Source organism: Argiope bruennichi, chromosome 5 (assembly GCF_947563725.1).
Source record: "Argiope bruennichi chromosome 5, qqArgBrue1.1, whole genome shotgun sequence".
Taxonomy (NCBI): domain Eukaryota; kingdom Metazoa; phylum Arthropoda; class Arachnida; order Araneae; family Araneidae; genus Argiope; species Argiope bruennichi.
The window spans coordinates 73,690,501-73,834,679 of record NC_079155.1 but is presented as its reverse complement, the minus strand read 5'-3'; the positions used below and the strand labels follow the sequence as shown (position 1 = coordinate 73,834,679).

The 144,179-nt window shown below is 25.8% G+C and overlaps 1 protein-coding gene across 1 annotated transcript; it reads left to right on the top strand.

Moving 5' to 3' along the window:
- Positions 1–24,195: 24,195 nt before the first annotated feature.
- LOC129969359 (prohormone-1-like) lies at positions 24,196–127,357 on the top strand. The gene is made up of 3 exons (XM_056083901.1): positions 24,196–24,295; positions 118,461–118,629; positions 126,863–127,357. The coding sequence occupies exons 2-3, from the start codon at positions 118,507–118,509 to the stop codon at positions 127,028–127,030; spliced, it is 291 nt and encodes a 96-aa protein (XP_055939876.1). The 5' UTR covers positions 24,196–24,295; positions 118,461–118,506; the 3' UTR covers positions 127,031–127,357.
- Positions 127,358–144,179: the final 16,822 nt, after the last annotated feature.

The window sequence follows — 144,179 nt, the reverse complement described above, 5'->3', positions numbered from 1 at the left end:
ATTTTCGAACAAGAAAATTGCAATATATGGTTATTCGGCTATTTTTCATTTTGCGAGAATAGTGTGCATTCTGAAATATGTACTATGTATGCGTAGAAATTATCAAACTTACATCTTAATTTCAAATCTTCAAATTTTGGTATTTTGGTGGTGCTTGTTTTTACAAAAAGAAAAGCTTTTAAACTTGTTGAAATCCTTAATAAACAATCGATGTCCTATACAGAAGTCTAAATTAAGACTTTTCATATTTGCTACCATCTTACTGACTCCTATATTTTCATTTATTCCAAGAAAAATCAAACAGCATTATGATTTTGAAAACTTCTACCGATATTCCTGTAATTCGTATTGGATACCTATTGATAATAATTACCAATATGCTATTTACTTGTTACTCGATACTTTTATTTTTCATACAGATATGCAGTTAGTTTACATTTTCGTTTTGATGTATTTCTGTATTTGCTTATTGATTATCAATTTAATCAAAGAACCTTCTGCCCTTCAATTGTCTAACGCGGCAAATGATGAGCTTTTAAAAATAAAAATAATATTACAACATATGCAAAAACTGAATTCATCATCGTCTTTCTTAATGTTAATTTTTTTCTCTAGAATAAGCGTCACTGTATTCACAGTAATTGTATTTATAAATGAAAGGACAGTTTCATTTAGTGATATGATTTCTTTAAGCTCTCTATTAGCACAAAATGGGATGTGGCTGTTCCTTGTTGTGATGGTGGCTGATTCGTTACAAAATCGGTGCTCTTCTGCCATCGACGTAATATTTTGTAACAAAAATAAACTGAGGAATTCAGGAATTTCCTTAAAGATTTTTCAATATAAACAGATGATGAAAATGAATTCTCTAACCATTTGGAATATGTATATCCTGAGACGTAGTTTGTTACCTACTTTCATCGTATCCTTAATAACATTCTGCGTAATAATAATTGATAAAAGTAAATTATGAACTTATAAAAACCCAAAAGTTTTGAAATGTACGGCTGCGTTGCAGATATGTGACTTAAAAGTGAAAAAAATTTACATCATGTCTTGAAATACAAAGCTGGTTTGAGTATTTTGAAGCCCTAAGCAGTGAAAATTATGAGACTAAACGTCTAATCAATTTAGTTTCACATTTCAAAGTTATTTTAACATACCAATGTTTTATTTTATTTTATTAATTTTGTGAAAATGTATTTATTTTTATTCATTTGTTGTAACTCTTGACTGCCTTGCATCCTCGTTTGTACATAACATTACTGAAGCAGAGTTTCAGCGTTTATAAATGTTATAATAAGAATGTAAGCACAATGAAAAATATTAGTATCAATCTTATTATATTTAATAAAGCATAAAATTATCTTAATTTTTTGTAATTGAAAGAATTTGATTTTTATAATATTATTTATTCAACAGCTAGGAAATGAGGTTTTTGAATTGAATCTATTACTTCTTGAATTGAACCTCTCCAGTCCCCTCAGCCTAGTATATAATTCGCCACCGTTGCTTTATATTAGTGATCAACTAAAAATAAAACACACACTTTTACTCTATAAATCTATCTTTAGATTTCTAGAGCAAAATTCTTATTCTATTTTCTCTATATGAGGATCAGAAGTAGGTATAAAATTAAGGAAATCAAAAAAAAAAAAATGTTAATGCGAATAGTAAAATGTATCATGGAATGTCAGATATTGAATCATGTGTAATGATCCTAAAATATGGTTTATTCAAATTTACTTTAGTCAAATATTTTTCAAAACTGCTTCTGATTTATAATGAAATTTTTCGAGATATCCTTACTTATGATCCAGTTATCTTAAGCTCCTAAACTATTTTTCAAAAGTCATTCAATCATTTTTTATTGGTTAGCAGAAGACGAAAGTGAGTAGCAGAAATGAATAAATATTTAAAATTTTTCTAAATTATTTTGTGCGCTTTTCAATCATTTATGTGAAACTCCTAATTATAATCAATAGACCATCAATTTTTTGCTCCCATAAAAGAATGCTTTCTTCTTGGCACCATGGTGTAGATCCTTCCCTTTTTCTGAATTTATTTTCTTATTTAAAACCAAAATTAAATTTCTGTCTTCTTCTCTTCTTAAGTAAATCTAAAAAAATATATTTAAATTAATTAATTCTGATGCTGTGTTGCAAAGTTTTCATTAGTAGACCTCTCAAAGTAGACCATTATTTAAACTCCATAGCCAATGTGGGAACATTAATTGCCATGACACATTTCGAAGCATTTTTATCTTTTTTAAAACAGAAAATATTAGTTACCTGGCCTACTCTCTATAAATTGCATCATGCGTCATGCATGGGAAAAACAAAAATCTTTCAAAATGCTCTACAGGGAAGATCACTGAAAGTACCAAAAAGGCTACCAAAATCTATCAAATTTGGCATGCAGTTACTCTTTAGAGATTCGATCGTCATTAAGAAAGGAGGGGGTTGCAAAATTTTATTTAAATTTTAAATGAACAATTAATTAAAATTTTAACGTTTATCTTGAATAACTGTAGAACATTTATTACTTAAAAATATTTTCTTCAACACTGAAAATTTTAAAAATTAGCTTTTCAGTGATTATTTCAGGGCTATTTTTCTTCAATTTTAGAAAGTTTGGAAAATAAATATTTTTAAATTTATCTTGCAAAGTTTTGTCATTATAATTACTGGATTTATACTCGAATATTTTGTGGGGACATTAAATACATTTTTTTTTCGTTTGTGCGTTATTAATACATTTTTTTTTTCATGTGTGCGTATATTAATGGTAAAATTTAAAAACAGAAGGAATTTAGAATGTCAAAGCCAGAATCTGAATTTGCGTTGTGGATTAGAGTATTTTTTTTCAACTTCAAGCATAGGAAATTACCTTGCTATGATGCTTTGGAATAGAGACTCGAATCTCTTTTAAATATTTTTTAGCATGGCTTCGTTATTATTTGCATTAAAGATGCTGTAAGAAGAAATGAAGCATTTTGATGGAACCTCTAATGAAATGATTTTAATTTCTTACTTTTGAGTTCATACAATCTATTGTCATATACAACCATTAGATATATCTTAAAATATTTCCTGCGCTTGAATAAAAACAAATATTAGTTATCTGTATTTGTTATCGTTTTATCACCTTTCCTTTTGCTGAAAGCAAATCTCATTTATCGGTTACTTCTTTTATGAGTTAATATTATTATGATTTTGATGTTTATTCATCGTGAACTTCTTTATGATTGTTTTAAGATGTATATCCCTTATCCCTTATCAAAATAAGGGAAACACTTTAGATTTATAAAGAATTCTTTATTAGTAAGGTGTAGGACCGCCTTTGGCATGTAATACAGCTTGGATTCAAGCTTTGAATAATGTTCAGAAGAATATTGTAATATTCTTCCTGGAGTGAAAGTTCTGTGAGAGAGGCCGTTGGAGGATATCGATTTCGTATTGATCGCTCTAAAATAGACCATGACGGTTCAATTATATTGAGGTCGGGTGACTATGCGGGCCAAGGCAGATTTTTAACTTCATCCTCGTGTTCATCATACCATTATTGGACAAGTCTAGATGGATGGATAAGTGAATTATCATCCTGGAAAATTCCATCTCTTGCAGGATGCAAAGTTTGCATCATAGGATGGACCTAATCAGCTAAGATTTCTCTATACTTCTCCCCAGTGATCGTTCCTTTCAGACCTAAGATAGCTCCAGCAGGAAACCGCGATATGGCTGCCTATATAATGACAGATCCACCTCCATGCTTGACAGTTGGAAGGAGAAATCACGATCATACGCTTGTGCAGGTCTCCTCCAAACGTGCACCCGCCCTATTGTAGGGAAAAGTACAAAACACGATTCGTCAGACCATATTGCTTTTTTCCACTTATCAATCGACCAGGTTTTGTGAGTGTGACACAACTGTAACGTTGTTTACTATTAACATCTGTGACAAGTGGTTTGATAATTGATGCTCTGCCATAAATGTTCTTTTTATGAAGGTGCTTTCTAACTGTAATCACTGACACTGGAGAATCCAGATGGGTATTGAGCTCTGCGGTCACTTTTACAGCAGTTCGCTTTTTAGACATTACAATCCACTTCAATACCCGTCGGTCTCTTTCACTGAGCTTCTCTTTCCGCCCACTATTTTGCTTTGCCGACTTTATCTTGCCGCACTGTGTATATGCTGTCATGACTTTAGACACTGTACCTCTAGAAACGCCTGAAAATTGGGATGTTTCGGTCACATTTACTCTAGCAAGATGGGTTCATATAATTTGGTCTGTTTGAAAATCTGAGATGTCCGACATTTTACGCTTTAAAAAAAAATCGAAGAATTACAGACCATCCATGAAGCTAACACATACTACTAGAATACATACATTGCTATGTATAAAAAAATAGTGGCTATTTTTATATTTTAATGCTTACGAAACGCATTCAAAAATGTCACTTTTCTTCACAGGTGTTTCCATTATTTTGATAACCACCTGTATGTTAAAACATAGCCGAATAAAAACTTATTTGTAAGAGAATAAACCAATCATCTTGAAACTAAACCTTTGATTGAGTTATATAAAATATATTTGAAATAAAACTTTAGTCCAAGAATTATGGGTAACTTTATAGAAGCATCCGTAAATTCTTGAAAATATCTCTTTTACGCATAATAATTTTACCAAATTTTGTACATAGTAGTAGTAGCAAGTGGTTTCAAATAAGCTAATAGTTTTATATAATTAACAGTAACCAGAAACATTTTCCAAAATTTTAATTAAAGTTAATCGAAATTTTAAAAGTTTCTTTCTCTATAGTTTACCACTTTAAAATAAAGAAATAATAAAGTGTTTAGAAATATCGATTTTATTTTCATGTATTTTTTTTTAATTTTAACTTTTATAAATTCAAAAAAATACGTTTTATATGTTATAATAATATTTTTTAGTTTATTTACTATATTTATAATCACGTATGTTCTAACGATATTAAATACTTTCTTGTGTGCATAAACCTTTTGTTATGTGTGTGATCTAAAATAAAAATCAAAATAGATAAATAAATCACGAAATTTTGTCATAATATGAGGTTTTAGATTAAAGGTTGGATTAAAAATTGTTTTAAAGGCTAAAAATCGAGTTTCTAAGCTGACAAATAGTTTTTTGAAATATTGTTTAATCTTAAATAATAAAAATAGAATATTGATTTTTAAAGTAAACTTTCTTCAACTGTATCAATTTTCCTTAATCATCTTAATTATAAATCAGGATTGTTATTTGATTGAATTTATTGATATATAATCTAAATCATTTGCTTAGTTTGATATAATCGTAAGTTTTATATGAGTAATACGTTAAAAATCCTACGTTAGATATGAATAACAAGTTAAAAATCATACGCTTGATATGAATAAAACGTTGATTTTAAACGTTTAACGTTAAACATTTTAACGTGTTGTTCATACGTTAGATATGAATAATACGTTAAAAAGCATACGCTTGATATGAATAAAACGTTGATTTTAAACGTTTAACGTTAAACATTTTAACGTGTTGTTCATACGTTAGATATGAATAATACGTTAAAAATCATACTTTCAAATATAAGTTAGACAAAAAGGCGATCTTTTAGAGAGCCTGAATATATTTTAAGTTCGTCTTTAAAATATTGCCTTTTGTTTTTTAGATATCTTTTAGATATCTTCATGAACTGAGGCGACTTAAGGCGCCATATAATGGTAATCTGTAGACAGGGAAATATTTGCGCGCTTTCCCCTGTCTAATATAAAATTCAGTCAGTCTGGATAAGAACACGGTCTAGTGAGTTTGAACCGATTCGAAATGGAAAAAAAGTGATCTGAGGTACTTCTATTTATATGTTTAATGTTGATATATGTTGAAACTGTATCGTCCTGTGTTCGTGGAATATTTGTGATATTAGAATAAAATAATTAAAAAGCAAAAAAGATGGATTCAGGAAGATACAAAAGGATACCCAAGAAAAGAAATGTATATTAGACAAGCTTTATAGAAGTGGGATTTGTGGAATTTTCGTTATCATTCGTCCAAAGCTAGAAAATACACATGGAATATGACAGATAACTGTCCTAAAGGCACAACTTTTTCATTTTGTTTCTCATTGGATACCATCTCGTACCAATATTGATTGAATTTAATTTTTTTATTAAATCTCGTACACATAACTAGATGTTGATGTTCTCCTTAACAAAATATTTTTAAGTGTCAAATTGTGACAAATATTAAAGACGTGTTATTTTATTAATATTAAGCTTGTTTTACTAATTTCGTATATAAACCATTCGAATAAAGTTTCAAATGACATCATAGTGCTATTGAAAAGTAATTATTCAGATAATTTGCTTTCTTACTTTCTCAAAAACGCAGATTTATGTTTTCTTTTTCTTTACTACCCGCCTTTCGCGACTGGTGGTTCGCTGAGATTAATAATTGCTAAAAATTTTAATTAAAAAGTTTTGTAGCTTAGTCTTAATTAATTCCTCAGCAAAATATTTTATAAACTTCAAATTTCGATGCGCATGTAATTCACAATATTTTAGAAACCATACATCTTTTTGTTCGCCATGCTATTTATTTCTCTAATTTTTTGCTTATGTCTTTTCATATTCAATTATATCAAAGAGAGGAAAATCAGCATAAAAAAATGGGCGCATTTGAAGATTTTTTTCACTGTTGTTGATTTCTAAAATCAAATCCTGAATGTAAGTGCAAAAATGTTTCGAGATATTTATTAAAATAATAGCTTATGTTGAAATCTATTCGCTGGCTGCTTTCCGATTTGTCAGCTGTCTAGGGCTACTGGATTGAAAGAGTACCAAGATTCCATGCTCTAATCGACTATTCGTTGCCAAAATACGATTAGGCACTACACTATTACAACAAAAGTCTCCTTAATATTTGAGTATACTTTGCATGTCTTGTATAAGAATTCTTGAAAATCTGAATATATATGAAAAAACTGAAACCTATTATTATTGAAGTTTAATAATATGTTTAAGGCTAGAAACAATTACAAAATCTATTGCTTTTTAATTGATTATGATTACTAATTCAATTCCATTTCAGTATTAACTTTCTTGTACACACATAGAGGAAGTCGTTAAAAAAATTCAAACTCGAGATCTTGCTTAATCGTAATGCTTTAGGCCTCTCTCAGTTCAAAAAGCACATTTTTGGCATTATGTCTGTCTGTCTTTCTGTGAACTTGATAACTCAAAAAGCGCTTTGACTAGATGGCTAAAGTCCGATATAGTCAACCAACCAACTGACTCTCCGACCCACCACACGGATTTAAACCATAAGGCTGAATGACCGGACCACCGCAACAGCAACATTGACGGGAACTGGGATTGAGTCCTAAGGGCCATCACCGGCCACGGTACAACCCTCCCCGAAGGAAGTACGTCCGGTCATCGATGGGAGGAGTCAGATTCCCCACCTATTTGTGTACCCTCCAGAGTGGCGAGATCCAACCACCTTGCCGGAAGCATCTCTACCTCATTTCGAGGTGCCCCTTCGGGGGTTTGAAATCCACTATATATAATGACGAACATATGTGTACATCTCTATCGATACTCAAAAGAAATTCATTCACTGGAAATCTGTCTGTCTGACTGTTTGAGTGCAATTAAACTTAATGACTACAAAATGTAAAGAGCTATGTAGAAAAATTTTGGTACAAAATTCAGCATCTAAATTATAGATATCAAATTTTAAATGAAATCCGTCAAATTGAATCCGTCAAAGATTAATGAAATTTGGTATTTTATTCTTGAGATTATAGCTGAAGCTTTATGGAAAATTTCAGTCAATCGACCGCCAAATGGCATCTCAAATGCATACTTTCACGGTAGATAAAGTAAAAGTATTAGAATTATGTCAAATTTCTATATTTCGTAGCTAACGTTCACCAGGGCCATGGATGGTATTCGCTTAATTATTTAAGATGCCCAATTCTGAGGGAAAAATGGGGAATAAAACTTTTATTGAAGAGTACACGAGAAAGTTTCAAGGTGGCTGCTTCTGTTGGTTTAGTTGATTTTATTAAAATGAATTTCTGAAATACATTTGGTTAGATAATTTAAATTCAGATATTCTATAATATCAATAATTTGTCTGAAAAATGCATCTGAGGCAGGCAGAGTTTTGGAATTTTCCAATAAAATTTTGTCTGATTAGTATTTAAAAACACTTTTTTGAAATTTTCACCATATATTCTTAACTTAAATGGAGGAGAGTGCAAAAATTGTTTGTTGTTTCCATTTAACAAAGGCGGTAGTGTTCGAACTGTTGTTTTTATTTTGTCAATTTCAAACAACTGTATCACAAAAGAATGACTTTCAGAGCAACTTTGGGTTTTCTCTCTCTCTCTCTCTCTCTCTCTCTTTTGACCCCCCATACGAATTGAAAGCAAACATCGCTTCCTCTAAACATAATCAGATTCTTTGTTGATCTAATTAAACTTCATTATCTGCTATCCGCCCTTTTTCAGATGAGCTTTCTAGCCGATGTAATACATTTTGTCTTCTTCTTTATAGTGACTCTTGGGTGTTTGTGCAGTTAATATCCGGAAACAAAGGGATAATCTGCATAATTAAACACTTCGCGTTTTATATATCGAATAAGTATCGTGGCTAGAAGAAAGACATTTTAATATCAATTTATGGAAAAAAATTGTGAAGAATATATATAGTTTTTCTTTTTCAAACAACAAGGCTAATATGGATTTATATGAATTATATACTTTTTTTGCATAATTTTAGCACAATTTTGTAATTAATTAAGGAATTTGTTTACTACATTTTAAAATTGAAACTGTAAATTTCTTAATTATAATCCAAACATTTCTAATTTTTAATTAATTAACTTTAGTCAAAAATTGAGATTCAAAACAAATATTAAATTATTCTCCAGTTCTGCATAATTATAAAAAATAAATAAAACATCACACAGAAGAGAACAAGCGTCAGCGAAAGAAAACGATCAGAACTCTAATCGAAAATTGAGTTTCAAAATAAATATTAAATTATTTTCCAGATTTGCATAGTTATATTAAAAACATCACACAAAAGAGAACAAGCGCCAACAAAGAAAACGCACAGAATTCACACAAAATTGTTTAACATCATATGGAGGCGAATTGAAATCAACTAAATAAATCACTGTCGTTTAAATAAGGCGTTTAATTGGTAGTTTTCGTTTTCACTTCACATAAAAAATGTGAATTAATTAATTAATATCATTATTCATCTTAAATATTATTTCACATCAATCAAAATTTGAATTAATTAAAATTGAATCATATAGATACGAAACAAAATGGACTAAATAAATCACTGACGTTTAAATAAAGGGGTTTACTTAGTAGTTTTTGTTTTCCCTTCACATATAAATTTGAATTAATTGATTAATATCATTATACTGCTTATAAAAATTATTTCACATCCTTTAAAATTTCTATTAATTGAAATTGGATCTCATATAGATGCGAAACAAAATCGACTAAATAAATAACTGAAGTTTAAATAAGTTACTTACTTAGGGGTTTTCGTTTTAATTTCCCTCCAAAATTTGAATTAAATACTTAATATCACTATTTTTCTCATAAAAATTATTTCACTTCATTAAAGATTTCGATTAATTAAAATTGGGTCTCATATAAAAATTTAGTTAAGAAAAAATTAATAAGAAAATAGGATGTTTTTAATTTCTTGGCAAAATTGACTCTTATTTTTTATTTATTTATTTTTTAAAACTTTTTTCAAACAACTGCATTTCTTTCTAAAATATTAGCTTCAAAATCATTAATTGATATTTAAAAAGAGGTCTAATAATCTAAAACTGCTTGAATTTGTATGAGTGATTTTTATTGAGTATTTCAGATTTTTATTTAATATTAATACAATGATATGAATATATTTAATTACTTTCAAAGAGCATATAGTCCATGGAAAAGCTTCTTCTACTTAACTTATGAAATCTGAACTTTCGTCTTATTAATATTTGTATAAAATTATTTTTAACTTAAATCTATAAGATATCTAAATTAAATACTGCAAATATATATTTTTACTTAAAGCTAGCAACAATAACTTTCATTGTGGAATGGTTCTTAAAAATGAGTAAAAAGTACTGTATGAGTATTGCATTTTATGACTGTGACTTTAATTTTTACTTATGACTTATTACGAAGATCATAATATTTTATTTATCTTCAATTTTCTTTTCTTTATTTATCTAGTTTGCATTATTAGTTTCTTGAAAATTAGTGGATACATCCATTGGACAAAATATAAGAATTTCAGGGGGCAAAATACCTGTTTATTAGAAGAAAATATTCCCGTCGCGAATTTTAATCTTCTCGAACTATATTAAAAAAAATCAACTTTAGAAGTGGGCGGGTAAGCCTTGTTTTAAAAAAAAAGATTTATTCTTTATTTATTTCAGTTTTATTTGCTTAAATACTCATCTTTTCATATTAAAAAAAAATCTTTATTTTACTGATTATGGATTCGAACGATATTTAGAAAGATGCTGTTCTTTAATTTTGATCTAAAATCAATACTCACCTTTATTAACTTTTATTAATTTAACATGATTTTCTAAGCATAATCTTATTCGTATAGAATCTAATTTGTATTCGTATAGAATTTCATAAACAATTTTTTACCATTTCTTGATAAACTTGTATAATTCCATTTTTTCCAATTCTATATTTATTTATAAGTTAATCAATTAACTTCAGTTGAATTCTAATGTCATAAGAAGGGGGCCATCTTATTTTGAGTTTGAGGAAAGTTGATTATAGGATTCCATAATAAACATCATAATGAATCTGAAATTTGTTGATTAAAAAGTAATAAGCTATTAAAATATTACCTCTTAGCGCACAAATAAAAATGTGGTTTTAAGGAAAGTTTTCTCCATTTTAATTACAACTTTTCATTCCTAAATAATAAGTTGTTTGGAAATTTTATATAAAATAAAACGAGACATATTATTACAAATAAAAATGTTATAAGCAAGGACATATTTGAAAGTAGTTTTTATAATAAATTAGTCTTCAAAATTCACCAAAGCGAATTTTCATGTATGAAATGACATATATTACTGGTGTTAATATATAACTGTATATTACTGTTACTGTATATTATTATACTGCATATATTTCTGTAAATTACTGTTACATTACTATACTGCATATATTACTGTAAATTACTGGTATTGTATATTACTATACTGCATACATTACTGTAAATTACTGGTATTGTATATTACTATACTGCATATATTTCTGTAAATTACTGTTACTGTATATTATTATACTGCATATATTTCTGTAAATTACTGTTACTGCATATTACTATACTGCATATATTTCTGTAAATTACTGTTACTGTATATTACTATACTGCATATATTTCTGTAAATTACTGTTACATTACTATACTGCATATATTACTGTAAATTACTGTTATTGTATATTACTATACTGCATATATCACTGCAAATTACTATTAATGTCTATTACTGTACTGCATATATTACTGTAAATTACTGTTATTGTATATTACAATAATAGACAAATTACTATTAATGTCTATTACTGTACTGAATATATTACTGTAAATTACTGTTATTGTATATTACTATGCTGCATATATTGCTGCAAATTACTATTAATGTCTATTATTGTACTGCATATATTACATAAAATTTTATGAACATATATTACTAATGTTGAATCGAAAAAATAATGATTAAAAGTTAATTAAAATAAGTTGGAGAAACAGAAAGATTCGTCTAATATGCCTTCGAGATGAAAATTTCAAGAAATTGGCAATGAAAAGAACCCTTTCTTGAAATCAGTTTTATAGTAGGATATACTCTCGCTATTTTAGGAGATTTTCATATTTCCAGTAACTAAAATATTTATTTAATTCTCTAATTTGCTCTGCTTTAAAGAAAGAGTGTTACATTTTTAACAAGTTCAGAATGAAAGAAAAATTAGTAATATTTATTTTTTAGATCCACTATTTAAAATTAGAATATCTATATAAATAAGATAAATTAAGATAATAAAACTATTTAGTATGTCTTAAAGTCATTAAGATAAATGATGCCGTTTAAAAGTCAATGTAAAAAAATTCTATGGCGATGAAATATTTTTTAAAAGTCAATGTATGCAAATTCTATGACGATGAAATATTTTATAATTAATTTTCTAATTAAAAAAGGATGTACACATTATACATGTGATCAAAACATATAATATGTGCAAATCTAATATCTTATCTACTAATAAGAAAAGAATACTTCTTTGCTAATATATTAAAGAAGTGTACCTTTAATAATAAGTTTTTGAGCGTCTGTTTGCACTGCACGAAATAAATTGTTTGACCTGGAACTACCTAATTTCGAATAAACATATTTTAGATGGTGAAAGTATGCAACTTTGAACGATTTGTTTATCATTTTAATTAACTAAACTGAAAACATGACACGTAATTAATCTGAAAACATCATTGCATTAAAAAAGATTTTTACATCATTTTAAAATTTTGTAATATACAGGTAATCTCTTTTTAAATAACAACGATAATCGAATAGTACTCCATTCACCAGTGCCTGATCCGATAGCAATAAAAAAAAAGACTTATTCCTCGTGTGAGCACTTCGCTTTTTATAAACTATCATCAAAAAATGGAATTTTCCAGAAGAATATTGAAATTTTACGACCTAATATAGGATTATTAATTAGGGTATAGGCAACATTCAGACATTTTCAAGATTCTTTTTTTTGTAGTCAAATTCATCCAAAAATTGGAAAATGGCTTCAATGTTTATCATCTAGATTGGGAGTCATTGACATGTTATCCATTTAGAATCCTTTAGAAAATCTGTAAATCTTTTTTTTTCATTGATGGGAACATCATAGAACAGTGACATTACAGTTTCGTAGCAATATAAAGGTATAATATCACGGAAAAATTTTCAAAATCCAAAATTATGGTCCGGTGCAATGGATGTATGGTGTGACTGTCCAATAGACTCAATAACAAATTAGACGCTTTATTCTACTCAAAGGCACAGACTACAAAACACTGCTTAAGCGTACACAAGAACAATAGTTAACAGTAAACAACAACACACAAATATCAAATCGGTAGTAACTGCAACTGCACAAAATGCTTAGAGACAACTCACTAAACTATTAATTTCAGCTCAACTGGCTATTCAGTACTACTCATTACTGATTGACTACCCTACTTCTCCCGGCTTTTTGTGAATCCCATGACTGGACAAAGAAGCTAGCTTCTAGAAGGATCACCGTAACTTGAGTTCAAATGAATCTGTCTCTACAATCCTGAAGATTCTATGATCTTCGATTTTATCGCCATAATTGGTAAATTCGTCAAGAAGTCACCAAATGACCACGATATTTGTCTCCTAGACGGAGGCATTGATCTAGAATCTATTCAGGACCCATCAAAACTATCCTTAAAATTGTCTTCCTTACTAGAGACTCAATGCTCTGAGAAGCAACATTATAAATTCATAACAAATATACAGGGTGAACTCAAATTCTTTTAAATTCAAACCGACGTCTATATAACCAGAGTAGTAATGTGTACATATAGTAAAATGGCATGCAGGATTTACTGAGATAGCGCACAGCACCCCTAGGGAGGAATAAGAAAATTACAGCCCTCCATCAAAGGTTAGAAAAATTATTGTACGCTATGCCACAATAAAAACACAGGAAGATTTTCTTGGAGTTTTCTGTAAAAGTGGTGGAGATATTGGCGATAAAAATTGTGCTTTTCATGACTTGAAAAAGGGCTTGTCCTAAAACGGAAAAAATTACGTTCCGATATTATGATACAGCTTTTAAAAGTTAAGCAGCTGTGAAATGAATTTTAAACAACGAAATAAATAAAGAAAAATAATAATAATAAAATCTGAAAAACGCACTTGGGAACGGAATCTGATAACACATATTTCACCTTTAGGAGCATTTTCTCTCCTCTTCTTTCACATCTTTTCCATTTTAAAATAATTTGTGCTGTTTTACTATAAATACAAACTACTGCCCTGGTTATACGTGACGCCGTTTTAATTTAAATGGTTATATATACACCCACGAATAATCAAAAATAAACTCCAAATTTTTTTCTAAAGTTATTACTACTAATTAATAATATGAAGACATATTTAAATAAAATCTTAATTAGCTTCCAATGGCAGCCAGTGAAATCTCTGGGAATATTAATTATACTTAATTTCAGATAAATCCCTTAAACATGACTTCAGGACCATTATCGTTTTAAAAATATTCGTTAGCTTCGAATAGCAATTAAATTAAATTATGTTTAATATTGCTGTAGAAAACTTTCACAAAATTCCGCGAAACCAGCAGTTTCTGGTGTAGTGGGTGTACGGTAAAACAGTTTTACAGTCACAGTGACAAAGAGCAACGTTTATTTAACACAAAATCATGAATACACAAACAGCACAAAGCAACCAAACAGAACTCAGCAGGTATCAGTAGTGAGACTTCCTACAATTATTCATGTTTCCCAAACCTCGCTGCTCCACTATTTCCTTGCTTTAGCTGTACTGAATTGCCCACTCACTACTGACTTGACTGTATGACTGGCTACTCAACCCGGAATCATTGATCCGGTATTCTTCAACATTCATTAGTCTGTAAAACTGTCTTCTTTACGATGGAATCAACTGCGCTGAGAAATAACATTGCAGATTTGTAGCAATATCTTGAAACGTTTCTGCTTATTCTGTACGTGTACCCTCTTAATAGTTCTCATAATATTAGAATGTTATTAAAAAAACATTTCTGTGCGTTCATCTATCGTTTGATTTTCGTGATACTGTATTTTCACTTTTTTTAAATCCTGATATACCGATATATAGATATTTAATAAAACCTTTCTTTCTTTGCTTTTAACAATGGAAGAAAATAATGTTAATAAATATCTGACGAAATAATCAAACTATTTTGGAAAATCATGGAACAATTATTTTTAAAAAGTATTAAAATGCAGAAAAAAAAATGCATGATATATAAATTTGTATCACACACACACACAAAAAAAAAAAAAAAACGAATTTTTTTTTTTTTTTGATTTTGAGAGATGTGAAATTAATTTTTCTTCAGTAAATTTTCGAAAATTGTCAAGGTAAAACATCAAAATCTCTTAGTTTTCATTAATCAATTTAATTCCAATTAAAATTCTAAATCACTTCACATAGTATATTCTAAAAGCATGTTTGTACCAAATTTTATAACAATATGATAAACAATTAGGATATTAAGATTCATGCATAATGTATAGATTCATGCATGTACATTTTCCTTCATTTCTAGTAAATGTCAAGAAATGAAATCAGAACAGTTTGAAAACATTATATGTTTTTAACCGCAGTATAATATTATGAAAGGAATTCTAGGAATTTTCTACGAGTATTTAAAGAAAAGTTTGAGCTAGCTGAGATTATTTGTTGAGTCTACATTTCTTGAAAAGTAAATTTGGTATCTTTAATATCAGTCGAATTTCAGTCTTACGAAACAGTTACTTAATATGTTTCTTATAAATTGAGTAAATAAAAGTTAACAGCAATTCAGAGAATTCGTTTATATAAATTCTTCAAATTATTAGTCTCCTTTGATTAGAATTATATATAGAAACTTGCACTCAATTTCAGGGCTTGGGAAAATTCAGTACACATTGGGCATTACATAAACTTCATTTTATGAGTGAAAATTGTATATTTATCACCTGTTTCGATTTTGCATTGATTCGGATAAATTTCAAACTTTTTCCACTTAATTATTTATTTTTAAAAATTCAGAAATATTTTACTTATTATTTTGTTTTTATTAACATTTATTTTATATTTGATGATTAATCTTTAATAATAATAAAAGAGAGCATATCTTTACCTGTATGTATGTTCTGGTGCTCTACAAGTCAGACCATTTGACTTAAAACAGCTAAACCTGGCATATAAACAATTTAGAGGGTACGAATGTGCATCTCAGAATGATTATTTTGACATTTTAATTAGTTAAAACTAAGCAAGACTTTGGAATCTTTCCGTTATAACTTTCGAAATTATTACCAAAAAATATGTTTATTCTATCTTAAAATTACTGTCTTTTTAATAAAGTCATTTTATTAGCCATGAAAATATTTTCTAAATTTTGGCAAATGTTTCATTTTTTTTGCATGAATTTCAACAGTAGATATTGTTATTTAGAAATTAGAACCGTTTTCTTTGTTCCACCAAATATTTAATCATGTGAAATTTTTCTAATGCTTGAAACTCTGGAAGATGGATTCTGTTTAATATCTGAGTGTTTACATGACCAATATGAGAATAATATTATCATATTAAATATATATTCCGACCAAATGCAGAGAAAAGAATTTGGGAAGGATACATAAAATAAATTATATCACAGCTCCATCGAATCGAAGAAATTTAGATTTTGATCTAATCCCTCAAAACAGATATTTATATTCTTTCTTTTCATTCATGGTTAAAAATAGAATGTTGTTATAGAATAGTCTTTTGAGACTGAAAGCGCGAAGAAAATCCTTGAAAGCAGGCTCTCGAATTAGTTAAACCTGAAACATGATCCTTATTGATTAGTTGCTACCAATAGAATTGTAAATAGTTTCCCTGAATTAGTAACAATTTTATGTTCATTTCTATTTGCAATAATTATATAATACCACTTATAAAGGGAAGAAGTTGTCTAAATAAACAAGAAACATGAATGGGATGGCCTAATTTATTTAACTTGATAATCCTATAAAGGCTGGTAATAAAAATATCTGTAAAACTGTTTTCCTGTGATATCAGTATATTGGCTGGAAAGTGAGAAAAAGAAAAATTATGAGTATATAACAAAAGAGTACGTTTATGATTCCATTTATGATCTGCAGTAATGATATTTTTTTATTTTATAATAGTTCAGAATAAACTATATTTTACATATCCGTCAATGTGCAGAGGGAAATTTTATTTTGAATCAGTATTGATTTTATTAAGTGAAAGATTTCAGCTCATACAATGGCTTTTACATATGAAAAAAAAAAAAAAAAAAAAAAAACTGAAGCTCCTTCAATAGTCACAATAAAAGGTTTTCTTTTTTTAATCAATCAATGAAGTATAAAATACTCGGTACTCACCGAATTTTTATTGGAGCATTGTGCTTAAAAATCTCAAGGAAATCTTTATCTGCGTCGCATATAATAACTTGTATCAATTTATATTGATGCTCAATTATATTATTAACATAACAATTTCATTTGAAATAATTTCTCCAGCTCATTAGCTATCTCTGTTAATAAATGTAGGGAAAAAGGAAATAGAAGGTAATTGTATAGCAGTATTTCTGCTTTATGCCTTCCTCTACATGCAGTATAAAGTATAGTAAACATCAAATAATCTGAACTCGAGATTTTAAAGAATTTCCACGTTTTAGAACCCTCCCCCCCCCCCGAGTTCAAAAAACACATTTCGCCTGTCGGACTGTCTGTCTTTGACAAAGATAATTAAAAAACACTTGAAGCTAGACTGATGAAATTTGGCATGCAGGCTTAAAATGAATATTGTAGTTTTCGTTCAAATTTGGAGCAAAATCCATTTAAAGGAAGTCTGTCTGTCCTGCTGTTCCAATATAAGTTAATACTATTACTACCAATTAAGATAGCTAGATAGATAAATATCTATAGCCTATACACCTATCGAATTTGAAAAATGATTCTCAAATGTTGAGAATAGCTTCTATATTAGCAATATGCGGCCGATTCTGCATGTTCCGACTGTTCCCTCGATAAAGTATTAGCTACCAAAGAGGGAAAAAGTAAAATAATACAATAAATAATAATTTAATAAAATGTTTGGAGGAAAGAATAGTATTACGAACTGCAAGTGATATGGAAAATATCCAAAGGTCCGGCTTCGTTGAGGAGGGTTATAGATGCGAGACCCAATTCTACTGAAGAACGGTCTTGCAAGCGGTTATAATGCACGTTAAATTCTTCGGTGCCAAACGTCCTCCCTCTAGTGTGGTGCGGAAGTTAGGAAAGGGGTGCCAGCTCAGGTGAACGACCTCGTCATCTGACGGCAGTTCAGAATTTTAAAGTCAATCCTAAAATAACCCTAGTGTTCCTTTGAAACGGGATGCTAATATAAATGAATTGGACATGGAAGCTATTGAAAATAAATATTATTGATAAGTGAAAATTCTAAATATTTATAATATATATGTCGAATAAGGATTAAAATTCCAATTTTCTTATACCATTTTTAATAAGATTTTAAGAATTTTATCAGACTTATTTTTCTGCTTTGATCCCCATGTATTTTAACAAAAATAACATTCTACATTTTTGTACACTGATAAGAGATTGTGTTCAGAAATATTTTTTCTATTTTACTATTCTTTTATCATACAGCAAGTTATTTTTGAATTTAGAAATTCTTTTGACTTCAATGGATGTATTCCGCTGACCTTGCTTGATTCTTATGTTCTTAGTTATATAGAATTATATTTAAAGCAAGAATCAAATATGTTTACATTATTAATTTAATTATATTAAAAATTTTTACTAAGATGAATTAATGCAGCTAAATTTATATTATATAATCAAATTATTCTTAAAATGTTGGTAGGTCCTCTTTGACTATTTATTCGATTGTATTCCAATATTTGTAAATGCAATGATTTTCAAGTGTAGTTCGACCTGACTAAATTTTTAACCAAATTTTCCCATTAAGATTTAGTTTAGTTAAATTAGGGTTCCATTTTGACGCCAAAATCCTTGTTTATTCTAAACGACACTTTCTATAATTTTATAGAATTAATAGAAGTGTTTCAAATCCAGCAATGCATTCAGGTTTTAATTAATGTTTTAAAAGTGAAACGCATAAACTTTTACCATTCGTTTAACTTCGTTAAAATTAAATCATAACATATTTATTATCGTATTTTAAACAAGTTATAATGATTACAAACTAGAACACCCGAAATACGACATTTTAAACTAACAAAGATGATTGAATTCTGTTCACTCTCCAAATATTTCACTGATTATTCCGAACAATAGATTGGGAAACGCTAGGGCAATGTTTAAACTGAATTGTTGGTAAGGAACGGAATTTTCTGACTTTTAATAGCAAAGAGATTTGAATGTAATTGGCGGAATCCCATTCCTTTTGTATAATTATAACGCTTTAAAAAATATAAGTGATTCTTTGAATATTTCACATGAATTTAGAATAAACAAAAGTTTAGAAAATGTAAAAGATGAATAATATATTTTTTCTTCAAGGTCAATGAATGTCTCATCTGTGGAAATGTTTCAAATAAAATCTGATTAAAAAAATATTTGCACTCATTTTTGCTATATTTGCTTTAGTCACTCAATAATATCTTTTAAATAAGTACATAAAATCTTACTGCAATTGATTAATAATTTAATATCGTAGAATAATGTATCCGCATAATATAAATAATAAATATATATACAGGGTGGTCAAGAAAAAAAACTTCCCCTATATATGAAACCCTAGCGGCCTATCCGCTCAACCAATCGAACCAAAATTTCAGACATGGTTGTTTGAAGGTATGCGCTGGAGATTGTGATGATTCTAAACAACACAGGGTTCACGGTTACGGTTACAGTGCGGGAATTTTGAGATTTTAGAATGGCAACACCTACTTTTTTCTTGCGCAAATCAATCAGCGTATTGAAAAACCACAAATGGCATTGGAACGATTAGCGTGTGACGAAAATTGCGGCCGTAAAGCATATGCAAAAAAGAGCATTATAAAGGACTAATGACAACACAGAGAGGAAAAAGAAAAAAGTTTTTATTGGAATGAAAAGTTATAATTACAGGTTTTCAACGTGTTCATCTTCGCAGGCGACAACGCATTGCATTCGGGAGATTGTGGACAATAATGCCGAACGTAACATGAAAGGAGAAATCTGCATAACTTCACGTGTTATAGCATCTTGCAATTCTGACACATCTCGTGGACCAGGCGTGTACACCTTAGATTTCAGATAACCCCAGAACCAGAAATCCATAGGAGTGAGTCAGGGGATTGCGGTGGCCACGAAACCGCAAAGGTATGAGAGGTGACTCTATCACCGAAGTGTTGTTACAGCACTGATCGAACACATTGGGTGACGTGTGGAGGAGCCCCATCTTGCATCCATACAATGTCACTAATGACATTTCGTTGCTGCAATTCAGGAATAACGGAATTTTGCAACTGTGTCAGAATTGCAACATGCGATAACACGCGATGTTATGCAGATTCCTCCTTTCATGTTACTTTCGGCATTGTTGTCCACAATCTCCTGAATGCAATGCGTTGTCGCCTGCGAAGATGAACACGTTGAAAACCTGTAACTTTCCATTCCAATAAAATCTTTTTTTCTCTTTCCTCTCTGTGTAGTCATTAACCCTTTATAATGCTCTTCTTTGCAAATGTTTTACGGCGGCAATTTTTGTCACACGCTAATCGTTCCAAAGCCATTTGTGGTTTTTCAATACGCTGATCAATTTGAGAAAGGAAAAAGTGGGTGTTGCAATTCGAAAATTTCGAAATTCTCTCACTGTAACCGTAACCGTGAGCTCTGCGTTGTTTAGAATCATCACAATCTCCAGCGCATACCTTCAAACAACCATGTCTGAAATTTTGGTTCGATTGGTTGAGCGGATAGGCCACTAGGGTTTCATATATAGGAGAAGTTTTTTTTGACCACCCTGTATATATATATATATATATATATATATATATATATATATATATATATATATATATATATATATATATATATATATATATATATATATATATATATATATATATATAGCATTAAGCTGCAGATAGATATGAATAATTTATCGAGCTTTATTAAATGCTGTTAATTATGAATAGTAGAGATTATTTTCAGAAATCTATCTTAAAAATGATTGGTTTCTTCCCACCTATAAGAGTATTGTTTCCTTTTTAATGTTTCGAAACCTATACAACAGTTTTATTGCAGATCAGCTCCTAGAATATTTGTAACTTTGAACAAATATATGTAGAATTTTGAACATTGAACATTGTAGAATTTTTAATTAACCTTTTAAAATATGATCACACGCGTTTTCATGAACCATATGTTTTGCATATACCTTATGGTTGGCACTGTATAATCAGAAAGAGTTTAAGCGCCAGTAAACTCCATCAAACTTAAACATCTATCAAGTTTTGCTGTCTCATATCTTGTTTGGAAAGTGAACATTAAAGTATTCATTCCTCCTAAGAAATAAATGTTTCCTTGTTTTTTTTTCTTTTAGATGGGATATCAAAAATATGTCGTGCGTTTGAAAAAGGAATCTACTAACATGTATGTTATCAATTTTTTGATTAACTTTTTGTATCAGAGTAAACATTTTTTGAATGAGCAATAATGACGAGTCACTAATTATGTGCTATGTTCTTGTACGAAATTTAAAAAAAATATATATAATTTTTTTATTAACTCTTGGTATCAGACTAAACATTTTCTGAATCAGTAATAATGACGAGTCACTAATGATCTACTATGTTCCAGTATAAAATTGAAAAGAAATTTATCAGAGAAGATGCTTGAAATCATTCATTTTAAAAATAATTAATTGTATTTCAGATAAAAAAAATAATACGTTAGCTTTCAAATAAATAACTAATGCTTGAAATCATTCGTAATCTATCATATTACTTGGTTGAACGTTAAATAAACGTTATTTAAAAAAAATTTTGACTGTCAATTTAAAAAAAAATTACAATATCTAATTACACTATTGTGTTTTGATTAAATTTTGTTTTTGAAAAAAAAATTAAATAATGTATGGTTTGATTGCTATTATATGAATTTAATAAAATTTTATATTCTACAACATATGTAATATTCTGAGTAACTTTACATTTGGCATCTTTCATAAATTGTCTTTATCAATCATTTATAATTATAACTTTTTTTATTTATATATGCTAAACAGTCTACTTAAATACGAAATGAAATAACTGCTCTTTTTAAGAATTTGTTGATGTTTGAATGTAATCTGTCTTAAATAATCTGACAGTTATCACTATTAGAGTAACTAACTGATTCAAAATAAATTTTTCATATGACAGTGATACATATTTGATATTTATATACATATAAGACACTTTAATGAAGAGGGCAATCAAAATTTTCATGAAATCTGATTAAATATTTAAGAAAAAATATTTTTTTATTTGCTCTGATTTGTTAAAATAAAAAATTAACTTATACCTACTGTGCATAAGTAAGAGAATTTAATTCCAAAATCACGAACGACTGCAATTTTTATACGAAAATAGATATATGACATTTGAAAATAATAGAACCCATAATAAATTTTATTATTAAAGAAGTATTATAAAATTCATGATTCGATTATATGTATTTGTATTTAATAATAACTATTTGAATTTAATAATATGTTTCGAATGTGTGTGTAAGACAATATTAACAACCATATAAAGTGTTTTCATATTTGCTGCTAATTTTCTTTTCTTATTTCTCTTCTCATGAATTTTATATTTGAATAAAAGTATCAAATGATTCATTAAAAATAATTTTTTTGATAAGAGATATTAATTAAAAACTAATTTAAATGCAAACAGATAATTAGAAAATCCTAATATATTAATGTATTTCTAAATTTTAAATATTATTTATTAAAATATTATTTATTATTTTAAAAATATATAATCTATACATGATTTGCTTAAGATGAAATCCTGTGTCTTTACTAGAATGCTCTATTTCCTGTTGAATATATAATTTTTATCGAAATATTTTATGTTTTGAATTATATAACTTTTTTTCTCGAGAAAGATGTCAATTCAAAAGTTGAATTCATCAGACTGCTTAATGTAATATAAAATTTAAAATAAAAAATATTTTTCACATTCCAATGATATACAGTTGACATTTGAATACATATAATATACTTAGCGAAGTGGGAATCCAAATTTTCATAGAATCTGATTAAATCTTAAAGAAAATATTTTTTATCTACTATGATTTATATAAATAAAAAATATATTGTACTATACTGCTCATAAATAAGAGAACTAAATTTCAAAATAAAGAAAGACTAATGTTTGTAGATACAGACTGCAATTTTGCAATGATTGTAGATTTGAAACAAAATTAATTTCAAAATGATAGAATGATTCAGCACTTTAAAGCACTTCAGAATTGTATTAACCATCTTAAAATATCTCAGCACATTTTTGAATTTAAACATCAGTCTATTCAACAAAAGATACCAGTATTATATTTTTTGTTATATTTTACACAAATATTAGTAAATTTACAAAAATAATTAAATATAGATGTGACAATGACAAATCACTAGACAGTAATATCCATCTCTTAATTAAAATCCGGAGTAAGACTTCTAAAATTTCAATATAAAAATCTATTTCTAATAAACAAAATTTACGGCAATTTCAAATTATACATTAAAATACTGTCAGATTTATTCCTCAAATTTCAGAAATGGAATTCCTTCTTTTAAAGAAATATAAAACATTCGATAATCTTATACTTTTACGTATATTTCATTACCGAATAATAATTTAATATCTGAAACAAAACACTCTATGTACTTATCTCAAGACACTAACTATAACTGATGAGTTAATAGCAGCAACTTTAGTTAAAAGTATTAAAATGGATTAATCTAGTTTAAGAGAAACATTTAAGAAAAACTTTCGGTTCAAACTGCATTTTCCGATATGCGTTGGCTATTTGCAGATTAAAATGCCCCTCGAACCATTTACAGTTTCAGAAATTCGATGAAAGTGAGAGGATGAAATAAAAAAAAAAATAACTTTTCGTCTTACCGCCCCCTCCTATGGATCAAATTTTTGTGACGTCACCTTCAAAGCTCCTCCTACGCTGGTACTTAACTGTCCAATCGCGTTCCTTCGCAGTTCTAACAAGTGGTTCCAACTGCCAAATCACGTGACAAAAGAGAACCTATATATTCGGTTAAGGGTTTAGCGATCAACTCTTCTGCTTCATCTTAGAGCCTGCTTTCGAAAGTCCTCCTCCTCTTCAGTTTCACTCTGCAGCAAAGCACCTAGGTGCCACTTCTTCTGCCTCGTTTCGTCTTCTCTGAAAAAAGAAGGTAGGGACAACTAAACCCTTTTTCTGAACTGTATTCAATGAAAACTTTTAATGTGCGATTTTAGATATATTAAGTGAAAGTCATTTTTTTAAGATTTTTGTGAAAAAAGAATTTTTTTTTTATTCTTGAAAATTCGGAAAATATTACTTATTTATATATTACATCTTTTTCGGAATCGTTTGGTTAATAAAATTATTTCAAATGATGCTTTTACCAAGTAAATGAAATCTAATGTTTGACATGCCTTAACTACCGTAATGTCATGGATTTGAAGTCAATTCAATAAAAAAAAATCTAAAATAAGTTCTGTGATTTTAGATAAATTAAAATACAATTATTTTCACGATATTTTCTGAGTGATTATATTTTTTCTGTGAAAAAGAAATAAGAAAAATATTTTATGATACATGACACCTTTTTAAAATTTTTAAGGTAATAAAATAGCGGAATAATTTAATGCAGATATAGAACGTCGTGATTAAATAATACAGAATTTAGGTTTATAAAGTAATTATTTCAAAAATTAGATTTTCAAAGAAATTATGAATAAAACTACGTGAATTTAAAAATGTTATCTCAATAATATTTGAACAAGAACAAAGCATATATCTGATAGCAAAGTTACGAAATTTTCCTTTTATATGAAAATATAGTGAAATACTTTTAGAAACTTTTTATTGAATAAGATTCGTTGAATCAGTCTTTTTCAGAGATAGTGAAATCAGTACAGGGAAAGTACTGATGGAAAAAAAACTTTAATATAACACAATATATAGTTTTTATAGATACAATTTCCTATTGAAAAATTTGAAGAGTTAAAATATTATATTTTTATAAATAAGTATAATTAAAAGTTTAGAAATATTGTGAAATTGCTGAAACTCTTATGAAGACATAAACTGTTTCGCAAATTCATGTGATGTTAATTTAATAAGATAATAATTTTTTAGAATTCTTTGTCTAATGATATAAAATAAAAAATATGATAAGGAAATTTGATAAAAGATAAATATTAATATATTTTAAACCTCTGTAAAGTAATATAAATATTTTTATGAGTTGCTCTTTATCTGGAAGATTTTAAAGGTCACAATTCCATTAAAACTCTGAAAACTTTAGAAACGTAAAAAAAATACTTTAAAACTACCATAATCTTCCTTGCTATTTGATAAAAGCGGACAGAATATTTTTTTTATATATGCCAATACTTCTAGAAATACTAGAAACATAATAATTTTGAGTCATCATTTGAAGCATACTAACTTGTAGTTGCAAGTTGAATAGTCAAATATATATATATAAATATATATTACAATAAACTTCATTATTTTATTTAAACTACTTTGTGGTTTAATCTATTATTAACTAACGAAGTTACTTATACATTTACATCTTTACCGTATTTCTGAAAAATACGAACGATATCAACAAGTGTTTTACAATAATCTATGCTAATTTAACATTATACAGGATTTTCGTTTTAAAATACAGTATTTTTATAATAGTTTTATATTATTATTCATTTTACAATAATTTTTCAATTATATTATTTTCTCTTGATTATCATACTAAGAAGTACACCGAAATTAAGTTTTACCTCAAATTTAGTTTAACGGTACAATTTTTCTGTACATTTAACGCAGTTTTTCTTTTGTAAAAAAAGTGATCTCTAATTCCTCAATAACCATAATTTACTCTAAATAGTTAAGATTTAAATATCATTTTAGTTTCTTTTTCGCATTCAGTGAAGGATTGAATTTTATTTCCAGCATAGCAAACATTCATGCTTTGCTTTAGATTTTTCGAAATGTTTTCCACATCTTCAAATCTTAAAATCCGCTATTCATTTGAAATATATTATCTCTTGAATGTTAGTTCAAACCTTCAGGTATTATAACAACCGTTTTTGCCTTGAGTTTGTGGAATATTTTACGCTTTATAAATAAAACTTCAAGACTTTGATAAATTTTTTTCTAATAAAACCAACCAAGACACTGTTCTACGAAAAAGAAAAGAATGGTAAAAAATGGTATGTTTTATGTTCAACAGTTTTTTTATCAATAATTTAAAAGGAAGAAACGTTTTATATTACAAGAGATAGGAAAAATTTACTTTTAATAATAAATTCTTCTATTTTGCCTTAAAATTTGAACTGGGAAAAGCGTTGGTGTTGTAGGGAATGCTACTTTATATATCTTACTCTCCATTCTTTATTTTTAACTAAATAGTCCTTATTCTGAAAGTCAACCACCTTTTAATTGAGAAAAGCACTTGTATCCGTTTTACTTGAAGTTACTCGGCACTTCTTAATAATTTTCGCCTTCCTTTCTTAATATCTACGTATTCTTTAAATCTTACAATGTTCTAAACCTTTTCCCAGTGGGTAGTTCAGATGCCAAAACAAAGAATTTTCTTCCCTTGCTTGCGAGCATTTCAGATGTTAAAACCCTAAAACATTAGAATTACTTTCGTCTGTTGGGAAGAATTTAGGAGTAACTAAAAATATTGTAGGTAACTCCATTCTCTTTTTTCGTTGCGATGTTATAAGTTTTATGATTTATTCTTAACGAAATTCATCTTGCTTGCCGTTTAGCTTTTAAACGATGAAATAGTACATACGTTTTATGGAGATTTATTTTACATTTCTTAACAATTTTCGTGTTCTTTTCTAAATAATCCGTGTTAAATATGATTTGCCCAATGGATAGTTTCAGACATTATAATGAAAGATTCTCTTACTTCTTACGTGATTCTAAGATGTCGAATCTTCGAAACCTTTAGAATTAATTTAATCGTTACAAAGAATCTGTGAGTAAATTAAATAGTTCTATATTTGCTTTCTTTCTTTTTTCCTTTTGAATCCTAATCAATGTGATTTCCCATTCTTAATTTAATTCTCTTAAGAAAGTCAGTCAACTTCATTCTTGAGAAAAGCGCATATATTTGTTTTTTGAAGACTTAACTTGAATTTATTAATACATTTGGTTTTCTTCTCTTAATAATGTATATTAAATCTACCAATGCCATTAATTTTTATTCCAAACGGCTACTTTTTAATTTTCTTCCCAATTGATTACGATATCTTCAGAATTTACTCCTTGAAGATATTAGAGTCTCATTACTTGATTGCAAAGAATCCATGAGAATTTTAATGGCTTTCTAGCTTTCTTCATTATTTTTTACTGTTTTATTCTCTCAAGTTTGATGATTTATTCTGATTTTAATTCTTCTACAAGAATGTTTTTTTTTTAACTGACAAAATCTTATGCACACAATTTATGGAGATTCATTTACACTTTCTATATCATTCTCGTGTTCCTTTCTTAGAGAATCACATTATGTATGGCATTATCATTAATATTTTCCTAATAGTCGTTTCAGACTCTATAATAGAAGATATTCTCTTTATTAAATTCTTCTCTAATCTTATACTATCAAACTTATACTATTTCATTCATCTACGCAAAGAATCTATGAGTGATTTAATAACTCTTTAAATGACATCATCTTTTTTTTCTAATTGTATCATCATATATGTGTTATCCTATTCTTTATTGAATTTTTTAAAAAGTGATTCCACCTTTTAATTGAGAAAAGCCTAAACATTCATTCTGTATTGTATTCAGAGTTGTATTTATTAATATTCTCGTCATTCTTCCTTTATTAATCTACATTAAATCTGACAATGTAATTAATCTTTTACCATTAAGCGATTTCAGATACTGTGATGGAGGATATTTCCCTTTAGTAAGCAAGTAATCTATGGATTTGTAGATGGCTTCATTCTCTTTTCTTTTTGTAATGTTATATGATTATTCATTTGTAAATTAATTATTTTAGTCTACCTATTACTTGGAAAAAGTTTACTTATCCGCGTTACGCAGTTATTATGTACGTATTAGTAATTTTCAAGTCGTTTTCTCAATAATAACGTTAAATAATAGTATTGAAATTGATAATTTTAGTGAATGGTTTAATTCCGAAGTTCTAACAGAGGATTCTATTTCTATTTTTTGTAGATTTATTAATATAAAAAATTAAATTTCCTTTTCCTGTAATGAAAGGTATAAAAGAACAGATAATCAATACTCTGTAGACCAATAATTCCAATATGTGACATTTCCAGTAGATTGGAATGATAATCCAAAATAGTATATAATCCATTTCATTAAGTCCTCAATTTAACTTTGACATTATTCAGTGACTTATAGTTGGAATGCACAGCCATATGTTTGCCGTTGAAATAACTTTTGAAGAAATTTTTACAGAGCTATTATTATTTTTAATGTTATGATGATTTTATTTTGGTTAAAATATCTGTTGCTTTTCGAAAATGAAAACTGTGGTGGTTTACAAACATTTATATATTTTATTTAGTATTCTTAGTCACTTATATATTTTATGTAGTATTATGTTAGATGAACAACGAAAATTTTAACTGTGAAGAATTACAAAAATTTTGCAAACACTATTCTAAAATTTTTTTATTAAATCCTTTTATTTTAATGAATTCAATTGTAAGCATTTGGAATAATCTATCTATCTATATACATATGTAAATTTTTTTCTACAATAATTTAAAATAAATATTTTGAATGATATAAATAGTTTCTGTTACAGTTGTTGTTTTATATAGTATTGAAATTATTACAACTGTAATTTTGTTTTCCATATTTTATGAATAATCCATAAAAATAATGTGTTGCATTCCGAATCTAATATATAAACTTTCTACATGATTAAAACCAGGCCTTAATTTCTCATTTTAGTAACCCGAACTCATTGCATAACAGCATTCGTACTTAGTTCTATACTTTATCTCAAAATAAATTTTGTAATGAAAATAAATAAGATTGCAAGCATTTAAGTTTAATTAAATTTCACCAACAGCATCTTTTCCGCTACTGTTTTTATACGATGATGTAGAAGGCTATCGATGTTCGTTACATCATGCGCCAGTACACAACCAGATACAAAACATTATATCATGGACGCATCTGTTTCCGTTTCGAATTTTATGAGAATTTTAGTTCTAAAACTCACATTTCCTGCAGAAAAGTAGTTCAGAGAAAAGACCATATGGCATGTTTGAATCGGTGATAACGTTTTCCCATCTAAATGGCAAAGTTATCTGACGATAATATACTGACCAAGAAAATACCACTGCTTAGTTCTTTAAAGTACATTTCTGAACGTATTCTTGGGCTATATTAGGGCAAGTATAGTAATAGAAAATCAGACGAGGAACTTCATAGATTTATCCTCATTTAAAACTTTTAAGAGACATTGAGAAATTATTCTATCTACGAATACAGAAAATAGTAGCCTATTATTTCTGTGTGCATAAATTAAAATTCTAAGAATTATTAATTAATAACCTGTATCTTGGTAAATTTCACATCCTGTTTGCAGAAATATATTGAATATTTAAACTAACATATTAAGGTACGAAATCTTGCATTTGATGCGAGAAGTTAAAATCATAAATATTTAATTTATTTTAAAATCTCCTGCGATTCGCGGTATTAATATGTTAACTCATTTACACAAAGTAAGTGAATCTGTGATACTTTGCAAATAAACATTTTGTTTAAAAATAACTTCAGAACTTGTGGCTTAAATAGTTTGGTATAAAGTCTTAGTACAAATTGAAATAAATAAATTAAACATATATAACTTAAACGATCTTAGATTCGCATATATATATCTTAATACAGAATTTTATTTGATTATAAAGTTTAACACACTCACACACTCACACGCACACGCACACATACGCGCACAGACATACGCAGACACACACAGATATATGTTAAGGTAATTTTTCCATACAAGCAGCGATAATATATTTAATATTTGATTTTTTCTAATAGTTTTTTTAAAAATAAATTTTAGAATATAATGTCTTGAAATAAAAATTTTATATTTCTTAAATGGAATGATATTCTTGAAATTATTTTTGCTACTAATTATAACTTTCTATTTAATCATTATTAATTTGATAAAAGACTTTCTAATTTTTTTCAATGTGCATAATTATTTTAAAATAGATTTATAGTTTGATATGTAACATAAAAAGTGTTATAAATTCAAAATAAAGTCTAATATCGAAAGTAGTAATCAATAAACATTTTAAAATTTTAAAAAGCAGAAATAAATGAATTTTAAACAGATTGATTTCGAAAAACACTTATTTACTCTATGCCAGAAAATGTATGAAGTTCATTAGTGTTAGTAGAAGAACTATAATTTATTCACGATGCTGTAATGCAATATGTATTAACACTATATAGAGAAGAAACTTTTTGTATCATAATAGACTGAGCTCGAGATGAACCAATGGGAGTGGTCTCTTCGTAGCTTTATCGCATACTTCCCAATAAATGTTTTATACCTCTTCCTCCGTATATAGCGGAGACTTTGGGTAGAACTAGAGTACCGTATATGGCATTGGCGAACAACTGCTGCGAAATATAGATGTTTGGCGTGAATCTAGTATTTCTATTGCAACTATTGCCAGAATATGTATTTGGGCACTTTTTGCTGGCCAGCTGACACTAAAATTTTATACGATGTTACATTGTAATCTCAAGATAACATACCACATTTTATTGATTTGAATCATTGCCTTTTGATGCAAGTGAAAGAACAGAGTTATAGACGGTCAATTGTTTGACGGATTCGGTTTAAATTTAAGTATCAATATTTTTGCTCTAGAAATTCTTTCTACCAAGCATTTTGGGTTTTTTTCTTATCGAGTTTACCAGACAGGTAGATTTCCTAAGATCAGGATTTATTTAAAATTTGATAAAAATGTAAAAATTTGGTTGCAATTCCATACACAAATTTTAGCCTTCTAACTCAAAGCGTTTTTGAGCTGTCTCCCACTGACAGACAGATATAATGATATTCAGATTCAGGAAGACTGGAATATGGAGATTTACCTTAGTCTCTAGTTCGAATTTTTTGCAGTACGATATTTCCTCTATATTTCGTATATGGGAAAGTAGAAATAAATGTAAGATTAAACTATACATTCATTCATTATATTTTTGAAATATCAAAGGAATTTGAGATTATTGGATGCTCCATGCATAAATCATTTTAGGTTAACAAAAGATATATTTTATAGAAAAAGATTGCATATGAAATTACATTTGTAAAATATAATTTAGATTTAAAAAAGTAAATAAACTAATGAAAATCACAAAAACGTGTAGCAGATGATTTTCTGAAATAATGTGAGATATTTCTAACTTCGGAATTGTAATTATTTTCTGGAAAAAAATTGATTAATCATTTATTTTTAAATTTTTCAGAATTATACAATTTTAACATTTAGTGATGTTTGAATATCATTTAAATCATGAAAATCCGTCAATTGTGTCAAAAAATAAATGGCTAAACTTATTCAAATACTATACATTATTAAACTATTAAAAGTACGATACAAAATGATGCATTATTATCCTGTTAAAAATATAGAATAAATTTCTCAACAAAAATTTATAAAATAATATATATTATTGCCCGACATAACACAAACATTAATGCAATAGAACATATTTTTGAAAACAGTCGAAAATGGATCGGGATTTGAAATATTTACGAACTGTTTATCTTTTAAAATCGAGTTTATCGATACAACAAATCTTTCTTTGTATTCATTTGAAATGCTTTCCAAAGTAATTCCTAAAATATTTTAAAAGATTTGATCGTGAATGCAGATTTTGTGAATGAATCTATCTCGAAAAATAGATGAAGCAGCAGACAATGGAACCTAAGCCTAAACTTGTGAAAGCTTATAACTCGTAAATTGTCCGCTCAGAACCTTTTGTGAAGGAACGAACCTTGATATTTGACACTCAGTTCTAGTTTGAAAATCAATGCAATCAGAATTGTAGCTTTATAAATGTTCATTCAACTGAAGTTGCTTACTAGTCCTTAAAAAAGGAATAATGAGAGCAATCCAAGAGAATTTTACCAATTATGAAGCAATCTTGTTTGGATTCTATTGTATTATTGTACGGATTGCAATAATGGTATTGTCATATGATGCATTAGTTGTTAACAAAGGGGGTTATTTTTGTTTGTTTGTTTTAATAATCAATGCTATTTTGTCAAAAAATAAAGCGAATGCCATATTTTAGAGTTCAATCAACTTTCCTACAATATAGCATTCAACATTATTTCCGTAATTTGACAACACGGTTTGCAAATAGCTCTTAAAGATAAATAATTTCTATAATGAATGATTTCTTAAGGAATTTTGCCTATCATGGAGCAATTCTATATGCTTTTTATAGTATCATTAAAATGATAATACATTAAACGAAGTATGATTAAAAGAAGCTATATTTGTTCTTATAACGAGTGCAGTTTTATTAAAGAATAAAAGTGTTAAATTTCTTAGTTATAGCATTCCCATAAAGCATTATTTTTATAATAAAATTTCAGCACAATAGTATTTTTTTCAAATTATGACTGTACAAAATTTCTGCATTACATTGAGAATCTTACACTAGTTTCGCTTATCAAGATAATATTGGTTGCAGCACAAATTAATATAGATTTATAACATACTTAAACGTTTCATAGCAAATCAGCGATATCACTTACAAAAGTGTGGAACGCAAGAAAATGATAAATAAAATACTAAAATGCTCCTTAATTGATGCATTTACTTCCTAATTTATTATTGTAAATCTGATTATTTTATTTCAATCATAGAAGTTTGTATTTTGAATATTAGACTTTGAAGCCAAAGTAGTAACTGGGCCAAAATGACGAACATCGGTAGGAACTGGTGTTAATCACTTTAACTATTTGTAACTGTCATATGACTACTATTTGTCTTTTGGTACATGAAAATCTTTTAATATATCTTTGAAATGCAGGGGAATTATGATATCAACTTGGTACAAGCCAAGCCGAAATGCAACAGTGATGTTTATTCTAATGCTCGTTATTGAAGTACAATTTTTTTTTCTTTAATCATATCAGAAATTATTTTCATTTTAATGATTTTTCGATTTAAATTTGAAAAATATGTTATGAAGTATTGGAGAAAAGTTAGGATTGAGTCTAATTGTAATTCCGTAATAGTATTAGAATTTATGGTAAAATGAAAAATTAGCTTACATTTTTATAAAATGAAAGTTTTATGAAATAAGTTTTTATAAAATGAATGCAGAAAAAAAATTAAGTTAATGAATCTTACTTTATTTATAAATAAACAATATTAATGTTATAATGATAAAAATAATAATGCATTCACGACAGGAAATATATTTTTTATGAGTCTTTTGATCTTAAAATCCCAGTAAAACTTTTTAATGACTTTCATCAAAGGCTTTCTTTTTGGAAAGGCGGTTATAATGTTAGGAGTAAATTATTTTATTGCTTATCCTTTTATTTTCCTCAAAAATATAATTTATCATTAGGAAATTTAATAATTCGCAATTTTTCTGTTTGCCTTATAATCGGAATCAATCTTTATCTTAACTTGTTTTCACATTTCAAGATTGGAAGGAAATGGTTTATTTCTTGTAAATTTAGATTCTAAACTTTTTAATTGCAACAATGCTAAGCACATTTTTCATTTATTTCCTGATATTAATTTTTTTCTAAGAAATAGACTATATCGATTGCCTTCTTATCAGCTGATATTAAACTGTTAAAGTCTATAATCTTTGCGAAAGTTAGTTTCATTACCAACAATGAGTTCCATATTTTACATCACTAGATAATGACGCCTTTATTTGTTTCAATGCTATATAATCTCAGATAGATATGATTGTGGTTCATACTATGAAGTTTTGGCAATTAATATATTTATGACTATTACAAATTATTTGTATGATAATACTCTTATAAAGAACCAGCGAAGTTATAAAACTCGTCATCAATTAGATGACTAATTTACTGTAATTAAATAAAAAAAAACTCACAGTAAAGATTCAAATACATCTTGAATTGCTGATTCACATAAGATTCAATGATTAAATTAAAACATTGAAATTTTTAAACCTTATTGACTGCATAATTTGCTATTGATACTTGGATTAATTTATTGGTGGAATATTGTAACATCGGAAATATTTAAATTACAACAAAAATAAAATGCATATTTATATCTTAATGCGCGAACAATATTTTAAATATTTAATTTTCATTAGCATGATATTGTTCTAAATTCCTATAGCTTTTGTTTTAGAATTCAACGAATGAAAGTAATCATTGTAATCATCTGTCTAGGAAACAAAATTATTGCTTTAAAGATTCAAGTGATTTGCAACAAATTATTCTAATTTAATGGCAATCGAATTCTAAAAGCTTCAAGAAACCTGAAAGTTTCAGATTCCTTACAAACCAATTATTTCAGCTAATAAAGCATTCATTCCAGTGAATTTGAACAATTATGGAGCGTAACAAATTTATTCTCCAATCTTATTTTAATACATTACCAAATACTTACTTATGTGAAGATTAAAATTTTATTTATTTTTATTGTAGTAGGTTTATTAGTATGTGTTTTAAATTATTGTTTTTTTCCGGTTGAAATACAATTTTTCTTTAAACACAATTACTAATTAATGTAGTCTTTATTTTAAAGCTTTTTTTATCACAAAAGTGGACAAAGAGATTTATTTCGTTTAAGCGACATCCGGCTTCAATGTCTAGAAATAATACGTAACTAATGTGTAGGAACTAATGTAATGGCAATGTATTTCTTTACTAATCAGAATCAAATTTCTTAAGTTGGATTAGTTTATTTTTGCTATAATAATACATTATATTTTGCAAAGTAATTTTTTGAAAGTGGAAATGTATTCTTTATATTTGATTGGGGTTAATGTTTTATAATTAATTCTTAATTATTTTATATGTCTCTAATTTAGTTTAGAATCTAGAATTTATATTATTCCTTTATAAGATTTAGAAAATAAATTTGATAAGATAGTTTGATTCTTTATTCGTAAAATTCTCTGAAATTCTTAAATAATTTTTATTGTATTTTCATGAAAGTGAAATGCAGTATTCCTTACATTAATAATGATATATTAAAAATTAGATTTGTACTATATAATTGTGAATAGTTTTTTTTATTTTATATCAAATTTGTTAATATATCTGTTGAATTTCAGCATAAAGCTAAGATTTTTAATTAAGTTTAAATCTTTTACTAAATCCTTTTAATCCTTAAATGTAAACTTTTATGAAACTTTTAAAATAATAAAAATTATATCTGTTTTTGACGTCAATATGATTATGATTTGAAAATTTACTGTACAGAATTTAATATATACAATTTTATTACTTTTTTGAAGTGTAAAAGTATTAATGCATGAATTATTATATAATAAATAGCTATAAATAAAAGCTGTATATTATTTTTTGCTATTTTATGCTTCTGTATGACTTCAGACCGCAACAATCCTTTTATTAACATTTTTCTTCTTCTTTGTAATTTTGCTGGAATTTAAACTTTGTTACATTTTTTTAACAAAATATTACGAAATAATAATTTTGTAAATTCAAAAAAATGTATTTTGTCCTCAAAAATTCAAATTTTGAATTAAAGTAGTATAAAATTTTTTATAATTTCTAATATATTTTATTCCAAAATTTCGAGCTTTTTTTACATAGTTTTGGTAAAAAGAAAACTAGTAAAGTAGAAATAATTTTTTTTCTCAAACAAATATTTTTTTTTCTAGTTTCAATACTTTTAAAAACTTATGTTTATTTTTAGAAACAGACTTTTGTTTAAATTTCGTAATGATTACAACCGATATCATAACAAGAATCTACTAGAGGTTTCATTACTAGAATTATTTATTGTTCAAAAAATAAAGTTAAATCTCATTTTTTTTCCTTTCTTGGATCTTAAGATGGAAATTTTGTATTCAAATAAAAATAAATATTCTTAAAATAAAACGTTAAATCTTTTGCCTTAAAAATATATTAATGCGAAATATGTACTAACAGTAAATTATTTAACCACAGTCTGCAAAGATTTGGTATCGATTTCTATCAAAGTTTGGAAAAATTCGTTTACCTAAAATATATTTACACTGGAATTATATTCGGATCAATTATTATATTCTACAAGAACCACATAATTCATTGCTGTGACAATTTTACCAAATCCAGTAATTTTTTTTATTGTTTTATCGAAGATTTATTAAAAATACAAAAATACAATTATATATAAATGCCAAAATTTTAAATGAAAAAAAAAATTGAATTTCGTCAAAAGAAAATTAATTATTTTAATACTTATTCTCTAAAAATGTATAAAATTATAAACTTGCATAAACGAAAATGAATTGTTCAGGTACAAGATTTATTCTCTTAGTACAGTTTTATGTGATGCATGATTCCTTTTTCTGTCTGATGCAAAACATTTTCATTAGTCAAAATTCTAAAAATATTTACTTAACAATAATATTTGCTTAATTGAGAAATATATATTCGTTTCAATGTAAACTTTTCTCATATACTTGCTTCAATATTGATGAGAAAATAGTCATGTTCCTTTTCCCGTTGGGTATTTCAAATATTTATTTTCGAGTTGAATTCAAGAGATTCTTTAATTTGCGTTGAAATGTCGAGAGATTTCCAAACTTATTTCAATAAGCAATATCAAAATAGAATTTATAACGCTGTTCTGAAAAATCTCTGTTATTTGTCATGAGTATTTTATATTAAACTAAAAGGTTGCATAAACTGAAATTTTATTATAAAAAATATACTATATGTTTATTTTAATTTATAAAAAATGTTTAAAAATTCATCTTAGATTGATCAAAAAGTTGATTTTAAAATGTAGAATGAAATAGAAAAATAAATAAATAGAAGAGGGATTTGGAAGTTTACATTGCTGAGTGAATTAAAATGAATTGTTAAAAAGATCATTGTTAATTCCAAGATATTAATTTATTATATTAATTAAATGTTAATTCATTAATTAACTTTTAAAGATAAAAACTATTGTTATTAGTGAGTTCATCGTAGAGTTAATATAAACATAAATGTATTAATTTAGAAATATTTTTCAAAATTTAAAGAAAATAAATAGTTACAAAAATTAATAGGAAAAATCAAACATTCAAAAATTTAAGACCAAGACCATGAAAGCATTTTAAGAAACATATCGGAAAATGTATTGCCAGCTATATAGAATAAGTAGATGAAATTAATAAAAAATCTTAATTATTAATTCCATTCTTTCTTTTCAATTTTTAATAAAAAGTAACATATGTCTTCATTAATATGGATTTCTAAAAACAAAAACTACAAAAATTTTAATTAAAAATAAATTTAATTTAATTTTTATTTTTTAAACAATATTCTTATACTACTAATTGATGATCTAAATTTTGATTTTATTTGATATCTTTCATTGATTTAAATTTTAATAAACATTACGGATGGCTTTGAATGTAGGTTTAAAATTTTAATTTTTGCTTTCTTGTGGGTAATCACAAAAATTGCTTTTCTTACATTTTATTGAAAATGAAAATTAATTAAAAGATGATACAGATTAATTTAGGTTCAGATCTAGATTATAAAAATGAATTAAATTAAAAATGAAGCCCAGATTTATCTTTTTTATTTTCACATGAAAAATCTTTAAAATTGGAAAGAGATTATCAACTTTATTTAACATCTTGTGTTACCCAAATTAACAAAATGATAAGAAATTGTGGATCATAAAAATTAATAAATGAATAAAAATTTTATGAAAATTGGCCAACACATCATCATTAAATTTCTAAGTGCTTTAGACGTACACAAAAAATATACACACCAACAAAATGTCCAATTAATAAATTAGGTGCAGCATGAAGAAATCTTGGATAACGAACCAGATTACACTTTTGTTCAAATTGTCTGACAGAAATGAATAAATATATAGAATTTGAAAAAGAAAACTGAATATTAATCAGTAGCTTTCACAGAAATTTTCAGCAAATAGAAATCTAATGAACTACATGTAATGGTTCAAAATAAATCTGAAATCAATGCAAGCTCACAGGACAAGAGTTAGGGGCAAATTTCTATGAAATGCAATGATCGATATTAAGTTTTCTTGGATTCGTTAATCTCAAAACTCAATGAAACAATGTTGCCCATATTTTCTAAAGCAACAAGAATACCAACCTGTATCTTTGTTTGCCTGCTTTTACATTATTCATTTATTCATACAAATAATTTTCAACGATACTTGAGAAATTCAGTAAACTGTTTCCAGCACTGCAAAAAAAAGCGTAATCTACGTGTAAATTAAATTCAACTTACCGAATATAAGATGGTAAAGATAATTAGAAAAATTTAAATTACTTTTCCAATTACTGAAAATTTAGAAAACTGTAAATCATTGAAACAAATAATTTTCGTATTAATAAGAAAAGTGGAATTATTATAAGATAGTATTATATCACTTAATTTTAAAATATAAAAATGATGAAAAAACATGTAACTTCTTAGAATTATAGTTAAAAACTGATTAAATTAATAAATTAAACTATTTCCATCAAAACAAAATATTAGAATTAATCTACGGATAGGTAATTTAACAACCCGAGTTTCATCAGTGTATTTCTTTTAAACTGATGTCATGAAAAACATATTTAATTTCTATATTTTAAATTACTATTTCTTGTTAAAAAAGTAAGTTACAAATATAAGTTTTGTATTCGATTAATCTCAAAAAATTTATGTAAACGACAAATATCTAAATTTCGATATACGTTTCTTTGTGAATCAAAGAAATAAATGATGGAAACAGGTGAAACGAAGAATATTTAGATATTTCCCAAAAGATTATGATACGACTAAAATAAATAATTCACTCTTTCGTCATGTTTTGCAATTCTATATTTCTGAGAAATTGAAAATTTCCCATTTGTTTTTTAAGTATACATTTGAAACATTCACTTCCAATCTGATTAAATCTGTATAAAACTGCTTTTTTTGCAATTTCCATCACTTTTTCATTCATCGACATATAAAAGAAACTTCTTTGATAAAAGCATTTCTAAAAAGGCTTTGTCGAAGAAATGATTTAAAAAAATGAAAATTTAATCCAATTGAAAACAATTTCTAAAATACATTTCTTAAAGAGGTATCTGTTTTCATTGATTTACAAAAACTGCCGCTAAAATTAGATTTCATGTTATTATATTCATTTATTTCATGTTATTATATTTTTAAAAGGATAAGAAAATTTCAGGCATTTTTCTTTTTGTTTTGAAAATATTATTTTAAGAAATTCGACTTAAAAATTATTAATTTTGCAATGGTTCTGCCATTATGTAAAAGTATAATATTTCAGGTCTTTTATTAATTAACCAATAATTTATTTGAATGCAATTGTATATGTTAAAAATATTACAATTCGATGCATGAAATGACGAACTCGTTATTTTCCTAAAATTACAGAATATCGATTTGCTTCTAATTTTTAAAATATTATATTGTTCATATATTTATCGTAAATTGATAGAGACAATTATTTCTTTTGCGAAGAGAAAAAAATTTAAAAAAAACTCGCTGTTTCTTAAAAAAAAATTGTAAATTCACAAAAAAAGTTCACACACGAAACCTTAATGCAAAATTTATTAGAGGTGCTTATTGAAATTTAAAGATATAATATTCTATTGTACCAGATTTCGAAGCATGAATTAAAACTACTCTTATTTAAATTAAAGCTTATGGATTTTTTTTATTGGATATTGGATTGATTTCATTTAATTATTAGAAAAATGACTATTTTAAAGGATTTTGAAGCCTATTGGGTAGACCTCGTAATCTTTAAATAATTTTTATAACTATAATATTAAATAATAAATATAATTCGACTGCCCTGCTGCAAACTTTCATACCATAAAATGTAGAAAAATCTCGATCCATCGCAGATTTAAGGAACATTAGACTTGCATACGTGATGTTTTGCAACAAAGCTATAAGAAAATAATTTTAAAATTATTTTCTGATTTATCTTTTTATAAAATTAATATACCTCGTTTGCTGCTTAATAGATATTATATTTTAATTAATTTTGTAAGTGATTGTGGGTTCTATAGCTTTGCAGAAATTTACTTTTCATATCTTTTAAAAAGAAACACAAACTTTAAATTTGTATTGTTTCAATGAGCATCGTCAGTATTATTTGAGTAAAACAATGTCCTTCGGATTCAATTCTCCAAAAGTAATGTAGGAGAAAAAAATTATTGAAATTTTGTTATGAATCAATCTTTTCATGTTTTCTTTACAAAGAAGGGAGTGATTGGTAACAATGAAAACAGAAACGATTCGAAACAACTTCTGCATTAACGAGTAAAGTAACACCGTTCTGCTGAAATTAATATCCGTTTATTAATCATGTTTAATGAGAATCGGAAAAGCCTGGGAGCGAAAGGCGATTAAAATATTCGACAATATTCGACCCACGCGATTATCAGATAAAACCTTTCTGCCTCAGCAAATAGGAAGTCTTGCTTATGAAGTCACGGATTGTTTTCTACGAAAAGAATTGATAAGGCTCGGTAAATACTGCAAGATAAATGTTGGTGGTATAAGACGCTCTTCAGGTAGTTTATTCATGCGATTAATCTCAGATTAAAAATGAAGATTTATCATTGATTTTTGAAAAATAATTTCCTGACAAAGGTGATTATAAAACAGTTTTCTTAAAGGAACAATTGCACGATTGCATATTTTTATGATATTAACTAGCTGGATGGAGTGGTCTTCACAAAGTTTTCTTGCATACTGTATATTATTTCTCTCTTCTCGTATAAAATGCCTCCGTTGTATTCTTCATAGTATAGCCAAGAAAATAAGTCCATATGTATTAATTATATGGCATTGTTGAGAATAATTATGAAGCATCAATCTTATGTATGCATCTACCATGAAGGCTTGTGGTTTTACTGAATCTAGCGTAAGGTCTTATGATTTTACTGAATCTAGCATGAGGTTTTATGTTTTTACTGAGTCCAGCTTGAGGTCTTATGTTTTTACCGAGTCTTGTGGGAAGTCTTACACTTTTATTGGATCTAGATGAGGTCTTTGGCGATTAAGCCATATCATTAATTCACAAGAACCTAAAAACAGAATGTGCATTTTGGACCCCTTTCAGCAACTGAAACTAAAATTTGGCAGGGAAAAACTATAACTGTATGTTGTCACAAGATCACATACCAAATGTCCTTTATCTAAGCCTCAGCGATTTTTTTTTCAGTTATCGCATTTATATGGTTCCGAAAATACAGATAATCAGTGCTCGGACATGGTTTCAAATTAGAAACGGATCTACCTTTTCGAAGTGAAACTTTTATCCATCTAGCTTTTGCGTTTTGTAGTTATCTAGTTTTCTAGTATTCGAATAGCCGGACAGGCAAATTTCCTCTGAGTATATTTCATTCAAAATTTGATAGAAATATACAAATTTAGTATGAAGTCCATGAGCCAAACTTAATGCGTTTAGAGTAATGTCTTTGAGAGTAATCGAGTTCACAGATAGACATAACTCCAAGGCCATTGTCCTGGCATATTGGTAGCACGTCTTTCCCGTGATCTGGGCGTCCCGGTTCGAGCGTGGTTGTTCTTCTGTATTCTCTCTGTAAGGTGTGTGAATGTGCCCCCTGTAAAAAAGGGGTTGTGCGAGCGAATGTGCCGCATGAAGTAGCTAAGTCGTACTCTTGGCCCCAGTTGGTATTACTGAAAAAAACCAAGAGACGCTCACTCGGCTTAAATCGCTGACAGTTTATTGTCAGTGGGCTTGTAAAGTGACATAAATAGCGACAACAACATAATTCCAAAATTGTGGAAAGCATGAAGGTCTGAAACATTGATATTCGTGAAATTTTCGAGGCATACGAGAAGGTTAAAAAGCACTGGAAAGAAATAATTTTTTTAAAAATATTATCAACAGAATTTTAAAATTTTACCGACAGAAGGATAGATATCTGTCAAGAAAATGCTTGCCTCATATCATGAACACACTGGCCATTCGATTTATGCATTCGTATGAATATGGAAAGGATATCTCAAAAAGAAAGTTAGTTAAAAATTAAATCTTAATATAAAATTTTTCAACAAAATTTCAAGTTTGTATCACATTTGTACCACTCTTTGAATATAATGTCTGCTGGTTTATCTATTCGTGTATGGTAATTCAAAAACGCAGTTAATTATGAAATTAAATTTTTCTAGAAATTTTCACCAAAATTGTAGATTTTTATTATATTTGTACCTCATCAGAAACAGCTTTGGCAACTACCATTGACATGAATAGATATTCATGTAAATGACAAAAGGGTTTTCGAAAAACTCAGGTACTTAAATATATAAATTTTTGTACTAAAATTTGGATATAGAAGAAGTTAAATCTGCTTGTTCGATTGATTTTATTATATGATGAAACTAAATACAAAATGTGATATATTTCTGAAAATTGTGTACCAGATTTCTGATCGATTATAAAAGATAATTTCTCTTAGTTTCCCAAACTAAGAGATAAATTTCAGTAGTTAATATTTGTTAAAATTTGATTTCGTAAGGTACTTTTAAAACGATTTTCGTGATTTCTTTTACTGATGATGCAATTATTAGTGAAAATAAGATAACGCTTTTGTAAGATCACTAAAAATATTTTTCAGTTATGAACATATTGTTGATTTCGAATATTGAGCTTAAATTATTGCAATATAGGGTAATGAAAAAACACATCTGGAAAATCTATCTGTATTTAAGTGCCTTCAATCTTAAGTTTATCAAATCTTAGTATTTCATTAAAAAATTATTTTTGTCCAAATTAGATACTTATGGAAGATATCTATGCGGGAAAAAATATTTCTTTATTATTCTAAGGTACAATAATATTTCATAAATTCGCTAATTTTTGTTCATTTACTCGACAGTTTATTACATCAATTCCATAACACATGATTCATTTAAGAGGTTGATCTCAATTAAATAAAAATACTTGATTCATTTAAAAAATTGATTTAAATTAATTTAAAATACTGATTCGTTCATTAATATAAACATGATCAAAAACTGAAAATTTGTAAGCAATTCATCATATTAATGCCTCAGGCAGATACGATATTTTAACATTTTTGATAGCGAAGAAAATATTAGATATTTTATTCCTTCAGCTACAAACTTTTTAATGAAACACATAAATTAATTAATTAAATTTTGTTTTAAATATTTTAGATCGAAAGAGAGAAAAACTAATTGTTTTGAATCTTTATCCAACTGAATTTATTTTATAAACTTCGAATGATTCAAATTTAAATTAGAATTAAAAGTACACATATTTGCTACTGTCCCAGAAGAATTTAAAGTTTGTCTTATATTTCATATCATCCTTTCAGGCAATTGACTAACGTTTCTGGTTTCTGGAGATTTTTAAAGATAATTATTAATTTTATTTAAATTTTTAGTGATAGGGAATTGTAATTAATAGATGCTTGTCTATAAAATTTATTACATCCAATTTTATTAAGTATAATTATTTGACTAAAGAATCCAAACATTTATTAAACAAGCACGGAACCATTGTGAATAAGCAGCAGGAAACGATAGATTATCTTATTTAATTATGAGTTGGATAGAGAATTCACTTTTCCGTCTTGATTAAGTACATCAATCGCAAGGAGAAGTCTAGATATTAGTCTAGAGTAGTTTGGAATTTTATGCATAAAAGGAAGAAAAAACATCAGCAAATGAATTACGTAAGCGCCAAATGATTGTAATTCTCTTTCCAAAATAATACTTTACGAAAATTGGAATATAAAAATTGAATATTCTTAAGTTATCCGTTGGGACTCACGAAAGATATTTAATTCTCATAACATTTGAAGCATATAGATTCGAAGAGTATTAAAAATTACTGCCAAATAATACATTATGAATGAGCTTGGAGATTAGTTCCCTGAATACTTAAAGCATAGTGTTTGAGAAATCCTGTTTTGGAAATTTCTTCTTGAAAAGATGAATTTAATTACTTTATATGGAAAATCTAAAGAAATATTGGATAAGATAAATTAACCTTCAAAAGACGTAATGCAAATTTCTCTAAAATCAAGATAAAATCATAAAATTCTCTTTAAACATAATTCAAAGAGAATAGTAATAGCTGTAGGTTCTGTTGTTGTTCGGATTTCTTAATTCACTTGAGAATCCTGCAAAACTGAAAAACCTATTTAAAATTAGAGTTAACTATGGTGTAGTGATATAGAGAGTTCCTTTTTTTACTAATATATTAATTTAATCACAAGAATAAAAAAAGCACTTCGTTTGTAGGAATATAATGATGCATTAGAATTATTTAAAGATACTTCATGTTTTTAGAACTCATTCATTTAACTTTGGTTAAGTACAGCACTCAAAAATTTGTTGTATTAGAAAGTATTTAGTGTTAAAAAGATATATAGAGCGTTCCTGTTTCTCAAATTTATTAATTACCAATAAGTTCAGTGCAGATTAATACATATAAATTAATACATATTAATTAAAATTAATACATACATTAATGCATATAAATGCAGTAATAGAATAATTAAGAAATATACAGAGAACATTTGCTTCGCAGTTTTAGTATTAATTTATCATTGAGTACGTTCAGTAGTAATAAATTCGCTTTATTCGAAATAATATAATGCATAATTAAAAATAAAAAAACAGTTTCTGCTTTCTCAAACTTATTGGTTTAGCACTGAGTAAAAATAATGATTGAAAAAAAATCTCTTCCTTTAAAACGTATTTAGTGATGAATTAGAGATAAATTTTATATTCACTTTTAAACAAAAACTATGGTTTCATTGAAGTAAATTGGTGATTGAATCTGCAAAGTAACAGTTTGACACTTTCCGCCATATTTTAGGGGTGGTACTGTTTTTAATTAATGATATAAAAATTCAGTCTTAAAATTTTTTCATTATTTATTTTTATTTTATTTTTCACTTAAAAATCTGAACAAATATTTTTCTTCAATTATAACATTTTGTTATGGTTCAAATGAAATGAATGAAAATATAATATCTTTGTATATAAATTCTTATCGCATATTAATTTGCAGTATATATACCTAAAATTTGCTTGTACATATAAATTTTCTGAATTTATAAAAATGTAGTAAATAATATTACTTCAAATATGAATGTAAATTGCTATACTTACTTTTTTTAAAATTCACTTTCAAAATGTAAGTCTTCTCGTAAAGCAATAAGTTTTAAAACTATAATAAGTTTAAAAAAAAAATAATTTATTAATATTTTCCTTCGCTTCACCTTGAAAGTTTTATAGAAATAATATCAAAATAATTTTTAAAAACATTTTTTTACATTGTTTGAATGTCGAGAAATCTAGTGAACTTGATTGGGTTAATTAAGTGCTTCAAAAATCTAGTATTTTCTCTCATCTTTATTCAAGAGACGAGGAATGGAACGTTGTTTTTGTTAAGCATTTAAAGAGCTTAATTAAATATTTGGAATAGACTTTCTTTTGCCCAGTTAATCTCAATGATTCAACTGCATGATCTTTAAAGATAGAAGTTAATTTAATGCTTGATAATCAGAATACGAAATTATGCTTTTTAATGTATATATATTTTTTCTTTTATGAATATCGCCTTGTTAGAGAATAGAAAAAAAATAGTGGTTGTCTGTAGCTATATAAAATTTTTTTAAATCAGTTCTTAAGTTTATTACACCTTCACTTCTGATAAACTGGGAAAATTAGATAAAATTAGCACTAATGTTCCTCCCTTTTTTTTTTTGATTTTCAACTTTAAATATGAAATTTTTTTTTGTCATCATTAAATGCAAAAAATTCTGAAAGTCCGAAACTGCTTGAATCATCATTGTAAGGTTAAGAAAAGATTTGTTTCTGGTCAGAAATAAGTAAATAAATAAAAATTAAAGGATGTTTAAAAGATAAAAATACAGATAAATGTGTAAATCGCATAAGAATATATGAAACTACTGTAAAATATTATGCAGTAAAAAAATAAAATACAAACATTATGTAAATGAAATTTCGTAGCTTATAAAAACATAATGTATGATTAAAATAAAACTTTGATAAATCAATTTCTTTAAGATCGCCAAAATATATACACAAATACGAACAAAAAATACCAACAACAATAAAGCAAATTGGCTAGATACAAAAGCACAAACATGTTCTTTCTTAAGATAAAAAAAAGCATAAATATATTATCTTTTAAATCACATCCTCATTGGCTAACTACAAATAAGATAAATTGAAATCATCACCAATGAAAAGGCATAAACATATTTTCTTTTAAATCACATCCTCATTGGCTGATTACGAATAACATAAATTGAAATCATCACCAATGAAAAAGCATAAACATATTATCGTTTAAATCACAACCTGATTGGCTGATTAGAAATAACATAAACTGAAATCCTCACCAATCAGTACGTTTTGAATAAAGGCTAAATGGTCAATTAAATGGAACTAATATAACAAATGGAACTTTTGAACCAAAATTTGACTCAAAGATTTCAATTTGTGAATGCAAAGCTTTTGTGGAGTTCAACCTTTATTAATCAAATTTTCAGGGTATTTTTAGGATACTTATTACTTTCACAGTATGTAATAATGTGTGTACAAAATGAATCGAACGATTCTGATACAATTAGATACAGGAACATTTCACAAATTTATTTAAAACAGGACAGCCAGGTTAAACCAGTAATCTGCTGCCTTATAGCTAGGATAGGGACGAAGTTTAGAAATAAATTCACAAATAATTAACAGATTAATTAGTATTAAATTCGGTTGGTATGCTTTATATTAGAGCGAGTTTAGTGGATATATAGATATATATATCTCAATGATCATTTGAAATTACTCCATAGTAAAAAAATTAGAATTATTGTAAATTATTTTATGAAATTTATAATATAAAATAGAAATGAATAAAATATAAAGTATTTTCATAAAACAAAATCCTATTCATATGATATTGCTCCTTTATCTCTCTATTGCAGTGTTTTGATTACAAAAAAACAAAACAAAAACACGAATGGTAATAATGCAGTATTCTCAATTTATTGTTTTTAAAAGATCAGTAAAAGCTAAAAATGTCTTCCAAATATAATGTGAGCTGAATATATTGTCGTTAGAAGATCAAGCAAATTAACAACTCCGTCATTTTTACAATCTTGAGATAAATTTTTTTAAACAAATATTAAAGATAAACAAATCAGAAATTTGAAAAACAATAAGCAAGAAATTGAGAGACATTTATGAATTAATGCTATTATACATACATTATTACTATCTTCTTATGAGATAAGAAATCTATCAATCACACTTCAAGATGTTATAATTATTCATTTCTTAGAAATTGTTATCTTAAGTTTAGTTAGCATTTTTCATAAAAGAGATGACTAACTTTCTAGAATCCTCAGTGACATACGCCTTAGTAATTTAGATTGATTGTATAAACTAGCTAATCCTTCGTTAAAGGTGACAGCAATTTCTCTTCAAATTCATCTAACATACAGTCTGAAGCTAAAATCTTGATTAATAATACCCAGCAAAACTTGATGCAGTAAAGAACATATCCATGTGGGTGGTTCTATTAAGTTATTGGTTTTGCATTTTTAAAAGGACTCGGAAAATATTGTGTGATGCATTACAATTATTCTTCATTGGAGAAGCAATATTGTAATGGAAATTGAAAACATTTCATATATATATATCATAAATATATTTCATATATTACAGTTTGCTTTTATTGCAGTTTCTAAAAAGAATCCTTTTAGAATCCAAGATATAATTTGTATAAAATTCTTGAAAAAAATTATAATAATATTTTTATACACTTACTGATATTTAAGGCTCTTGATTGTAATAAAACAGTATGTATAGAAACGATTTGATTATCATATATAAATAGGTATCGAAATGCATAATTCTGCTTTATATTGCAAATATTTGCAAATAAATTGCGTCACTTGATGTCGGGTAACATACATTTCCTTTCAATTATAAAAGTCATTATGCATTTTTCTTCTTTGTTAAAAACATATTCCATACTTTTAATACTCTTGCCTTTAATTTACTTTCCTTTCATAACTGTTCATAAAATGGCAGATTTTCACAGCCTAGAAGTCACATTTTCAGCATTTTATCATTGAATTTTATAAATTCAGACTATTTCTTTTATCAATAAAAATGTTTTGTGTTGATGTCTTATTATTATCAATGATAATACTATTGTCAAATTATTTGCACATATATTGGAAAAATAGTTAATATTTTAATATTAGATTCATAATATGACATAAAATATAAATATTATTAATTTTAAATTACCATTTTAATACCGTTATATCGTTTTTAATGTTATATAAAAAGTATTAATTCGTGTATGAAAACCTATTTCAGTTATTTAAAAAAAATATTGTGCAATTCGCAGAATCAGTAATAAAGAAAATTCAGTTATTCAAAATTCTATTTTAACAATTAATTAATATGTAAAAAAACCTTTATAATAATATGGGAATGCAAAATTTCGTATTCCTTATGAATTGGTTTAAGACATTTCTGCCTTTCTATATTTGGATAATTTCGCTGATATTTGCAAAATTTTTATATACTTCTTTTTCAAAAATAATACAATTTGAAGAGATAATTAGATTTAAAAATTTGAGCATGATTTTGAAAACTAAAATAAAAGTATCTGTAATTCTCTTCAGATAATTACTCATTTCTTTCTGGTGAACACCATTTTATTTTCGGACACATTTTCGGACACATTTCGGACACTTCATGTAGACTATTACAGATTAGGACACCTTTCACAATCTGGTGCCACGTCTAGTTACTAGAATCGTTCTTACACACACTCCGTTCTGATACAAAAAAGAATTAACAAAAACTTTGCACTCGACAGATGCGCCATCTATCGGCGTGAAGCTGTAACAGTATCCTACAACCTAAGCTGTTTTCCAGAAGATAATAAATAACTGTTGTGAGAGAAAAAATTTAAATTCGACTAAAATTATCAAAATATAATTAAATTTTCGAACAGACAAAGTAATCAAATGCTAACGATCTTATTACTAAATCTGCTTACAAATTAATTTTAAAAAATGGAACACTAACAAAAGACTGTTTGATCATCATTTAATCATCTATTTAATCGACATTATTGAATCAGATGAAAAACTCTGTTTTCAGAAGATATGGTTGTCCAGATTTTAATCCTTCGTACTCGAATGCCTCCTCTGAGACATTATTGAAGGTGATTTATGACTTCAACTTTTTATTTATTCTTTTTTAAAAATTTTGATTGTTAAAAATACATACAGAACGGTAAGACGATGTAGATTAATTTTTGGGGAACATTTAATTTCAAATAATTATATATATATTTATTTTTTGGAGCAATAAACACATTCTAATATTATATAAATAATTATGAGTCAAATTACTTTTCCGAGTCCAAAGATTTAAAAAAAATACGTAGAACATTTATAAACAGATGTACTTTTTGCATAGAATTTTCCTATTAATAATTTTTTTTGTAATTGCAGAAGTTTGATAATTTAACGCATTCAGACTCGTTGACGAATAGGTTAAGTTACTAATTGTTTTTCTCTATTCTTTTCTAGAATTCTTATAAAACTGTTGTTCAATTGAAATATTCCTATGCTGAAAAATGTACATACATTTAATTTTTGATTTGACAAAGCAAAACTTCAAAAATTGGAGTATTTGTTCTTCAAGAACTTCAGAAAATTTCTTAGAACAGACATGATGTTACATATTAAATCACTCACTCTATATATCCTACAAATAAGATCATTTCACATTAGATCTTACATATTAGATCATGAAGTTTCTCTTACTTCACCATAAGAAATACTTAAAAAATTTGAGATCTGGCATCGCACCACAAACTAATTCTTGGAAAATAATTCACATTTATGTACCAAATCATAATTTAATGAATATTTTATATATTTTTCACTAAAATCTCTTTCCAAAAATTAGAATTTCAAATGAAAAAACGATTGTTAAAAACAAACATACCAATGAAAAAGAATGACGATTTAAGTTTCTTCTATTATTTCTCAGAATTAAATGTCATGGTATAAGCCACAAAGAATGAAACAAAAATTAATCTTTAAGACGTATTTTCGATTTGCTTTTGATGATTATTCTAAGGGAGAACATTGCTAACTGAATATGTTATCTTTCTTATCTAATTACAAAAGTAAATTAAACAGAATAAATGTATGCCTTTTTGCACTTTTTATGAGAATTCTCTAAAAATTTGTTAGACCCTTGTTTTTTAATTGAATTTTTTTTCTTGTTAAAAACTATTTCAATTAGGTTTAAGAACTTACGGAAAGTAAAAAAAAAGAATCATAATAATCAACTTTCCTCTTTCTTTTATTTTTTTGGCTACCATGTATAAATAATTGAAAAATCTCATTGTATTATTTCTTTTTAAAAGTACTTTTTGTAAAAATTTTCTCAAAACAATGAATACAAATTATACTCATTAAAGAAAAAAGGAAATTACTTTTTAAAGTTATTTGTATCAAAACATACCTGGTTGGTAAAGAATAAATAAAATAAATGAAACTACTTAAAGTATACAAAAATGTAGCTGAATTAAAACAATTCAATCTCAATTTAATTTGTTCTTAAAATTAAGTTTATGTTTGATAAATTTATCAAAACAACTTTATTACTATAAAAGTAAACATATTAATTAAATGAAAACATCTTAAATAAAAACACATTCTCACTTCACGATATTTAAAAATATTTTAAATATATATATATGTATACGACCGATACATTATATATATATATATATATTCACTTATAAGAGAATTATTTAAGGAATTTACGTATAAAAAAGGAAAATAAAAATTTGTATGTAATTTCATTAAATGGTTAAAAAAAATACAAAAAGTTTTTTGATAAAATCTAATAGATCCTCAATTATTAGACAAAATAGTTTTATACTTATAACCTACTATTTTTTAGAATTACTAGACAACGTGACATAAGTCTTACAGAAGTCAATAAATTTGGTTGTTGATAGAACGTTGTTTTTCAGTTTAAATGGCACTTGATATTTTTTATTTAAATAAGTCGTAATGTTTGGTCCTTATACATTAAATACAAACCAAATTTTACTTTTAAAATTCAATAAATAAAAATCATTTCGGAGTTTTAGCTAATTTGCCAAAGTTAAGGAAAACATTTTCAAAAAATATGTGGAAGGTTTGAATTATTGAGCAAAACTTTATCTGATAATTCAGACCTTCATATTCTTTCCAAAACTTATCGGATCAAAGCTTAGGTCTTGATGTGGACTTGAGTTAATAATTACAACTTGAAAATACTGATATTTTCGGTTATATGTTATAAGGGTAATATAACAAATATGTGCCTGGAAAAATGGAATGATTTCTAAAAGTAAATTTGAAGTCTTATTCTAAATCTATCAAGATTTGGTCACCTATTATTCATTACAAATGAATTTATTATAATTACTAATCTTACAAAAAGTTGTTGATATTTTGATTTTTAATATCCATAAGAAAAATCTCACAAATAATAATCTTAGAAATTTTTTTCCATGCGATGAAGAAGAATCTAGAAATTAAAAACATCTTAGTTGTTGCGATAAATCTATGAAGATTTGGCAAATCGCGTTTGGATAAATTTATTTGGCTAGAATAAAGACCAACATTTTTAAAACCAATGTCTCCAGAGAATTATTATATTATCTTAATGCAAATCATTCAGAACAGCAGTGCAGTATATTAAATATTTTCGATACATAATTATATACGTTATAAGAGAGAAAGAACATTGTATCTTGGTTTGACATTTAATCATAATGAAGTCATCAAGGGAGGTAGCGTTGTTCTTCGGTCATTCCTCCTGGGACAGAGGAGATGGGTAGAAAGAAAATGAAAGGTAGTGTTTCTTTCTAATAGGAAAAGGATACCAAACAATTCCTTGAGAGGTTACGAGGATTAGTTTCTCTTATTATTGTGATTCCTGAAATAGCGGAGAAAGTGTGCCTCCGTGTTTCTATTTATATGTGAATGAAAGTTAAATCATTCTGGTAATTCATTTTGATATTTATTTCGAAAAATATTGCTCTTTATTTAAATTTTAAAAAAAGAGGAGAAAGCGCATTGTAATGTTTGAATGGAAAACTTGAATTATTTAGAATATCTATTCTATTGTTCGTTTTGAAGAATATTGCTGTTAATTTGAATTTCCAGACCAGTGGAGTAAGTTTAACCTAGTGTAATTTTCCATATATGAATGGAAGTTAAATCACGCAAATCAATTATTTTGTTGCTTCTTTCGTAGAATATTGCTATTTATTAGAATTTTTATGAAAGAGAAGAAAGTGCATGTTAACGTTAATTTTTATGTTTGAATGGAATTTATATTACTCAGGTTATATTTTTTGTAGTTAGTTTCGAAGAATATTGCTATTCAGTCGAATTTTTTGAAAAGAGGAAAAAGTGGATCATGATGTTAATCCTTATGTTTCAATGGAACTTCAATTATTCAGATAATTCATTTTGTTGTTAGTTTCGAAGTATATTGTTATTTATTTGAATTTTCAGAAAAGAGGAGAAAATGTATCATAATGTTAATCTTTATGATTGAGTGGAATTTAAATTATTCATGTTATTTATTTTATTATTAGTTTCGTAGAATATTGATATTTATTTGAATTTTCAGAATAAAGGAGAAAGTTTAACATAGTATTCCTTTCATATATGAATAGAAATTAAGCCATTTAAATCATTTATTTTGTTTCTTCTTTCGTAGAATATTGCTATTTATTTAAATTTTCAGAAAAGAGGGGAATGTGTATCGTAATTTTATTGCTTATGTTTGAGTGGAATATAAATTATTCAGGCTATTTAGTTTGCCATTAGTTTCGAAGAATATTACTGTTAATTTGAATTTTGAGTCCAGAGGTGAATGTTTAACAGACTTATTCATATATGGAAAGAAACTAAACTATTCAAATAAGCTCTTTAGTTGTTTATTTTATGGAATATTGCTATCTATTTGAATTTTCGGAATAGAAGAGAATGTATTCCTCTCTTCTTATATGAATGGAAGTTAAAATGTTCAGATAATTTAACAAGAAACAATATAACAATAAAAAGGAATAATTTTCAGCAGGTTAGGGGCAAAGAATGTAGTGGTATATATATAAAGTAAAGAAATATGCATAAAAAATAAGAATTCCATAAAAATACATATATAAATAGATAACAAATGTGTTTGCAAGACACAAAAAAAAATACATGTAACATAAATTAATAGAAAAAGTAAAAAAAAATTATTCCAACTGTTTAAAATTAGATAAAAGTGAAATTGGTCATTAGTTTGTTTCTCTTAATTTATAAAAAGACTTAAAACTATTCAAGTTATTTTTAAATACTACTCTTTATATAAAAAAAATATCTTATTAAAGGCAGCTAAATTTTTTTTATCATATTCCTGATTTTTAATTGTTGGTGCAAACTAGTGAAAATAGAATTGAGACAATATTAAAAATTGGATAAATTTAAAAAAACATTCCTATTAATTGAAACCAAAATAATGAAAAAAAAGATTCTTTCTATTAAATCAAAAATATTGTGCAACTTTAAATAAATTGAAAATAATAATTTCATATAAACTATTTGATATTCCAAATGTATTGAAAAAATGTTTGAAATTTATTTGAAACGTCTTATTTTAAAAAGCATTAGGAAGACACTAGTTAGTTTTCAGGAAATGCTTGAAATTCAGACATTGATTAGAATATCATCTAGATAATGAACAGAATGCATGACATCTGTGAGTAAACCCACAATATCTATGTCCGAATATCTAGTAGTTTTACGACGGTAAATCAAAAAAAAGAAAAAAGATTTATTTTAGCAAAATAATTAAATGTAAACATTAAAGGACATGCGTTAAGATGTTTTTATTATAAAACATTTAAGAAATATCGAAACTAGAGGACAACTTTCCTATTAAATACTATATCAATATCTGTTCTGACTAGTGATGGTCTAATTCCCCATATTCTTATAAGAATCTTTCGCCATTTCTACTTAGCCAATCTAATATTTCACCATTTCTACTTATCCAAATATCTCTTGGGAGATGCTGTTCCATTTATTATAAAAGCCTTAATGTCGAAAAAATGCTGGCTTCTTTGATGTTTATTAACACAAGATTATGATTCGATACAGTTAAACGCCACAATAGGATTTAGAATCATGTATGTGAGACTGACAAATTTAAATAAATCGAGGATTTTTGTTCTTTGATTTTGCATTAGATCAACTATTTTCTACAAAATCAAATCTATACTTATAAAAAAAGATGTATGTTTCTGTGCGGTGGTACGTTACAGGTCAGAACGTTTGGTGTAGAGCTATCAAACATAGCACATAAATACTTTGGAAAACAGAAATATGTAACTCGGAACAATTGTTTTTGAGATTTTAATTAGAATCTTAATTGATTTAAAATTAAATGAAATTTGGGCATTTCTGTGCCGACTTTCGAAACTTTTACAGTACAAAACTAATCTTTACGACATCGCAAAGTTTAAAAAATAATCTTTTCATGACACCAACGTTTTAATCTATAAATTACATTTCTATTTTTAAGCAATTGTTTTTAAAAAAATATTTTAATTACATTTCGCAACAATTTGTTTCGTATAAAATGAAAATAAAATTTAACCTGCTTGAACACATTATAAATTAGTGTTAAACATTATCTTTGATCAATATCACGTTGTTAAAAACTCCAATTGAAAGATTAAGTTAATTCTTACTCCAAACTAAAACCAGAAAAGTGTAATGTTTAGCATGCGTTTGCACGAAATGGAATAAATACGAAATGTGATAATTTCTTTAAAAGATGAACTTCATAAAAAGTTTTTTAGTGATGCTTTAAAATAGCTATAATATTAATCCAGTAATTCTGCTTTATTTAAGGAATACATGGATTCATATATACAAGATATCCGTTCTAATCAGGATCCAACGGCTAACTTCTAAAGCTTTATTAATTGGCGTTGATATCCAATAAAAATGAGCTAAATGTAATAAATAATCATATTTTAATAATAATCGTATCAACTTGTAGTAAATAAAACTATATAGAGTTTAGTCTTAACATTAAGAGATTTAAAATTTGAGATGGTCACTGAAACATTTAATTAAACGAAAAGTAGACCAAATTACCTTCGTCAGCATTGCATATGTATTTAAGAAATAATATTAATAAATTCCCTGGAACTCTGGAAAATAATGAAATATTTCAAAATAATGAAATGTAGCAACACGACATATATACTAACGTTGTGCATTGCTTTTGTTTGGATATACTAACATTGACACTACTGAGGATTATTGCTAATTGAACAATATATATGCATGTACCCTGAGTTCCCAAAATTGAAATAAATAATTGATTCATTTATATATTCAGTGCAAAATTGACTTTGAATGAATATATTTCTGTTGAGAGATGACTTGTACGAGATCACTGCAATTAAATTGAACTTTATTTCATTCAAATGAGCTGGATCGAAGTAAACTTCGATTGAATCCGACGCTTTTGTGTTTCCGCTGCATTTATCTGCAGATAAATACCTAGTTAAAGTTCGCACGTCCGGAAATGCTTCAAACAGTGACAGAAGTGAGATGAACGTATACATAGACACGGAACTCAGGCACACACAAGCAGTTCAATTCAACTTCCTGAAACTTTGAATGGATTTGGTACCGTGAAATGGGATCTCATTACTGCAGAAACTGTTAATTGGGAGTCTCTGTAGTCTTTATGCAGGGTGCTTAATGATGGCAGCAAAATATCGCTGCTGAAATTAATTGATTTGGAAGGAGTGTGCTTGTAGCTTTTGTCAGTCAGTTTTGACCTATTTCATTTGTTGGTTCAAAATGCATTCTTCCTTAACGATAAAAGTTACTTCATCTGATTAGTTTGATAATAATATTTCATATTCGGAAATTATTCCTCTGAAAATTACATTCCATGGACAATTTTAATTAAACTATGATGACTAGGGTGTGAAACCTTTAGATTCATATACAAAAATAATTGCAAATCCTATTTTATCAGTAAACACTTAGGATGCCTTATGGGGCAAACACCACGAGTAACTTATGATGCCTTATAAGGCAAATTATGCATAGAGGAATATTTATTTCAATTTCAAATGCAATTCGTTGATAAGAAGATTTTATGTATAAATTTCTACGTTTCTCATCCTTTATTTGATAATTAAAGTTTTATTTGTTTTCTATTTCTTTAAGTAAAGAGGGGAGGGGGGCAAACACTACGAGTATGTGGAAAAGAAGTCGTTCGATACTGAAATGATGACGAGTTGACACGCCTTTATTTTGATGGCAAGACGAACCGAAGGGATCAGGACGAAGAAAGAGTTAGCACTTATGATTATTTGATGTCTTAGCAGATATCTTTCAGAAAAAGCTGGATTCTTAAGAAAGAAGGAAACAGTTGGCTAATAGTAATTCCCTGATTGGCTGACTTGGGTTGGGAGGGGGGGGGTTACCATATATTTTGTTGGAAGCTTATAGCTCGTCTTTGGAATAAGTGATGCCATGTCAATTATTGTTTTAGGCCGTAGCAAAGACATCGTTTCATGCCTCCATTTGATTTTACAAACTATTTTTATAATTTCATTTTTAAATGGATTTCTATTTTAAGATTTAAATTTCTATAAAAATAAATGGTAGTATTCTCTTCTCTATTTTATTAAATATTTCACGTGATAGGTCTGAGATTCTGTATAGCTTTGCAGTTAAAAGAACAAAATCGAGAGTTCGTTTTGGATCTTTTTCCCTGACCAACTGAATGTTACATTTAAAAATAATAATTTTAATTTCAAGACCATTTACTACATTCAACTTTTTTTTCTGGTAATGCATTTAAAGTTATCATGACACACACAAATGGATGAAGAAACAAGTACAGGAATTTATTCCAAAATTTTGCACAGACCTTCAATTTTGATGCTAAAATGAAACAGGAAGTTTTCCTATCAAACTTAATGAAATTTCTAAATTATTGCAATCACTTACTAACGAAAAAGAAATCAACAGATTGACAATTCTTTAAAAGATTTGGTTCGAAATCTTATAGATATGGAATAAATGTAAAATTTCATCAGTTTATCTTTTCCGAATTTGAATTATAGTTCTCATTTTTAGATTTAATCCCTGATCTTATATCTTACTACTTTGGTAACAAAAATATTTTTCAAATTAATTTTCTCATTGAGAATCTGAGTTATGCTGCTTATATCTCCACAGAAATATGAACATGATCTTTGTTAAATACTTTAACACAAAATTTGGCAGAAATCAGTAATTTTGATTAAAAGAGCGCATACTACGAATTCGTCATATAGCTTACTGTATGTTTAAGTAATAATGTGCATAAACAGAGGCAAAAATTGTATTTATAGACTTCATGAAGTTTAAAGTCCAAATCAAGGATACTCATCAAGGTATAAACTCAAAATGTTTTGAGATTTATAATATTTTTTTTAATGTGCAGTATAAATGAGTAAAGGAAAAATATCGGAATAATTAATCTCAGCGGCATCGGATGAGAATTTAGAAGCACTCACGAATATTAAACAACATTTGGCTTAAAAAGCGTAGAAAATTATACTAGCCTATCCTAAATCGTCCATTGGGTTATTCTACCATTTCTTTTTCTCTTGAAAGAATCCGTCATATTATCAGCAGAAGAAATATTGAATGAAGTTTCAAGGACAATAATTTGACCTTCAAGTGTGTTGTCGCTTAAGAGTTTAATGAAAACAATGAAAGTAGATTTTTTTTTGGGGAACAAATTTATATTTTCTTTTTCTAAAGCAAACAACATGTTTAAAATTTCTCATAATTTTATTTTGTTATACCAGAAAAGAAAATTGATTAATTTTATGTATTTTGGAAAAAATAACTTTTTTTTCATTATCAGATTTTATTAATTTTAACTACTAACATTATTTCCGAACAAAAAATATCTTTATTGCTTACTTTCATAAGGAAGTTATTTTTCTCTTTCAAATCAAGATACTTAAATTAATTAAATTTATTTTCAGAAGAATGTTGTTTTTAGCAAATAATTAAGTATTTTGAAAATATCTGAGTTTGATAAATAGTTTTAACAAAACCATCGCAAAGCTACAACTGAAAATTTAATAATCATTCATTAATTTTCGGATAATTTTTATTTTTTCAAAAATGAATTCATTTAATTGAAAATAAACATTCTGATATCAAAGTTTAAAGTTCATTTTGTACTTGAAACAAAGCAAAATAAATTAAATAAGCAGAGATGAAATAAATTTACTGGGAAATGATGTAAAGGACACTTTTTTAAACAAATTGTGAATGATAAATTTAATTTGTCTAACATTCAAGGTTTGTAATGATTAAAGCAAGAAAGAAAAATATTTTCTTATAAATCTAGAAGAAATTCTTTGTTAGAATCTTATTATTTTAAACGTTACTATTTTCATAAGAATGTTATTATGAATTTCTTTATAAAATGATATTATTTTTATTAAAATATTACTTGGATTTTACTATTAGAACTTTACTGTTAACAAGTATTTGAATAGATTTATATATCTAAAAGTTACAATAATTACGTTTTTTCCAATGAAATATACTTTAATAAACGACATATATTTTTTCATTTCAAATGACTTTACGAAATGTAAGCATTTATTTTATAGACTTAAATGCTGCTCATTAGAAAAAAAATCATTTTTACAAGTTGTTTAATGTTTCTTTTTAAATTTGGATATAGGGTATATTTAGGTTTAGAATAATTTTTATTATATTTAAAACAATTTAGAAGAACATTATTATTGTTCGAGAGATTTTTAATAGGTAATCTATAAATTAAACATCTATCTACTTTTCTCAATATATATATAAAGAACTCTTTTTATCTCGGATATTTTGCTCTGTTTTATTCGTATCGTTCCATCGTTCCATTCAAAGCTAGAATTGTTTTTAATACATTCCCCTTTTTTTTGTGCACAAATTATATCTTAAATGTAAATGTTTATCTTGGAAAAAATAATTCCATTCTGTAACTGAACTATTTCATTTGAAAAGGAAAATATTTAACCATCTCGTTTAGTCTCATTTGCACTAATGCAATTCGAACGCAAATATTGTAACAGTTAAAAAATTTTTATTGTCAATATTGATGTAGTAAGAAAATGGTCATATAGTGATGGAGGCACATGAGAAACACGTGTGGTATTTGAAACTTATATAAAAGTGTTTTTATATGTCCATGTGCATGTGAATATAATTGTGTTTTTGATCACAGACAATAATTAGAGTCCTGGTAGAAAATTTTTGCAAGAAGGCGAAAGAACAATTATCCAATAATTTTTTGCTTCATTTCTTGACAAAGTAATACAAACAATTATTAAAATTTTTCTTTTCCTGAAACATATAATATTTATTAATGTTTAATAATTTTGCTCTTTATTTCAGATTTTAATATTAAAACATTTTTGAATGTTAGGCAGTTAATTAGTTAGAGAAGTCTTTAAATATTGTTTTAATTTGATGAATATTTTAAGTTCTGAATTTTATGTTATAAAATATAATAAATTACGTACATTTAACTAAAGTTATCAATCCTATTATAAGCATAATAACAGGGGCGAATCTTTATGAATTTTTATTATTGATAGATCAAAAAAGAAGATTGTATTTAATGCATATATGTGCAGTTAACATGACGAAGTTAAAGGCAGAAAGAGTGAAGTTACTGTAACATGAAACTCCCAAAGCTGAACTACCCAGGCACTATGACGTTGTGACTCTTTATTCCATTTGGAAAGTTTCTTTTTATAATAAATTAAATGACTATATGATTATTAAAATAGCATAGTCTATCACAATTTTACTCTTAAAAATACTTTTTGAGGTAGAGTATTATTATTAAATTTATACATTGGAGATTTAATGAAAAATAAACATCACCAGTATTTCCAGTAATCACCTGCCGCCAAAAATGGTTCATAATATTTTATTTGTAATAATGATGCGTAAAATAATACATTAATTGACAAATATTGAAGTTTTGAAACAATAATATAAGATGTTTAATATATTGTCTATAACTTTGAAACGAAAATTGAGTAATTTTTGTGAAACTTTTGTCGATAATTATTGTCTGATTTAAAATACTTTAATAAGTCTATGAATAACAATGAAATCTACTGATGATATCTTTCATATTTAATGCTTTCTATGCTTGGGCAAACTTAAATTCTTACACGCAATGCTTACCAACTGCGTGGGTGGACTAATTTCTGGAAATTTTGAAATTTCAGGGTCGACTGGTTCCAGAAATTCATTTGTTATTAGATCAATAAGGATCTTATTCGTCGGTGAAATAATTTCAGACGTGTAATATTCAATTAATAAACTAATTATGATTTGTATTGACTTTAGAGGGGAAATAGCTTATTTCAAAGAAAAAAGTAATGAAAATGATACGTTTTGTATTTGGAATCTCGAGAAATTCCTATTAAAATTGTAATAGGAATATTAATTTAAATTTTCTAAACTATTGATAAATACGAATGGTTATTACTAATATAATATAGACCAATAAAGTTAAAAATGTACCTTTGATAGTAAAAGTCATTTTAATTTCGTGGCAAATTAAAATTTATGCTACAAATTACTCTGGAAATGAATAAAGAAATATGATATCTAGGTGAATAGCTTACTTCTAGTTACAAGAGATTTTATATTATTTTTTAATAATTAATTTTTAAATCCAAAGGAAAAAATTAAATTTTTATATCATCAAAATATTAAAAATTTTCAGACTATTATATTATTTCATCATCTTATAGGGATATCATTTTTGTCGTTATCAGATTCAGTAATAATTTTTCGGATCTTTAACGCTCATACAAGAACTAGATTGAAAAATTTCAAAGGAATTCTTTGAAATCACTGAAAAGATATGCCAATCATTTTCTTGTTTTTTAAAATTTAATAACGACTAGCTTGAGACTTATTATAAAATATTAGGTGAATTTCAACATCTTACTATGAGAGTGATTGCGTCATCGTCACTTTTAGTAAAAATTTACAAAATCTTTAGAATCGACAGAACAATAAAATTACATACTTAAATTGAATTCTTTGAACATGCTGTATGTTAAATAAAATAAAAAATATATTTTTCAATAAAAAATTCACTGTTAAGGAGTTGAAAAATTTAATAACTTCTATAGCGATTATTAGTATAAAACTTTTATTGGAATTTCTTAATCTGAAGTTGAGGTAAAATATAGATTTTAAATTGTGAATTTGCGTATGAAGGGGCAGTGACCAAAGCAAAATAGCAACAAATAAGATTTCATCATAAGACCCTAGAACAAATATTAGATGGCCATTACACCAAAATTTTGGAAAAGAGAGTTAATGCTTTTTGAATCAGGATGAAATTTTAGATTCAAACCTATAATCTGAAATATGATGCTGTTTTTGGTTTTGATAATATTTGACTTCATTTAATTTCTTCACATCAGCCATTTAATTCTGTGCATAACTGTCTTTAAAGGATTCAATTTACATAAAAAAAGTTAGATTAAAACAATTAATATAAAATATGAAGTTAATGTACGCTGCAAATCTTTCTATAACACTTTATTTTTTTATCATAATACAACAAGGGTTACACGAGTGTAAAATGTAATGAAATAATAAAATGGTTTGAATATCATTAAAACAATAAACCTTTTTGACAAATTTTGTTTAAAACTAACTAGGAAATTTATTAAAATTAAAGAAAAAATTGCCAAGAATTAGCATTGTAGCCAACACCATTATACCTTTCTTAAGACCCAACAGTATAAAAAAAATATAGAATCTATATGTAAGACTCCGCCTTTTTTTTAGATGACGTTAGTTGCACTGCTTACCTGCAAATAAATCGTGAAATTTGTATTTGAAAGGTTTGATAATATTCTTTAAATTTGTTTGATCTCTTAATATTTTAAAAAATATATTTATTTAGTTTCGAAAACATATAAAAGTTTGTGCCACACAAATAACATTGACTGAAAGTTATGTTACCTTATTTTATTGCAAAGAAACAAGAGATGCTTCCTTGCATAGAAACATACCTGTTGTTGTTGTTGGATATTTATAAATAACAGAGCTTTGAAAACAACTTGCAAGAATAGTTTCGATAATTTAAAAATAACGATTTCAATACGCATGACAATCAGCATGGTAAACAAACCAAAAATTTGGAAGCATTACTTGATGAAGTTATTAATGGTGAACGATAAAGGCAATATTTGATGAATTTGAGCAAAGAAGAAACATCTAGAATATGGAGAAATATACCGCAAGATAGTTTTCAAACACTGCAATGTTCGCTAACATGTTGCCAGGGAAGTGAAAGAAACATTAGGATCTGTTCACAATGATGCATTGTCCCATAGGTCGTATTCACCAGATGCTGCTTCTTCAGGTTACTATTTTCTTTTTCTTTTTATGTAAAGCTGCCCTTCTGGGAAGCGATACAATATTTACGTATATATATATAAAAAATTGGCTTGGTACTGAAATGCATCTAAATAATCAAAGCATTTCTTTTGTTACCTGAATGTTAAACACGTATTGTAATTTCTGAGGGTAAATAATATAAATAAATCGACCCATGATTCTCACCAGAAATAAGTTTCACTTTTTAACTTAAAAAAATAATGGAGTCCTATTTATGTATCTGTTAGTTTTTATAATTTTATAAGGGATTAAAAAATTTTATACAATAATATATTCCATCGTTAATGAAGAAATTTTAAAATTACTATTAATTTTTTGATTTATGTAAAATCTAAATGGAATTTTCGGAAAAAAAAATGCTTTTTTTATAAGCAACTATTATCCAAAAAGTGATTTAATTTAACACTTTTGTTAAATTAAGGTTAACAAACATGCTTACTGAGTGTTGTGAACGGCTTTTACATCAATCAATTTACAAAAAGGTGCCAGTCCAAAGCATTATTACGCTAAAAGTAAACGAAGATATGCATATGTCCCTTACAGAACTATTAGGATGAAATGAACATGAAGTCTATCATATTAAATCTTTCCTTCAAACTCGTTTGAAATGGAATTTAATTTTTAAAAAACATGCATTGAAAGATATTTTTGAATAATATTAATTTTTTTTTATTCAACTGTATAATTTGAAAAGGAAATAGAAATTCTGTTTACATTTTATAAAAAAACATCGAAGTTTTAAACAGAATAATAACTTTCTTATAGTGTGTAGGATGTGTATTTGTGTTTAAACATCCATGTTTGCTTAAAAAATACGATCTATAAGTTAAATAAAATTTAAAGTAGCTCCCTTTTTTTCTTTTCCTAAAGTAGAAAAATCAATATTCTTGCTTTGACATATATTGATAGAAAGATTGGTTCTTTGCTTTCATAGATTTTTTAAACTGTAAAATTTCGATTTTATTTTTTAAATTCAAGTCTAGAGCCAATATAAAAATACACATTTTATTCAATGAATGAAGTTATTTTGTTAAATAAATATTTCATGACATAATTAAATAATTAAATTCAAGCAAATTTGGATGTAGTTTACTGGCTATGTGCTCAATCAAAAACACGAAGAAAATAGCTTTTGACAAATATGCTAGATCTAAAATAATGCTATTAGCCTTTTCTATTTATATCATAATCATAATGAACTGCCTTTTAACTTATTAATTTAGGTAATCTGTGCTGTAATTTAACTATATCTTTTCAAAATCGCAACTAGGTTAGATATTTCAAGGCATATACCGGAAGTGGGAATAATTAGAAATAATTAGATACATAAATACTGTTTTAAATCAGGGATGGTGTTTCCATTAAAACTTTTTCGCATTCTGTCCAATAAACACCTTTCCCTCTCTCATAAAGTTATGGACTTTGGACAAGGGCATCAATTTTTTGAATGACAGTGGTGAATGATATTTACGAAATATAATTCTTTGGGATGAATACAGCATTTTTACTGAATCTTCTGCTTGAAACTGGGAAATTTTATTTTGGTAATTAATATCTCGTATGACATTAATAGTTTTCAGAAGTTTAATTTGGGTTTTAAACGGGTTTTTTTCTGCGATTGCAAATTTTCAAAATTTGACGGAGATCTGGAATTGCATTCACAAAATCATATTCATATATTTTAGCGTTGCTTTTTTGAGTTTTCGCATTTACATACTTGAGATATTACAAACTGACAAATAGTCAACTTCTAGACGAATTCAATACCAAATATATAAGTATTTTCACTTTAGATTTTAAATATGTGTTCCAAATTTTATGCATCTAGCTCTCTTTGTTATCTTGCTAACTAATATTCAGATAATTCTTCTTGAATTTTACTTGTCTGTGATTGAACTTACAAATATAAGATAGGATATGATACAAAGGAAATATATGATAGATTAAAAATATAAAATAAAACGAGCTTATTAAATATTTTAAATGAAATATAGAATAAATCATATAAGGATTCAAATAAAAAATATACTAATTATAATCTTTACTTCTAATTATAATCTTTCCGTTTCCTTTGTTTAACTATTTTAAGACCGAAATAAAACTGGAAAACAACTTCGTGCTTCTCAGAAATTAATAGCATAGCAGAATAACTAATATCTTTCTTTAAATTCATGACGATTCCGAAATTCAAATCTTCGGTTTTTGATCCACACCTCTAAAGGAATTATTTATTTTAACAAACTTTTGTCATGTTCTATTTATTTATTTATTTATTTTACTGGGTATAAATGAAAATATCTTTGTGTGTTTTTCAATCTTGAAAAGCCGAATTAAAAGGACATAGTCCAAGCGAATCCTTAAATGTGTCTTAGATGTCTCTGCAGTAATCAGGCCGACAAAGTAATTTTGGTGAAAGTTTTTGTTAAGAATACGATTGTGGAATTTAATTCTCGGAGAGTACTCTAAGAAATATCAACTAACTTGACATTTAACGCATTCACATTTCACAATAAAGTGTGTTTTCAATCATGAGAATGCGTTAGTAACAATTAAATATTATATATGTTCTTATATCATTTATATAAACATACATAAAAGAAAAACATATATTGAAGGCAAAAAATTTTGTTTTCATTAAGATTTAGAATTGAGTTATGTTCTATATGTATTAAAATGTAACATTTTTTTTTAAATATTCATATCATTTTCCTGACTAATAAACTTGCAATCTACAAAAGGCGATTTTAAAATTCATTTCATAAAGTTACTGAAACAATAATTTAATGAATTAAATGAAGCGAAATCTTCATCATTTTTGCAAGAGCTATCAATTGTATCATATATAATTAAAAACTTTATGAATCCAAATTGTTTTTACTAATATGTAACATTTTATGAATGTATATTTAAAAATATGTACATTTATTTTTAATACAATTAATTTAGAATTGGAATATTGTGACATTATTTTGAATTTAAAATAAAAAAATAAAAAAGTATATATTTTAAACTATTTATAGCAATAGTTTATACAATACTAAATTTAAAATTATCATATTTGTCTCAGTAAAGTATAATTATTTTATCTTTATATAATCATCGTCATTACAAGGAATTTTTTTAATCCTATTGACGGTTTTGACAGATGATGCTATAAATATCATTTTTCTGTAAAGGATTTTTTGAAATTTATATTTATAATGAAAGTATTTGAATCTTCCAAGGAATAATTTATATTTCCGGAAACATTTTACAAATACTGAATATTTTTTAAATGCTCTTATAAATATAATTATTTATAGGATAATTCAATATACTAATATACCTCAGGGATAGATAAGGTTGTTTACTAGCATATCTAAAATTGATTTATTTCATGCAAGCTATTTTATAGGTCTGCAAGTTATATATTTAATTATAAAAGCATAAAACATTTGAATGAAAGTTTTGAATGATTTTGGAACTCTACTCAAATTTAGAAACTCACACGAATACAATATTGCTCATTTTAAAATTGCATTTTTCTTACCCCGATCAGATAATGTCATCTTCCACGAAATCATATTATTCTCGATTCTGTATAATCATTCAAGTATGAAACTTTTACGAAGATTCTAAGAAATTCTAAACTAGGTGAGAGTTCATGACTTGTATAACAAGTATTTCAATCATCATTTAACAAATTTATGTATTTTTAAAATTGGAAGTGAAACTGGAAGGTGAAGGGTTCATGCCTGGTATTATTTTTTGCTTAAAAAAGGTTACTAAAAATGAAATAAGGAATATTAGATTTCTTCATTTTTTACCCATGCAGGAAAATATTAATAAAAAAATAATGTTAAAGAAAGTGTTAAGGTGATATAAATCAGAAATTGTAAGCATATTTAAAATTTTATAATTGGCAGGACATGATATTTGAAATAATACTAATTATCCAAAAAAAAAAGCTGCTTGTGTCCCATGTTCAAAAATACTGATTCATTTATGAATTTGATCGGATGTGAAATTTTTAATAAAATATATTTGCTTAAAAGTCATTTGAAACTTTATTTACATTCCAGGCTTCACATTTGTGTTAAGATTTGAATGAATACGCTTTATTTCAAATACGTAAATTATTTTTATTTATGGTCATCAAATTGTAAATTTCAAAACTCATAATTCCCAAAAGAGTAAAATATGCTTTCACGAGTTAAAAAATTTATGTAGACTGTATTTTTTTTAATTCTTTCTTTTTGTTTCTTCACGAAATAGTGTGACATGCATTAGGTTACTTCTGCGATTTGTACGTCATATGTACTATTGAGTAGAGAAATAGCACCTTGCAGAATGCTTAGGTTCTCTTTCAAATGGTAGAGAATCAGAGACAAGCATTTGTTTTCGAAACAGATACAATTTGCACTGTTAATCTTATTTTATAGACTACAGTTCTAATTTCTCTTGTATATCAGTAAGAGGTTTCCGAAATATATAAGAATAATTGTCAATCATCAGAAATTATTGTGATTTTTTTTATACATATATCTTTTCTTCAACATAATGAAACCTGTCCTATCTTAGAAAATGAAATATCTCAACAAATGTTTTAGCATTAAGAAATCTTTAAAAATTAAGTTTTACATTTTTTTTAAATATGAGATGTTATTTCACCTTCATAATTAATTTTAGCACTAAATTTATAGATTATTTGTTTTGCAAAAATATGCATTTTAATTGAATGGTTTATATTTATTTTATCTGCATGGAGTGGTTGGCATCTTTACTTTGTAATTACGACATGATCTTTCTTGTATTCTTTTTCCCCTTTGTTTACTGATAAATTATATGAGGGATTGTGGTTCTATATTAAGCTGTATATATATCGCTGTTCCGGCCAAAATGTAGTGAGTCAATCGCTTATTTGAGAATGTGTGCTTTTAAAACTTAATTAAGAATAAAAATTAGTATTATATAAATTTTATGAAACATTCGACATGTTTTCTGAAAAGTTTGGTACATGCTTTTTTATTTTGTAAAGAAAAGGTTTATAATTTTTAATTATATGTTTTTATAATATATGTTTTTTTAATAATAAATGCATTCAAATTCTAAATTCCTAATGTGCTTTTGAGTGTTTTAAAGAAATTATAATCGAACTTTTAATATTTTGAGGTAAAGAGTTCACAGTTTCTTAATTCTTTATATGATTCTTTAATTCTTTTAGATTGGCTGCATATGAATCTGAAAATCTTAATATTTTTTTAAATGTTTTATGGTTCACTGTTTATAGTTTTTTCCCCTCTATGCTTGATTTTTATTTTGTAATACACTCTGTAACTGGAATTTTTTTGTAATCAGCATTTTCTGTTAAAATAAATAAATATATGATTCAAAAAATTATAGCCTTTTATAAACTTGCATATTATTTAGCATCTAAGCTTTTCTAAAATTAAATCACCTGAAATATATACTACGTCCTAAGGAAGATTTAAACATTTAGGTAGTTTATACGAATTTATTAGAATTCTTATCTGTATGTATTCATCTTCATAGAAAATAACCTAGTCTAAGGACTAGAAGCTAATTTTTCTACTATAAAATTATTTGCTATTTTTTAATTTCTAGAAATATATAATTTACTGTGAGATGGTATTAATTTATGATGAAGATAACGAATACTTTCATAAAGTAGTAAGTAATTGTAACAAAGTAATTATTTAGCCTTGCAAGTACAAATGAAACTCACTTGGATATATAACTTTTGTAAGAAATTACATCTGAATAGTTTCTCACATACTGTTGGATGAAAATTAATTTAAATCTAAGAATTAATTTAATTTAACACGGAAAATTTTCTTCGATAAATTAAGTTATTCCACTTAGGTAATTTAAATTAATTTGCTGGTATACATATTGTATAATATGGAATATATTAAATAGAACAAGTGTTACGAAATGAGCTATAAACCACTTAATCACACAAAACTATTAGATAACAATAAATTTCTCATGTATTATAAAAATAAGAGATTTTTAAAATCTTATTTAATCACACATTTAGCTGATTAAATTTCTAAGATCTCTCAGGAAATACTTGACAATTAAAGAATTCTTATTTTCAAACAAATTACTCCTTATTATGAGTAATCTAATTCAAAAATGCAAAATTAAGTCGTTCGCAGAAGTAGACCTTTACTTCTAGAGAAACTATGACCAGCATAATTATTATGAACAAATGTTTCGCCCCATACAATTTTAATGAGAAGAACTTAGCAACTAGAGGCGTATTCTAGTTCTATTATTTCGAAAAAGATAAAAATATAACTTTCCAGACTTGCTGTTATATTCCATTCGCTAGTTAATGAGTGCCCAGGACAGAAAAGGTTTACTACGAAACTTTTATGATTACATAGCCGGAAATCAGAATGACACTTTGCAATATTAACTCTAAAACTCCAGGCAGGCAGCTTGGAAACTTCGTTGGAATGTCACAGAGCGAAACTGGAATCAATTTTTATGCACTCACTTTTAAGAAGATAATAAACAGGAATGCGTAGATATCTAAATTCCAAAGTATTTCATAGTAAATTATTCAAACTTTCATTTTCATGTGCAGAAAATTTTCAATATTCACCGCAAAATATTTGTTATATTTTGTGGAACGTTCTGCTATAAATAAGTAAAAAAAATGAATCTAGTTAGTGTTATTTGATGCTTACAAAAGACTCGTAAAATATGTATTCGCCATTAGCCCAGTGGTCAAGACAATTCTCGGGTGAGGAACATTAAACGAATAAAGGAAAAGATAAATCGTGTCTGTTTTCTCGGGCAGTATTATTCCTCGATAAATTAAGTTATTCCATTTAAGTAATTTAAATTAGTTTGATGGAATACATATTGAATAATATAGAATGTACTAAATGGAACAGTTGCAAAATGAGCTATAATACCGCTTGTTCCGATGAAATTATTAGATAACAATAAACTTCTTTTAAGAATATCATAAACAGGACTGTGTAGATATTTAAATTCTGCAGTATTTTATAGAACATTATTCAAACTTTCTTTTTCATGTTATAGAAAATTTTCGAATTCGTTGCAATTTTTTTTGAATATCTTGTGGAATATTCTTGCTATAAATAAATTCAAACCTTGAATTTGGTTTATCATGAAGAGTTTGGCTTGATGCTTTGATGTTCTGCTATAAATAAATTAAAAAAAAATGAATCTAGCTAGTGTTATTTGATGCTTACAAAGGACTCGTAAAATATGTATTCGCCATTAGCCTAGTGGTCAAGACATTGCGCGGGTGACTAAAATTAAACGGAGAAAGAAGAGATGGATCGTTTCTGAGTTCTTAGCCAGTATTATTGAAAAACTAGGAGACTAATATTCTGATAAGATAATGAATATGTTGTTAAGATCGCTATTGGTGGTTTTTATGTGTTTTTAAAACCAAAACACAAATGTGAACCATTTTCCCCTGAATGTTTTTCAAGGTTGAAGGTGTGTTTGGTGCGTTTAAGGTTGAAATGTTCATTCCAAAATGAAATGAACACTTCAACCTTAAACGCACCAAATCTTTTTTTATAAACCGTAGATTCTAATAGAGAAAATGCATCTGAACTTTTCTCTTACTTTGTAATTAAAACTGAATTTAACACAAAAGATTAATAAAGGGAATATTTCATATACTTTTTTCTTCGTTTTATACAATTTTTCTTATTAGGTGAAGTTTTCGAAAAATAAATAAGTTCAAGGCCTATAAGTCGCTTAAAAGTAATTAGATCACAAAAGTTTTTTGAAATTACTAAACCACTTAAAATTTATTAAATTCTAATTATTTTTCTTCATTAAAACAAAAACAAAAAAAAATGAAATTGGTTTTTTTTAGCATTTTATTCTGAGATTTTCACTGAACTACTGAAAATTCTCTCATTCTATAATAAAGAATGCTAATTGCATTTTAAGATAGCCTATTTTTGTTATTGCATTCTTTTTGGGTATTTTTCCCAAAATGTTACTAAATAATGAAACATTTTATTTTACCTATAAGTGTGAGTATTTAAAATAAAGCTCAATAAACTGGGGTCTTTCTTTTGAAATATGCAAACTTTTCCTTATTATAAGTTTATATTTTAACAATGCACATGTAGTTAGTAGTATTTCGAGTGTCATAATTACGTTATTTAAGAAAGTTATTCAAAATAATTAAACTCATAAATATACAGAACAATATGATAATATTTTTCTATCATCTAGTTAATCAAATTACAAAACACATTTGAAGGGACGAAAATTTAAAAAAAAAATGTAATTTCAATTTTTTTCGTTGGTTTCGTTTTTTTTTTTAATCCTAAAAAAAGACTTAGGATAGAAAACTTGCTAGAATACCACGTTTTATGTTTAGATAAGTACTTATGAGAGAAATTATTCACTTTATTCTTTGGATTTCATTGTATAAAGACAAAGCAAACATTACATAAAAAAAACGAGCTTTACTTTTCTAATAAAACTTCCGAAGTAATTAATAATAAAATAATTTTAAGAATGTTCTTTTACGTTTTAATGAGACTAAATGAAGCAATAATTTTTCTTCTATACAAATTTTTTTATATTTATCTACGTGTCTTCAATTATAAATTTAAGAAAAATGTTTCTGAGATTTTTTATAGCATTGGTGGTATTTTTTTTATAATTTTTAACTAGATTATTTTAATTTTATATCTAGTCAATAAGCATACGAAGTGTGTGCAAGTGTTTTTGAAGAATAAGGCAAATATGGTTTTTAAATTGTACTCACACAATTATGTATTTAGAGGAATTGTATTTTTCAAGTGAATATAAACAAAGAAGAGCTAATTTAAAGGAAATTCAATATTTGAAATATTCAGATCTCAGGAAAAATAACAAAATTAAAATCACTTTATTCTCAGATGCGTTATGAAGTAATTTTATTTTGATATCTATAAACATTTCTTTGTCATAGCGGCATTTCAAATACTCATGCCAAATACAAGTTCACAATAGGTATTATATTTAGAGGATTACCATTTTTCACGGAAAGTTGACTAGAAAATCATTGAAACTTCATTTGTAAATAAATAAATCTTATTTTTACAAAGGATTATCAATTGGCACACTGACATATTTGTTTAAATAAATCTTTCTACTTGTCAGAATCGAATTTTCTAATCGCCGGCGTTATTATAGCATGCAACATAAATAGACAAACTTTTCCAAACTTTCTTTGTTGTTGAAATATATTATTCTTTTACATAGTTTACAAGTATGAGCAATGAATTTTATTTTCTTGCTCGGCATTTCAGTACTTCTACGAGATACATTAAATTCATAGCTTCTTTTATCTTCTTTATAAATTCTTTGATTCGTTGAGCAATCAGAATGAACAGCATTACCCTTGGTTACCAAATTTCCTTGATTCCATGATGATTGGATGATGTATTATTAGGCAAATATTTGCATACTACAATTTTTCTGCATTAAATAGGCCAGCATTTCTGAAAAATTTGCTTTCTTCCAAATTTTTTATTAATACCTCTAAATTTTAAAAAAGCATATTTCTTCGGTTTTTGTAGCTAGAAAGAGGAATTTCGTATGAGAATGGATGAATGAACACTCTTATATGCACTCTTATATTGTCTGGATAATATGCTGTATTTTTCTTTATATTTCCCTACATATTTGTCATGATTTCTATGCTAATATACATATATATTATATTTTTATTTCAAAATTTCAAATAAAGTAGTTTGTTTCTTTTTTGCTCATATTGTGAGTGTGAAATATTTGTTGGTAAGTTATACTTTGAAAAAATATTCATTTTTTTAAAGTTTTTCTACCTATTAGTTTTCAAAGAAATTGATTGCTATTTGTACTAGATAAAGATTCGTTAAAAAATTTTATTAAATGAATGTATCCCTAGAATGTATTTCCTTTTTGGCCCTGTAATTTGGTAATAAAGAGTTTTGTAAACGACTGAACATTTAGACATAAAACATATAATCAGAAATAAATACTTGCCTGTTTTATACTAAGCCTTTACTTAATGTGATAGCTTAATTTATAAAATATTTAATAAATATTAAAAAAATATTAAATATACTTAAAAATTCACTTTCTGTATTTGTAAGAATTTTAAGTAAGGATTTCTCAAAAGATTAAAAACAGAAAGATATGAAATAATGAAAATTATAAATTAAAAAGTTTTATTTATATTAGTGTACCAAAAAATAGAAAAGGCTTTTAAGGAAACCTAATGATTATAATAAAAATCATCAAAGTCGCTTTGCTTGCATCATAATTAAATTCATTGAGCTGTCCATTATTATAATTTATAATAAACATTATAAACAATTTTGATAAGATTCACTACTAGATGGCGCCACTCAAATAAAATATAAATGAAATGAAATTAAGTGATTAATAGGAGCTAAATAAAATGGAAAATATTATATAGCTCACTTAACACAAATTTGAAATGCTTGTGAAAAGTTGAATATGCCTTATTGAAATTAATTTATTTTAACTAATTGAATTTGCCTTATCGAAAGATCATAAATCATGTCATTTAACACTTCATTATTATAATACACGTTATAATCAATTTTTCTCAAATTCAATACCAGATGGCGCCTCTCAATTAAAATCAAGATTAAATTAAATTAATCGATTAATCGATAAATAAAAGGAAAGCATTGCATAGCAGTCTTAACAGAAATTTGAAATAACGATGAAAAAATTTATGCTGTATATCAGGAAATAAGCAAAAAATTTATAACAAATTTATGCGAAATTTATAAGCATGAAATTAGAATGTCTAAATATGCCTTATTGAAAGGTTAGTACAAGTAAAACTTGTGATTAAAATGCTTTTAAATAAATTTAATAGGCCTTTCTTACTTATCTATAAAACTATACTCATATGGTAAAACCAATCGCTTGCTCAAATAGTAAAACCAACGATATATGGAATAAAGAACATCTCTCTGAGGCAAAGGTTAAATACATACACTGATAAAATAACCTTACCGCAAAGAAAATGTGACAGCTTTCATTTCACTATGTAGCGAGGCAAGCGGCAATATTAATGATAACATCAAAATCCTCCACAATATAAACTACCATCGTTATGGGAACCAAGAGCTGTTACAAGAACTTAACTGAAATGTTCCCCCACTGTTTCGTATCGCATAACTTAATGGCTTCCTTTTGTAATATCATGTAGTTAATGATACTTCATTTCTGAGGAAGTTTCATGACGGGTGTTAAAATTCGTCAGGATGCGTCAACTCTGTAAGCCATATTTTATCGGCGTCCATAAAATAGTTTTAGTGCTAGATGAATTTTTCATGTAGTATACTGTATTGATTTGTTACAATATTTTATTTTAATTTTTTTGTGTTTAAATTTTTTATTCAATTTGCAGAGATATGGATTCGAATAGTGATGAGCACATTTTTGAATTTTGTAAATAAATATGATGTATTAATAGTACAAAATAATTTTGGTGCTAAATGAATTTTTCATGCAGTTTACTGTTTTGATTCGTTGTAATATTTTATTTCAAATTTTTTTTGTCTTTTATTTTTTTTTATTCATTAAGTGGCGATACAAATGCTAATAGCGATGAGAAAATTTTCGTGGTTTAGGAACTTTCAATATTATTAAGAATATCAATATGTAAAATTTTATATTTAAAATTTTTTGCGTGTTTTGTGTTTGTTATTAAATATGTAAAACAAATTTTAAAAAATCAAACATTTTTCCAACACCAATCACTTTTAAAATGATTGTTTTTATATTGTTTTATAACAATTTTAAAATATTTTGTGATAAATACGTTGCTTTTTATTTGAATCCACCAAATAACAATAATTGGAGCCTGATACTTTATAATATATAGTGTATTTTTATCATAAATTATATTGTATATTTTTCTGTCTTTAATGTCCATTATTTATCATACCGAATTAAAAATTTGAATAACAATCACTAATTTTCCAACTTTTTAATGTTTTTAAAATGTAACATTTATTATGTTAATTTTTCTTTAATTAAAATTTTGGTAATGAATGCATTACTTTTGATTGCTAACCTCATATTAGTTACAGTGCTAGATGAATCTTTCATTTTATATTATGTATTGATATATAGTATATTATATTTAATTTTTTTGTTAGTTAGTTCTTTATTCATCAAGTAAAGCTTTAAAGTTAGATAATAACAAATACATTTTCTGACTTAAAAAAATTTATTTGTGTTATTTTAAAATATTCTATTATAAATGCATTTCAGACATTTAAAAAGTACTTTCTATATTAGCTGGGTTTTTGTTTAGTTTAATTGGCTTGAATAAATGTATCTTTCCTTTTTTAAAGAAAAATCCAATTATTAGAAATACAAAGCAACCAAATGAAATAATTCTTACGTCAGGACGGCAAATGTGCTAAATCATTTCAATTTTGAAATCCCCGCATATTACAGGTGCAGGAAAAATAGGCCATTACAGAAAATCGTAAGGCAACGTGTAATTAAATCTAAAACGACATGTGCATTAGGTTTGGTGAAGTCACATGAACTAATTTCACTGAGAGAGCTTTCTGAAGTCTATTATAAAGCTGCCACACACTGTTTATATCAAATGCGCTAATGCAGTTTAATTTTGTAATCCAATGAGCACCTTTTAGAAGAAAGGATATGTATCTTCAAAGCACAGATAATTCTTAGATGAAATACAAGGTAGAATTTTCCAGTAAAACTATAAAATCAAATGAAATTATTTGATTCAGAACGCTTCATGAATTATATATACCATCAATAGCTAATTGATAAAATCCAGAAAATTCATAAATTGGAAATAATCTTTGAAATTTGTCTTTTTAAACATTTCAAAATATATGTCAATTTTTTTTATTTTACGATAAGCATTGTAATTTATAAAATGCTATAAAACTGTTAATCTTGAAAAGAACGTAAGCATCTCTAACTATTTAGAAAAGCCTTTTTAAATCAATTTCTAAGACAGAGCACCATTATTTCTAAACGCTAAGTTTCAATTCAAATATGGAAAGTCATATTTATGCCATTTATTTATAATTATTATCAGAATTCACTTCTAGTATTATTAAATTTTACTTAATTAAGAATAACTTCATTTTCAATTTGAATTAAAATAAATTGTTAATAACTCTAGTGTTAAGTGTTATTAATTAATAAATGATTTTTTGCTTTAATATATTAAATATATTAGTATTGAAGAATAAAATAGTACTAATTTTCTAATGGTTATAAATATTGTTTTTTGGATTTAGAATCGCTATATTATTAAATAAATATGATAAGAATATTTGTGAAAAAATCTTAAAAGGATAATTAGAAATTTAATTTATAAATTGAGTTTCTAATGCATTAAAAAATTCAGTAATGGATTTTATAAAAACATATGTAATTTACATAATGTATTTAACAAAAAAATCTTTCAAATGAATGTTGGAATGCACGATGCTATTGAAATTTTGTTATCTTTCGCGAAATGGTGGCAAATATATTGAAAGATAATTAATATAATTAGGCCATTTTAATTAATTAATAAATCAATTATTAATATATTTTCTGAGACCCCAGATAAATGAATGAAAAAATTTATACAAAATGGTTGAAAATATAATGAAACATAATTAATATAATTAACTTGTTATTAATGTATTTTCTGAAAATATTTTTTTTAAGTAAGCACAATCATTAAACATGTTTTTACATCTTATAAATTCTTAGTATTTAATTTATAAAAAAACCATACCTATTATCAGAAATTATTACTTTTAAGGAAAGAAAATATTAATTTATCAAATTAAATGAATAGTTAATTATCTAAAAATTACATTTCTAATTTAATCAATCATGCAAGTTATTAAAAATTATGAAAGGTTTCTGCTTTGGAAATTTTTATTAGAGACACTTGTTAATCATAACGAAATTCCCAATAAAAACTCTTAGAAATATCTTTTCATATAAATCTAATCTTTAAAATGTTAAAAAAAAAATTAAAAAATCAAGAATTAATGTGAATGGTAGATAACAAACATTTTCTAATTTGATTTTGGGAAGAAGAAAGAATATTTTAATATATTTTACTATTATCTGTAATATGCAATGGGAAAAAAAGTGATTAAAAGATATGATTTGATCTGTGACACGTTAACATAATGACTTGTTTAAATATGCATTAGCACAAAAATCGTCAGTTGAATTATTTTTGCTGATTTGCTACATCAAAGAAAATTGCTTCTTACTTATTTGACATCTATTTGTTTGTTTTTTATTCATTAATATTTCGAAATTGTAAAATTTAATTGAATATTTGAATTTGCACTGTGAAGGATGAAATTCGTTTTTTATGGCCTTGCAGCAATTTTAATTTTACATTAAAATACGAAAAAAAAATTCTATCAGATGAAAGTTCATTATTGATTTATTGTTTTAACTCTATTCAAAAGATGAAGCATGATGGAAAATAACAAATGTAAGAAGTTAGAATCAAATCAGGTGTTCGATTTAATCAATCAAACTTTTAATGAACTAAAGAATTTTTCAAACATATTTCTGTTTCTGCTAATTAAAAATTAATATAAATGGATTTATTTTATATATATATATATATATATACCTTTTAGAAAAAAGTTAAAAGCAGATATTTCAATTCGAAAAAATACATTAGAGATCTAAACACATACATGAAAAAATTCATTTTTATTCTAGCTCAACAATTAATTTCTAAATGGTCAAAATAGTTAAATATAAGTTTATATTTCCATTTAGAAAAGTGCTTTTGACAACATTTTAAAATTATGTTTTATGATATTTGAATCAATAAGCTAATTAAATGTTTTTTACATTATCTTGATTCTTTTAGTCATGTTTAGCAACCTTTTTTTATAAATGAATTTTTTAAGCAAAACAAATCCCTTCTTTTTGAACCAAAATTGAGAGAAATATAAAACTTAAATTTTTATTATTTTAGCCAATCAAGTGATTATTCTAAAAAGTGTCATGAATTGATTGGTAGATATCTTCTAGGCAATAATTGAATTCATCTAAAAAATAAAAGAAGTAATGCTAATTTATGCTGTACATATTGATCCAAGTGTTAAGAAATATAATTCTTAACGTCATTTAGAGTGTTTTTGTTCCGGTTGGAATTATATGTCTATATCTAATAATTTAGAAATTAGCTATTGGATCACAGTTATGAAAGACACTTCGCCTTAAGTCCTGTGAGGAATAAAAAAAATAATTTGATACTACAGCTTCGATCATGGAGAAGATTTATTTTATAAACATCGAAGAATAATTTATGTAAATTTGAAAATAGGAAATTATCCTCTCAGTAAGCAAGGGATCCAGAAAAAATATGATGATTCTATTAGATAAGAAATGAAGTCCGTTTTAGAAAGTATTTTATTAAGAAATTCTAAAAGAATTTCTTATCTAATAAAATACAATTCTAATAGACAATAAAAAAATGAACTATCATATAGAACATGATTGTTGGAGAAAGAAATGTCAGTCGTAGATCTTTTGTTGCTGAAATTGAATCATATTGATTATGCTGCATGTAAAATTTCAGTTGGGCTTCATTGAAACTCCAATACAATATATATAAGAGAACTAAGAAATATTTTTCAGTTGATCATGGTGAATATTACAATGCTAGATTAATAATTTTATACTTACAGTATATTCATGATAAAATATTAAATATTCTAATGTTCTGAGCTTAAATAAAAGCGTATAAAACTACTTATTTTTCATTCAAAATTATTATGTTTTTTAGATATATTTGATAGAATATTTAAATTTCAAGAATTTATTTAAATATTTAAATTTATGTGTTAGAGGATTCCTGCTTTTAAGTAATCAATATTTTAATTTGAAACTCAAAATGCAGCAAGAATTTAGTGTGAACTAAAGTTCAATGTATAAAAAATAGAAAATGATTTCATTTTTAAATTCATGCCTCATGGAATGGATACAATCGATACTTCTACTGATAAGTATATGCATTTTTTCTTCTATCAAAATTGCCCCTAGATAAAACTCTTTATGTAAAATAGGCACACTTTCCAAGTTTACGTTTCACTCAAAATTTAAAGATAATGATAATAAAAATCAAAAATAAAACCTTTTCTTTCTTCGCTGCAGAAGTGAAATCTTGAACGTCACCTAGAAATAAAATAAATGTATTACCCACTAGAAGAAAAATAAATTTGATTTTTCCATTTTACAGCTTCGTTTTATATTCAGAAACAATTTACCCACTGGAGACGGGTTTGTATTTTATATTCTCTGAAATCATATTTTTTCATGGCTTAGAAAAAAATAAATTTATTTTGATTGATTTCTGTATATATAAGATTTTTAACTTGAAATCATTAAACAATAAATATATTGTCAAATGATTTACAATTAAAAGAAAAACTTCTGAATTCTCAACTCAATTTAAAGTTTTAACTATTTTTATTTGTGCGCTTTTAAAAAAACCTGATTTAAATAATAAAATAATAATTCACAAGTAATTGTATTTTCAAAATCTTGTCTTTAAAAAAATATTTTGTGTTAGTATTTGATTATTATAATATAAAGTGTAAATCTACTATTGATCAATCTACTGCAGTGATTAAATTAAATTGTTTTCAAAATCCTCTTTTGGCTATGTCTGTCTAAAAGCAATTACTTAGTTACTCTTGCACGCCAAATTTTTTCAAAATTTGGAATCAGTGTTTTGGACTTAAAATTCCATTCTATTTAAATAAATACTTCACAGTTTACCCGTTCAATGTAACTTTTTCGCAATATTTCTACTTTTGAGCTTCGTTGTTGATATTTCACGCGTACAAAATATATAAATAGAAAATATTGAGGGTTAAATACCTGTATGCGAAGAAATTGACAAATTTTCATGTTACAAACTTTCACGAATCCGGAAAACACATTTTTATATTTTTTTTATTTATATTTCTTTGTCTGTGTGAATACATTAATTAAAAAAACACCCGAGTTGAGCGGTGTAGTTTAGTTTGAAGTCTTCAACACAAAATTTTTAGTTCCCTATTAAAATTTGGACGACATCAAATGAAGGGAATTCTGTCTGTCTGTAAGTATAATAACATGATAATTCCGAAACATAAGCATCATTTTACAAATTAAAATTGGTATAAAGGTTTATCGATAAAACTGTATATTAAAGTTTAAACTATATTTGCCAAAGTATTGAGAGATCGCTCTTTTGGCAAATATAATTTGTTATTCTGTATATTCCAATGCATATGAACCTGAGAACACTGAAAGGCAAGGATTTTGGTAGATAAAATTTCGTGTTAAGTTTTTGGATCAAAATTGCAGATATGTGTTTGGGTCCTAATTGCGGAGGGTCGCGGTGGTCTGGTGGTAAGGTCTCGGGGGCGGAGGGTTCCATGTTTGAGACCCTATTTTACCGAAGAACAGTCATGTAAATGGGTTTGGTGCACGTTAAATCCGTCGCAGCTAAATGTCCTCCCACTGTTGTGGTTGCGGAAGTTTGAAGAGGCGGGCACCAGCTCAGGTGTCGTCTTTGTCATCTGGCATTGGTTCAAAATTCCACGGTATTCCCCAAAATAGCCCTAGTATAGCTTTAAAAATGGGACGCTAATATAATTAAACTAAACTAAATCTAATAGTGTAATGGAATCATTATATTTTAGAAGCACAAAATGCTGCATTATTTGGCATTACATGCGGAAAAAGAGAAATGCCATTCAAGTTTGCGGTATATTACGAATATTGAGATTTTATTACTTTCTTCATTATGCTTTTTTCTTGTTACAAAATCAAGGAATTGTAGTAACAAGGGGTAAAGAAGACCAAAAAGGAGGTGCGAAATTATATGCTTACAGGGAAATCAAAGGCATGCCTCTGTTTTCTTACAATAGTTGTAAGAGAATCTTGAAAATTAATTACTTTAGCAATTTTAAACTAATATAGAATTTAATAGATTGTTGCTAAATTATATGTTAGACAAAAACAATTAGACATTTTAAATTTTGTATGGTGCCATCAATATTGTAGAAAATGTAATAAAATTTGTACACATCTCTAAAGTAATTGAAAAGATTTTGTAATTATACAGCATTTGTAAAAAGAAAATCAAATTTTTGCTGTAGTCCTCTAATCTGAAGCATCGTAGCAGATAGGATTTTAGACTTATTCGTCTGTCTTTATTTTCTTTTTAAAACTTTATTCTTAATTATAAGCATTGTGAATAAAATATGTTTTTAGTCATGTCACAACACACTCAAGTGATAATAAATGAGGGATCCAAAAAAATAAAGTATTTGTAAAACTAGAAAATAAAATAAATTGTAAAAGATTTTAAAATTAGAAATTAAATTCATAAAAATACAATTCGTATAGTTGGAAAAAATAATTGAATTCTAAAATACTGTTAAAATGACTTTTGTGCAATAATATACTCCTAATTTATTGAGGCAAATAAACTTTTCGGTTAATTCTAAACTAAAAATTATATTAAAATTCTGAAAAACACTTTCTTAGGGACTACCTACCACCCAAAATGTAATTGTCTTAAATTTAGTAACACTTTTCCCAGTGGCATTCCCTGTAGAGCCTTTTGAACGATTTATGCAAAATCCCCGTCTTATAACGTAATTTTTAGATTTAGTGCAGATTATAAAAGATATAATAATAAAAGAACAATTTCAAATACTTTACAGAATCTGCCTTGGCCTTTTTTAATAACATTTTGAATGAAGGGAATCGTTTATTTCTCATACACAAAATGATATTGGATGAATTCACATAATTTATGTTTAATGCAACTATTGTTAACAAACAACCACCTAGTTTTTCTGGAACCGAGACAATAGAAAAATCCATACACAGAGTGGCACAAAGTTCCGCATAATAAGTAGTCTTCTTAAGTGTAATTCAAATAGTGACTTAAAAATGCTTTTTCATGTTTTTTGTGTGCTCATTTTATAAATTTAAAGTTTTGATTTTCAAATTAGTATTTGTCTAATTATTTCTGTGGCATTTTATGAGTTGCTAAATGGGAATAAATTTAATAAAATTTAAAATCTGATTTATTTTTACCTCACATTAAAATCCACATTTTACTTATATATTTTCAAATAATTTTTAATTTTCTTTCCTTTTATGTATATTTTCCCCTGATAGTATTAAAACCTTATATACAATGAAGTACAATACCAAAATTTTAAAAATATGACAAAAGAGTTTAGGAAATAATTTTTAATATTCAAAAATGTTCTACTGTATTCCTTGGATACTCTAAAATGCTTATTATTAACTTTTTTTCACTTCGATGTTTTTAAAAACATCTTTTATCCCCAATGAATTCAAACCATCATATGATGAAAAATATTGTATTAGCAGTTGTACACATTTTTTTTTTAATTCTTGCTTAAATTGCCGTGAAACAAAGGAGAGGCGTGTTTATATAAAGTGTACCAAGGGAATGTCGTGTTGTGATTTTTTAAAGTTTTTTTTTGCAAATAAATATATATTTGTGAGCCTTTATCAAGGTTGATTGACTTTATATTTGTTAAATATAAAGAAAACCACAAACCGTTCCTTGACAATAAATATTTTTTCAAGAATCGGTTTGATATTGATATACATTATATTTTATTAGGCTAGTTACTTATAATAAATATAATTTTGTGTCGATTTTTTTTAAATTTACAATTCAATGCAATTTGTAGAATGAATTTCAATTCTCTAGATAGTCCAGAATGTTATTAGTCATAGCTTTTACTTTGATACTTTTGAAACATGCTTGTGTTAATTAGATTAAATATTTATTAAATAAAAAATCATAGTTTGGAGTTTAACTTAATCATTTTAATTCTTGTTTGTATTTTAATACTATAATTGTAATACTTTTCTACTTATAGAAAGAAACACTAAAGAAAGCAATCCAAGGAATCATTTCTCTTATAATTAAAGATATTTTCACTAACATTTTCTAAGATAAAGTAACTGTGTAAAGTAATTTCTAAAATAAAGTAAAATTATCTCAAGAAAGGTTTTCGTTATTAGCGATTTTTTTTATCTATTGTTATAAAAATAAATATTTTTGTAGAGCTTGTATTAGAAAAATGGTTTCAAAATATATTAGTATTTGATCATTTTATAAAAATAAGCATAATTCTATCAACAATTAAAACAAATTAACTTTATCATGCATCTGAACAGAACCTATTTTGTTAATTTTTTTAACTCAGCTTAAAAAAATAGGCATAATTCGATCAAAAATTAAAAGCGTTGTTTTGTATTTAATAAGTTTTGTACTCATTAACTTTATCATGCATCAGAATAGAACATATTGCAAAAATTTTTTAATTACAAATTTAATTTGAAATTTGTTGGCATATTTTAAATGCTTAATGTGAAAGTCGAAAAATGTGAAATATTTGAATTTATCACGTAAGGAAGAATTTCAATGGAAGGAAGCAAAATTTTAATGCAATTTAAATCATAGATTTAAACCATGGTTTGGTATAAATGTTGTCTCACCAAAACAATTAGAATTATGCTTGTTATGAGTTATCTTAATAGGCATTCAAAAGTTCACATTTGCATGAAAATTTATAATTTTACCAAAATGAGATTTCACGATGAATTTGATTTCTAAATCTGAGAAATTTTACAACCACGCAATTTGAAACTGTTTCTATTGTCATTAGAATGGTCTGGAATCTAATTTCGGTGACAAATTAAGCGCTCTGGAGATCAAATGCATGATAAAACTTCATGGTCTACTAATTAAATTTCTGATATGTTTGTCACTTATTTGGTACTTGGCGTGGTCATACAATATTTGTTCAATAGGCGGCGATTATTGAATTATTCCCTTCACTTCTCTAATACATAAATTCAATTATAACTTTAATGTAAAATGTTAAAAATAGATTCAAATGTTTGTATTAATAGTAAAACATTTTGCTGCTAAAGAAATATATAATATATTTATTCTCTAATACATAAATTCAATTATAACTTTAACATAAAATGTTAAAAATAGATTTAAATGTTTGTATTAATAGTAAAACATTTTGCTGCTAAAGAAATATATATTTTTAACTAGTTTATTTTAACTATAAGGCGATTATAAATAGAGATAGATAATTTGAATTTAATATTTGTATTTAATAATTTTAAGTTAAAATGATGTTTATTTAGAAAATTTAGAGAATCAATCATTAATTAAAGTAATTAGATTTTTAAAAAGATAATTTTACAAAAGTATAATTTTATAGAACAAATAGAAAAAAAATCTGTTTAGTTCGTCTAAAATATTTAATTAAAAAATTGTCGGTAAATTATTTATTCTTATTTTAAATTTTAAACCAGTCTGTAATCAAATGTAGTTTATTGAGCTTTTTAGATGATGACATTAAAATTAATGTCATCATCTAAAAATCATCTAAAATTTAGACAATGACATTAAAATTAGTGACATTAAATGAATGTTTGAAATTGAAATAACACTTATGAGTATATCAAAATTGGTAAGAAGCCTCTAAGATTTAAAAACTTGACGGATATAGAAGAATAATTATTAGAAGAAAAGTGATAACTCTAAAAAGTTACATTTTTATCTAATAATAATACCAGTTTCCAGTTTTTATACAGTAATTAAAATGATATTTGTATCTGTATGTAACTATATGTTGCACTCTTATGCCAATTCCAAATTGTAACTGATAAACATAAAACATATTATTAAATAATTTAATGAGATAACTGAATTATATTCGTATTAATAATTTCTAAAATATTTTTTGTTATTCTCATTTTTCGAACTTTTGATGAGTTTATACTCTGAACTCATTAATCATTCAATTAAATCACCATAATAAGTGAAACATCATCAGTGAGAAAAATTTACTCACTTTCAATACATTCAATACATTTTGAAATTAAAATGTAATTATAATATTTCCAAAATACAAATTTTCATCAATTTGTGTAAGAGTTTTCTTCGATAGAATGCAAGATTTGTTAGAAAGTTCTTTTAAATTATTGAGGTTTAAAACGTTTGGGAATTCCTTATTTGATCAGAAAGCCTACTTTATAAATGGTATTTGAACATCAAGTGTTTGATTCTGTTTGTCTAAATTTAATTTACTTCAAAATCAAAGTGACTTGAAAAAAAGCAAATCAAGACATATGCAAAACTTATTAATAATATTTTAAATAACAAAATATATTACAAAAAGTCAACAAAATTGTAGAAAATTGAAGCAATGTTTGTGCCAAAATACATGAACATACTGAAATGACAATGCTATCGTACAGAAATTTAAAAATTTAGGTCTTGAAGATAAATAAAAAAAAAGATCTTGAAGTTTCTATATTGGAGTAGCAGTTTCAGATATTTCATGCATTTTTGCTCGTTTAGGAGCCATATCAATCTTAATAATTGATTTGCAATGTCACTATCATCACTCGGCATTTTTTATTTTAATAAAAATAATTTTATTTCTTCATAAAATGTTCAGTTCTTAATAATTATAATAATGCATAATCACATTTCCTAATTTCAATATGGCCATATGCTTTCAAAATTTTCAAAATAAGTCTTTCCCTAAAATTTTAAACACAATAAAAAAATATAAGAACCGTACACCCCTTTATACGTATGCAAGAGAAAACATGTTTATTTTGAAATGCATGAATATTTTTCATGAAATATAACCATTAATCATGATAATTGTAAAACATTGTAATACTTATTATTATATATTTAATACTAAAAATATTTTAATTAACTTAACATCTAAATTAAAATTTTAATTAATAAAACATTTAAAAGAATTATAAAATATTTTAATACAGTAGAATGGTAATAGCAGTTGGTGCAATAAAATGTCCTTAAAATTTTCAAGATTGATACTGTTTAGCATATTAATAGATGAAACAGTGAAATAAATCCTTATTAGTATCACTATGCTAACTACTGTTCATAAAGAAATTTTACACTTGCTATAATAAGAATAGATTATTTTATAATAAATAAAAATGTTTTTTTAATATTTTTTCTATCATATAAATAACGAGTTTTTATTTATATAAATTCAGCTTTGCAGTATTTTAGAATTTAAAAATAAATTCTTTCAACCGCTTAAATAAAAGTAAAAATAAAGTTTAGCAAAAAATAAATAATGACATTTTTTAAATTTAATTTTATCATAAATGTTGAATCTAAAACTTCCGTGCTTAATAATCACAATCTGAATTTAGTTTTGTAAAGATTAATCTTTTAGAGAATAAAGACGTCATTTTTAAAATTATCTTTTATTTACGGGTCTCAAAACACTGAAATGCATTTTATGTTTCCTCGCTTATTTAATTCTACATTATAAGACATATGTTGAAATAATAGGATAAAATTATAAACCGTTATAGATTTTGAAATTAAAAATTCAAATAAAAAAGTTATATTTTTCTCTAAATTTCTTATGAATTTTGTGATAATTTTAGTTCACTGTGAAAACTTGTTTCTTTTAACTTTTAGTTATAGCGAAGGAAATATTTATTTTTTATACGAATTTCCATGTAAAAACGTTTCGGTAACTGTTCGTCTCTAATTTGTTTGGAACATTCGTAAGAGCATATGTAAACTTTATCATAATAATACTTTTGCAAATTTCGCCAACTTTTTCGAGTAAAATTTAAATTTCTGCTTTCAAAAAGAAGAAAATAAAGAACTTAAATTCTGCAGAACATTGAAAACATTTTAATTTACGATATCATTAAAATGAGAAATTTTATCAAATCTTTGAAGATTATTTATTTTAAATCTTTCTTATTGCATGTAACTTGCGCTAAGGCTGGATTTGTCTATAAAGTTATCTTCAGTATTTGTATACATTTAATTAAAAGAATTAATAATTGAAAATTAAAAGCTCGGAATTAACATTTGTTCATAATTTTTAAGTTTCAATGCTAGTATTCTACGCGTAATTAAATTTTATTACTGCTGTTGTTTTAAAGAATGAATACCAGAAGAATTTAGTAGCGAATAATCATTTTTCGAGATTAGATATTCTATGGATGTTTTTATTTTTTTTTATTTTACTATGTTATACATAACTTCCAACAGAAATAATCACATCACTATTCTTAAGTATATAAGCTCATTGCGCTGGTTTTCATCACCTACAGCACTCTTATAAAAACGGTAAATTATTGTACTTTTATTTTCCAATTACAGTGATATAAATAGTCTCATATTTTCTGTCAAAGTTTATGGCTTATGTTTACTTAGAATATACTGAGAGATAACTAAGTTATTTTAATCTTAGGAAATCTAAACAATTTCGAATAAATATTTCATAGCACCCAAAAATTTTTTGTGGAAGTATTAAAAATAGAAACTTTTATATTCTATAAAATAATGAACATTATTTAGAAAATGGTGTTTCATTTATATTGTTTTGATTTTTCACAATGTTATTCATAAAAATATTAAATGGATTAAAAAAAGATTTTTATATAAATAATAGATTGATAAAAAGTAATAAACAAATTCGGGAAATATAAAATAAGAAGAGAGAAGAAATAAAATTAAGTTGTACGGTAAGGAAAGAAAAAAGAATTTTAAAACATAATCTTCAAGATTATTTTTAAATTGAACTGATTTATCAGTTTAAGAGCTTGCATTTTTTTTACCTTATTTTTTTTAAAATCATTCCATTTCTTTTTTGTAGCTGTTTTAGCTTTAAAAAAAATGCAATTAGAGAAAACTGAAAATGCTTCAAATAAAACCTAATTTTCCTTTTTACAGTTTAAATTTCTTTTTTTTTCATTGTTAAATTAATTAATCTACTTTTTTTTCTGGAATCTGAAACTCTTTTCTAAAGTGAGTAAATTTCAATTCTTATGGTTTATTCTTATGTCTTTTGATTTCAAGTGATTTTATTAGACATAAATGCTTTAAATTGATTGCTAGTCATTAAAACATTTTAATGAATAGAAATTGATAAAATATAATTCTATGAAAACAATGTATTAGGAGACTCTAAAAATATCCAAGCATTTATCCTACCATTGTGCATATTCTCAAAATTTCAAAATGCCAGTCACAGAAAGCTAAGGAAATGCGTACGGCCCCAGAATGACCGTAGATTCAGGAACAAGAAACGGATCCCGGTATACGCCACTGGTCGAGTGTTTATCTTAGAGAGCACAGAGACGAACCTGAACGTGCATAGAATGAATACAGGCGTCTTATTCGGCTGGATTTGTGACTACCGAGTCAATAGAGTGAAAGATAGAGAAAAAAATACTTCGATTTAAAAGGAATTTTTGCAGCGCAGTTCTCTTTTGTTAATGTTTCTAAAAAATGTAAAAAATCGCTTTCTTCTGCAAAGATGAGTTAGGTTTGTGAGAATATGAAATATGTGAATTTATTGAGCAATTTGGTATTTGAAGTAATGCATTAAATTGTCACTTTGCTATCAGAATGAGTTTAAACTATTTTTAACGCCAATTTTAAGTGAACAATAAGTTGTAATTTGTTATATACTCACAGGATATTTCTTTTCAGATGCTACATTTCTTATTTTTTTCACTTTTAAAAAACATTTCATGATTTCCAAAAGACTGTATTTATTAAAAATAACTTTAGGTATAGCTATGATATATTTTAAAATAATATTACTTTAGGAAATTAAGCTAATATCCTATTAAAAGAAGAAAAGTTTTTTCAGATTTTTCAAGTAAAATACTGGCTTGAGATATATATATCTATATTATTATACTTATTACTTCAATGGCCACTTTGAGAAAAATTCACCTATCATAGACGGCGCATATTTAAGAACTCCGCTTATTGTCTTAAAACAATAAAATTAAAATCTTCATAATGTTATATCATAAATTTGATAAACAATACCAGGGAAATTATATAAAATTAAGACATCATAATATTTTTAGCATGCATTTATTGACTCAAACAACATAAAAAAAGTAATTTTTATGTCACTTATATTTACGTGATATAAAAATTTATGTCATTTAATTGGAAATGAAAACTAGAAAATTTCCAATTTAGAAATGAACTATTGCCTTCAAATAAAGGTAATATCCTGCATAATTCAATTTAATATGCAAACTATTGGCTGTCATTTAAATTCATTGAATTATTTTCAATTTTCAGATTTCAATGTTCGTCATTACTTAGCATTTCATTTCATTTTTTTTTTTATATATTTTCAAAGACTTTTCCTAGCAACAATATTAATTATTTCACATTTTCTAGGGTGTCTATTTGATTATTTGATTCCTGATCAAATGTTGTTTCAGATTTTCTTAAATAGCAAAAAAGGCATCTAATAGTTTGTATAATAACAAATATATTTAATACATTAAGTTCAATTTCAAGATATTTGGCCTTTTAAAGAGAAATAATTTCTTCCAAGAAACCCAATTTGAAATCTAATATCTCGAAATATCTTGGAAAATTATCCAAATTAGAGTCCTGTTTAGCTTTAACAACGTTCAACTAACAAAACTTGATGATTTAAGTACATTTCTTTAATGGAAATGGATACATTAGCTGAATTTCCCAAACATGCATTGCTCTTCTAAAGAAAATGCTCAAATTGTTCACTGTTAAATAATGAGTTCCAGAAAATCTGAAAAAGATTGAAATATTTTTCCCCTTTGCTTTGAATTTTCTAGTAAAATGACGAAAATGTAATTAAATAATTCTTTCGAAAATCAGTTGTAAATCTACAATAATTTGAGAGTTATTAAAATTAGAATATTAGTATGAGGCTTCTATCAAAAGAAGCACAGATACCTTAAAATGAATTTTAAATAAAATTTATGGCAACTGCCATTTTCTTGATGAAGAAATGTTTCGTATGAAATACTTCAGATAATTAATTCCAAATTCCAAGAAAGGGAGCTAAGGAAAGTTAATTACATTTTCAAACGGCACTTCGAATAAATAAACTTTTAATGATCATAATTGTATTTTATCTTCTCTCTATCGTAGATTATCGTACGATAAACAACAGAAAGAATAATCAGTTAATTTTTACAGACAAAAATTATGCAAATTTTTTTGAGCCTTTTAACGACAGAGCAAAGGGTTTAACGCTTTCAAAAATATATTTTTTATATCTTCCACGATTCACATGCTATTAAAATTCTCTGAATTTTCTGAAAGGATTAATGCAATGAATGCATGAAAATGAATTTTGTTCATCATTAATCAAAATTTAAATCATATATACGAAAAATTCGAAAATGAAAAGCAACAGTTTTTATCTGCCTCTCTCAAGAAACAGTTTGGTTTTAATATAATTGAATTTTCTTAAATTTTTATTGCCTATTTCAAGAAAATACAATCATGAGAGGTGAAAATCTCACATTGTGTATCATCAGTCAAATATACTTTTAAAGTTAATTAAAAACATGTCAATAAAACTTAACTGATTTTCAGAAAAGCGTTTCTAAAATTTTCTTAGAAGCTTTCATTTGTTTAGGAATTTTCAATTAACTGTAAGAAATGGTTTACAGTTTCTAAATAATCTGGAAAAACATAAATTGTTTATGTTTGTTACGAATGAACTGTTTTGTCGAAAATAATATGCTAAAAAATGAAATTCTATCAGTAAGCTATCTTGGACAGAGTGATATTCAACAACAAAAAAAAAAAACAATGAAATAAATTGAACCTACTTTCAAAGGATAGTAGAATAATGAAAAAAAAAGCTTTCACTGGTACAAAAATCATTATTTAATATTTTAATTATTTTTATACACAATCTTAAGTTATATGAATTATTCACCAAAAATATTTGGATTTCTTTCAAAATCAGCTCCGATGTAAAACGATGAATACCACAGCGTTAATTCATATGGATGTCACTGTATTAAAAGGAAAATCTGAGTGCATTTTGAGCTTTTCATTTATAAAATTGCTTCTTTTAGCATTATTTATATTAAGAGTCTACCTGTGAAATAAAGAAATCATGCTTTTTCAGCAATCGCATTAGAAAAATTTAAAAATGCCTTTAGTGAATAAATCAGTTTATGCTGAAAGCTGATGCTTCAAAAGTCATATTTAATCGCATTACTGCTGAAACTGCTTGTTATAAATATAATGACAACTTTATTTGGTTGAATGAGATATGTTAGACTTGGAAGTAAATACTTCAGGAGTGAAAATCGTATTTAATTTGAATCAACTAGTTAAGAGTTGATTGATTTTTTTTAAGTTCTTTACTGAATTTAAAAATCTGTTGAATTCGCGAAATATATGAATGAATGAAGACATAAGAAAGCAAAAATTAAAAAAGCACGTTTAGAAAAGCTTCATTGCCTTAATATGAAAGGAAGAAAAAAATATAGCCCAAACTTTAAATTCCTGATCTAACTTTATAGCACTTCTGTTTATCTATGCTACTATTAGAGAACAAATTTAAAAATCCTTCTGTATTAAATAATATTTAGAATTTCTAAAAAAGATTTTGTTGGAAGAAAAGTGAATAATTCAGCTTTTCTACTGTACTTCTGTTTATCTAGGCTACTATTAGAAAATGAATTTAAAAATCATTCTGTGCAAAATAATATTTAGAATTTCTAAAAAAGACTTTGTTGCACAAAGTGAATTATTCAGCTATTCTACTGTACTTCTGTTTATCTATGCTATATTAAAAATGAATTTAAAAATCATTCTGTATTAAATAATATTTAAAATTTCTAAAAAGATTTTGTTAAAAAAATTGAATTATTCAGCTGTTCCACTATACTTTTGTTTATCTAGGCTACTATTAGAAAATAAATTTAAAAATAATTCTATGTTAAATAATATTTAGAATTTCTAAAAAAAGATTTTGTTGAAAAAAGCGAGCTATTCCGCTATTCTACTGTACTTCTGTTTATCTATGTAAATATTAGAAAATGAGTTTTAAATTCATTCTGTGCTAAATAATATTTAGAATTTCTAAAAAAGATTTTGTTGAAAAAATGAATTATTCAGCTGTTCTACAGTACTGTATTTATCTGGGCTACTATTAAAAAAGGAATTTAAAAATCATTTTGTGTTAAATAATATTTAGAATTTCTAAAAAACGATTTTGTTGAAAAAAGTGAATTATTCAGCTATTCTACTGTACTTCTGTTTATGTATGTAAATATTAGAAAATGAGTTTAAAAATCATTCTGTGCTAAATAATATTTAGAATTTCTAAAAAAGATTTTGTTGAAAAAATGAATTATTCAGCTGTTCTACAGTACTGTATTTATCTGGGCTACTATTAAAAAAGGAATTTAAAAATCATTTTGTGTTAAATATTATTTAGAATTTCTAAAAAAAGATTTTGTTGAAAAAAGTGAATTATTCAGCTATTTTACTGTACTTCTATTTATATATGCTAATATTAGAAAATGAATTTAAAAATCATTCTGTATTAATTAATATTTAAAATTTCTAAAAAGATTTTGTTAAAAAAATTTGAATTATTCAGCTGTTCCACTATACTTTTGTTTATCTAGGCTACTATTAGAAAATAAATTTAAAAATAATTCTATGTTAAATAATATACAGAATTTCTAAAAAAAGATTTTGTTGAAAAAAGCGAATTATTCAGCTATTCTACTGTACTTCTGTTTATCTATGTAAATATAAGAAAATGAGTTTTAAAATCATTCTGTGCTAAATAATATTTAGAATTTCTAAAAAAGATTTTGTTGAAAAAATGAATTATTCAGCTGTTCTGCAGTACTGTATTTATCTGGGCTACTATTAAAAAAGGAATTTAAAAATCATTTTGTGTTAAATATTATTTAGAATTTCTAAAAAAAGATTTTGTTGAAAAAAGTGAATTATTCAGCTATTTTACTGTACTTCTATTTATATATGCTAATATTAGAAAATGAATTTAAAAATCATACTGTGTTAAATTATATTCAGAATTTCTAAAAAAATATTTTGTTGAAAAAAGTGAATTATTCAGCTGCTCATTTCGATTGTCAGATATTAAGTAAGATAATTTGAGGTGAAAAACTGATGAAATACTTAATGTAATCGAAAAAAATAGATATGCACTTTCAGATGTTCAGTGTAGATGTAATTAAAGTAGTTTAATGCTGGGTGTTTTTCTAAAGTCAGTGAAAAATTTAACTTTCTTTTGAATAATTGAGATATCTATGATATATATATATAACCTAAAAAGTTAAGAAAGGCATCTGATATACTCTTTTCTCACATTTTTCTCTATATTCAAAAATCTAGACATTCAGAATGAAAATGATTTTTCATTGAGAATGCTTACGTGATATAAAAAAATAATTAAAACATAAAACATTTCAAATACAAGAATGGAGCAAATTTGATTTGAAATAATTAATTAGTACTAAAAATATATTTAAATATGTGGGTGTGTATTTAAAATATTTAAATCTTCTCAATAATATAGTTATAAATAAACAAAAACAACACTAAATCTTTGAAGAATATGTCTCCAATTCGATTACTTTTAATAAAGTCATTCAAAGAAACCAAAATAAAAATAAATAGTTTTCAAAAATGAAATCTGTTCAATCTTTATCAATAATACTACTCTAAATCAGGTAAAATAATATGAGTATCTTTAAAAAAAATGTATTCTTTTCGAACTTTTTCATCAATATGATTATGAAAGAGTCAAAATAACACTAAATATATTTTATTAATTTTGACTCGATGCAAACTTTGCCATTAAAAAAAATGTATACTTTTCAAACTTTGCCATCAATACCATTCTGAATGAACCAAAATAACACTATATATATATATATATATATATATATATATATATATATATATATATATATATATATATATATATATACTTGTTACAAACTTTGCCATTTAACATTCTAACTGAACCAAAATAATATTTAACAAAATGAGAAAAAGATAACATTTGTAGAGAGAATTGTGAATTTATCACTTTAAGTCTGATATTACATGATCAAATAAAAGAGATTTAGATAACATATTTTGCAAAGAGAATTTAATATGCTAACATTTTATGTTTCATTCTTGTAATTTATTACTGTACACTTCATTTATGTAAGGATATTTAATATAGATTTATGATTTCTTGAAGGTCATGCTCAAATGTCCTGCTATGTATATAACAACAGCAGAGAAAGTGTGTAGGCACTCAAGATATCTATCAGGCTTACCAAATTGTAGCACGCTCTCTTCTATTGGCGGAAATGTAATCCAAAGATATAAGACTTATTTTCTCATCCGAAAAATAACTTATATCTATGCAGTGGGAAGGAAAAAAAGAACGTCGGAGAAAATAGGTTCCAAGAAAAGGATGCGTTTTCAGGAAACGCTATGAAAAAGAAAGGAAAATATCTTCTTTTTAGATTATTGAAAAATGGAACATAAGTGTCATGTATTGACGGGAACAGTGGTGTGTAAATTTCAAAATAGTTGGCAAAAACATTATAGTTAGAAATTTCACAAATGAAAAATATTACATTATTTATGCATTTAATTTTCATTTAATTTAATTTTATGTTGGCTAATACCTTTTTCAAATATATTTTATGGATTCTTTTGTGGAGTAATAATAGTAAACTTTTTGAGCTCCGGAAACAGAACACAATACTTGTTAATGCAATTTTAAGCGATTAAGTTGTCAATGTAATTCTAAACGATTACGTTGTTAATGTAATTTTAAACTATTAAGCTGTTTATTTAATTTTAAAAGTTTTAAATAATTTTTGATTCTATGTAAATTTGTTAAATTTTGAAGATTGCTATCAGGAATTTAAGAATATTTTTGTCGTATAGTATCCCCGATTTTTTACATTCTATTCGCATTAAAAAAATTGTTTGTTTTGATGCGTTCTGAGAATCGTTTTTGCATTTTTTTGAAATAGTAATTTTAATAGATATTACATTAATAAAATAATTAACTTCCATGTAACATTGCATAAAACAGCGATTTTCAATACACTATTTTAAAATATTCATACTTTTAGAGAAATCTTTGGAATAAAGATATTACGTTTGTCTGGGATTCTTTTGAAAGCAATAAAAATAAATTAATAGCTGATTCTTTATGAATTATTTAATATTTTTGTAAACAGAGAAATAAAACTGATAAAGAATACTTTCGAAAAATTTGAAAAATATATCTGTATATCGAAATTATAATTTTATCTTTTTATTAATTGATTTATTGCTTTAAATATGATCGAATATTTGATAAAAATTAACTTGAAGATATTAATTTGAAAGGAAAATAGAATACTTATTAATAAATGAAACTATACTTAATCCTTCTCATTGGAATTTTTTGCTTATTCGCTATTAATTTAAATTTTTTTCTGAAATGCAATAAAAATTTTACATGTTTTTATGCCAAAAATTTTTTTGGGAAAATGTTAATATTTATAATTATAATGTATATATTAACGAACTGAAAAGTTTTAAATTTAAAAGATAAAGCAAATTATATTTAAAAGGCTGTTGAATACAAACTTTGCTTCGTAACTATTGTTCCGCAATGCGCAATTAACGCATTTGTACTATTAATTGATCCTCTCTAGTTTGCATTTTAATTGTTGTTCATAATTAATTATTTAAATACATTATTTATTTTCTTCATAATAAATTGATAACATTATATTAAAAAATACTAAATAATAAAAGTTATTTTTATTCGGAGTAGCGGATATGAAATAGGTTTGTTTGTGCAATATTATTTTAGATTTTTTTAATATTAAAGGCAGGATTGTTTTTATCAAGATTTTAACATTCTGATTTTTAAAATTATAAATATATGTTTGAAATTTTATTATATATCTGGCGTCTTGTGTGTCAAAATACAGTTTATATTTAAATATAATATTTGATAGTTTCATGTATCAGAGAGATAATTATTTTTATAAAAATATAAATAATTATTTTCAACTTCCCATTCTGAATGCAAATTCATTAAAAAACGAAATTTTACGATAAAAGTATAATTTTGCTTATAATTTTCATTATTGGATAAAGATAAAAAATATTCATAAAAAATAAACGATGTGCATTCAGCGATGCTTTATAAAAATATAATATAAAAATTAAATCAGCTAATTTCATTTTTCCTTTCAAAAAATGAAGAACTCTTTTGTACTCAATGAAAAAAAAAGCTCTAAATATTTCGATAATCTAAAAATTTTTCTGCAAATACACTTTTCTTTTTTACTGAAATACAACGCATATTTTTCTTAAAAATAAAAAAAAATAACCAATTTTTTTCAGCTAAGGAAGCATGTATTTTATTTTTGTAAAAAAATTGTCTTAAAAAGACAGTGTAGGGGTTTCGAAAAACTCAAATAATAAATTCTATTTATTTTCACTGAAATAATCCTCCTAAACTAAAGCAGATGAAAAACATGTGGAATTTTTTCAAAAAAAATTGTCTTTTTTTTTTAAGGAAAAGGCTATTTTAATTTTAATAAAAATAATCAAAATTGAGGATTTAAAAGTATTAAGAAATGCACATTTATTGATTACTTGTTAATTGTATTTCGCTTGAATCCAGAACTAGGTTCAATTTCTAATCATCTTAAATTATTACTTTTGATTCCGGATGAACTTAAGTGCTCTAAGTAATCGAGGTGTAAGAACCATTTTGTAGATTATCTCAAAACCAATATATTAGTTTCTTAAAATGCAGATAATTGTTTCTGACTTATTCCGCTCTGTGATAATAACATGTGCATTCAACTGCTTTTGCAGTTTCAAAAAGGAATTTTAAATATTTAATTCGATGCTTAAATAACTATTTATATTTATTATAAAAATTAAAATAATCGGTGCACATTCATCATGTAGAAAAATTTAACTTTTTATCTATTTATTTAAAGCATTACATTGACTAATAAGGAATTTTCTTTTTATTAAAAGAATTAAATATTGAGTAATCACAGAAGTTCCACTCTGTGAGAATAAAATGTGTATTCAACTCCTTTTTCAGTTTCAAAAAGGAATTTTAAATATATAATTCGATGCTTAAATAACTATTTATACTTATTATAAAAATTAAAATAATCGGTGCCCATTTATCACGTAGAAAAATTTACCTTTTTTTTAATAAATTACATTGACTAATAATCAATTTTCTTTTTATTAAAAGAAATGAAAAGTATTCAATATTAAATAATCATAAAAGTCATGACTCATTTTCCTACTTTTTTCAAATACATGGTGGCCATGAAATAACTTTTCTTGTTTGGTGGCTTCTACAACTAAAATAAATGAACGAAATTAAACCACATTTCATATACAGACTGTGGAAGGCATGGGAAAATAAATTTCACAGAAAAAAATTAGTACTAAAAGTTGATAGGGTAAATATTTGCGCTGATGTCACGTATGAAGTCACGTATACATATCGCTGATGTCACGTATACATATCGAGATGGGTTGTAAAATCCCCAGTACATGTGCATGACAACAATGCCATGCATTCCTTGTAAAAAGGAAAGAACAAATGACCTATTAGCAGTTCGTTCTGGACTATTCATATGTTCTTGACTGTTGTTCATAATTGATGTTGATGTGTGCTTAATATGGGCCTTACATCAGCATGCTTTATTGTTAAAACTGTTCTGTACTAGACAATTTATTGCTGTGGTTGCTCTTAAGCAAATCTACATGTTTTGAAACAGAACATAAGACGAGCTGTTATGAACATCAAGTCTGACAATTTACACGCAGCAGTGGAGAATATCATACACCGTATGCAATATATTGTACACAGGGAAGGTCACAACATTGAAAACATCATACAGCGTCCAGGGGACCTTAATATTGATGAATAAAAGATTATTTTCTGTGAATTTCATGAATTTATTCATAACTGTATTCCCACAGCGCTAGTATTTCCTCTATCGGTAACTTTTTGTACTAATTTTTTTCTGCTGAATTTATTTTCCCATGCCTTTCACAGTCTGTATATGAAATGCGGTTTAAATTTCGTTCATTAATTTTAGCTGTAGAAGGCGCCAAACAGTGAATGTTATTTTATGGCCACCCTGTATCAGTCGCAAAGAACAAGAACCAGTAAATAATATAACTTCTATTTTATTTCATAATTTTAATATCTTCCAATAATCCTTATCGTTTCTCATTTAGGAGAGAAAAAAGTGCCTTCAGACAAAAAGATCACAAATTTTCACACAAATAGTCTAAAACAGAGTGAAACTAATGCAAGATCTAACGAGTACTCATATGTATAGACCGAACTCAATCAGACTCCAATAATGGTTAATAATTTCAATCAATTTCATGTTATCTCTTTTTGCCATGACAGAACAGAAGGTCATTACAAATATATTGATGGCTGAAAGCTGTTTTTTTCTTTCCCGTATAAGAAGTGTACAAAGACAAAGTACTGTAATCATTAAAAAAATCCGAACTCCAGATTTTGATGCATCTCAAAATTACTGAAGTCTTTATGAGTAAAGAAAAAAAAAACATTTTTAAAGTAATGTCTACCTTTCTGTCAGTAAACATTATAATTAAACACGTTTTGAGCAAGACTGATGAACTTTGGTTTATGTACTTCGTAATCATCAAAAATTGAAACTCGAGATTTTGATGAATCTCAAAATCACTAAAGACTTTATGAGTCCAGAAAACCCATTTTTAGACTTGTAAAGACTTCAATTGCATTATAATTAAATGTGCTTTGAGCAAGATTGGTGAAATTTGGTATATAGATTATTTACCAAATTTGTAGATTTCTATCAAATTTTAAATCAAATTCATTTCGAGGAAGTTTTTATGCAAGTGAGCTCGATAACCATAAAATGTAAAGATCTAGATTGATGAAATTTGGTTCTCAGATTTAACATCTAAAATTTACATCTGCATCAAATTTGGAACCAAATCAGTCAAAAGGTTGACCATCTGTCGATAGATACTTTCACATGGATATAAACGCAATAAGTCAGAAATGAAATGACGTAAATGAATGAAATTTAGTATATGTTCTTATGACTACAATTATAGTTCTATATCAGATTTTTGTTTCAATCGGTTTGTAAAAAAAAGTCATATAAAATATATACTCTATTTGTGTATAAATTACGCGCTATATCGGTATAAAAATATAATCGGTAGGAAAGTCCCAAAGATCCCACGATAGAATCATGAAAAATGCTAGATTCAGACCAAAGATCCATAGTTTATAACTATGCCATAAAAAACATTTAAGGGTCCAGGGTCCACAATTTTATGCTGGGAGAGTGAGACAACATCTTTATTAGAGAGAATGAGAGAAAGTTTTGCTGAAATCATACCCTCTGGCTGGAGCAAGAATTCATTCAAATAACCAACTATTTCAATTCAAAGAAGCTCAACATATTTCAATGAATTTTTCAATGCTTTCCTAAGAATTCGCAGAAAATGAAATGTTTAAATTTTTACTAATATGAGAATATAATAACCTCTGTGGATCTGATTCTGAAAATGACTTCCTTCATGCAGATTCAAATAAATTCAAAATTTCAAATTTCAAATTATTTGGTTTATTCGGGAAGCCCGACAACCTTAAGATTTTACTATCCTGATAGTATAACAATCGTCTGACAAAGTCTGCTTTCTGTGAGTTTGAAAGAAAGTTGATTCGTTCAGACTATCTATTAAGATACTATTTTTCCTTTTAATTGTATGATTTTTGTGCAAGACTGTAGAAAATGGGACATTTTAAAAATCCTATTACTTTGAAGCAATTATAACCTTCTGATGAATATTTACTTTCAACTTATTTGAAGCGAATTATCATTTAAAATCTATGATGTTTCGCTAGAAATGGCCATAAATATTGTATGAAAAAATGGCATTCCGAAATCATTTCATTAACACTTTTTGTAAACTTCCCATTTCCTAGTATATATCATTATTTGTTAAAAAAAGAAAAAATATATTTTTCTCGTTCCAATCAATAAGAGATTCGTTGACATTTTCGAATGTATTGTTTCAAGTACATGAAATGTTTAAATACCAAATCAGTTTACACGTTTCCGTTTGCTGAGATTATTGTGTAAGCATTAATGATACTGCCGATTGTTTTTGCAAATTCTACAAATTCTAACAATATGTGCATGAAGTAACTGAATAAATTTATTTCTTTATCATTAAACTGCATATGACATTCACTAAAACCAAATTTCATAAATTGTTGATAGCTTTTATGTTCTTACAAAACAATGTGACAGAGTGCTGTAAGTATCTTCTCATTAGATTGGCAAGTATTTTTTGCCATGGAATTAAATCTCCAGAACCAAAAATAAATGGCTCAATATTTTTTCGACTGAAGATGAAACTTTCAGCTGCGACATAAAAAATAATATAGATAGTATTTCATGATTGTTTTTCAAAGCATTTTTCTTTTGCGAAATCGAGTTTAAGCCACAGAGTTCATCTAAACAAAATTCTTCAAAATGTAGATTTTTTTTCATATAGTATCTAATGTGTCTAATTCCCGTCTCGTCCAATGGACATTCGAATTTATTATTTTCCGATCTTATAGTTATATAATGTAAAAAGAAATATGATATATTCTTTTACTTTTAAATAAAAGACATAGATTGTGGATATTGGCGTCTTGGCATGATCAAACAAACTTTTCAGATAAGCGTATTGCAGTTGTTGAAATTTTGGAAAAACATACATATTATTTGCTCAGTTTAAACTACTTAACTGTAATACCCAGAATAATATATATCCTCAGGGCTATTGAAATTGCATTCTGATATGACACTTCGACCTTTTCAGTAAAATAATTTATAGAACAACATTTTCAACGCGTTTGCATTATTAACTTCCTTAAACAATTGAACAGTTTTCAATTATTTTGAACAATTTAATTTCGGAGAAACGGCATAAGATATTTTACTTTGCAATACAACTTTAAGACGCTTTCATGATACTAGGAAATTTTAAGGCAATGTTTCCAAAAGCAGTCTCTTTCAATTTTAGATTACTTAACTGTAAGTTTATTTCCCATTTAACTACTTTGTAAGTTTAAAGTTACTTTGTATTTAACTACTTTTAAGTAAGTTACTTTGTGCTCAACTACTTTGTAAATTTATTTCCCATTTGAGTTTGATTTCTCAAAGCATACATTTACCATTGGAATACTTGATAAAATACATACAGTCGAACCATAACATGATTAGTTTATTCTATGCTAAGTTAAACACAACCAGATTGCAATAAGTATGGAAGAATATCTGATTGTAATTGTTTTTTGCTATATAAAATGTATGTCTTTAGAATGTATGGGTTAGGAAGTGTGTTGTAAATTTTACAAAATATTCTACAGGAGGCCTTTTGATAAATAATATTCTTCCTTGCTACAACACAATTAACATGCCCTGTGCTTCATGGAACTGAACTGCAGACGTTATTCAGTAGGATTGCAACTAATGTATACTTTTAGAATGTATGGGATAGGAAGTTTGTTGTAATTTTTACACCATATTGTATAGGAAGCCTTTTCATAAATAATATTCTTCCTTGCTACAACACAATTAACATGCCCTGTGCTGCATGGAACTGAACTGCAGACGTTATGCAGTAGGATTGCAACTAATGTATACTTTTAGAATGTATGGGATAGGAAGTTTGTTGTAATTTTTACACCATATTGTATAGGAAGCCTTTTCATAAATAATATTCTTCCTTGCTACAACACAATTAACATGCCCTGTGCTGCATGGAACTGAACTGCAGACGTTATGCAGTAGGATTGTAACTAACAGAAATGCAAATGGAAATCGTGCAGCCAAAATACTATGTTGCAGGTGTTTATTCTATTTTTTTCGTCCTGCTTCATAAAAACTGTGTTGATAAATTTCATTGCAATGTCTATAAACTGAAATGGATATTCAATTTGTGTGTTAGTATGTTATAGGAGAGCAATCATGATTACTGCACCATACTATAAAAAAACTATGTTATATAACTAGATAATTTACATATTAAATTTTGGAATTGTAGGATGATTATTTTGAATTTTTGTTCGTGTTAAGCAGTAAATTTTTTAAGTCATGTAGAAAGAAAACTTATTATAATAATGATTAATCAATGATCTTCACATAAGTTATATAGGAGCTGCATGCTATTTCTGAATCATGTAAAGAGGCATGCATGTTATCAGAGAAATGTAAACAAATGAAACATTAAAAGTGATCTAGTGCTAATCACTTTTAATGTTTCATTTGTTTACATTCCCTTTAATTTAATCATTAAAGTGAATAATTAATTAAAAATAGATTTAAATGATTTACTCAAATATGCTTGAAATAAAAATATGGTTGTTATTCAATTAATTACAATCTTATGACAGTCAGATCAACTTTATTTAGAATGATTTTTCCTCAATTTATTTCGTTTTATACAATTTTAAAAACGTATGTATGCATTTTTTTTGTGGAATCCAATGCATTCATCAACGATTCAAAATATATAATCTTTTTTATTTTAAAAAATCATTTTACTATATAATCACAACAGCATTTTTGCATCAGAAAATATACATTTTATGGGAATAAAAGTATTCAGGAAAGTACTAAAAATAAAAAAAATAAAAACATTTTAAGGTTAATAGACATAGATCATTAATTAGTAATTATTTTATAGTGGAAGCTTAGTTCATTAGTCTAAAAATATGACATTTAGGATTTCAGCATATTTTTCTGGCAGAAAAAAAACATACAACTAAATTCATGTGAGTTCTTTACATAATTCCACATATTTAATGTGACTTTAATAAATTTTTTTAGAAAATTTCACCTGACAAGAAATTAACTAATAAACTTATTGATGAAACTCAAACAGTAGAAAAATTTTAATCTATTCTTAGTTAGAATTCGTAAGAAAATCAAAATCATGCTAATTTTTCGTCTTTCAAAACTTTTCAGTTTTATAGAAGCAAACCTATTCTGATACTTCTAAAAGTAAAATTATTTTTTATCATGTAAACAAAAAAGGTCTATTACTTCTTGTAAATCCAAAATTTTCTTTCATATCAGGTCACTTATAAAATAATATATGTTATAAATCAAACTTCTGATATGCATTTACGAGCATATCACAAAATTACGTGAGTGCAAATTACGTACAATTACGTGCATAAACTTAAGTAAAAATTAAAGGAGATAATCTGTGATAATTTAATATGACGATTTAATTTAAGGATGAGGAAAGCTATTTGCAATATTAATTTTAAATATTTTTAGGATTTTAAAATATATTAAACACTTATTGAATTCTTGTTATATTCCACAAACATATTTCGTTATAGTATTCTTCAAAATTTAGTTCTTATGGAAAACATAAATATTAGGTTCAGTTCAAATTAAGAAAATACGTAAAAATTTAAACAAACCTAAATACTGTTTTAGTCAAAAAGTGGAAAGTGAAACGCATATTAATTGGAATGAATTTTATCACTAGTTGGTTAAAAGGCTCATGATACAATTATATTTTCAAAAGATAATATGGTAAATTTGTTTCGAACAATGACTGGCCCAGATTTTTAAAAATTTCTAAATGACGAACGAAAAGTATTGCAGAGCAATAAAGTGTCTTCTTCTGTTTTCTTTTGAAACAATCCCCTTTGATAAGCCGTACAATCCCTGCATTATTTTTAAAATTTTGTTTAAATCTTATTTGTTAAAGGCGCTTTATTTTCATCCCTACTATTGTTGCTTTTACTGCAGGCTATTGTTCCAAGATCATCAAATTTTTCATTTATCTCTTCTTGATTAACTTTTCCACTTCCTTTTCTTTTATATCTGGGGATCACTTTCCACTAATTGCTTTTGTAATTCATGCGATTTATTTGATTTCATTTAAACAAAATAAACCTTTGACAATTTATAGCCAGAATTCATACCAAAGAGAAACTAAAAATAAATTTAACTCTAGAGTGGGACAATATAAATGAACATATTTAGAATAACACGTACGTGCAAAAATCTGCAAATTGGCGCTCGTTTTTCTATAATGGTTTCGATTGCGAGATTAAAAAAAATACAAAATAATTTTGTTCTGAAAAGCAAAGATATGATTAAGTACTGGTATTGTCACTTGACGAAACTTTTCATCAATATTTAGTTTACTCTTGTTCTATTTAGGTTGACATTTTTAATGAATATCTTCATTTATAGTTTCAACGTGGTCTTTATTATCAGACTCATTGAATTATCTTTTTAATCAATTCTTTTCACAAAGTATGAACAAGTATCTGGTTGATATTTATTTTATTGCACAAGCAGCATACAAAATATTTTAATATTTCAAAATGTTTGACTTCGAGATTTCGAACAAAATCTATGTTTTTAACGGTCAAGGAATAATCACCACACTGGTAATGAAATGTGATGGTATACTTTATCTGAATGTATGTATATACATCGATGAAGCACCGACAAAATTGAATAAAATTAATCCAACTCCAGCCTTGTACCCTCGCCACATATAATATATCTCAGTACGGAGGAGCGAATAGCAAAATACCCCAGTTGATGAGTCCATACATGTGGAGTCAGATAGAATATACCCCCATATTTCATTGCAGTTATGGTGAACTGCACGGATTAGTTGCGAGCGCAGAAAGGTAAGTCATGTCAGAATGTGTGCTGCTTGGTGGCTGGACAAGCGAGAATCATTACACGATCTTTCTAGTTCTAAAGAGTTCTTTTCGATATTATTTTTATCTCTTGGCCTGTAAATACGACTTTTACAGAATGGAAAAAATATATGCAAATGAAATTCAATGAATACATCCAATTGCGGAACTATAGGAAATTACCGATTAACTCAAAAGAATGTCTGTCTCTGTGTTTGTCTAACAGTCTGAGTAGTATTAATCCAATCACAGAAAAAAAAATATATCGTTTTAGGTGGATGAATTTTTTTCATTATTTTTATCATTAGAATTACAAATTTCTATCAGATTTTGAACTTTTCTTGTTAATTGGTTAACTGCCTGTCTGTTTAGCTGTCTGTTATTCGTGTGTGTGTTTATGTGAATGTGACAACTCAAAAACACAAAAAAATTAAATAAATTAAACTTGAAGTGTCATTTTTACATCCAAATTAGAGATCTATATCACAATTTGGATTTAATCAGTAAGAAAAGAAACTCAGAATGCATATTCGTTTTTTTATCTGTATAACTAAGTTAAAAACAAATCGCTCCATATTTAGGAAATGAAAGTGAAATTCTAGGAAGAATACTTTTGCTGTTTAAAGGTTAATAGATTTCTATATGCACTTCTCATATGATACAAATTTTAGCAAAATACTGTTTATATTGTTCTTAACATTTTTTATTGGTTAATTTGGGATTTTATAAGCTTCAAAAATTCACTTGCGTTAACTTATGTATCTATTAACTTTTCTGTTTATCGTTTGGCGAAGTTATTATCAGAATTTGTCTAGATTCGGCCCCCGCGATCACCTTACTGAATACCAGAAATTTTATCTGATAAATATGAAGCTCTCCTCGTTCTGACTTACTTGCCTCTTCTTCCCAAGAGTTTATCCTTACGCATGGAAAAAAACAAGGCGCAAACCCATCAAATTTTCAACTACTACTTTACCTACACTCTATTCAAATTTAGACAAGAATAAAAATGGCGCGCCTACTTTTTTTTTTACCAATATTTACGAGCATCCTCTTTCTAGCTCTTTATTATTTCTTTCTGGTTTTATTTTATTTATAGATGAGTTATCGTTCACAAGGCGATTTAAAAAAGGTACCGAAATTGAATATCACTGCAATTTCAATGATGATATCTTGACACAAAAATGCTGTTTAAAACAGGTTGGATTATATGGAATGGGGAATTTAAATTTATATGAGATATAAAAAGAAAATTAAATATAAAAAATTAATCTATGCGTTTATAACTTAGGATTTCTTGAATTATTATTATTTTTTCCATGATCTACTTTACATTTTTGATGGGTTATTGTTCATTATACGATTTTTAAAAAATATGAAAATTAAACATCGCTTCAGTTTTGAAATTTGTCCTTAAATAGTAGTCTTTAAATTTTATTTTCTTTAACAAATTTAAAGATTTCTTCTTGGTTGAAATGGGCGTTAGTAATTAAAGACTGTATTAAATAAGTAAATAAAAATTTCAAAAAAAATATAATGTTATTATTTGAACTACTTGAATAATAACAATTAAGTTTTCTTATGTGACCTGTCTTATGTTGAATTTTAGCTTGCCAAAAAATTTACAATTTATATTTTTTTGTATTTTTTTAAATTAAAAAAATATAAAAGTAAAACATCATTGTTGTTTCAAATTATTATCTTCAGGCAAAGTTATTTACATTTACATTTACTTATTGGATTAAATAGTATGCCTGAAGATTGATATTGTATGAGAAGAGAAACTTAAACTGTATAAAAGGAAGCTATGGGATTATAACTGAAATATGATATATTTCTAACAACTAGCACTGATAATGACAACATACTATAAATATTATGATACAGCTATAATATTACACGCCATATTCAGTGCACATTGAAATATGTATTCTGAAATTATTTAATTTTACCATTCTTGCGAGTTTCCTGTTACTTTTTTATTACTTTTGGCGACTAGTTGATTCATTGAGTTTATTGAATATGAAAATTTGCAATAAGGTTTTTAAGCTCGTCTTAGTTTTAATAGTGTCTTCAATGTAAAATTTTAAAATTTTGGGCATTAGCAGACATGTTTTTTAAGTCTTATATGTGTTTTTCACTATGCTATGTAGCTTCCAATCTCTCTAGCAATTGTTTTTATTAAAATATATACTTTTATTTGAAGTGAGAAATAATGAATCTTGAACTTGGTTGTTTAATTTCAGATTTTAATTTTTTATTTATTAAATTACTAAAAAAACACTTCAAACTATAAGAGAGTTCATATTTTTGTCAGATTAATATTACGGAAAAAAAAACAGTGCATTAAAAATCCTATACGAAATTATTCAATATTGGAGATTTCTGAATAATACAGAATACATTTTGTAATCGTTTTCTAATATAAAAAAGAATTTTTGATTTATTGATTTTCAAGAAAAATAAAACTTTACACCTTAAGAGATATAATATTTTTTGATGCTATGGTACAGAAAAATAACAGAGCTTAAAAATGGACGAACTATAAAAAAAATCCTCAAGATTCTTTAGTTTTGAAATTAAATTTAATCTGTAATTACCACAAAAACTATGAAAAAAAACTGAAATTTTATTATTATCATACTTTGAAAAGATAGCTTTCAATGGATACAAAAAAAAATGCCAAATCTGCCACCTTGGGCACGAATAATTGAAGAGAAACGTAGAATAAAATATTTATGTTAACAATGGAAAATGTAAAATTATTCAGAACTGAATTTCTATGAAGTTAAGCATCTAATTTTTTTTCCTTTTCTAAAGGTTCCAGTTCCTCGAAGTCAAAATTAGTTCATAAGATATTAGCTGAAAGGTTTTTTTAAATATCAATTGAATATAGCTTTTCTTTAACAATAAATAGGTGTATATTATAAGAAATTATATTTTGCTAATATATTTTTATTCAGATCGATATTCTAAATGTTTGACTTAAAAACTTTTAATGTTTAAAACTAAAAAAAAATTTTTGAATACGGCTTTGCATTATTTTTGGAATGCATATATACTGGTAAACTTTTGTTATTTTTGGAATACATATTAGATATAATATATGTAAAAGAAAAACAATTTTGCAGTCTCACAATTAAAACAACTCAAAGTAAATAATTTTAAACTAATAATATTTGAAAATTATGGAAAATGATTAAATATGTCACTATATTCCATTAAATACATAAATTTCTAAATTTTATTTGCATTTTATCTGTTTTAAATGACTATAGAAACTTTGAAAGAGCATTATACTTAATGAAAAAGACAATTTTAAATACGACGCTATTGTTCCGATGATATTTATTCACTTGATTCTATTCCAATATACTCCAAAAATTACATACTATATTGTTTTAAACAGCCATATGTATCATACTATTTACACATACATATTCAAATATATGTTTCCATGTTTAAAAATGCATTTCCCGATTCTATTCAAACAATTATATTAATTTAATTATATAAACCATTAAAACAAAGGTTTACCTGATTATATTGATATATTTAGCCTCCAAAAATTGTGTAAGATTTTAAACTAAATATTTAAATGATTTATTTAAACATATATGTTTAAATAAATGCACAATTCTTTAAATGCATCATTCTCTTTTGCTAAATGAATTATTTTGGCTAAAAAGCCAAACATAATATTCTTCACCTACGAATGGGTTCTTCACATAATAAACACATTCAGCAAATGCCCCCAAACAGAAAAACAGAGTACAAATCAGAGAAAGCAAATGGATCCGTCAAAAGCAGGCACTATCCAACAATTCCGCTAGAGTCGAGCTTTTTCTGACTCGAACTCTCTGTTCAACAATGAGTTGGCAGGTGTAGATAAGAATTCTTTGACGTTCCTCTTGAATAGATACTGAATTCACCAAAGATCGCCTGCATTGGGTGTCCGGAAATGAAGTGGTTATTGCTGAACTACTTTCTTTTGAATTTGTTTCTTCATTTTGGCATTACCTTTGACATCAGAAATGTTTTAGTATACCTTGAACGATTTCGTATGAAAGACACGATGAAATAGGTGAAGTAAATGAGAAGTATAAGGAAAAGAGCTATTAATAATTCGAAATTATTTTATTTAGCTTTGTAAATTTCAGCTCACATAAATGGAATTTTGTAATATATTTCTCATTTAATTTATGATGCATTTGTGAGTTCTGAAATTTTGTGCAAATGCATGCTTCCGCTTAAAATAAAAAAAAAAGAAATGTTTATAGGACTAAATTATCTCTCAACCAATTAGTTAAATAAAATTTATTCTATGTGACAGATACTTTTTTTAGCGGATTCTTAGACCATAATAGATACATATACTGTTTGGTAGATTAGATATTGTTTGGTAGTGAATTATTAAATCTTAATATGTGTTCTAATAATAAAGTGTGCTTTATTTTAACGATTAAATAATGAAAAATGTATTTTAAAATTTAGGTTTAGAAATCAATTTATAGAATTCCCAGTCACTGAAAATGTCGTGGAATTAATTAAATCATAAGGAATATATTAACAATTTTCTAAATATTTTAAAGAGAAAATCCATATATTACGAATTTTAATTTATTTACAACATTTATATCAGTGCATCAAATTAATGCATCTTTTTAATGTTAAACTCCAGTGTTTTGAACTTTTATATAAATGAATAAAAATGTAAAATTAATTATTATTATTGATATTTGAATATCAAAACGAATAAAATAATTCTCAATAATATAGCTCATTTAGTAAAAAATGAATATGAGGAAAATTATTTTTTCAGATACGATGCTAACTGAAGTGGCATTCGAATACCAAGTAGTATTTAAATCAATCCACACACACACACACACAAAGATCATATATGAAGATCTTTAATTAGTTTCGTCGAACGTGCTGAATTCATAATTAAGAACAAATTTTTAATTGTTGTCTAAATGCGAAGTTTGGGAAAAAGCGAAAATTAAAATTTAAATCTTGATTTGAGATATTCTTAGATTCTGTTCTCGGCATTTTTAAAGATTATTTATTTATAAAGAATGAAAAATCTTAGAAAATTTTGGAACCACGAAGAAAAGTTTGAAAATTTCTGATAAAACTATGAAAAATATTTTTCAATATTCCTGAGCTTTTAGAGTTTTCTTGGTTAGCATTTCTATATTCTTTTTATTATATGTCGAAATGCTTATTAATACAGAATTATTAAAAATAAATCAGAAATTTGATATTTCAATAAAAAAATTAAAGTTCCTATATTTATCTACATTCTTTTTTAAAAAAAAATTATTTTCAACATTGTTTTCGGTTTATTAAATATTTCAAAGCTTTTATTAAATATTTTGTTTCAGCGAAAACTCCATATTCTTCTTAGCCTGGATTTTTTCGGAATTTCGAAATTTCTGACATATTGAAAAAAAAACCCTAAATTAATTTTTAATACATTTTTAAGCAATTATTCCTAATAATTTTTAGTTTATAATACATCAATAAACCTTCAGAATTAGCCATATTAATAGCAGCCTTTAACAAAAAATTTAGTTAACAAGAGATTAAACATTTTTTAAATACTTATGTATTTAATGATGTATAATTAACTTTATTTTAAGTCTTTCATTTCTAATTATCTTATTTTAATATTTCATTCTTTATTATAATCTCGTATTTTTTAGAAACTGAAAGAAAGATGAGTTTTCGAATAACTAATTCCAAAATTGTGCTTTATAATTTTAATTCCTTAAAAAAAATATGTTATATTTAAATAAGTATTAAATAATGCCAATTAATAAAGGGGATATTAATTTATATGTTATCATTAAAAATAAAACATACTCGATTCTCTAATTAACCTTAATATAGAATTAGAATGTATCAGCATTTTAATTCTGAAAAAATTAACGATTCAAATTATAATAATCACATGTCATTAAGTTCACTTTTACTTTTTTCTTCATGAAATAAGATGAATCTAACGTTTATATTGTATGGTAATTAGTAATGATTTGCTTGACTTCTTAAGTATATTCTTTTAATACAAAAAAAAACACACACTTTAATACAAAAATAAAAACTTTGTTTGCTTCATTTTAAAAAGAATTTGTATCTCGAAAATTGAAGTCGGAATATCTTGAGTTCATATTATTCATTTCTGATTAAATCAATTCAATATGATTTTATTTCTTATAGTTAAATTTTTCCAATTCTAATTTTTTCGGTTGTAGTTGAATATTTCATAATAAAGTTTTCACCCGATGAACATTTGTGTTTAAAATAACATGAATGAATTCTACATTTGATCAAATATTGTGTAATTATAACCTCGAAATACAAAAGTAATATGATAATTATATATCTATAAAGAATAGAAGTTTTTAATTTTGTTTTCACTAGTTTTTTTTTTAAATATTTAAGGAAATTATGATTTGTTTAATTAAATAAATGTAATCGAGAAACAAGAATTAAAAAGAAGCATACAAACTATATTATTCGAAAAATAATTGTAAAAGATCTAAACTTACTAAACAATTGCTGGTATATTAATATAATTTAAATTATTGCTGAATAAGATATAGTAAAACGTCAATTATCTAAACTGCAGCTTTCCGGTACAGTTTCTTTATTTTTGCCAATTACCTAATTACTTTTCGTTATATTTGCCAATTACCTAATTATTTGGATCAAATTGATCACAATTGATATCAATAGTTGATGATCTACTATTTTACCACTTATTTTTTGTATATTAACATCTTATCAATTTTAAATTATTATACAGATGCAAATAAATTGATGATCCAGTGTAGATAAGCATTTATCATAAAGATAATCTTTCAAAGCATAATTTGATCATAACTATTCTGATTTATCTAAAATAGACAGGGTTTTAATATGCTGTGCTCAGAAAGTTTTGTTTTTTTACATAACATACTGCTGTTTTTTTACATAACATACTTTTTACATAAACATAACTGCTAATTTATGAACTTTTAAATTAAGGAATACATTTGTTCTGCGGCATCTCATTACTCATACTATATAGATTATCACTTTCATTAGCATCTGTGAATTACTTTTGTTATAGGTAATTCTTCGTAAATCATTTCTTATTTAATTATCAATTAAATAAATAAAATCTTATTCGTATAAATACTTATAAATTATTGAATTACGAATGTACTCCTACTAACACATATATGCTATCTGATAAGCTTTTAAATTAACAATTATAAATGTTTTGGCATCATTTTAAAACGTGAATAAATTATTATTTTTTAAATTTATCATCAATCAAATCCAGCTCTTGAGCATTAATAAATTTCTGGGTAATAATCTGCTACTAACGAGAAAAAATCTTAAAGTAAAAGCAATATTTCCTATATTTTTTTATTGTGTTAATACCTGTAATGCATTATTAAATTTGCAATATTCCTCCTATATTCCTCTTGATATCAGAATTAAAATATTCATAAAACATTAGATAGACTTGTTCAACCATTGTAGAAAAGTTATTAAATTTCCCAAATCACAATTTTTTTCTTTATTTAAGGTAATATTCGAGCTTAAAAAATCAATGAATATTTAATGCAGAAGTGCTTGTGTCCTGCAACCTAATCTTTTAAAAATGTAATCGAAATCCAATAGCCCTCCATCATAAAGCAGTTAATGACATAAAATTTAACAATTCTGCTACAAATAAACTGGGGAAAATAATTGAATCGCTGAAAAGGGAAAACTTCTCGGAAAATAATTATGATTTCACTTCAAAAATGACAGACGAAAAGAGTTCTTCTTCCAGTCAAATACAATCTCGTTAAAGTTTGGTCGACAAAATAATTTTTTTTCGGAAACAAGAGGATAATGATAAGAGCTTGTCAGTTGTTTTCATCTTGTGAAGTACATTAAACATGTAATGTCTTTCTAGCTCTCTCCCAATGACTCTTGCTCGTCTGAAATAGAAAAATTACTCGCCAAAATGATTATTCAATAAAGAATGATCATTTTTCGTCTCACTTTGGGAATATTTCACGCAGCAAGCTGATAAGAAACCAATTTCAATAAAATTGATATTGTCAGCTGTGGTTCATAAAAGAAGCGTAACTGGTTTCTGATTTTGTTTGTTTCAGGAAAGCAATGCTTAACCTACACATTTAAAAAAAACTTTTATGTTTTATTTAAAATATTTTTATGTTTTAAGGAGACTTTTTGCCATAAATGTGAGACACTTAAGCTGTAAAAAGTTTGAGTGTCAAATTTAATAGAGTTCATTAGCATTTGAGATACGGATTGTTTAATATAAATAGGACTGCTTCAAATCAGTTTTTGGCGTTCAAATAAAAGGAAAAATATTTAAGCCTTATTTTCTATTATTTTATTTCTGGATCATTGCACCATGAATGTTTTTTAATTTTAAAATTTGATTAAATTTAAAAATTTATTGAAAATTTATGAAAAAATTGTGATTAAATTTAATAATTTGTTTTCATTTTTAAATAAATTACAATTTTAATAATTGTTTAAGATATAAAAAATTGCTTTTATATTGGATGCAAATTTAATTAATTAATGAAACATATATTTATTTAATGTAATCAATTTTTTAAAAACAATAATAATTGTAGATGTATTTTACTAAAAGAAATAAAAATACCCTTTATCAAAATTATCGAGGATTTTTTTCAAATGGATATCTGTAAAAGTAATACATTAAATTAAATATTTTTATATTAGAGATTTTTCAGCAAAATGTTTTATATTAAGAATTAAAATGAATAATGTAAGAATATTTTTATTACTTAATAATTCTGATAAAAGGAAGTATATTATATCCTGAAAATAAAATAAATAGTCAAAATAAATTTAAAAATTTTAAAAAATGCATCAGTTGAACAAAACATGTGTCATTCTTTATTTCATTACCAGTTAATTAGAATATAGTAACTCATTTACTAGCTTTTTATAAAGCTTTATAAATTTTTAACGAATATTTATATATTAATATGAAATACGAATAAAATATATGTAAATAATTATAAGTATTTGCAGGAATAAAAGATTTTCTGATACTGACAGAATTTCGATTAAGGAGTTTCTTGTTTATCTATTAACAATATTTAAATTAACCACGTTTAGTTTAAATAATTAAAAATAAATGAAAAACTCCCAAATATTCTTAACAAATGTACTATAATAAAATAGAAATTCTTTTTCTCATATATTTCATCTTTGAAAAACACATATATAAAATGCCAGTATATAAAATACATGAACTTTTGACATCCGTGGAAATTTGTTTTTATTCTGTTTTAATTCTTTTTCATAACTGCACTTAGCTCTAAAGTTGTTGATATTTTAAAAATTTAACAATATTTCCAATCAATTTTTCTGTGTGTTAAAATGTTTTAGACATTATTTTAAATATTATATATAATTAAAATTTTCGTAAAAATTGTAAAATAACGATCCTATAGTTTAAAATATCAGAAAAATATATAAAATTTTGAAAAGAGTTAATTTTTAGTTTGTTAAAAATTATAATAAAATAAATGATAAATAATGCATTGTTCTTTTGCCTTAATTCCTCAAACATATTAATTTTATAATAGTCATATTATCACACTGAAATATAGAGCATTGTTATAGAAAAATATCCATTTTAGGCAGAAAATAATGCCAAGAACTATTTGAAACTTTTACATACAGTGAAAAATTCCATGAGGATATTTTAACAAAAATAAAGAAGTTGCTGTAATTAAGTTGTCAAAATGTGACTTGTTTCAAAGAAAATATGCACTTCGTTGGAGAAAGTTTTAAAATTAACTCATTAACTTATTGCCACTTTTTCTATTTTCTGCCTTTCAAAATGTCAATAATAATCTTAAAATAAATATATTTTCGTGTAAAAAAATTAAGAACTAATAATTGCCTTAGTAATAGAAGATCATGATGTCAGGAAGTGAAAAAAGGCAATTTCTATTTCATTAATAAAATTTGAAAAATGTATTTTGCAATTAAATTCAATAAATTCAAAAAATATTTCCTCTGTTAGCAAAATGGAAAGTAATAATTCTTTATATAAAGTAAATTCGCTGAAAAATTACTTCATTAAAAATAAGGAAGTAATGCATTTTGTTCATTAATTTTTGTTTGCTTGCTCTTAAAGCCAATTTTATAAGTAGAGAGGAAAAAAAATTGTCAGTTAGGATATTCTTAATTTCTTTTGTAAAATTATCCATTAAATCCTACAAAATTTAATCTGTGAATTTGGTAATTTATTATGGAACGAAAAATATTTTAGTAAATTTCTTCAGATTTAAGTAAACATTTTTTAATGCAATTTTCAATATTTATGAGAAATGTTAAATATTCAGTTTCAATATTTTTTCTCAAAAATAATATTGTGAATTTAAAAAAAATTTTCTGTTTAAAATAAGCCAGTGTGTGAACTAATATACCAGAAACAGAAATTAATTCCTTACATATTTTGATTTCAGATTAAGAAATATTATTAGATTTTTTAAATTAAAATTATTTTTTGTTTAAATGTTACTTATAAAAAGTAACCGAATTCGTACACATTATGAAAAATTTAAACAACATAAATAATTCATTGAAATGAAAGTCAAAGGAACACATGTAAAGACATTTAATGAAACTTCAGCTATCAAAAGGTTGTGGAAATATTCTATCAGTAGAAATGACACGAAATAAATCAATAAGTACTTCAAATGATAAGCTACTCTATTATTAGATAGAAAAATAATTCAAAATTTGAATGTTAAAAGAACTGAATGGAACACTATTTTCCGAAATCAGAACAAGATATATCTAATTAAAACTGCAAGATACATAAAAGAATAAATTATCAAGATGAGTAAGTCTGTTATAGTTTCAAAAAAATTCATTAATAGTTATTTTTTGAAAAAGATATTTCTCCAACGATTTCAACTCATTCTTTTCTGGTCAGTGAAATTTTAATACATTGACAAATTTTGTGATTCCTGAACTTCAATATCATCAATGCATTTAATTCACAAATATACATGAAGTTTCGTTCACCTTCCGATATAACTGGAGTATTCGGCATGTTTTACGAAACATTTTAAGGTAAGAATGGATGATCAGAAAATAGTTCTTAAAAAACTAGCCTCTTGACTTACTAAGTTCTGAAACATTATTTTTTTTTATTGTAACTTAAGAGGCTTTCCTTTTTTTAAAATTTAAAATAATTCTTAATCGAATAAGTATCATCAATTAATTCTCAATCGATTTAAAATAATTCTTAAATTAATCGAATTCATTTAATAAACAGTTATGCAAAAAATATTTATTTAAACAATACTTTAAGTTAAAAATTTTGTATCTTTTGGCCCAACAGAACATCTTTCAACAATTCGTAAATGTAAAACCGTTAAATATATGTAAATTACTTATGTATAATTTCTTGATAAATTATTTCAATTATAGAAAAAAATATAGAGCATTTTTACATAAGCATCCTACGGCCCATTATGATATATTGTTTTTTTTTTATTTGGGGCATATGAAATTCAGTATCATTATAAAATAAAAATATTTAAAATTAAATCAAAATGCGGTTCTTTTCATATAATTTCACAATTCTAAAAAGAGGAATGTATCACATTTTCCATAAAAATAAGACATTTAATGAATTACTTTTCATGAAACAAAGAATCTAATTTTACTCGTTGAAAAGTGTGGAAAGCTTATATAATGAATATAACAGTTAAAGCAAATAATTCAATTACATCATTGCAGAAAAATGGATGCAAAATAATTGCATTTTCATATTTGAGCAAATAATCTGAATGAAATTAACATATATTTTGTTAGTAAAAACCAATGGGCCATTTTTGTGAAACGTTAATTAATGAAATTAATTCATTTAAGTAACATTAAGAAATTGTTTTCGGAACAATTTAAATTAAATGCATTTTGAATTTCACACTAATTATTTACGAATGATTCATAAATTTTCTGAAGGAACAAACTATTTAAAACATTATATTAAAACTTTTAATGCAATCAACGTGTTCGTAAATTTAATTGAAAATGCTTAATCAATTGTCGAGAGTTATTTTCTCATTTAGGTGATTTAACATTTAGATTCATTTTCATGTTTTTATTTATAAAAGAAAATAATTTTGATAAGTAAAGATAGGATCATTTTCTTATAAATATTTTTAAAATAAGATTTTTTTAATAATAATTATTATCATAATTTTCATATTTTACTAAAATCGTAGGCAAAAAAATATAAATTTTCTAATGCGAGCTGTGGGTTTGCATTTATTTCATAAAATAATGAATTCTAGTTTGAACATCTTTACAATTTTCTTAGAAAATTATAAATGTGAAATCGGCATACTACATGATAAAGAATAATAAAAATTGCAAATTGGAATTTCATTTATCTTCGATCAAAAATAATGACTGAAGATACATAAATATCGAATTGATGAATTCAGCATAAATCTTTGGACTGAACCTGTCATTAAAATCGCCTTCCTTTAAATGTAATAAAAAAATTGTAATATTTGTAATATAAAAAAATCATGATTTTGATTCTCAATCGTATAATAAAGTATAATTATCAAAGTAAGCAGAATAAGAATATTTCAGTGGACTTGGAATGGAAATTTTAATATAATAAAATAAAAATAAATCCATATATGCCCCTGATTTTCTTTGCTGGTGATCAAAACGATACCAGATCAAAACATCATTACGAAATTCGATGATTATTATTTCGAGATATTTGAACTTGTTATTACATTAACGAATTTCAAAGTTCAGTTTAATAATTTATCTTATGTTGCATATATAATCAAAGGTTAAAGCGAAGTTGAGGAAAAATGATACAATTTCCTTTATTTGAAGATTTTAATTAAGAAAATATGTATGTAATGAGTGAAAAATAAAAAAAAATGGATCCTTTATAAAAGTAAAAATTGCAGATGAAATTTATTTTTAAAACTAACATTCTTCATAAACTCTATATAATAAATATAATTATTAACTATAATGTATTCATAAATATATTAATTATATATATTTATTAATACTATATTTATTAATATATTGTTCATTTAACAAAACATAATTTTAATGGAATAATAATAGTAAGAACGAATAACGTTACTAATCTTTAAAAAAATATTTCCAAAAATAAATAACATATTTTAACAGAAAATTAACATTCAAGATTTTATTATATTAACTGTACATTAAAAATTAAACACACACACACACACACACACACACACACACACACACACACGCACGCACATACAAACATTTCACCTTCGATTTTTAAAGCAAAATGTTTTATTTTATTTTTAATTGAATGCATTTTGCAACAGTAAATGAACTAAAGTAATCTACTTACAGTTAAAGATACAAAAAATATACGCAGGTATTCTACAAATAAAACAATTCAGGAATATAAATATTTTTTTTTTCATTTTTGATTTCTAATAACCAAAAATTAATTTAATATATAATAATTTTATTTTAATTGGAGAATTAGAGAAATAACGAGAAATTTGAAGAAAAAATATTTGAATTAGCCGAGTTCTAATTATAGTAATTTTATTCTAAATTGTGTGCTAAGTGCTGTAATGTAATCTTAGTAAGAAAGCATTATATATCTTATATGAATATATCTTTATATTTCAGACCCTTTTTGATTCAATCGCACCAAATTTCACAGCTGTTATCCAGTATGATGTTCTACCTGAAAGTCGGCACTCTTCTGATGGCCACATTAATGATCGTTTCCATAGCGACGACTTCGTCTAAAAGCCTGGGGTCTCAAGAGAAAGTCTTCTACCCTTCGCAGCTAGATGTAAGTAGAACGACATATATTTCAGACATAACTTTTCATTTTAAGAACAGACAAGTCAAATGTTAATTATTTTATACTCACTAATTATTTTGATTTACTCGATAGTCAATGATAACTCACATTGCTTAGCACTTGGTAATGTATATATTCTCTTATCACTTGGTGAATGCACTACTACATGAATTTATGCAATTCGAGAAATGGAACAATCTTTGTTCGATCTTCCAAATAGCTAAATAATTACAAAGAAATTTCCCAATATGAAACTTAGTCCAAAAACGTATATCTGAAAAAATATCATTATATTCTAAATCAGAAATTTGAACATTGTTCTTGGTAACAGTCTAATCTCATTGTTTTATTAGTGGAAAGCAAATTATCTACTTTCTTCTCTGCAGAGATCAATAAGTTTTCACTACTTCCTTTCTGCAATCTTTGAGATCCGTCATTGCAATGTTTATCTCAATGTCACAAGCAAATCTTTGAATTGGGGATCGAACTTAATAAAAACAATTTGAAGACACAATTTCAATGCAACACAGCCAAAGAAAAATACCACTTTCCGCGCTTTAGGAAAAAGCAAAAAGAAGCGGAAAAATACTTTTCACACACTTTTTAAAGAGATTATATAAGCAAAAAGAGAAAGTTTATTTCTTTATGCAAGATATCGATTATAAATGCGGAAATCAATGTACTTCTGAAGTATATCAATATTTTTAAATACAATAAAACAACACTGCAATGTTAAATTGGGTTGCCTTTAAGTGTAATCATGGCTAAATTATTTTACATATTAAATAAACATTCTTATAAATAGTTAATTAAGTTTCAGTTTTATTCATAATATAATTATAACGAGTTTACTTTTATGAAATTCCAATTGCATAACATGAAATAATTTTCTATCAGTCAAAAAAATTAAGTTGTTAACACTTAATAAAATTGAAAAAGTATTATATATAAAATTTATTGAAAATATATTAATTTATATAAAGAGAAATATGCAAACTCATTTTCAAAAAATTTCCATGTGCATAGTTTATATATATATATGACTACTCAGTAATTAAGGAATAGTGTTTTTTGAATTTCAATTTGAGTGGTTAGGAAAAAACTAATAAGCGCGAATAAATTACATTTCTCACATACATTCTCACGTCATAATTTGATTAATGGAATTTGTGAACATATTTTTGCAGAATAACAGCAATTACGCAATTTTATAGAATAAAGGATTAGATTTGTTGTCTAAAATGTTACTTGACATTCAAGCTTAAAAATATAAAAACAACCTTAAGAATTTCTAATAAACTCTTGAAACTGGCAATTTGGAGAGGAATCATATTATCCCCTGAGCATAGATTCATCTACACCGAAGATAATTCTAGGCTTATTATCAGTTATCTTTACTGTTGTTTCTCGTTAATGAGTTTTTCTCAGAAAATTATTGGAATGAAAGTACCAGTAAAGGTTCTTTGATTTTGTGTCACTCCTGGGATATTGTATATCTTTACGAAAAGATTATTATTTGTACCATCCAATATATATATTCTGCAGATTTCTTTCATTTCCAAATATGGTTCTTGGAAAGTAAACGATTTTGAAAAATAAAGGAATATTTTCCAGGTTTGTGGGATAATACTAATTAAATTTGCCATATAATGAGATAAAATGTGACATTTTAATATAATAAAGAAAATAAGGATAAAAAAATCTCTCTATTGAATATGCCTGATTAGTACATAATATTCTTGAAGATTCTTGCCATTATGCTTTCACGAGCCGAACGTAAAAATGATATCTATTATCAACAATGAATTGAGATGGCATAATAAAGAGAAATCATATATATATTAAGAAAATTAAATCGTGCGAAAGAAGATATTATATATAAATATCATTTCATTTTACTAAATTATAATGCTCTGTTGAAAATGAAATTTAAATGGTATTAAGAACTGAAGACTTGTCTTTTTTATACTAAGTTTAAATATGATCATAATATGTGAATTTAGTTTTAATAATAAACCATCTTTAGTAAGTGGCTAGATTGGGAAAATTATGGGTTTAAAATTAATATCGAGATACAAATCGAAAGCATCCAATTTTATAAAGTTGAGTTTTCTCAATTCCATTTTCAATGGATTTCAGTAGAAATGATGCATATAGTGGCAATGTCTTGATTCCTTTCTGTAAATTGGCAAAAAATGGCAATGATAATGTTTATTTCTACTAAAGAAATAGGATATTCATTTATTGATTTTTTTGTCTAGCATTCCATTGTTTGCGCTTCTATCGATAATAACTTTTCTGTTAGACCATACCTAATACAAATTGTAGTAATGTATAAAAGAGATTAATAACATTGCGATATCAGAACTAATCAGGAAAACATGTCTATATACAGTTTCGCAATCATATTTTGCTTGATGATTTTTATTACTCCTGTGCCGCAAAAACAGATAAATCCCAATAGCAGGTCTTGAAGTCGTCTTAAGGAGGAGGTATATTTTCTATTTCCTCATCAAAATAGTTTTTTGAGAAGATATACTGAGATTTTGTCTTGTCAGACTAAAGATGTAATTGTATGCATTTTTTATAACATTCTTATGCTTTTTTTAATAACATAATTATTTTTTGTAATAAAGATATCTTCTGCAATGTTATGAATATTTCTGAAGAACTATAAATATTGTTTGTATTCTACTTGTAAAAACAACATTAAACAGAAATGTAGCAATTTTTTAATTTTTTAAATTACTCCGAGAAGCTTCTTTTTGTAATTTATGATGCAAAGCTTCAATAAAGGAGATTAGTTTTCATTGTTAAAATTAAATTAATATTCTGTTTAATGAATTAAATGCTTGCTGAAATATCTGGAGACCATTTCGTTAAACTTAAAATGAATTAAAGAGTTTCTACGTATGTTTCATTTGTTAGAAATTTAGCAAATTAGAAGAACTTACTTTATTCATATTTAGATCCTTCCTATTCTGAAGTACATTTATACAGATATGTTTCAGGTATGTATGTTGAAAATTTAAACTTTTTTCATTTTATGTTCATACTTTTGTATCTCTAAAGATAGATTATTTTTATTTTTAAAAAAAATAAATATACTTTTGAGTGTCAATATTTTCGAGGTATGAAAGTTTTTAGTCTTTTCTGTTTCTTTCAACAAAGTTCGATTTATTTTATGAAAATGCAAGCTCGATGAAAAGAAAATGATTTAAGTTTCACAAAGAAATCATTAAAAATATTTAAGTTATTTCATTTATTTAAATATACTAAAATTAGAAAATAGAGATATGGATAATGTACTAAGTATTAGTACAGTATATATAGCAGTATTAATAGCAAGCACTTTAGTAATTTTAAGGCTGGTATTACATATTTGCAACGTATTCAGCAAAATTAAGAGTTTATCTCAAAAGGTTTCAAAAAAGTGATTTGTCTGAATGATTGCAAACTCGATTCAATTTATTATATATTTATTATAGAGAATTCGAGTTATATTCATGTATTATAATTAATAATCTTCTTGGGTTTAACATTTTCTAGAAATATCGTTTTTTTAATATACAAAATGCATTCTTAGGGAAGAAATAACAAAATAATTATAATAATCGGAAAAAAGTAAAATTGGAGTTTTACTGTTATTTTTGATAAATTAAACAAACCATTCATTGAAAGCAAATAATAATTTAAATTACAAATAAAAAGAGTTTTTAAAACACATTTTATTAGAAACTTTAAAAGTGAAATTGATTTTTTAAATCAAATGTAAGGAGTTAAAAACCATCTGGTGAATATTTGAGATACTGACAGAAATATTCTAAGTAAATTAGAATTTAAATTACATTTAATAAGCAATCACATTTAAATTCTATTCGATATTATAAATTTTATTGAGTTTTATAATAACTCAAAATATTTATCATATTGAACATTTTACAAAATCTGGTTTCGAATTCACAACTAGATGGTGTCTCTCAAATGCAATTATAATTTAAATAAAATAATTCGATTACGGATAATTAAAATAAAAATTAAATCAAAGCCAATGCTTGTGAGACGCTAACTGAAATATTCTAAGTAAAATAAAATTGTAATCATATTGTATTTTATTTCTAATCAATTTGTATTTTAATTTTGATTTTTAATGAATGATTGGAATTTTTCTTCCTCATGATATTAAACATGCTTTATTTTTTATTTAGTATTAATGCTATGTTTTTTATTTAGTATTAATGTTAATGTTTAGTATGTTTTTAATCTTTGGATTGGAGCTACAGATTTTTATATAAATAATATAAATTATAGTAATAAAATAAAAGTACGTTTTTAAAAATCTTATTGATCAATATTATTTTCTTCTGTTTTATCTTTAATGTATGGGACAATTCGTTACTAGATTAGGGAATGTTATAACTATTTTTCTCTAATTCGCATCAAGATTATACTTTTCATATGGGATAACAATTTAAATAAAATTAAACGAATTGCAAGTTAGAAAAATAACGAAAATGTTATCATGAGAACTAAGCTTCGAAAAAAATTCGGTTGTAGAAATGTAAAAAAAAGGGTAAAATGGAATTGTAAAAAAAAAAAAATCGATTGCAGATATTTTTTTTTATGAAATAAAGTAAGTCAAATTAAAAGTGTAGAATTATTTTTAAATATTGAGCTGAATGAATATTTTTTATCTTATTTGAGAATAGAATTATTATACACCAAAGAAATAAGAGTTTAAACATCTTGCAGCATATTTTTATTTCATAGTTTGAAACGTGAATACAACAGGATGCTTTTATTCTAAAGACTTGATATGATCTTTAGGGAATAATAATTCTTTTCTAAAGTCGATAGAAAATCCCATCTATTGAAAAAGTAGAAAACTTTGAATATACAAGAAGATGAATGTGTTTTGGAAAATTTTATTCTATGGATCAATGAAAAGGATAAAAAATGTATTGTAAAAATAGTAGGTGGAAGCGTAAAACTGGTTTTAGAAGATCTCGCATTTCAAATATTTATTTTAAAAATTAATGGATATATTTCAAATAATTGAAATTTCTTGAATTCAACGTTTTTGTAATATCATTAAAAGACTTATATTATGATGATTTTTTCCTTAATTATTTTTAATATTTTATTATATTAAAACTTCTTCAAAGAATAATTTAAAGTTTCTACATTTATAACAGTATAAAAAAATACAAATTATAGTCTTATGGAATTAATTATTGCTCACATGGAATTCATTAATGGCAACATATGATTTATTCTTTGTTCTTATTTAAAATTTTAAAATAGGAAGAAGAAAATGAGATTATAACAGTTAAGAAAATTTAAAACTATAATTCAGATGACTTACATATTTCGATTCGTCATGTGATTGTTCATTTTCCTATTCATAGCAAAACTTAAAGTAAAATATGCTCGATTTTATAAAGAAATCTTCTAAAAATATTCGATAACTGTAATTTCCTAAATCTTTTACAAGTCTCTATATAAATCTCTAGATATAATAAGCAAATATCAGCATGCATTGGCTTTCTATTGGATATGCCGTCAGACTTAAAGCTACAAAGTTTGTCTTAAGCCTACTTTCAAAGGTTCGAATGCGCAGTCATGTTCTGATTTTTAAATTTTAATTAATTAAAAAAATAAAGTTTCACCTTCACTTTTCGAAAATATCGCAAAGTGGTATTTTCGAAAAGTATTACACTACAAAATGTTTATTAAACTTTGTAAATTCGAAAGTTTTTTTATAATACAAATTTAGCTGCCGCACTGTTTTTTTCTTTCTTTTTAATAATTTCAAACCAATCAATAAAAAAGATCAATGCATTCCAACAATTTATATAAATAAAAGAACCAATACAATCGCTTGAATTGTTGCAATACTTCATATAAAATTAAAGAACCATATGAATATATATATAAATATTAACATTGCACTCAATATCAGTATTAACATTCAGAGAATGTCTGATAATTTTAACGCTAATAATTCTGCGATCAGATAATAATAAAAAAAATTAAGAAATAACAATTACAGAACTTTTTTTGAAGTTTTGAAATATTTAAGCTTTAATCAAAAAATATATAAGAAAAATTATTAAAAAATTGTTTCAGAAGAATATAACATTTTTTACTAGCTATAAAAGAAATGATTGACAAAAATGACACAAAATTACACAATTAATAAACACACACAGTTTATTACATTAAAACCATTATATTTAATATTCAAATCAATACTCAAAATTATTTACTACACAAATTTTCTAGGTTTCGACATTACGAAGAGGAAATTTAATGCCGAATTTCTTTTTTTTCCAACAGGAAACAATATAAGTTACATAAATTTCTTAATTAATAAAGATACACAACAGCGATTTTTCTCATATCATTTTATAAAAAACACTAAATACATAGCAGATCATTGATCTTTTATGAAATAATCCACGTGCTTAAATTTTTTCTATGTTTTCACATAAAATCTTTTTTTTAATATTTTGATCGTTGATTAACATTTTAAGACTTTTTTTCTTTCTTTGTCTTTTTTTATAAAATGTGTTTTTCATTTATTAATCAACTAATATTTTGGTTCATTTATTTTCGTGCTATTAATGATCTAAATAACATGCAAAAAATTATTGTGAAAAAAAGATATCCATGATTCTCCAATTTTTTTCAGAATAATTATTGAAAACTTTCTTTTAATTAATTTTCCTATATTTTCTTTTAGCAATATTAGCTGTTTTTATAAAATGCAAGCTTTATTTAGGATAAAATCGTCACGAACCTGTTTACAGCTAATTCAGTCTTTAAGAGTTTTTCTTCAAGTGTATATTAATTAACAGACTTTAAACAATATATTTTTATGATTTCTTTGATAGGACACTTTATTTTTAAGGTAAAGTGCATATAATGTTTCCTTAATGAATTGATGAAAGCCATGCAATTTTGTGCAGTTGTTGGATAAAAATTAAAAGTTTTAACATTAGAGTTGAGATATTTACAAGTGTTCTGTATTTTTTTTCTTTTAAAATTTTCATTTATAAAATGAAAGTTTAAAATTAAAATGCTTTCTTAAAATGCATAAATAATTCACAAATTGTTTCTTTTTTAATTTTTTTAATAAAAAAAGAAATTTGGTTTGAATTAAGTGTAACCAATGAGAAACTGTATTAATAATTTTAATTGGATGGAATTTTATTAACTAATTTTAAAATTTGAATTTTTCAATAATTTTAGTTTTTTGGTACCTTAAATTTTCTACCTATTATAATGTTAATGGCATCCCTTTTCATTTAATACACATTTTAAAACCGAATTTTTAGATTAATCAAATTATTCTTATGGTCTCCATCAACTTCAACTTGTTCAAGCTCATGGTTTCTCCACAATTATTTTTTCTTTTGCAATTTTCACTCGTGTTGTAAAAATTTAAAATTAGAATATTTTTTTTTTGGAAATTACACATACTTCAAAACAAAACGTTGGCGTTTTCACACGATGCTATGAATTTAAATGTACACTTAATAACCTGTCATTGGTCAATCATGTGAATGAAGTTAAGGCTAAAATTTACAAATAAAAATAAATATATCTAGCTCTCTTCGTTTTATCGTTATCATGCTTAATTATATTAGAAGAGCCGGCCAAACAGGTCTCCTCTGAATGGATTTTGCTGAAAATTTGATAGAAATCTATAATTCTATATAAGGACCGTATATCAAATTCCACCATTCTAATTATTTTTGTCACAGACAGACATTTTCCAAAAAATGTGCTTTTCTAACGCAGGGATATCTAAAACGTGGAGACTTGTCGAAATCTGGAGTTCAAATTTTTTGACTAATTTTTTCTATACTTGCTCTAGACTTCGTATGCAAGAAAGTAAAAAAAATATATATATATATAATATATTTGAGTGCAATTCTGTCTAAGTCAATAAAAAAATAATCGTAAATCTCATTGCAAATATGAAATATTTGCATCTCTATCTTATTTAATCGTGATTTGTCTGTCTTTCAGACTATAGACAAATCATTATTAAGTTCGAAATAATATGCGAATACGTGAAGTTCATTGTTGGCATAGATAGATTATTTGAATGGCAATATAAATTTCTGACTGAATTTACTTCACCATGTAGAAATTCACCCAAAACTCATTATCTCTCATGAAATCATTCACTCTCTATTTCTTCTTTCAACAGATGGTTGATGACGACGGATCTCTTGACAATGCTCTTCTCAACTACCTGTTTGCTCGTCAAATGGTGAATCGTTTGAGAAACAACATGGATGTCACAGACCTCCAGAGGAAACGATCTTATTGGAAGCAGTGTGCTTTCAATGCGGTCTCCTGTTTTGGAAAGAAATAACTTCTAAAATCCTCTTTTCTTTCGATCAGCAAAAAGGAACATTTGTCACCGGATATTTATCATAAATGTCTCTAATTTATTTTTCAGCAAAATTAGAATAGAATTTGACATTCATCATGCCCCTATAAGGAATTGAATTCCCTTAATTTCTTATGTAAAATCTTTTCAAGATTCTTCTAATGATTTCATACTTGCATGCTTTATATTAATAATAAATTATTAAATATGTATTATTCTGCATTGATTTCTTTTCATGTATATCTTGCTATTCATATCCTATATTCAGTATTTCTCAATTCTTTTATTATGTTTCTTCCCAACCGTCTTTGTCATTATTGTTCATCCTTCTGTATTTTGTTATTAAAAAATTGTAGAAAACAACTTATTTTTTTCTCTTCCGCTTGGCATGTATTATTGTAAAACACATACTGCATTAAAAAATACGAGTAAAGCAATGAAGCATATCGGATCACTTGATATTTTGATTTTACTGTGTTACTAACCCAAATAATGAACATACAATTCATCACCATTTAAGCTATATACATTTTAATACATCTGAAATTCAAAAGACGATGAGGTTTCAACTATTATATAATTCGGAACGTTTTAAAATACAACATTTAATTTTAACTTATGTGACTATGTTTGAGATAAATTTTTTCAACACTATTTTTAATCAATACTAATAATAAAAGTGAATGTGTGAATATGCATGCATGGTATGTATATATTGGCATTCTAGATGCCAGATAGTTTGATCTACAGCTGCCAAATTCGTAACATATATGCCTTAGATGGTCAGAATGTGCATCTTGAAGCGATTTGTTTGAAATTTTAATTAAAACTTTAATTAAATAAAAATCACATACAATTACTATACAAGAATAATTTTTAGACCATCCTAAAATTACAAAAATTATAATTTCGGCGATTTCAATTTAATTGTTAAATAAATATTTCCTGAATTTTGGCCTTTTTTTTAAAAAAAATTTTTAATATATATCAAAAGAATTATTTTTTCAATGATTGCAATTTTATACTCTAGAACTCAATTTTTGAAAACATATTTTAAGCATATTTTCCTACAAGAATTGTAAGAATTATGAGCAAATATTAAACGTATCACGAATGATAATACAAAAACATAAGAATTCTGAGAAGCTACCAAATATATTTATAAATAATATGTAAAATTTGCAGACTTATTTCTGTTTTTGATTTACAGAGCGAATTACCATCACGCCCTTAATGAAAATCATTATTGGCAAAGCAAATTTCAAGAAAGCAAACGCCTTATTAAGCTAATTTTGGAAATAATCTGAAAAAAAAAGATTTTAATTTATACATATATAGTGAAAAAATGCAAGCATTATTTTTTTTTAACGAACTTTAGGGGAGCTGACAGAAAATAAGGGAAATACATATTAAAATGAATAGAAAGCAGGAATTTAAAATAATATGGATTTATATAACTATGAACATATGAAGATTAAACATATTTTAGTGAATAATCCATTTAGACTAAATTATACAAAATGTTTAGTTAAAAATTTTAGAGATAATTAGCCCTGGTGATGCAGCTGATTGCCAGAAGCGGCAAGTTCTTTATTAAAATAATTTTAGAAACATTTATGAAACAAAAATATAAATTAACAGTATTTTAAAAACAGGCAGAAGGTTTAAAAAAACACAAAAAAACAAGGATATAAAGCTAACTTTCTTGTGTTGAAATTTATTAAATCATTTTTCAGAATATTCTAGATAATTTAAGAAATATATTACCTGGCTCCTCAACTAAGAAATAAACCGTATTTTTAGCCAGTTTTTAAATACTAGGTTCTATAGATAAATAACATAAATTTTACAATTTTCTTCGCATTATGAAGTCTAGTAAATATAGAACAATAGTAAAATATTTTATTATATATTACTAAAATATCATAATATATATTACTTATTATATAATTCAGGAACTAAAAAATGACATATCGAATAATAATTGTAACCAAATCTGAACAAAAAATATGCTTTGAATTTTATATTATGAGTTTTCAATAATGTAACAGTTGACTATTAACAGTTTGACGCAACAGTTCCACAATTTCATCATTTTTTCAGCGTCTTTTCAACATATCTTCAACATTGGAAACTATCTAAGTAAACCCCTTTAACAGAACAAAAATAATTTTTGCATAAGTACATTACAAACATATTTATATCGATCCTAATTATCATTCTAGTTCTTGATTGCATTTGAAACTATCGGAAATTCCATTTTTAAATGTCCTCTTTATATTAATTTGGAGAGCAAAATGTCATTTCTAAGATTTCTTTAATTTTTTTCTTCTTTCATACAGCTTAATAGTTTAGTTCTTTATTTTTGAAATTTTATATTATCTCCAGAAACAGACGATTTTAATAATTTAATTTGCAACAACATATTATTTATTTATAATTATTTCTTTTTCAGATTATTTTAATATTTTCTTTGCATTTTTATTCATCTTTGATGTATTCACATCAAAGATGCATATGTTAGGTTTTATTTGAGTGAAGTTATAGATAAAAAATTAGAATTTCTTCATTTTTCTTCATTAACATTATTTACATATTATCTCACTCTAAATATGAATACGTTAGCTGTGTCTGAATGTATGCATTTGTGTGTGTGCTATATTTAGTAAAACATCAAACGCATATGTCGAACAAACGCAAACATCATGACTACATATGTGAAATACAACAGTTTCATGGATATATAGAAGCTCTCAAAAAATGAAAACTCTTTACAACTGCAAGAAAATTCATTAAACAATTTTTTAAAAAACTCCTACACTAAAGGAGGAATTATAAAACTATAATCTACTTTTGTTCAGTACTTAATAATAATATTAAACACAAAGAAATAATCATTTAGTAACTACATAAAATATCATAAGCACTGAGCCACTAAGTACTTAAAAATATTATTATTTAAAAAGTATGTTTTCAGGTTATTCTGAGAAAATTAATACTATATTTTCTTCTAAAGAAAAAATAATTAATTAAATTCTTTATTTCAAGATAATAATAAGAAAATTTCCCTCAACACTCAGAAAAGAATAATTGATTTACATTTTAATAGAAATGTAAAGAATAAAAAATTACTTGTTCTATAAAATAAATTACTTGAATATTTGTAGATTCTTAAACTTATACAATAAATGAATGCTCAGAAATATTGTTTTTTGCCAAATATAAAAATTGAAAAAAAAAGAAAAGATTAAAAGAAATTCACTTATTTAATAGCTTATTTAGAATAACGAGCTCCAACTTATTAGCTATAATGACTTTTTTTTTTAAACCTAAAAAAAATCTGCAATCTTTTAAGCATGTTTATGATTAAAACGGCTTAAAATATAGTAATTAGTTGAAAAAAAAGCGGTAATTTGGAAGCATTTGTTTGTTTTATTTTTATTGAGTTTTAATTGTAGGAGTAAGTCATTCGTTGAATTCAGTGCTTCTTACAGCAAAAGATGTTTTAGATTATTTATTAATTCTTTTTTTAATGCTTGGAACAAATAGATTTTTTCACAAAACTATTTTTTGAAATAAATGCTAAAATATATTTCAGAAACTTTTATTTCGAATTTTTAAAAGGTGTTGAAAAAACATAGTTATTTATAATTTAAAAGGAAGGTCTGTTTTCTACTAAGTGCTTTTAATGTTACGACATTTATATTTTTTAGTAAATATTCTTCGATTCGGTTAAGATTTTGAATTAAATAGATTAAAAATAAAATGTGCCTTTTTCAAAAAAAATGTAGGAGAGACTCGAAATTACTCCACCTTAAAGAAAAATTACATTGTTCGATATTAAATAAAAAATAAAAATAAACAAATAAAGAGATTAATTAGCTTTACTGAATTAAAATCAAAAATGTACTTTACCAAAGATTAAAAAGGTTTTTATCACTATTTAAAAAGGAATTTTTTAAAAACTATTCTTAATGGCATAATTACCTTTGTATCGAATTAATACCACTACAATTCTTCTTATGTACAGCCAACCACTCCAATACAAGCTATATGGATAGGATTATTTCCATCAAACAATTCGGTAAATGGCGCCATTCACTTTCAAACTATAAAAAATGGATTTCAGCTAAAACTGGAAGAAATAAATATCAATGAACCTTAGATTATTTTATTTTACAATCGTTTTTAGAAATATAATTAGAAATCAAATGCTTTTCAGATTTTCTAAACATGATAAATTTATTTTAAGGGTCGATTACATTTTTGTTGCTATCAGTAAAACTGTTATATCAGACAAAAGTCATATTTATAATTATAGGCAGAATAATTGAGCCCTTTCGCAACATGAAGCGAACTGATATGGCAAAAGTGTCTTATAAAAGTAGTTTGACATCTGGGCCATATTCTTCCCAAATTATACAAATATCAATGATTTTTGAGAGAAAATACTAAGCGCATCTTTACTGAGTTATCATCACACGTGTCCTTTTCATCTAAATCGTCTTTGACTATAGAACATATTTACGAAATGATAATCGACGACTGCAGATCTCTTTTTTAAATCAATCTCACAGAATATACACTCTAAAAATATATTAATTTCTCATAATATATTACATTTCTCGGCTACTTATTTATTTATTCAACAAACTTAGGAAATTTAAAAACTTTTAACTGAACAATAATAACAAATGAAAGTGAAAATTGTGATAACAATATATTACAACATTTAAAATTAAATTCATTTTCAATAAATTTTATGATCTCCATTTCATGAAATTAACTGCAATCTATAATCTGAAAATAATTATGAATCTGTCTATGTCTGTTTTCCCCAAACACACATATGGGAATTTAAACATGCGCAATTTCATTTCATTATAAACAAATGAATATGATCTTGGATACAATTGGTTAAGTATCTGATCAATAATTTGAAGGTATGGTAAATTATTTTTGAACATTTCGTCCATTGACATACTTACAAATTATGAGTTAAAATAATATATATAAAAAACTTATGATTTATATATTATTTTTGTATTGTTTGTTATAATAACAAATTTCAACGGCAACCCAGTATGTCTAAAATCTTTTTACTGTATTTAAAAATGCTTTCTAATCAACACTTTGCATATTGGATATTTTACAACAAAAGATATAAAAATTATGTAAACAATAATTAGATAATTATATTTTATTTCCTTATTACTTAATTTTTAATACTTAAAATTGTATCAACACTTAGCATTATTATATGCATATGTTTTAATAGGATTAATTATACAAACATGAAAGACTATTATGCCTTTTCTATCTCAAAATTCAATTACAAGAATTCAAAATCCTTATATGTTATTGCATAAAATTCGAATTTATAAATAATTCAAATAACTGTTTAAAAATTCAAAAACAAGACAAGACATACAAACCTTCTTAATAAAAAAAAAACATAAAAATATACAAATGCAAACTTTGTATACGTAGTAACCGAGAAGGATTATTAATTGAGCTTTATAAATGAAATTAATTTGGAAGAAATATCTGCTGGAAATATCTAGACATAAAAGATGAAACAATATCAAAACGCGAAGAAACAAACTAATACTCTGAAGCGACGCCCTGTAAACATCTTGGAATCATTTGAATCTCTATGACACCTGTAGAATGGCTAATACTATATTATAAAGAATTTAAAACAAAGCCTCCAGCTTGTTACTTTTCATAATAAAAATATTTAAAAAAATTAGAAATAATTCTATTTGCTCAAGATTGAATACAACATTGTCAGACAATTAAAAAACAAAATTAAAAAAAAAAATCCTTAAAAAAATTTACAACGAAAATAAATTGTAAAAAAATAGCAGCCCGATTCTTTGCGTATAGATATATCTAAATTATCAGGAGTATTAAAGGTAGAGCATTCATCACAACCAAATTTTGTACACATATTCTTATGAGTAGAAGATATTAATGTCTGAAGAAAAACATATTTCATATTTTGACTAATATGAGGAGAGAAAGAACGGTACTGTTATGTAAAGTTTATAAAATGGAAAATTCTTTTTAAAAATTTTAAGTTAATTCTTTGCAACTATATGCAAATATTCAGGACATTATAAAGAAACATTTTTGTACAGGATACGATTATTTTGTACAGTGAACTGTAGGAGGAGATGATACATCGCAACGACATTTGTATACATGCTCTTATGAACATGAAGTATTGATATATGGAAAAAAATCATATTTTGACTGAGAGACGAAGAAAAGGAATGGCGCTGCTGTTTTGCTTATTCTTCAAAAATTTCATAAAAGAAATTTTTTTGTAAGAAAATGAGAAGTTATTAAAATTCACTTGCATTATTTCTTTTATTCTGTGCAATTTTTAATGAAAGAAAATCTAGTTTTCTTTATAGTGCAATTGACTTTTAGAAACATAATTCACCGATTAAAAAGTTTGAAATTATTTAATAAAATGATATGAAATGGCATAAAAAAAGTACTTTTGTAACTATAGAAAAGCTCCTCTCATTTTTTTTTATAAAGTAAGAAATCGAAGCAGGTTTTCTTTACCTTTTAGAATCATAATACATTGAATGAAATGAAAAGACGAATTTTTAATAAAATATATACAATAAAAAGAGACCGGATATAATGCTACATATGCTTAAAAGTAAGCTTATTTAAAAGTATAAAATGTTTTGATATTTGTATCAATACAACCCATGAGATACTAAATATTCCTAAGGCATAATTTTTTATTGCTGTTGAAGTTAAAAAGAAAGGAGAGAGTAACGTTAAAATTAAATTCGTTTTTGTCATTTATCTAAAATTCTTTCAGCTTTTACATCGAGAAGAAATTAATCACTGTAAAATTAAAAAAAATAATAATAATGACTTTCTATGTCTGAAATAGAGTAAAAAAAATAAAAATCTAGTGGTAATGCTATTGATTTTTTTTTTCAAATGAACGAATCGAGTTTTGGCAGTGCAGGAACATTTCCATTGAAAAGTATTTTTTTTTAGTTAAGATTAATGCTACTTTACTTAAAAGAAGAAGAAATAAAATACTAAGGTTATAGACCGTTACTGTAAATTCAATGCATCATTTTCTGGAACTATCATTATTTGCTAGTAACATCAATTTAATACTTTCATTTACCATATTAATTTATGTAAGCTTATTTCGAAGAATCAAGATAGATAACCTTCTAAAAATTTATTAAAGCTAAATAACCAAATACATAAATTAACTTTTAACTTACATTTTTGCATACACTATTTCTTATCTGAACGTTTATTCCCATTTTCGGAATCATTCACACAACCATATACTTTAAAATAAATACCTGCTTTAAACTTTGGCATTTCCGTAACTAAAATAAACTAAGCCTTAAAAATAATTTTACAATGAGATTCTTAGTAATAAATTTTAAATACGAAGATTTACCCATTCAAAATATTAGCAAAATATATTTAATTGAAATTAACAATGAATGCGCATAATGAAGTTCGAATTGGTACTATATTTGTGTTTTCGTATGCCCTCAACCTTGACCAATCTGCTGCGTCTTATAATTTTCTAAAACTTTAAAATAATTATCCTTATAGCACAAAATATTGTAAACACAAAATAATAAATAACCTTAATAAAATAATTAATATAAACACAAAAATCCAAAATCCGCCCGAAAATGTCAAAAAGGCTCGAAAATAAATAACGACACATTGTTCTACTCAAAAGCACAAATACACGGTAGCAAAACACTTATACATGGTCTAGATGCCCATGGATATAGAAGTATAGTATTTTCAGTAGTAAACAGCAGCATCCAAGCGGCAGTTTGCTATTAAATAATCACTGCACAAAGCATTCTTAGAGATAACTCGATTAACTGCCGACTTCTGGCTGAGAACAAACAGGGAATTCGAAACAGGATTCTGGGAAAAATGCTGTAAATAAATTCATAAAAGAAATATTGCCAAAAAACAGGATTATTCAGAGTTTTTCATTTTTATATTTACAGTTGCGAAATCCGTAGCCAAGTCGCCAATTGGTCATCAAGATCGAAGATCGCTGATACGGCATCCTTTTAACAACCACTACTAAATCTGTAAAGCTATCTTTCTTACCTAGAGACTTACTGCGCAGAGAAACAATACTATAAATTCTTAAGAAAATTGTTTGATAATCTCATTAATGTCAGTTGATATTCTGAATGTCGAATAGACAATATCTTTAAAATATTGTAAAAATGCTGTTGAGCATTTTGTGTTAAAAAAGATCATTCGAACTTGGATTTTAGAGACTTCTTCTGAACAGTTAGCCATGAAAATTTATATAGTGGCCAGTATGGATAAACTATTGCACGAGCTATGGTTAACAAAATTGCAGCATCAATTGAACAACAAACATGTGTGACTTTTTAGAAAGGTCGTATCACTAATACATTACGATTTAAATCATCTTTGGATTTCATGTGTTGCAAATCTCAAATTTGTTATTGACAGAATAAGTGAATGAAACTATTTCTTTAGATATATAGATAGTTAGATTTATTGCGACTGCAGAAAGACAAGAAAGGACTAGGATAACCATGGATAAAATTTATATTCAAATTTTTCAAAAGGGGTGATAGATATTATCTTCAACTACTTGAATAATAACGATAGATCTCACCATCCAAAGACATGAAAAGGGATAATAGATCTTATCTAAAGTTATTTGAATAGGAACAATAATTCTTATTTCCAGTGATTTAGAAGAAACGATAAATCTTATTTTAAAACAATCTGAAATAGGACGATAGATCATATCATCATATATTCTAAAAGTTTAAAAGAGCAGAAAATAGATCTAATCATTTGAAAATTTAGAGATAGAATTTTTAATATCAAAATAACTACATTAAAACTGAGTTTTGTGGTTTTAGAAGTTAACGTAAATTTAAGAATATATTCAATGTAGAGACATTATTGTAATTTGTAAAAATAATTATTTCAAAAGAAGAAACTGGTTTGATATAAAAAGTGAAATGGCGTTTAAGCATTTATCTTTTTATCTTCTTTAATTAATAATGACAAAAAGCATAAAACTTTTATTAAGGTAATATTTGCATTATTATTATTATTATTTGAAATTCGGACAAATCCCAATTTTGAAGATATTTTCCAGATGGAAAACCAATGTTAACATTTTGGTGCTTATTTATGAGGAGTATAAAACTTGCTAACTTAGTTTGAAAGCCACGATACAGAAATGATAAGTATATTTATAAGTTGAATTTCATCACTAAAGTATATTAAAGTAAGTAACTCAATATATATAACTTCCATTTATTCTCATGCTTCAGAAAATTTTATTAGTTTTAACATTTTTTCAAATAAATGTTTCTGAGCTTATTTCCAATATTTATCAGCAAGAAAAAAAAATGCCTTTTTGAAATAACAATAGTAAATGAGATATTTTCTTGCTGCATGAAAGAGTGTCTGCTGGTCCTATAAAATTGTTGCAATGGTTTACTGAAGAGTAAGCAACAAGACTGAAGAAAACAGACGGCCCTTACATATCTTAAAAAAGGATCTATTTTCACAATAAAAAAAGCATCAGTAAACAGAAAAATATTTTCCTAACACAAGAATTATGTTTGAAATGAAATATCTTCTGTAGTAAATAGAATTATTCTGAATTCTAAGAAGATTTTAAAAATGCTTTGAGAAAAACTGCAATTCAGATGTTTTTAAACAATATTTTATACTATACAATAAAGGAAAGGTGTAAAGAATTTTTTTATATTTTTAAAACATGAAAAGAATAATATTTTTAATTCAAAGAAATTGGGCCGTTATGATTGAAGCTTAACGTTTAAATATTATAAAAATATATCTAAACAAGATTACTAAAATTTTTGCTTTTAAACGTTAAAACTTGTTTTACAAGAACTCATAAAGGTCGAAATAATCATTGAAAAAGTCTGAACATATCTACTTAATCTAAAAATTAAATAGCTTAAAGATATTAAAACTTTAATGAAACTAAATCATGCCCTTTCCCGTGTTACTTAGTGAGTAATCCCTTTTATATCTCCGAGTGTTGCTATGTTGTCTTTCGGTTACATTGAGAGTAAGGCCAAACGCCTTTAATATTTGAATATCATTTATAAATACACATAAGAAACGGCTATCATGATTTAAAAAGTATGTTCTAACAGTTATTTATTAAAAAGTATACTCATAAACGTTTTAAACTAAATACACATACTCATAAACTAAACTTTCACTTGATAATAGAGAAAGTTTAGGTAAAAGATTTTAAGTAAAATTAGCACACGTAATATCGGAAAAACACTAAATAATAGAAAAGCAGAATCTTCAGATTCCAGAAAGAAATTCTGATTCGAATTTATTAAAAAAATTTCAAAACTTTATTGTAATCATCTATTAATACAGAATTCTATTAATGCAGATATATTTTCAGCAATAAATAGGTTTAGTAATTATAAACGATCAAAATCTCAGTATTAGAAGGGCGATTTTCAAGTTTGAATTTTATATTTTCTTAAGTATGGACAAAAAAAAAATTAGAAAATAGTCCCTAAATAATGTTGCATATAAATGCACCAGTTATGTGAATAGTATGACTCTCATTCAGTAACTATGTTTAAAGTATACATAATTTCCCTTCACTTATGGAACGAAATTCAAAAAAATATATTATATATAGTATAGGGTTTTTATAGTATTTTGATTTGGTAAAAAAAAAAGAAAGGAAATAGCGGTTATAAATAGTTGAAAGTTCTCAAATATAATCGATTCGTTATAATTGTCAGTAATATTTTGATTATTTTTGAGTTTAATATATTAATTACAGCTGAGTTTTTTCCTTTGGTGAATGTGAAGAAAAATGGATGGAAAATAATGTCAAAATTTCGATCTTTAACAAAATCTAAATTGCATTGCTATCATTTTTTTGCTTCGTATTATTTATAAGAATCCAAAACCTTAATAAATATGAATAAGCATGTTCATGACAAATTCATCATTAAAAGAACAAAAGAAAACAATATACGACAAAAATGTTTTAACAATCATTTACACTACTTGTGAAAAACCAATTTCATGCCAGAAAGGAACAAACACTCTGCCATGTTAATTTCTGCTCAAATGTATTTGTCTAATATATTTGTCAAATGTATTTATATTTCTGCCAAATGTAATAAAGATATTGCTTTCAGTTAAGCCTAAACACGTGGTCCTTTAAAACTAAATATGTAGTGAAAGAGCCTACAAAAAACAAAGGTATACCATACAATGTTTATGTATTTTAGAGACCTGAATGAAACCAAAATTTGACACTGAATTCAAAGTTATTACAAGATCACATACCAACTTTCTTTTACTCAAGTAATTGCCTATATGAATTACCGCCTTTACATGATTGTGGAAGTACGAATTCACAGATGGTCAACACTTGATAAATTAAATTGAAAATTTGATATGGAATCTACACTTTAGATGTTAAAACTATGAATAAAATTTTATTTAGATAAGTACACTCCTGCTCAAAAAATAAGCAATTAATATGAAGGTACACAAGCAAAACGGTTAATTAAAACTCACAATTTATATATGAGACAACGGTTGCATCTTTGAATGCAAATGAGTAATCAAAACATTATAAGCAAATAATTAAATTATTCAAGACTTTGAATACAAGCATTTGTACCGCTGTTTTATAGATATGAACACACATTTAATTAATGAAAATAAGTAATGAAATAAAACTTTGAATTCTAATTTCGAGTTTACAGACGCAGATTAGAATTAAGGAAAATTTTTTAGCATCATTTTAAGTGGAAACTCATGGGGCTTAAAAAACTTTATATTATTAATGAAGAAATGCTCGAAGAATTAAATTATTCAAATTAGATTATTCACTTAATTTGGATAATTATTAAAAATGAGTTCAGCCCTCGAAGTCAACAAATATTAATAACAAATAAAATTGACTTTATTTTTATTTTATTTTTTCAGAAGCAATTATTTATTGAGAATAAAAACTTACTTTACTGAAATTAATAAATATACTATTGTACATCGAAAAGGTATGAATATTATTCATAGAAAAATATTCCTATTAAATATCACCAGTGTATATACCAAATCGTATAATTTATATATAATTGGAAAAAGTTTTATAAACAAATTTGAACCTAAATATTATTTTTATCTTCTTTGTTTTGAAATCATCTAAACCGCGCCACTTATTTGAATGAAAAAAAATAGCGAAATAGAGAGTTAATACAGATAAGCGAAGTACCAAAAGTACTATTCTCTGAAATAAATTTTAAACACACAAAAAAAAGAAAGAAAGAAAGAAGGAAGAAGAAGAAGGAGTAAAAATGGAAGAAAAGCTCTTCAAACACAACAGCTTTCTTCTCATAGAAAAAACGAAGTTTTACTGTGAGAAAAATCTTTTGAGGATTCAACTCTACTAATGTGACGAAGTCAATTTATTAACTAGTAAGTTGTTTTGGCAAAATGCAAATTTGTTTGCTCTTCACTCCGTTTGTGACTATAAATTGCTGAATATGCAAAAAACGTCTGAACAAAAATAAGATTCACAAACAGACAGAACGAAACTCTTTTCAGATTTTTCAATTAAAGTGGAACGAGAAATTGAAGTAGTTTATTTTGAAGAGTCTATTCGAGAGAGAAGTACTCTATTGAAAAGTCCTCGCTCAATTTTTCAATAAGTTACACTGTTTGTCCATTTTTTATGTCAAATTATTTTCAACTTTTTTTTCTATAAGCCTTTTAGTGGCATTTACTTAAGTCATAATTATTATAGTTGAATGTAAGTTATTTCAATTCAAGTAAAGACTCTTGACTCTGTAATAAAAAAGGAGAACTTTAAAAGGTTATATAAAACAATAAAAGAGAATACCACCAATTGAATGTCAATTAGAATTTTCAATACATAATAAACTTTAAACTACATTTCATATTATATATATATACATAAAGGATGTCCAAAATTAATGCAAGATTTCAATTTGCCCCATTCGTGTAGTAAAGTGTTAGCAACTCTATTAAAAAAAACTATTTGACCACTGATAGTTTAGGGTTAATAAAAATGGACCGCCACATTATAGAATAGAAAGAATAGATACACGATAGAATATATAGAAGTGTTTTTATTGTTTAATAATATTTCAAAAATAATGTAAACTTGGCTTCCACAAGTAACAAATAATGTACCTTGGCTTTCCACAGTTCGAAAATATGAGAATTGGCCCCCTAGGTCGTTTGATTTAATACCATTGGATTGCTTTTTATAGGTTATTTGAAGTCAAAGTGCAAGTTAATAAGAAAACAACGCCGCACGCATTGAAGGAAGAAATTCAACGCTACATGAACGAAATTTAGCAATATTTATGAAAATTGTTCATGGGTATGTGCCATAAAAACCATTGAGGCCATTTGCCCATACTTCACCCTATTCTGTCTACTTTGCGATTCAATAAAAATATAACAATTTAAAGAAAAAAAACTGTGTTTTTTATGTAATTCAAATTTTGCCCGAAACAATAAGCTGTCAAATGACTTTTTAAGAGGCTTCCAACACTTTACTTCACGAGTAGTGGCAAATTCAAATCTTACGTTAATTTTGGGACATCTTTTATACATGTAGCATACTAAAAGATTTCGTGAAACACATAATCAAAAAAAAATTATTTGGATATAATTTCATGGTACCAAAATAGAACATTTGAATTATTTCAAAATAATTGCATCTGAATGAATGTGCATTTTTTCTCATCCAAAATGGAAGGTAGAAAAACTAAACGGTCGACAACAAATAGTAATCCATTTCTAACAAAAGATTATGAAGCATGTTCCTGCCATCAAGGGCAATACAATCGTCCTGTCAAGGACAACTGCATCATTATTGGTTGATGCAGATTCATACACAAAATGTAGAGTCAATAGAGTGATTAATTTAAATATATAGAATACGCAAATGTAAATTCTGTTTGTTATTACCTGAAATTTCTGACACTATTTCTTCCGATTTGTTTCTACAGGAATATGCGAAAGATTGCCTTGCGTATTCAGTAATGAAATTACAGTATTCTAACAATGCGCGTCACCATTTCAACCAGGCGCTTATATCATAGCTTGAATCAACTCAACAGTGAGCTTAAAGTTTCCGTTGCTTTTAGCAGTGAGCTTACAGAATGAATTATCCATCCAACTATCCTATGAATCATTTTCATGGAGAATGCTCCACATGATAATGAAATGGACAATCGCTTGGGTATTGTTCGTGATACTATATGTTATCACATGCAGAAATTATTACTGGTTGAAAAGTCTATATCTATCTTGTTATCGCTAATGTCTCGCTATGTATCGAAAAATGTATCTCTTGTTATCGCTGATAAAGAAACTATAGATGCTTATAATCAAGACAATTATTTTAAATTCTTTTATAAATTAATTACGAGAATAGTATCCGAAATTAATAGTTGATATTTATATTCCTACATCTATTTCAGAGTGGCATCACAAAAATACTCTGTAATATTATTTTCCTATATTCAATACATATAAAACTCGGACAAATAAAATACCTTCATGTGCTCCTTCAATGTTCCAAGTTTGTCAAAGAAAGACAGATCCTAAGATCAGCTCTCAAGGACATGAATATAAATTGGCCTCCAGAGTTTCACCGACTTGTTTCCACTAGAAGTGCTTTTGAAAATTTCTCCAAATTTATTGTTGACATCTGTAATCCTTCATGACTGTTAAATTTCCTTCTTTTTCTTTTTGTAATGTGTTGCACACTTACATCTGTAAGCCCCGTGTGATACTTTGTGGTGCAAGGGGGATTTATAAATGTTCAATAAAAAAAACCCTTTAACACAACCTTTCTGTAACTTGTAACCTTTCAGAACACAATATTAAAATCGACTGGAGATTAATTTTACAATTCTTAAGTCAAAACGAAAGTCATACAATTACAGGAGCATTATAGCTGAGTAAGAAATCTTCATAATTAAATTTAAAAATTTCACTGAAATGTGCATTTGAAATAAAATAAAAATCGCAGTTAACTTCTAATTAATAAAACGCAATGATAGGAAACATAATGCTTTTTATTTACTAATAATATTATTGGAGAGTGTTCGAAAATTTTACATAGGTAAGAAATTCATTACATGTTAATAAAACTATGCAGCAGTTTTGCTCAAAATTAGATTTGACAAGTATTGTCAAAATATCCAATACAAAAATATCCGCCTCTTAATTACAGACAAAAATATCTCTTAATTGCATATATTTGCTGTTGTATTTTTGGCAATTTTAGTTTTTGTTTATAAATGGAGCTTCAAATTAATATTATAAAGAATATTACACTTTCATCAATGCTATTTTTAAAATTAATTAATGCACATGAAAAATTGATAATGAGTATGATAAAAATGTGATTCTTTTATAATGGAATTCTCAAGCATTTCATTTCTCCCTAGACTTATTAATCTCGAATTGTTTGATTTTAGTTTAAAAAAATTCCACACACGTAGATCTTGCTTAGTATTAAAAAAAATTGTGAATCTTTGAACAACATGAGCAAATAAATTAGAGCAAGAACGTAAAAAAAGTTAGAAAATTTATAGGCATGATTTTGATTCATGAAAATAGAACATTTTATGGAAATTACTTTTTCATAAGAGTTGTAAGAAATATGAAATCGTTCTCTTCGTAAATATGTTTATATGACTATGCGTACCATTTCGCGAAATTAATAAATATTAACATGGAAATATTTTTTGAATTAAAAGAAAATAATTACATTTCGTTTTAATTCGTCAAATGTAAATTATATACATTTATAAAATAAAACATGGATTAGAATTTTCCAGTTTTTAATTCACACATCTAAGTAGAGCCATAAGGTGTTTAGATATAAAATTAGAAATTATTTATCTTCTAAATAGAAATTTAGTAGTATTTTCTTTAAATAAGCTCCAAAATATTTACTGATAAAATTAATATTTCTATGGAAATTAATGTTTTTATTTATTCGTATTCGAATTTTATCGAATTTTCTATTTTCTCAGTTCTAATAACGCAAGCAATATACATACAAGGAAAGGAATTCAAACCTTATGGTGAAAACTTTTGAAGTTAATTGAATAATGTTGCAAAGGCTAGGAATTAGAAAGTTCTATTTTAAGCAATTTCTACAGGCTACAGAAATATTGAAGAAAATAGAAATTTCTTTCCAAAACTTTCTTCGCAAACATTCATTCGTAAGGCAAATATAATAAGACTTTTAATAAAATATATTTTTATCGCGTGGGAGGGTTTGGGGCTAAAGTATACTGAAAAAAATATTATTAGCTTTTCCGTGTACCTCTAATATATTAATAAACCCTAGTTTTTCTAAGAGGTACTGGGAGTCATTTTCATAAACTGTTACAAGTACGCTTACAAAAAGAAAAAGTTTTTTTTTCTATTCAAGTATTTTAAATTTAAAGAATTTTTTTTCTATTTTTTTATCTAATTATAGAATTCGAGCGAATTTTAGAAAAGACTTTACTGACGAAGAACCTTTCAGAATGCTAACAGTTTAGAATTGTATAATGGGTCTATTCTCCAACTGATAAGTAAATTAAAATCAATGAATTCTTTTTAAATCTCTCTCTCTCTCTCTTTCTCTCTCAATCAAAATTAACAATGAATATTTGTGAGTCTCTATGTCCGAGTGTTAGCGTTCTACAAGCCAGATAAACTACCAAACATGGTTCATATATAACTTGAAAAGTAAGAAAATGCAATCCGTAGCAATATTTCAAAGTTTTAATTAATTAAAAACTAAGTGAAATTTTGGTGTTTTTTCCTCGATAACGTTCAACCATTTTCTGGAAAGGTTTCTGTCAATTCAGACAATCACAAATTTTGCTTCTGATTGCTAAATAAGCTTTGAAATTTCCATCCTGAAGAAATCTAATAAAAATTATTATATTTCTTAAATAATGAACTTTCTCTTTTTTTTATTCATTTATTAATTGTTAGGAAAAATCAAATAGAGAAAAAAATTAAAAATACTCCGAAT

Coding starts and splice junctions, on each gene's coding strand:
- LOC129969359 (XM_056083901.1), top strand. CDS start 118,507: ATGATGTTCTACCTGAAAGTCGGCACTCTTCTGATGGCCACATTAATG. Junction 118,630..126,862: donor TCTACCCTTCGCAGCTAGAT/GTAAGTAGAACG, acceptor TTCTTTCAACAG/ATGGTTGATGACGACGGATC.